Source organism: Mesocricetus auratus, unplaced genomic scaffold (assembly GCF_017639785.1).
Source record: "Mesocricetus auratus isolate SY011 unplaced genomic scaffold, BCM_Maur_2.0 Super-Scaffold_100003, whole genome shotgun sequence".
Lineage (NCBI taxonomy): Eukaryota > Metazoa > Chordata > Mammalia > Rodentia > Cricetidae > Mesocricetus > Mesocricetus auratus.
The window spans coordinates 49,973,638-50,117,816 of NW_024429188.1; the positions used below are offsets into that span (position 1 = coordinate 49,973,638).

At 43.0% G+C, this 144,179-nt stretch overlaps 2 protein-coding genes, 3 long non-coding RNA genes and 2 pseudogenes across 15 annotated transcripts in view; 3 read left to right on the plus strand and 4 right to left on the minus strand.

The window, feature by feature from the left end:
• Window positions 1-48, plus strand: part of LOC121139992 — a 7,826-nt gene extending 7,778 nt beyond the window's left edge. The window contains exon 4 of the long non-coding RNA XR_005876791.1: window positions 1-48. This exon is cut by the window's left edge and continues 693 nt beyond it. This is a non-coding gene — a long non-coding RNA (uncharacterized LOC121139992).
• A 15,202-nt stretch (window positions 49-15,250) lies between these two features.
• Window positions 15,251-15,530, minus strand: LOC106022573 (annotated as a pseudogene).
• A 1,981-nt stretch (window positions 15,531-17,511) lies between these two features.
• Window positions 17,512-18,541, minus strand: LOC121139993. The gene is made up of 2 exons (XR_005876792.1): window positions 18,086-18,541; window positions 17,512-17,862 (listed from the first exon to the last, which is right to left on the minus strand). It is a non-coding gene; the product is annotated as an uncharacterized LOC121139993 (long non-coding RNA).
• A 247-nt stretch (window positions 18,542-18,788) lies between these two features.
• On the minus strand, window positions 18,789-20,118 carry LOC121139770 (polycomb group RING finger protein 6-like). The gene has a single exon (XM_040743755.1). It carries the CDS (start codon window positions 20,116-20,118, stop codon window positions 19,246-19,248), a length of 873 nt encoding a protein of 290 aa, XP_040599689.1. The 3' UTR covers window positions 18,789-19,245.
• A 25,070-nt stretch (window positions 20,119-45,188) lies between these two features.
• On the minus strand, window positions 45,189-99,773 carry LOC106022575. Of its 11 annotated transcripts, none has more exons than XR_005876798.1 (10): window positions 93,745-94,068; window positions 92,074-92,169; window positions 91,272-91,371; window positions 81,530-81,616; window positions 80,367-80,527; window positions 73,444-73,517; window positions 54,102-54,162; window positions 51,553-51,650; window positions 47,198-47,856; window positions 45,189-45,722 (listed from the first exon to the last, which is right to left on the minus strand). It is a non-coding gene; the product is annotated as an uncharacterized LOC106022575 (long non-coding RNA). The 11 variants fall into 11 exon arrangements; XR_005876802.1 differs by adding an exon at window positions 72,176-72,190 and having other exon boundaries at window positions 45,189-47,856; window positions 93,745-94,051; XR_005876797.1 differs by having other exon boundaries at window positions 47,776-47,856; window positions 93,745-94,046.
• Window positions 84,110-84,726, plus strand: LOC101837840 (annotated as a pseudogene).
• Window positions 99,774-105,868: 6,095 nt separating the features above from the next.
• Zcchc13 (zinc finger CCHC-type containing 13) lies at window positions 105,869-106,951 on the plus strand. The gene has a single exon (XM_005086544.3). The coding sequence runs from the start codon at window positions 105,964-105,966 to the stop codon at window positions 106,474-106,476; it is 513 nt and encodes a 170-aa protein (XP_005086601.1). The 5' UTR covers window positions 105,869-105,963; the 3' UTR covers window positions 106,477-106,951.
• The last annotated feature ends 37,228 nt before the right edge of the window (window positions 106,952-144,179 follow it).

The window sequence follows — 144,179 nt, forward strand, 5'->3', positions numbered from 1 at the left end:
CCTTTAATCCCAGCACTCAGGAGGCAGAGGCAGGCAGATCTCTGTGAGTTTGAGGCCAGCCTGGTCTACAAGAGCTAGTTCCAGGACAGCCTCCAAAGACACAGAGAAACCCTGTTTCGAAAAACCAAAAAAAAAAAAAAAAGAAGAGACAAGCTTTCTTGGTTTAATCTTGACTGTCCTGGAACTCTTTGCTGGGATTAAAGGCTTACACGACCATGCCTGGCTGCAGTCATTTTTTAATGCTAAAGTCCTGAGGCAGAGGCAGGCGGATCTCTGTGAGTTCGAGGCCAGCCTGGTCTACAAGAGCTAGTTCCAGGACAGCCTCCAAAGCCACAGAGAAACCCTGTCTCAAAAAAACCAAATAAATAAATAAATAAAGTCCTTAAAGATACATTGAAATATATGAGTTTAAAATAAAAATCTTTTATGATAAAATATGCCACAAACAATTCAGAAGAAACTTACCTTGCTTTGCATATAAACAACAAAGCCTTACGAATTATGGTCTTAAAGAGTTAATAGGAAAAGGTAGTTTGGCAAAAGATATGACTAGGTGAAAATTAGTGAAGAAAAAGGATACTAAGGGAAGGCAAGATCCAGTAGTAGTAGAGCGTTTTTCTCATCTGGTCTGGGATAAAATTCAGCACACAAGGGTTGTTGCCACGTCCGCTGCGCAGCCTGTGTCCGAGAATGTGCGGAGGGTGTCGGGGATTGACAACACAGAGACTCGTTCAACGGTGTAAAGAAACTTTAAGCAGGCCATAGGAAAGGCACTTTATGTTGTGCTAGTGGGGCAGCGAATCATCCCTTTCTTTTTAGATAGGTGTCTTGGCTTCCTGCAAGCAGCCCTTACCCCCAACTCCCCTTTATGCTTGTTTGGCCACATTTCTTGCCCGGGGTTCCCTGCAGTAGCTTTGATTTCTTTGTTGTTGGTGCTTGAGAATTAAAGACCTTTTGATGCTTCTTACATTTTATTAACGTGTTCTTGTTTGTACAGTATTTCTACTTTGAGTTGGTTTGCTTATGTTCACCATGACTAATACTATCTAGTCTATTATTGTTTTATAATATACAACTTGTTTTCAAGTATTAAGGAAATAAAGTTTATCACATGTTAAAATAAAATCATTCATAAAATTAGCATCCATTGGCTCTTTTAGTCGTTGTCCTGGTTGTTGTTGTTGCTATTGCTGCTACTGGTTTTTGAAACAAGGTCTTGTGTATCCCAGGCTGCCTTCAAATTTGCATTCCCAGTATAGATGAAGATGTCCTGGAACTGTAGATTTCCCTGACTTCCAAGTGCCAAGGTGACAGGCATAAACCAACACAGCCACCGGGCGTTGGTGGCGCACGCCTTTAATCCCAGCACTCAGGAGGCAGAGGCAGTTGGATCTCTGTGAGTTTGAGGCCAGCCTGGTCTACAGAGCTAGTTCCAGGATAGCCTCCAAAACAATACAGAGAAACCCTGTCTCGAAAAAGACCAAAACAAAACAAAAAACAAAAAACACCACAGCCTTGCATGCTGTGATTTAGTTATAACCAGGTATAATGATATTCGATGCTATATATGGAAAACAATATATTTATTTACCAGGGAGAGAGAGAGAGTCGCACAAACAGGAGTTAGAAGCTTGGCTGGCTTCCGGGAGAAAAGGGAGGTTCCTTTTTCTTTCACTTCCTTTTATATCTACCTGTGTCAGTTTACATGTCTCCACCCTCATGGGCGGATAGCTTTGTGGGGTTCACTCCTACATTTAGTATTGCAAGCAGAACATCAACATTGTTACGTATATAATAATAACATAATAAATATATTATTCTACCTCCCTGTTTATGAAATCTTTTTGAAATTAATATTTTTAGTTATCAAACAAAGCATTGGATTTCATTACATCATTTGCATCCATATATGACATTATGTTTGATTATTCTTCTTTTGGGGAGAGGGGGTTTGAGACAGGGTCTCTCTACGTAACCTTGGGTGTCCTGGATCTTACTTTGTAGACCAGACTGGCCTCAAAATCACAAAAATCCTGGATGGTTTGCCTCCTGAGTGGTGGGATTAAATGCAAATCGTATGCCCGGTTTAGTAGTTCTACTTTGAATCTTTTCAGGACTGTCTGCACTGACTTCCATAGTGGCTGTACCAGTCAATACTCAGCACCAATAGTGAATAAAGGGTTCCCTTTCTCCACATCCTTGCTGGTTTCTTCTTCTCCTTTTCTCTTTCTTTCCTCTTTCCTTCCTTTTTTTTTCTTTCTTTTTTTTTATGATAATAGCCACACTCACTGGGGGGACATGGAATCAATCTCAAAATAGTTCTAATTTGCATTTCCCAAATGGTTTAGGATGGACATTTTCAAATATTGGCCATTAGCATTCGCATTTTTTTTGTGTGTCCAATTCATTTAATAGCCGCATAATTTGTGGGATTTTGAGGGGTTAGTTATTGGAGTTCTTTATAAGAACTTGCTAATTCTCAGCCGGGTGGTGGTGGCGCACGCCTTTACTCCCAGCACTCGGGAGGCAGAGGCAAGCGGATCTCTGTGAGTTCGAGGCCAGCCTGGACCGACAGCCTCCAAAACAATACAGAGAAACCCTATCTCGTAAAAACCAAAAAAAAAAAAAAAAAAAAAAGAACTTGCTAATTCTCAGTTGACGTGAATTCTTTGTCTAATGTACAGTTGGCAAAGTCTTTTTTTTAAACCCATTTTGTGGACTCTTTTTTTTTTTTTTTTTTTTTTTTGGTTTTTCAAGACAGGGTTTCTCTGTATTGTTTTGGACCCTGTCCTGGAACTTGCTTGGTAGACCAGGCTGGTCTTGAACTCACAGAGATCCGCCTGCCTCTGCCTCCCGAGTGCTGGGATTAAAGGCGTGTGCCACCAAAGCCCGGGTCATTTTGTGGACTCTTCCATCATTCTCATGACAATATTTTTTACATGTTTTAGATGTTATTTTTTGTTATTTTTAATGTGTGTGTGTGTGTGTGTGCGCGCGCGCGCTGTGGCATGTGTATAGAGTCAGAGAACAACTTTGTGGAGTCAGTTTTCTCCTCCCAGCTTTGTATGAGTTCAAGGGTGGCATACACGTTATCTGCAGAGCCATCTCTCCAGTGCCCCACCCCCATGATGTTCTTACCATAACATCATAGGCCTTAGAAAACACTGTTTTCTTTCTTTCTTTTTTTTTTAATTTTTTAAAGTTAAGTTAGAAATAAGCTTGCTTCAGCCGGGTGGTGGTGGTGCACGCCTTTAATCCCAGCACTCGGGAGGCAGAGGCAGGCAGATCTCTGTGAGTTCGAGGCCAGCCTGGTCTACAGAGCGAGTTCCAGGAGAGCCTCCAAAACAATACAGAGAAACCCTGTCTCGTAAAAAAAGAAAGAAAGAAAGAAAGAAGCTTGCTTCACATGTCAATCCAAGCTCCCTCACCCTCCTCTCCTCCCCAGTCCCCACTCCGCCCCAAGGTGGGTGAGGTCCTCCACGGGGGTGTCCATAGTCTGTCATATCATCCGGGGCAGGGCCTGGGCCCTCCCCCATGTGTCCAGGCTGAAAGAGCATCCCTCCATGTGGAATGGGCTCCCCAAGTCCATTTGTAAGCCAGGAATAAATACAGATCTACTACTCTGGGCCCCATAGACTGCCAAGGCCTCCTCACTAACACCCAGATTTGGGGGTCTGGATCAGTCATCAGATTTGGGGGTCTGGACCTTAGCCATCAGTTTGGGGTCCATGAGCTCCCCCTTGTTCAGGTCAGCTGTTTCTGTGGGTTACACCAGCCTGGTCTTGACCCCTTTGCTCATCACTCCTCCCTCTCTGCAGCCGGGTTCCAGGAGTTCAGTTCAGTGTTTAGCTGTGGGTGTCTGCCTCTGCTTTCATCAGCCACTGGATGAGGGCTCATGTTTGTCTTTTTGTGAGTGGGTTACCTCACTCAGGATGGTTTCTTCCAGTGTCATCCATTTGCCTAGGCCTCCTCACTGACACCCACATCCAGGATGTCTAGGTCAGTCCCATGCTTTCCACACAGCCATCAATCTGGAGTCTAAGAGCTCCCCCTTGTTCAGGTCAACTGTTTCTGTGGGTAAAACCAGCCCACTCTTTTTTGTTTTTTTTGTTTTGTTTTGTTTTTTCGAGACCGGGTTTCTCTGTATTGTTTTGGAGGCTCTCCTGGAACTCGCTCTGTAGACCAGGCTGGCCTCGAACTCACAGACATCTGCCTGCCTCTGCCTCCCGAGTGCTGGGATTAAAGGCGTGCGCCACCAATGCCCGGCCAAACCAATCCACTCTTAACTCCTTTGCCCATAAGTTCTCTCTTTCTGACACTGGATTCCAGGACTTCAGTTCAGTGTTTAGCTGTGGGAGTCTGCCTCTGCTTCCATCAGTCGCTGGATGAAGGTTCTGTTTCCCAGACACTCTGGCCGTGGGATTGTATGCTAGCACTCCCCTCATTCATGTCTAAAATCCATAAATGAGTGAGTACATACCATGTTTCTCTTTTTGTGACCGGGTTACCTCACTCAGGATGGTTTCTTCTCGTGCCATCCATTTGCAAATTTCAGCATTCCATTTTTTCCCCGGTGAGTAATACTCCATTGTGTAAATGTACCACATTTTCTCTATCCACTCTGCAGTTGAGGGGCATCTAGGTTGCTTCCAGGTTCCGGCTGTTACAAATAATGCTGCTATGAACATAGTGGAACAGACATCCTAGTATGGATACGCATCTTTTGGATATATGCCTAAGAGTGGAGTTGCTGGGTCAGAGAAAGGCATGTATAAAGAAATAGCAGAAAGAATGTCACTGGAATGATGGAAGGCTGTCCACGACTGTGCTCATTACACAAGTCTGTGCATGTGATAACATGCACTGTTAATGTGCTTGGTGTTGCTCTTCATTTACGGGAAATATAGTTCCCTGAGGCAGTCTGGGCTTTGTGTGCAAGCTGCCTATATTGTCTTCGTCTCATACTAATAATTTCTAGCAAACCATTTAAAAGTGGAAATCATCAGGATAAAAGAAAAAGTCTGAATATAGGAGAGTAACAATTTGCAAATAATAAGAAGAAAAACATGGAAAACTGTCTGAGCAGCAACTAAAAGAAGATTAGTAGGGACTGGGGATGTGGCTGTGGCTTGTGTCCTCAGCTCCAGTTTCGGGGGTGGGAGAGCAGAAAAATAACAAAAAGATTAGCAAAGGAACTGACTACCCACCGCCTGGGGGTGATTCCCAATTTCCACTCTTGAGATAGAGAAAGAGAGTTTATCATAAATGCAACAAACACTGAACTGAATGGAAAAGTGTTCCACCATTTTATGTGTTTTATGTGAAGAAAACAACTCTAGTTTTTCTTTTTTTTTTTTTTTGGTTTTTACAAGACAGGGTTTCTCTGTATTGTTTTTGAGGCTGTCTGTCCAGCCTGGACTCGAACTCACAGAGATCCACCTGCCTCTGCCTCCCGAGTGCTGGGATTAAAGGCGTGTGCCACCACCTCCCGGCTAGTTTCTCATTATTAATTAAAACAATTTGCCAGGTGGAAAGATTAGGAAACAGAATAAAAAAATAGGATGTATTGATACACAGATGATAAGTAGAGGCGTGTATTAACAAAGTTTTTTTTGTTGTTGTTTTTTTGTTTTTTGTTTTTTGTTTGGTTTTTCGAGACAGGGTTTCTCTGTGCTTTGGAAGCTGTCCTGGAACTAGCTCTGTAGACCAGCTGGCCTCGAACCCACAGACATCCGCCTGTCTCTGCCTCCAGAGTGCTGGGATTAAAGGCGTGCGCCACCAAAGCCCGGCTTTAACAAAGCTTTTACATGCATATTTCAAAGCAAAACTGTTAAAACGACTACAGTGATTTATGAAGGTGCACATAACAAAAAAAAACTCCAATTGTTATTTCAAAGATTCAATATCAGAAGAAGGAATGGGCTAATATGTAGAAAGGTTCCTATCAAAATTAAGTTTTCAGCATCATAAAATAGATGCTTTAAGATATTTTACAGATACTTCATGGGTATTTCATACTACAAACAAAAACTAAAGTAAATAATGAAAAAATTAAAAGGAGACAAACATGGTGGTAAGAAGAAAGAGAGAAGGAAGGAGGTCGAAATATTAACATCAATTTTTCAAGTTATTCAGCAAAAGAGAATAGCCAGGCATAATGGTGGTTTTCCTATAATCCCATCTCTGTAAGATTAAGGCCAGCCGGACGGTGGTGGCGCACACCTTTAATCCCAGCACTCGGGAAGCAGAGGCAGGCGGATCTCTGTGAGTTCGAGGCCAGCCTGGACCGACAGCCTCCAAAATAATACAGAGAAACCCTGTCTCGTAAAACCAAAAAAAAAGAAAAAAGATTAAGGCCAGCCTGGTGGATAGAGTTAGCTCCAGACTAGCCAGAGCTACACAGTGAGACCCTACCTATGTTGAAAAACAAGAGAGAGAAGAATGAAGGAAGAGAGGGGGTCTGCTAGGTGAAGAGGAGAGGAGTGTAATTCTTCCAAAATCTTTCTATGTTGAGCAACATTACAGCTACATTGCTGTGTCACTTTTTTCTGGGGTTACAGAAACAAATAATCTATTCACCCCAGACAGGGCACCAACAGCTCATCCAAAAAAAAAATAAAAAGAAGAATTCCATTTGAGTCCAATTTAGTGAAGCACTGAGTTTACTAAGCTAATTTACAGGGGCACTAATGAGGGTTATTTATACGAGCAGTTAGGAAAGAAAAAGTAATGATGGGCACCCAGTTGGAAGATGGGATGTGTTGTTACCACAGATGACATAGCGTTACATGGCAAACCCCAAAGACTCCACCTAGAAACTATTAGAACTCATAAATTCAGCAAAGTTGCGTGATACAGAATCTGCATAAAAATGTCATTTCTGGAAACTCTTCTCTGTTGCCTGTGGCAGGCTCCCCCTGACCATCCTGGCGCCTGCAAGCCCTGCAGGTGGACCCTGCCCTGCTCTTGCTCAACACTTTGACCATCATCATCCTGCTGGTGGCCAGCTGCAGCCGGGCATTTGGAACATCACCTCCAAGTGTCCTTGATTTGGTGGAGATGCTTCAAAGAGGACGGCTCCTATTCTGATGGCTGCCAGAGCCTCGTAGACTCTTCTGGCCATCTGTTTCATCCTCTTTGTCTGCCTTCTGTGGCCCCCAAATGATTGTTTTCCTGAGAGTGACTGGAGGCTTCCTGGCCCTGGTGGCTGCTGTGTTCCAGATCATCTCCCTGATAATCTACCCTGTGAAGGACGCCCAGACCTTCAGCTTTTTTCCTATGTCGGTAAAAGATTATTAAGGCCATTGATGCACAGGGCAGCATGGCAGGGGCTCTGTGGAAAGATAAGGCCCACATGGCAGAATGAGGGTCCCCTATCATTTTAGAGGGAAGGAGAGGTCCTTCACCACACGACTGATGGACATACCTGCTATCTCATCCTGGCTGACAGTGGGGAAGAAGGGAGCCTGTTAGCCTGGGGACTGTAAGCTGATTCAGCTATGAGGGTGGAGAGAACAAGAATCTAGAAAAACAAGTTATTGGAAGAATGCTGTAAATTAGCACAGCCCTGGCTAGCATTCCCGCCTTTTGTTTCTCTTGGATAGGTGTTAGGATACTCTATGAAGGTTCATTTTCAAAGGTGCATCAAGCTGAAGTCCAGCTACAAATAAGCAGAAAACACCAGTCCCTGCTAGGACGTGCTAATCCCTGCTAGTCTAGCTATTCCCTACCCCCAAACTCTGCCTAACTACACCCACCACCACTGCCTAAAAGTGTAAGGAATTCAATTACTCATAGCTACTTGCCTGCAAAGTTATGCATCTGATAAGCTTTCAAATAAACAAGATGTAAAATGTAAAGATGAACCCATGCATAGCTTTTCGTTGAGGAAAAAAATAAATGTGACACAGGGAAAGACAACACATATATGAAATGTTAAGACTGTGCCCTCCAGAGGGAAGGCCCTGTGTTGGGGGTGTATAAATTTCTCAATGCCACGCAGCCCACCTGCCATTCCAGACTGCTGTCAAAAAGTAAACTGCTGTTTTCGTTCTCTGAGTCTCCAACACTCTTTTTTTCCTTTTATTTTTGTTAGTTCTTTTTCCTACAATGTATTTTGATCATATTCACCCGCTACTCCCTACTACTTTATACCAATTCCCCAATCCTACCCACCCAAATTTGTTCTGGTAAAGCCCTCTAGTGGTGCCGCCTTTAATCCTAGCACTCTCCAGGTAGAGGCAGGATCTCAGTGAGTTCCAGGCCAGTCTGGTCTACATAGCTAGTTCCAGGAAAGCCAGAGAGCTGTTACACAGAGAAACCCTGTCTTGAAAACCACAATCAAAACCAACAAAACAAAAAACCCCTCAGTACTCTTATTATAAAGTCAGTACCATTATTTCTCACAACAGGTGAAGGGGTGGGTATAGTTGTCAGCCTGGTAACTCCTTTCTCTGGACAAGAGTGTCAGTACTCATCCATAGCACCTTGGGGGGAGGAGGGCGGTGTTTCAAGACAGGGTTACACTGTATAGCCTTAGCTGTCCTGGAACTCACTCTGTAGACCAGTCTGGCCTCCAACTCAGAGATCCACCTGCCTCCTCTGAGTGCTGGCATTAAAGGTGTGTACAACCACCTCCTGACCAGTCTCAGAAATTTGAAGGAGGAAGAATTTGTGAGAGAGAGGTCTTTCCTTAATAGCCTCCAAGTCTGCTAACATCCATCTAGCTAGTCGATATTCTCCCCTTAAGAGCTGAGACTCTAAAATTATTTAGGTATGGACATCAAGTCAATCTAGCTGCTTCCAGCTGACATTGTAAAGGGGTTTAGTCTCCATTCCTGTTGACCTCCAGGCATTGGAGGATGATCGGGGAACCCAGATAGATGGAATTGGATTGCCGTAGGACCATTTGAGTGTGGATAGACTATAAATAAGAGCAGATAAAATTTGATCAGCGGCCGGGTGGTGGTGGCGCTCGCCTTTAATCCCAGCACTCGGGAGGCAGAGGCAGGCGGATCTCTGTGAGTTCAAGGCCAGCCTGGTCTACAGAGCAAGTTCCAGGACAGTCTCCAAAAAACCTCAGAGAAACCCTGTCTAGAAAAACAAAAAACAAAACAAAAATTAGAACAGCAGTTGAGCACACAAGCTCCAGAGCTGACTAGATTCACTACTAAGACTGTAACAGATTTAACCCATTTCACTATGAAGATCCAGATACAATTAGGAAGCAACCAAAGGATGGTCCAGGTCACCACTTACATCTGTCTATAACCGAGTCTATGGCTGTGGAGGGACAGCCATGATCATCCTGACTGGATGTGATCTTTTCTGCGGCCGTCACCTAACTACAAGGATAACCTCCAGGGCAATGGCCAGCCCAGGTACTTACTTCTATACTTTGCTTGTTGTGGGAGGGAGACTCTTAAGAAAAACCCTGTTGCCAGAGAGAAACAGAGGAAGCTGTCTCTAAAATACACAAAACCTATAATTTGGCAGTGTTTGAATGATCAAAAATGGTGAAGTCCTGGCTAGAGAGAAGGTTCTTCTAGAAGACTCAAGTTCAGTTCAAAACACCCATGTCAGGTGGCTCATAAGTCCAGCTCCAAGGGATCCAATAACCTCTTCTGCCTTTTGTGGGCACCTGCATACATGTACCATGTATTCACACATATACAAATGAATGAATTTAAAGTACTGAAATAAATTTCTTTAATGTTTCTTAAATAGTGTTATAATTTCATATTCTATATTTTGTGAGGTTAAAATACTTGTTTTTGTTTGCTAGTTGTAATATGCTATTATCTTCTTATATAAAATCTGCATCTGTAAAAGAATGTGAGCATGAGTTTCAATAATGTACAAAAAATAAGTTTTTTTTTGTAAGTTTTGAGTTATTTAAAGGAAAAGACTGGTTTCCTAAATACGTATCAGTTGTAAAATTTTCTAGTTAGTATTCTGAACAATTGCTATTCTGCAAAGTTCATATTGACTTGCTATGACTTGTAGAAAAGTTTTCTAACATGTTCAAAGCAAATTGTAGAAGTAACATTTTAGTCACTATTGAGATTGCTAAGGTTAAGTTTACCTTTAATATTGTGTAGAAGGTGAGGATGTGGGAACATAATCTTTTAACAGATGTGTCCTTTGTGTCTCCACAGACTAGTTAAGACCCCCGACTGATGGATGTTTTTAGGCCATTCAGTAAGGTGTTAGGAGAGCCCCTACTGTGTAACATCATTCTGCAAGTAGGCTTCTTAAGCGCCTTAAACTCAGGAAGTAAACAATTCCATTGTCCTTTAGACTGGGGACAATTGAAGCTACAGACTTGTTGGCTGCAACTCATCTAAAGAAGGCTAAAAATACAGACATACTTTATTTTCTTTTTATTAAACCTGTTGTAACTTGTTGCACTTTCCAAAAACTTTTTTTATGAACATTTTCAACACTGCACCAGGCAAGCCTTACCTGTTCTTACTATTTTTCTGGCATTGTGTTCTCGTCTTTTCTTTGTATCATATTCTTAAATTCTCATGGTATTTAAAACTTTATCCTATCTGCCTACATGGAGTAAGTTAAGTTACTTTTGAAGTTACACTGTGTTAGTTTTTCAGTACCATGAGCTCCGTACCGTGAACTCTGTATGACTATGAACTCGTTAATGAACACATGGCTGATGGTAATGTTGATCATCTATTCCCATATCTGTCCATTTTGCAGGCCTACCTATTCCCTGATACACAGCCATTTAAATTAGGGTAATTTGTAGCCTTCTAGCAGCCTCTGTGTTCAAGTGAAAGGAAGAGACATATATCTTTAAACTAAAATCAAGAAGTGATTAAGATTAGTAGGGAAGGCCTGTCAAAATTTGAGATAGGGTCTCTATGAATTCTAGGTAAGTCTGGTCTACAGAGTGAGTTCCAGGACAGCTAAGACAGTTACACAGAGAAACCCTGTCTCAAAAAAGATCTGAGATAGGGATGGAGGGATGGTTCCGATGCTTAAGTGCTTGCCACATAAGCTTGAGAACCTGAGTTCAATCCCCAGTACATACAATAGGCACACAAAAACATAGGGAAAAAATGTTTGGGACCAGGAGTGTAGCTCATACCTGTCGCGTCTGCCTGTACTTACCTGTACTTAGCAAGCTGCAGCAGAGAGATTTCTGTGAGCCCAAAGTCAGCTTGGACTACTATGACATTCCCTCCTCATATGAGCCTCCACCTCCTCCAGCTTGCTCAACCTCCCTTGCATGCCCTGCTATCTATAAATAGGAATATGCAATAGCTCCTCCCCAATGTATCCTTGGTCCTGTCAAGTCCCTGTTGGGCTACCAAGTTCGTTGTGAGAAACTTTCCTGGGGGAATGCAGCACACACTCATCTACTTAACCCAGAAAGGGAACAAGCGACAGAGCAAAGTTATGAGTGCCCCAAAATCCAACTTGGTGAAGCAGTTCTGAGTTTTAATTGGGGTTTTTAACAAGAGTGTGGGTGAGTGGTTAGTTACAGGTACTTAATGACTCCCAGAGAATGACTCAGGAAGGGTGCATCTCTGGAGCTCTGCAAAACTTGCAAAAGCTCACCTAATCACTAGACAGCTGGGCTACTCAGTCTCCTCCAACAGTTGTTTACGCTTCTGTAAAGCTGGGGAGAAGCCGTTGAGAGTCTTCTGTTGGCAAGTTTCTGTTTGCAAGGGACCCCCGTGAAGCCCTCTCCCTCCTGGAGGGAGTGTTTTAGTTCTTAGGAATCTGCTACAAAACATAGGAGCAAGTGGGAGTATGGTCAGGATAATGGATGTGGGATTGTCGTTCGGAGCTAGTAAATAATCTCCATGAATTTCTGCCAGACAATTCAGAGACAGATACCATAAGGCCACAAAGAAAGAACGCCCTTAAGGTCTTGTGATTTATAGCATGGCCAACTTAAGCACACATTCTTGTGTAGCCGGAATGCTGGCGTTTGTGTTGGATGTCACCACAAAGGCCAGTGAGCAAAGACAGGAATTGAACATGTGCTTTACTCAAAGAGTCAGCGGTCTGAGAAGGTAGATCTTAAAATCAAAACTAAAACAAAAGAGCCCTGCTCGGCTCCTCATCCCTTCCGAGGCAGGCAAAGGGGAAGCTCGGTCTCCCCTCGAGTCAGATGGCCAACCACGTTTCTTGTGATGCCTGGACTTGTCTTGTTACCATCCCCCGCATTTTTCCCCTGCCATTCTGTGGATTTCTGGGCCCAGGAACATGGACAAACACCAAGTCTAGTTAGTTTTTGCTGATAACATATGGCAGGAGAAGGCAGTGCATGGCTTCCACCACCTTGCATTCTTGCTGAGGTCATTTTAGTCTGAACTTGAATTTGATTTGCTTAATCGAGAATCCTACAAAAAATTACCCAACTCTATCCTAGGAACCTGATGTCAAGATGCCCCAGCTAGTTTGTCTTAGCTTCAGTTAAATCGCCTGCTTGTGCAGACCTCCCCTTGCAACTGCTGAGTGAGATACCAGGATGCAGATTTTGCTTTAAAAGTTTCTTGCTCTAAATGTTCAGGGCTGCATTTGGGTCCTGAATATCTGAATGTGGCCTAGACTTTCAATTGGCTATGAACTGTGTCTGAGTGGTCATCTCTGGGGTCATCCTTGTGATAGTCAACCTTTATTCCTCCAGGGGCATCTGTTCTAGGAAACAGGAGTTCACACAGAACAAACGCTTAACACTGTATGTAATTTAAGCCATTAACATATATGCGCAGATGCCTTCCTACAATCAGAAGTACCATGTGCCCTTACAATATAGAATGTACAGTGTCTCCATCCATGCCTCCTGTCCCATTATTTATGTTGGTTTTGCTTCCTTTAACAATTCTCTATACTTCATTGTCTGCTGAAAATAAGCTCCAAACAAACTACCTCAAAGCATCCCCCCGCCAGCTTTATGGTACTGAGGAATGGACGCAATCCTTTCTAATTAAAAACAAAAACAAGAATAAACCCCCCACAAGTGGCACATACCTGTAATCCCAGGAATTCAAGGCTGCAGCTATATAATGAGTTTGAGGCTAGCCCAGGCTATATGATACCTTCTCAGGAAAAAAACAAAAAACAAAAGAACAAAACTATAGGTTTTATCTGAAATAATCCACACTAATTAAACCAATTAAGAATATGAATCCTGAGGCTGAAGAGATGGCTCAGGGGTTAAGAGCACTGACTGTTCTTCTAGAGGGTCCGGGTTCAATTCCCAGCAACCACTTAGCAGCTCACAGCAGTCTAACTCCAGTTCCAGGGGACCCAACACCCTTACACAGACATGCATGCAGGCAAAACACCAATGCACATAAAAAAAGAAATGAAAAGAAAAAGAATATGAGTCATTTAATAATGGCCAGACCAAGAGTAAACTAACACCTCCAAAATGTGTCGTGGTGCCAAAGCTCAAGATTACAGTTTTTTAAAAAGACAAAACCCATAAAAACTATAATTATGTTGGTGTTCAAGGAGGTGGAGGGTGGAATAACCTTGTAACATCGGTGTTTTTACAGAACTTAGCCATATTTTTTAGATACAATTATTTTTGTATTTAGGTTTCCTCCGGTTAGTTTTATTTTTTAGTTCACATAAGCATTAACTATTTTGGTAAATATATCTGGACCATGGTCAGGGTCACAGACAGTCCCAAAGTGTTGCCAGGGTAGATGTGCCTATAGGGGTGAGTGTGTGCAGGAGGAGGCTATCTAAGCAGATGCAAAATAGAGTCAGAACAAGATGGCATTACCTGAGTTACTTCATATCACCATTCAGGTCTGATGAAACCTGCAGATGACTGCCACTGGAAAAGCAGTTCCACCGGTGCAACCTTTAATCCCAGCACTCAGGAGGCAGAGGCAGGAGGATCTCTGAGTTTGAGGCTGGCCTGATCTGCAAAGTGAGTTGTAGAACAGCCAGAGCTACATAGAGAAACCCAGGCTCAAAAAAAAAAAAAAAGCAACAACAAGCAGTTCAAACTGGCTTAGTGCTAGCATTTAATATTAGCACTAGGGAGGCAAAGAAAGGCAGATCTCTCTTCCTTATTGATCTTGCCCATTTTCTGTTAGCAAACTATAAGGGACCCAATATCCTGGGGGTGGGGGACGGGGTGGAGCAAGGAACAGCTAGCTTCTCCTTAAGGAGCCAGCCCATTTTCCATATTGACGCAACTGCCCCTGACCATCATTCACCCAGTACACACATTAAAAAAATGCATGCTTGCATTCCCAGTATGGGAGAAGTTGGGGATAAGTAAGCAGCCAGTCAAACAACCTAAGCAGTGAGCCCTAGGACAATGAGAGACCCCTATCTCACAACACAAGGTAGAATATTGCCGGGCGTTGGTGGCGCACACCTTTAATCCCAGCACTCGGGAGGCAGAGGCAGGCGGATGTCTGTGAGTTCGAGGCCAGCCTGGACTACAGAGCGAGTTCCAGGACAGCCTCCAAAACAATACAGAGAAACCCTGTCTCAGAAAACCAAAAAAAAAAAAAAAAAAAGATAGGCCTATCAGTCAAGGCCTGGACCTAGGACAATGAGAGACCCCCTATCTCACAAAACAAAGAACATTAGCCTATCAGTCAATGCTTGGAACTGGCTTATTATTATTATGTGGTGATGCATCTGTTGCTGGTTCAATTGGTGGAGTTTTAATTTGTAAGGCTTGTATTACTAAGCTAAAAGCATGTGAGCCTCACCTTTGACCAGCTCTGAATTAAATTGTAGGATATCTGATTTGGCTCTTCAGATTGAAACCAGTGAAAGTATCCAAACCAACTTTGAATCTAAGTATGTAACTTTTTGAAAATGTAGTTCCATTTTATGGATGCATGAATATAATTTATCATGTACTAGCATTAAAATGCTGTGTTCCTATAATGATGTGACCTTCCCGTTGTATTCTCTAGTGGTTTGCTTATAGAATAGTAAGTAATCTGGAAGAGCACTGTGCTTTCCTACATGTGGTGTTTACTCTGTAATTAAAGTTCAGAATTGCTTTTGTTTTGTTTTGTTTTTGTTTTTGTTTTTTCGAGACAGGGTTTCCCTGTGGCTTTGGAGGCTGTCCTGGAACTCGCTCAGTAGACCAGGCTGGTCTCGAACTCACAGAGATCTGCCTGCCTCTGCCTCCTGAGTGCTGGGATTAAAGGTATGCGCCACCAACGCCCGGCCAAGAATTGCTTTTTTGTTTTGTTTTTGATGCCAGAACATTTATTTTTATGACGAATTGCAACCCTCAAGATGAACTGCATGCTGCAGCAGCTGCCCTCTTGGGTTTAGGTGTTGTCCCTTCATGGAATCCGTGTCTGAATCTTCAATAGATAATTTTTAGGTGCCCCATCCACCCAGTCAGTCCTGGTAGTGTTTTATCTCTTAGCCTTGGCAGGGCAGCCACATTTGCCACAGGTCGACTTCTGAAGGTGGTAGGCCTTAGAGTCACGGCGGCGGCACAATGTGTGTGTCTTATAGCAAGGTTTTCCAATGGATGACTTTCCTTTTGTCATCTTGCTTCTGTCACTAAGGCCAAACTGGAAAAGTCCGAATTCCTTTTTTTGTTTGTTTGGTTTTTTTTTTTTTTTTTTTTGGCCCTAGGTGTCGTAGAAATAGCTTTGTAGACCAGGCTGGCCTCGAACTCACAGAGATCCACCTGCTTCTACCTCCCAAGTGCTGGGATTAAAGGTATGTGCCACCATTGCCCGACATTTTTAAATGTACATTTGGGTTTAGCCTGCATGTATGTCTATAGTTACATACAATTGTGAGCTCCTGTGTGGGTGCTGGAAATTGAATTCGGGTCCTTTGAGGCGTGTGCTACCACCGCTCCGAATTCGGGTCCTTTGAAAGAGCAGCCATTGCTCTTAGCTGCTGAGTCATGTCTCCAGTCCCCAGAATTCCGTTTTTGTCCTTGGGCACGAGGCCACCATAGCAGCGGGATTTTTTTCCTTTGCCATTATTTCCTTTAGGTTCACAGGTGTTATAAGTTGCCTGTGTGTCCCCATCCCCCACTCCCGACTTTTACCCTCAAAGTTGCAGGATTTCCTTCATCTTCCTGGTTCCTAAGAGGAAAAGCAGGACAGGAAGTGATTTGGTTCCTGCAGGCCAGAGCCTTCCTGTGATCCTTCATCCCAAAGCACAGAATTCAAAAACCAGAATTGTCAGCCTCCAAAACAATACAGAGAAACCCTGTCTCGAAAAACCAAAAATAAATAAATAAATAAATAAATAAATAAATAAAAAAACAGAATTGCCTTCTCCATTCTTTTAAGGCAAAATCTCTAGAGTAGCTTCTGCACTAGGTGACTTTAAAGAATATTTCCTGTCTTGGGATGCTCACCCAACAACTTCCTAGGGTTTCCGGGGACTCCTCCGGTGGCTGGCGGCCTCCATTTATGGGTCCCATGGTATCCAATGCTAGGCAGCCACTGCCTTCTCCACAGGGACCCAGTGGCTGTCCTCTGGTTTAGATCAAGCTGACCCTAAAGCAAGGAGGTCAGGGTCCTTGTGCAAGGTCCCCAGAGCTCCTGAGCATCCTTCAGAGCACAGGGGAACTGGCCAGGCCTTTTCCACTCTGTACCTCAGGCTCCCGGGGCAGAGCTGAGGGTGACATACTTCTGCCTTTTAATTGGAAGCACTAAGTCTTTTGTCATTTTGCCCTCAAAGCCATAGGGGGATAGGTGAGAACATGAAGAGACAAGGGGCAAGAGAAGGCAGTGCCACTGTGGCCGGTGACGAGTATCTCCCTAGCGAATGGGACACTCCTATTTTGCCAGGCTGAAAATTCCAGCCTCATGGACTGCCTCACCAAGTTAGTGGGTGGTCAGGATATGAGTCTCTCTCTTGCAGTCTGCTAGTCCTTACACCTGCCCAGTATCTACCTGACTCTAACTGGAGCCTGCCCTTTCCCCTCTGCATCTCTGGAGCAAGCTGGTGGAACGCAGACGGAGCCTTGAGAGTGGACTCAATTCAACTCTACTAGTAGCTCCGTTCAGAATGACCAATAGTACCATCTGGACACCGTCACTGGGATATGAACACTGGAAATTCTTGGGTTCTGGGAAGAATCCAGACCTTTTCATACCCATCTAGTTTAGCTAGAACGTGGGTAAGATCTGACCAAGACAGCGTAATAGGCAGCAGTGGACAGCAACATAGACAGTAAAACCCAGAACCTTCCCACATGGTCTTAGCTAGGTGGGAGGGCCAGATAGAAGTCATGCCTCTCAATGCAGCAGCATATACCTTCATGATATGCCAAGTATTTGCTTTCCTCTAACTAGAACTTGAGGTGTCTCCCTGGAGCCCTGTCCTCATGGAGCTCCAGAATTTGTGGCTGTGGAAGATACCCTCATGACTCTTGACTGACTTGGTTCCACTTTATTTTTACCAAGATAGCTACTACCTACAAAACCCTTTAGCCAGAAATGTTCTTTTCAGTTCTGGGCCAGTCCAATACGACACGGAAGAGGCAGCACAGAGACAGACACAGAGATACATGCGTGAAGTAACAGAATTAGTTTGTACTGCTTTCAATTTAAGAGAACAGACAGCAGCCACAGGCTAAGGGCATTGGCCTGTATAATACACACTCAGCTGCTCAACCAGTGAGCAGGAAAAAAGACAAAACAACTGAAACAAACAAAAACCCAATAGCAAAACCAACTAGGCAGGCTTCAGCGCCCAAGCTCCATGGGGTCGTTCATGCTGTAACTACAAGGTCCTTCTTGTAGGCTATCTGTACAGTGGATGGCAGCTATGGAGGTCTTCTGGTAAGCCAAGCGTTGGTGAGCTGCCCCACAGAGAGGCAGACATCAGGGTGCTGTACAAATCTAGATGCATCACACTGAAAACCTGGTAGGACACAGAAGTAGAAAATGTCTCCACCATTACTAATCCAATTTGTATTAAAATGAAAACTACAACAACATGCAATTGTAATAATTCATTATAGTTCACTAGCTACTACCTCAACATCATCTGTAAATGCAAGACTATGGTGTTAGTTAGCTTTCTAGTACTAGAACAAAGAACTGATGTAATCAACCTGAAAAGAGAAAATGTTCATCTGACTCACAGTTTCCGTAGTTCCAATCCGCTGGTGGCTTGCTCCTGTTGATTTGGGACTATGGTGAGGCAGCACAGCGTGAAAGGCAGCGTTGAACTCATGGCCAAAAGAAGAGAATAGGGTATCACAATCTACTTTCAAGTTTACACTAATGTTCCAGTCCCCACTCCCACACTTCTTTCTGTTTTCTAGATCTCCCAGTAGTGCCTAAGCCGGATGTAGCTGAGGGAGACTTTGAACTCTTGATCTTCCCCTCTCCTTTCCCAAATTCTGAGATTACAGGCATGCACCACCATGCTCAGCAAGTTCACAAATTCTTTACAATTGCCATTCTTTGTCTAATTTTTAAAATTTTTCCAATGCAGATTTTAAAATGCCGCTTTTGTGAAAGAGAGCCTGCAAGATATCTTTTAGAAAGCATGAGGATATGATTTTTTTGGCAAAAAAAAAGTGCTTAAAATTGAAGTCTCTAAACCGGGCGGTGGTGGCGCACGCCTTTAATCCCAGCACTCGGGAGGCAGAGGCAGGTGGATCTCTGTGAGTTCGAGACCAGCCTGGTCTACCGAGCGAGTTCCAGGACAGCCTCCAAAACAATACAGAGAAACCCTGTCTCGGAAAAAAAAAAAAAAAAAAAGGTGTCTTACTACACTGAAGGTTTATAGCTTCAGTCAAAGACAATATCTTCCTATAATATAGTAATTCCTACCTTTTAGAACTGAATAACATCTCTTCAGGAGTGATGTCAGTTACAAAACAGTAACTTCAAAATTTGAAAACATACAAAAGTAGAATCAAAAAAAAAAGTAGTTTTTTGAGTTTACTCTGCAATTTAACGAAGACTGGTCTTGAACCTCTGGTATGTTGCTTTCCAAAAGGATGACCACTGGAAGCCATCACAGACAGCAGAATCTCAACCAACTTGAAAGAGAACAGGCTCAACCAAAGAGAAAACTGTCAACAACTTATCTCAGAGATGAGATGCAACATTCATTAACTTCACAGTTCTTGGAATCCCAAGGAATTTAAAAAGTCAATGTTTTGTATACCATTTTTCCCTATGTGGGATACAGGTATGTCAGAAATAGTACCAATTCTAATGATTCCATGTTTTGGAGAAAAAGCTGCACTTTTGCAGAGGCCTTCTTACTTTCTGTCCCTTCATGCTACCCTTAGCAAGTCACGTTCAGAGGAGGAAGCACGATACTGTAATAAAGGGCCAGCAGCCCATCCTGCAGCCCGGCCTCCCCGACTGCACACTGCACTTCCTGTAGTGTTTGAAAGTTCTCCAGCAACTGACTACCACACATGATGTCTACCCGATAAGCTGCAGCAAGCTCCAGTTTTCTTTTGAGAAACTTTTCTAGATGTCCAATGGTTGCATTTCCTGAGACTCGCACAAACTTCCTTTTCAGTGGCTTAAAATGTTCAATGTCTGCATTAGTGGCCATAGACTCCAGTACTAAAGACATACCAAGTTGCACAGCTTTCTTAGTGTTTCCTTCGCCTGAAGTGCCTGGCTGTGGAACATCAGCAGGTTTTGGTGTTTCTGGACAATTTTCTTTGGAGAATTCTTGTCTTTGCTTTTTTTCTTTTTCCTCTAGGCCTGCCACCAATTTGTACACTATGTTTTGCAAGTGAGGATCCAACCTCAGTTTGTTATGAGGTTTGGCCTCGTGCACCACAATGTTGCATTTTGGACATCTGTTGCTATGTTCAAAATGTTTTATGATGCAGCTTTTACAGAAAGAATGAAGACATTCTGTAATGGTTGCTGCATCTATTAAGTAGCCTTTGCAAATAAAACAGGAGATGTACGGAGTCAGCTGCGAGAGAGGAACAAGGCGCTCCTCCTGGTGAGGAAGCCTGGATCCTGAGCGGCCCAGAGTCCTTGTCTGGCTCTGGGTGGACTGGCCCTGCCTGGCAGCTGAGTGAGCTGTGGCAATTACCTGAGGCGAGGTCTGGAGTGGGGGTGACAAGGCCTTTGCTCCCTCTACTCTGGCTGCATCCACGCTGCCCTCTGGGACCACTAGGTCACTTTCCATGGCTGACTGGGCAGACCACAAACCCGTGGAGGAGAGACAAACCAGGAAGCGAAACCACACGGGCAGGCGAGACCAAGGCGAGGTGAGGCGAGGTGAGGTGACCGAGATGCGAGGCTAGACCGTGTGGCCAGATGAGACCTCGAGGTGAAGACTGTGGCGCTCGGAGACTGGGGAGGTTGAGCACGAAGCCAAGCAGAAGGGAGCAGAGTGGCGACAGGAGGGCGACAATGTCAGGCGCTAAGACCAGAAGGGTAGAGAGGAAGCAAAGCGGGGCAGAGAGGAGCACAGAGGCTAACACACAAGCCACTCGGCAAAGGAAGGAGAACAAGCCTGGCACGAGGGGGGGTAGGCGAGGCAATGTGGGGAGCCAATGAGGACGGTCTGTAGGGCTACTTGGGAAAATCTTGTCTAAGCCAATCACAAGTTGCAATGTTCAGGGCCGGCACCCTCCTTTCTGAAAGGGGAGGTGTTTGTGTGTGCGGGGTGCAGGGGGGGAAGCTGGGTGGAGTGAAGGGAAGCTATGGCCCAGATGTATTGTATGAGAGAAGAATAAATCAAATAAATAAATATAATAAACCCACTAAAGTCTCCTTTCAGCCTAAGATTCTGTTTGCCTCAATTTATGCACACAACTCCGAAATGAATCTCATGTGATGTTACATTAGGAATAGTAATGATTTCCAGGCTGGCAAGATGGGTTAGTGGTTAAGAGCACTGTCTGGCCGAGCGGTGGTGGGGTGGCGCACGCCTTTAATTCCAGCACTCGGGAGGCAGAGGCAGGTGGATCTCTGTGAGTTCAAGACCAGCCTGGACTACAGAGCGAGTTCCAGGACAGCCTCCAAAACTATACAGAGAAATCAGGTCTCGAAAAAACAAAAACAACGACAACAACAAAAACCAAACAAAAAAAGAACACTGTTCTTTCAGGGGACCCAGGTTCAATTTCCAGCACCCACAAGACAGCTCACAACTGTAACTCCAGTTTCAGTACTTTCTCACGGCCAGCCTGGTCACAAAGTGAATTCTAGAATGGCCAGAGCTGTTATATAAAAAGATCTTGTCTTGAACTCCCCTCACCCCAGAATAACTCTAAATAAATAAATCTTTTCAAAAAACCAAACAATCAAAAATAGAAATAATGATTTCTGGTTGCACACAAAATATGTGCTCCTCTGGAGAATCACATTTATCTAAGATTATTGATGTTCCTGTTTTGAAACTTGTCAATTTATTTATTTAGAAGAATGATATATTGGCACATTATGGAAAACTAATTGTTACTTGAGGACTGCCTAAATAATCCTTTTTTTCTTTTTTTGGGGGGGGGGACAGTGTTTTGTTCAGCAGCTCAGGCTAGCCTGGTACTCATTATGTGCTCCAGACTGGCCTTGAACTTGAGGTTCTCCTGCCTCATCCTCCTGTGCTCTAGGATTGACAGGTATGTGCCGCCATACACAACCTTGTTTATTTAATCAGAGCTGTTTTCACTGATTTGTAGACATTTGCTTTTGTTATTAATCATCAGTAACATGGCTTTCAAATACTTTGTCCCAATGTGTAGGTTACATTTTTCATTATCTTCTTTGTGTTCTTGTTTTATTTTGAGACAGAGTCTAGAAATATAGCCCTGGCTGGCCTAGAACTACTAGGCAAAGCCGGGCGTTGGTGGCACACGCCTTTAATCCCAGCACTCGGGAAGCAGAGGCAGGCAGATCTCTGTGAGTTCGAGACCAGCTTGGACTACCAAGCAAGTTCCAGGACAGCCTCCAAAGCCACAGAGAAACCCTGTGTCGAAAAAACCAAAAGGAAAAAAAAAAAAAAAAAAAAAAAAGAACTACTAGGCAAGCTTCTATGTCCAGAGTGGTGGGATTACAGGCATGCACCACCACACTCGGCTATTTGTGTCCTTTGAAGCACAGAAGTTTGGTTTTGTTTTTAAAGGGGACAGGGCTTAATGTCAATGCTGTAGTTAAAAATGACCTTAAATTCCTGGTCTCTGGCCTCTCTGAACTTTTAGTCTTGTTCTCTGTCTTAATAGTTTATCTACGAAATCATTGCCAAGTCTAATGTTGAGAAGTTCCTCTAGTATTTATTTGTTAGCATTTATGGTTTTAAGCAGTCTCTTTTGATCTTTGATGCACTTTTAATTCCTTGTATTTGAGACTGTGTGTGTATTTGTGATGTCTGTGTGTGCTTCCCTGTTTGTGTGCTACTGGAGATTAATTTCAGATGTCTTCCTCAACCATATTCTACCTTATTTTTTGAGACCAGGTCCATTGCTGAAGCTCACAGGTCCAGTGACACTGGTTGGCCAGGGCCGCTGGGGGCCACCTGTCCCTGCCTCCCCTGCAATGTTACTACAGATGCATGCCATCCTTCTTTTGTGTGGATGCTGGAGAGCTGCCTTCATGTCCTTGTGTTTGTCTACCAAGCCATTTCCCTGGCCATTGAGTTCATTCTTTTTGTATGATGGAAGATAAGGACCCTACCTCACACTTTCATATATGCACATGCAGCATAGCCAAAACCCTTTGCTTTTGAGAAGAGTATTCTTTTCTCATTAAGTTGTCTTGGCACTTTAGTTAAAAAATTATCTAACCACACACATTAGGGTTAATTTTTGCGCTGTTTATGCTACCTATACTAACTACTTTCTGTGGGAGATTTTTCTTTCTGTCCATCGATTACTTTTTTTCTGATAAAATTTTTTTTGAATATTTGGGAATTTCACACCATGCACCCTGATCACACTCACTTCCCAGTCTTCCCAGATATGCCCCCTACCTTTATGACATTCTCCTCCCCCCAAAAAGGATAAAACAAAACAAAAATTGGAGCATGGTCAAATTCCCAGTACCTGGCCCCTTAAAGAAAACTGAGTTCAGGCCAGGTAGTGCTGGCACATACATTTAATCCCAGTGCTCAGGAGTCAGAGGCAGGCAGGTCTCTGTGAGTTCAAGGCCAGCCTGGTCTACAGAGAGAGTTTCAGGGCAGACTCCAAAGCTACAGAGAAACCCTGTCTCAAAAAACCCAAAACACCCACATTCTGGTCAGAAGCCCTCCGTTGTGGAGAGCTTCACTTCAGCATCCTTACCATACTTTTTTGGTTCTCTTCCATGTCTTCCTGTCTAGGCTGTTGCTTTTTGGGGGAGGTGGAGATGGGGTGTGAGTAGGGGTTGCCACAGAAGCCTCCTTCTCATCTGTGATTCTGCAGTTGTTAGTACTGCAAAAGTAGCTTTCTTGCTCTTTACAATCAGTGAGAGCACAGACTGTGGACTTCTACATGAGTTCTGATAAACAGTATGGACCACAAACATCCATCCACACGGTCTTCTGGCCTCAGCCAGTGCCACAGACTTCAGCATGGTCTTTAGTGGCAGTACAAACCACAGATATCAATACAACCCTCTGCTACAGCACAGGCCACAGACTTCATCATAGCCCTTGGTGGCAGCATGGCTCAAAACTTCAACATGATCTTCAGGGCAAAATAGGTCAAGGACCCTAATATGGTCTCTGGCAGCAGCCTATGGATATTAATATGACCTCAGATGGCAGCGTAGGCCACCCACATCAACACAAACCCCCCCAGCATCATGGCCCAAGGGCATCAATATGTTTTCATGAGGCAGGACAGACCATGGCACTTGTAGGTGACGTATCACAGACATCAATAGGGTCTCCGGCCTCAGCAGGACCATGGACCCCAACATGGCACTCTACTGCAGTACAGGCCATTCATGTTGGCATGGCCTCTGTCAGCAACCCAGACCACAGACACTAATATGGCCTCCTGCAGTACCATAGACTACAGATGTTCTCCTGGCCTCCAGTGGGAGCAAGGACCTTGGAAATCCACACAGCCTCAAGTGACAGACCAGACCACGGACATCCACATGAACCTCGGGCTTCAACATGGCCTGGGGCATCGGCTGTGGATACCAACACAGCCTGCAGGGGCAGCATGGACCATAGAGGTCTTTCAAGAGGTCCAATCCAGAAATGAACCCTTCTTCATCTCAGATATCCTGCTACTGCTTAGAACCAGCGTGATGATGTGGCTGGGCACAGTGTTCTGGCCCTGCTCAGCAAGGATATGGCACCTCCCTCATGCCTCTAGTTCTGTCTCTCTCCACCTCCCACTCACCACTCCATTCCTCCATCTTTCCCACCTCTCCGAATACTCATTCATTGTGGTTGGAGACTGCAGTGTCACACACGCACACACACACTTACTCAAACAGCTTTACATCAAATATTCATGCCAGTGAGCCTTTGATCTGGTTCAAGATTTCTGGTTTCTGCATCACTGAACCAAATATTGGACCACTGCTGGGAGTTGTCTCCAACATCCTGCTCTTGCCCAGAGTCAGGGTGATGTTGCAGTTAGGCAAGGCATCCTGGTGAAGGTTCCCTGCAACTTCCTGGTTGCCACATACCTCCCTGCCCTCAATGTCTGCCAAGACAGGCCTGTCCGGCTCAAGCTTGTGTCTGTAGCAGCTGCATTTCCCTGAGGAGCGTGGGCTGCAGCCACACCAGCTATGTGCTAAGGTTTGGCTGGTGGGCTGGGACCAGTCCTATTCAGCAATGACATGTTTCCAAGGGAGCTCCAGGCTGCTGCTGGAGCTCTGACCCCTGTGCCAGCTGCTGGGTACACAACTGCCCCAGGCTTTCCGTCTCCCAGCAGAGTGAACAGCACATGCTGGAGTCCAGGAGGCTGGCGGGCCTAGGCCACCCTAATCGGCATTGATTTGTTCCTACAGCATGACTCTTGTGCTTGCAGCCTGCTGGCTGAGACACCTTGGTGAAGGATATAGATTTGCTGTGCATGACTATCTCTGTTCTGCCATCTTTCTTTCCAATTTCATGAGTCCACTTTTTAAATGCATCTTCCCACAAGACTTGCCTTTGTTTGTTTGTTTTAGGTTGCTCTGGAGCTACTGCGGGCTCTGTGGACACAGCCGCACCACTCTGCAGAGCCTCCATGGGTCTCTCAGGCTTATGGAGCTCCGAGTCAGCTATGTCCAACTTTCTTTTTTCCCCTTAGTGGGTGATGTTTTTAAGTTCTCACTGTATCAAGTTTAATGAACAATTGCTGAGCACTTAAGTTTAATTTTTCCTGTATTTTCTGTATTTTAAGTTTATTTTTTCTGTATTTTCCAACTACAGAATATTTAAGAGCAAACCGGTACTGTTCTTTTGCTTCAAATGGCAGGATAAAGCTGGAAGGGAGTCCTGCATGGGGAACCATGGCTGACGCATGGCCAGCAAGGGTGAATGAGGCCGGGGACAAACATGTCAGGCAGACAGAACTTGAGTGAGAAGTTTTATTAGAAAGGGGGGAGAGAAAAGAGACACAGGGAGGACAGAAAAGGACAGGGAGACAGGAGCAGAATGATAGGGGAGCAGAGAGAGACAGAGAAGACACTGAAAGGCAGCCTGAAAGAGCAGAAAGAAGACAGCGTAAGTGCACGGGGTCTGTTTTTTAAAGGGGTCCCTTGCACCTGAGTGCAGACTGGTACTCATGGAACCCTGGGCTGACCAGAGTTCTGCCTGAGTGCATTCTGCCAGGTGACAGGGACAGGCCTGCATAATGCCCGAATCCTTACAGGCACTATTCATCAGCTACAGCTGATGGGAGGTTTTCCTTCTCCTTGCTCAGAAACCAGAGCTTAACCAAGTTCTACAAAATAACCCTCTCTCTGCCAGACAGTAGTGGGGAGGCAGAGTCAGGCCAATTCTGTGAATTCAAAGCCAGCCTACAGAGCAAGTTCCAGGACAGCCAGGGCTACAGAGAAAAACCTTGTCTTAAGGAAACAAAAGCAAGCCGGGCGTTGGTGGCGCACACCTTTAATCCCAGCACTTGGGAGGCAGAGGCAGGTGGATCTCTGTGAGTTTGAGGTCAGCCTGGTCTACAGAGCGAGTTCCAGGACAGCCTCCAAAACAATACAGAGAAACCCTGTCTCGAAAAACCAAAAAAAAAAAAAGGAAACAAAAGCAAAAACAAAAAACCCTTCTTACCTTTCCTTTTTCTGTCTGTTTCTGCTTCCTCTCTTTGTGTGTGTGTATGTGTGTGTGTGCACTTGCATTTCTACACTGCAGGCAGAGGTAGAATCCAGGACCTTCTACATGCTAGGAGGGCTCAAGCCTAAAATTTCATTGATTCCTAGCCCTCATTTCTTTACCACCTCTAGCTTCTAATCTCTTGATTAAGTACTATTTTCTGCTGAAGATTTCTGGCTTTCCATGTGCAAAGATTCTGCAGACATTTGCAGAGTCAACCTCGAAACCTCCATGTGGAACTTCCTTAAGGACCAAGAATCCTTACCTTCTGACCAGCATTCCTTGCCACTCTCTTCTGTCTCCAACTTGTCCCTTGTGCCCTCTTGCTGCCAATTGATTAGGCCAAGATATCATTTTGGGTACCAGGTTACCTGATACATACCGTAAAGAAACCCGTTTTCGCCAGGTGTTGGTGGCGCACACCTTTAATCCCAGCACTCGGGAGACACAGGCAGGCAGATCTCTGTGAGTACGAGACCAGCCTGGTCTACAGAGCGAATTCCAGGACAGCCTCCAAAGCAATACAGAGAAAACCCTGTCTCTAAAAAAAAAAAAGAGAGAGAGAGAAAGATGTTTTGACTATGGAAACTGTCTGAATTTACTACCAAGGTTGGGATGTGCCTATCACTTCCAGTGTTGGTGTGGATGTAAATGCACATTCAGGCTTTGCATGCCATGGTTATCAGAAACACTTTCATTTGAGAAAAATATTTCTTGGCCACACACTGTTTTTTTGTTTTGTTTTGTTTGTTGGGGGGAGGTTGTTTGTTTGTTTTTTGAGACAGGGTTTCTCTGAGTAACACTCCTGGCTGTCCTGGAACTGGCTTTGTTGACCAGGCTGATCTCAAACTCACTGAGATGCACTTGCCTCTGCCTCCTGAGTGCCTGTGACACCACTGCCCAGCTAGCCCATCAGTCTTAAGGGATTGGGGATTTAGCTCAGTGATACAGTGCTTGCCTCGAAAGTGAAAGACCCTGGGTTTGGTCCTCAGCTCAAAAACAAACAAACAAACAAACAAAAAACAAAAAAAGAACTATATATATAATTTTTTTGTTGTTTTTTTGAGACAGGGTTTCTCTGTATTGTTTTGGAGCCTGTCCTGGAACTCGCTCGGTTAATTTTATTTATTTATTTATTTTATTTTTTAATTTTTTTTGGTTTTTCGAGGCAGGGTTTCTCTGTGGCTTTGGAGGCTGTCCTGGAACTAGCTATTGTAGACCAGGCGGTTTCGAACTCACAGAGATCCGCCTGCCTCTGCCTCCCGAGTGCTGGGATTAAAGGCGTGCGCCACCAACGCCCGGCATAATTTTATTATTTTTCTTTTATGTGCATTGGTGTTTTGCCTGCACACAACACTGGAGATCCCCCTGCATCAGGCCCCCAGTGCCTGGACTGCTGGCATCCCACTATGGTGAGGTCTAGCTGTGGGTGTGGGGAACCGTGGCTTTGAGGAAAGTCTCCAGAGCTGGTTGTACTTTTCATCCCCGGGCTCTGGGAAGCTCCGGATATGCACCTTGGTGTGTTTGGGGTTGCCTGTGACTTCTGTGATGCTCCACTTCCTGCTCCTTTCTTCTCTGGTGTCAGCCTTGCCTGTGATGAGCTGACGAAAGCTTTGATCTCTGCTTCCCTGTGGATGCGTCCCCTTTAAGAGAGGCAGGGAGACTGTCGTGCCGTGGCCAGCACCTTGGGGGAGCTGGCTGCCCTGGTTCCTGTTCTGGCTCGGCTGGTGACTTACTGTGGCTCCTCGGAGCTCCTAGGGCCTGGCTCGCCTGCCTGAATTGTGCTCCTGCAAGTAGGCAGCAGTGATAGGAGCCTTGAGGCACTGGGCGGTGGCCGCCCCTCCCCCACGCCTGCCCGACTTTTCTTTCTTCTGGTTTTTCTTTCTTTCTTTTTTTTCTGGGCAGGCATTTGGCAAAGGCTTCATTGTGTCTGCTACCGGCTCTGCCACCACGCCAGAGTGCCAAGCCGTGTCGAGAATTTTTTTTTCCGCGTACTGCAAACATGCCTAACTTTTGAAAAGCCCATCTTGAGGTTCCCCAAACCATATCCACGTAGTGATATCATCAAAATTATGGATTAGTGCAGTGTCCTGAAGTCAGGAACCACGGGCTAGGAAATCTGCTGCATGGAAATGCTGCATTTCAGTAGAGTGTTGGGGGGAGGGGCTGTAAGCCCAGAAACCCAGATCAGGAGACAAGGACAGTGGGCTGGCTACCTAGGGAATTAGGGCCAGCCTGAGCTCTATCAGACACTGTTGTGGGCAGCAAGAAACCACCACAGAGAAAATGCCGGCTTTTCTTGCATGAGCCGGTTTGTGCAAGGATTTTTTGGAAATGACGTTTAGGAGCTTTTGGGATACTGTTTCGGCACTCATTCTTCTTCACCTTTCTCTCAGGGAGAAGCTGTGGCCCACGCTTCTTCCTGTCTTAGTGGGCAGCCTTACCGAAGCAGTGCCGTTCCTAGGCAGAGGGGCAGACACTGGAGTCTGGGAGACAAGCAGCTTTTGTACCCGGAGCGTCATGCTGAGCCAGCTGCAGGAGTCTGTGTGACTGACCCGCTCCTGTGCACATCTCGTTTCTAATTCCTGGCCTGGTGCAGTTGAATGCATGTGTAACTGAATGGCCTAACTTCCTAACCCACTGCAACTTTTTTCCTGTCAGGATGCCAGTGTCTTCTAGCGCCTGGCATCCACCCCTAGGCAGGACAGATATGGAAGAAAGGGAGTCTTTGTTGTGGGTTTTTTTTTTTTTTTTCGAGACAAGGTTTCTATGTGAAGCCCTGGTTGTCCTGGGACTCACTCCGCAGACCAGGCTGGCCTCAAACTCAGAGATCTGACTTTCCTGTGCTGGAATTAAGGGCATGTGCCACCACTGCCTGGCAGGAAAGGGAGTCTTTTTCCTTCCAATTCATGTACAAGTATTTGGACAATAAAGGGAGACTATCCAATGGAGGACCTGCAAGTAACAAATGAGAGAGAGAGAGGGGAGAGAGGAGAGAGGGGAGAGAGGAGAGAGGTGATTTGATGTGAGGTGTGTGTTGTGAGGATGGGTGTCAGCATGCCACGGCTCACATGTAGGGGTCAGAATAATAGTTTCCTGCAAGTGGCTCTCCTTCCATATTGCAGTCCAGAGATAGAACTCAGGGTGTCAGGCCCTTTTGGGTTTTGTTGGTTTCTTTCTTCCACCTCGTATTTTTCTCCTGTAGCCCAGGTTGGCCTAGAATCACAGTGTAGACGAGGATGGCTTCGAACTCCTCTACCTCCCAAGTGCTGAGGTCACAGGCATGGATCCCCAAGCCTAGCTTGAGTGTCTTAGCAGAGAAAGTGGAATGAATGCAGGAAAGGGCTCAAGGGATCGTGTAGGTTTTTCTCAATACTCCCCAGGTTCCAGTGCTGGCTCCCAAGGAGGACTGTAGATATTTTGTCCAGGCTTCAGGAGGCTCTGTCATTGCCAGAATTTAAATTAAGAATAACACTAGTGGCCGGGCGTTGGTGGCGCACGCCTTTAATCCCAGCACTCGGGAGGCAGAGGCAGGAGGATCTCTGTGAGTTCGAGGCCAGCCTGGTCTACAAAGTGAGTTCCAGGACAGCCTCCAAATCTACAGAGAAACCCTGTCTCAAAAAAAAAAAAAAAAAAAAAAGAATGACACTAGTGCAGGCACAACATGTATATCATATTTTTTAAAAGATTTATTTATTTATGTATATGGATGCTTTGCATGTACATCTGCATGTCAGAATAGGGTACCAGACAGTTGTGAGCTGCCATGTGGGTTTTGGGAATTGAACTCGGGACCTTTAGAAGAGCAATAAGTGCTCTTAACCACTGAGCCATCTCTCCAGGCTCCATGTATGTCATATTTTAAGCATGGTGGTCATAAGACAACTTGAGAGAATCTTTTTTCTCCTTGTATGCTTATGTGGGTTCCAGGGATCAAACATGACAAGTGCCTTAACCTGCCGAGCCATCCTGTTGGCCTTTGAAAACTTATTAGAGAGAGAGCTCATGCCTCAGTGCACATGGGGGAAGTATAGGGAGTGTAGGAGAACAACTGTCAGGACTTGCTTCACTCCTCACTGTGATCTGCCGGCATTGCACTCATAGGCTGCTAGGCCTTTGACAAGCATTTTCTTTCCTTCTTTTTTTGTGATTTTCGAGACAGGGTTTTCTATGTAGCCTTGGCTGTCCTGGAACTCACTCTGTAGACCAGGCTAGCCTCAAACTCACAGATACACCTGCCTCTGCCTCCCGAGTTCTGGGATTAAAGGCGTGCGCCATCCCTGCCTGGCAACAAGCATTTTCTAAATACATTATCAATAAATTCTTGGCAATGTTCCCTCGAGAAAAAAGAAATATTAGTGTTACTTTTATACGATGGAATATAATTTAGTCATTAAAATTGAGACAAAGCCATGTGGTGTCCCCCACTTGTCATCCTAGTCCTCTGGAAGTGGAGACATGAAGATGAGGAGGCTCAGGGCGGCCTCAGCTGTATTGAGTTGTTTTACCCCTGTAAAGACTGTTAGTCCTGGATGGACAATTGAGTACCTTCTGCTTATACTCTTTGCTGTTATCTTACTCTACTCTTGGAAGGACGATGGGCAAAAACCTGGTGGAAGATGGACGTCTTGCCACCATATTACAAGAATCGCCATGCTTCAGCTCTCCAGTGATATGTCTCGCTTTTCCATCTAGACCTTCATCCAAAGCACCTTGAAAACTCATATTCCTTAACCTTCTGTCTTTGTCTGCGACAGGGTCCTGCTATCAAGCTTTGACTGAGCTAGAACTCACTATGTAAGCCAGGCTGGTCTTGAACTTGGAGCAGCCCTCCTGCCTCTGCTTCCCAAGTGTCTACCTGTCTGATTCAGAGGACAGGGCCTCCTCCCCAGATTCTAGCTAGCCAGGTATCTTCTTCTTGGTGCCCAGCATTCCATTTCTCAGGGTTGATTCCCAGAAATGAGATGGCTGGGTCACCTCTTGGGTGGGTTCAGGAGACAGACAATTAAACAAAAGGTTTTTTATTACATCATTTTATTTTATATGTACGTATGTAGGAAAGCACATGTGTCATATGTGCGGCATTCAGAGGAAAATTTGTAGGAGTCAGTTCTCTCTTTCTACCACGTAGGTCCTGGGAATTGAATTTAAGCCATCAGGCTTGGTGGCACGTGGCAAGTCCCATTGTCCATTGAACCATCTCATTGGTCCCAAAGAGGACATTTGAGTCCTAAAATCAGACAGAATTTTCCCTTCTATGTTTTGGACTTTCATGGAAGCTGTTGTGATTTGACTATGAAACATCCCCCGTAGGTCCAGATGTTCCAGCATTTGGTGTCCAGTTACCGGTGCTGTTTGGGAGGTTGTGGGGATCCATGGAAGCCCTGAGTGAATGTGTGTTGTTGTCATGGGCTCCACCATGTCAAGGATCATAGCTTCAGCCCACTGAGTGGCAAAGCCCTCTCCCCATCCCCATGAAGTTCAGAGGAATGGTAAAATCTTCTTTAAGGGTCTAAGTGCAAATGTTGATGATAGTGTGTGTATAAAATGACCACCATAGCTTTCTTCCCCCAACACTACCCCCCAGATATTTATGGTCTGAAGAATGGTCCCCTACATAGACAGTGCCTACTGAGACTAGCTAAACCTTTCTCCTTGATTCAGCTGTATACCAAAAACCCTACATACCTCCTTGTTTATCAGCATGCAATAACCCAATTCCCTGGTCTAGTCTGCATAATAAACATGCTGTACTTATATGCTGTTGTGGTTTCTCCATCAGAGAATCCAGTCTACTCAACCCCAGTTTGTCTGTGTATCCATTTGTCGGTCTTTATTCCCTGACTGCCCCCAAGTCAGGTCAATCCTTGAGGCCACACAAGGATGTGGCAGAAGGATATGGAACCTTTAGGAGATGGAGTCTTTTGAGAGGAAATAAATCACTTGGGGAGGGCTTTGAGTTTTTATAGTCTGGCCCTGTTTCCTGTTTCTCTTAACTTCCTGTGTAGGGCTGACATGTTATTTGTTGGCTTCCTGCTGGCCGGGTCAAAGTAAGGTGCTATTTCAAAAATGCACAGACATATGAAAGAGGATTGGGAATAGAGTAATGGGGGAAAGATTATAATGTGCACCAAGGGAAAACAGTGTGAAGACAGGGAGAAGCTAGTCATTTGTGAGTGAAGATGAGCGAGCCTTTCCTTCTGCACCACAAAAGGAACCAGACTCTGGTGCTTTGGCCTCAGGTGACTGACCTACAGAACTAGGAGAAAAGAAATGATGCTTGGAATTATGCTTGATGGTCTTACAGATCTGTCTCTAGCTTCAATAGTGTTGGGGTTTAAAACAATCAAGGAGCAGCCAGATGGTAGTGGTGTACACCTTTAATCCCAGCACTCGGGAGGCAGAGGCAGGAGGATCTCTGTGAGTTTGAGGCCAGCCTGGTCTACAGAGCAAGTTCTAGGACAGTCAGGACTATTGCACAGAGAAACCCTGTCTCGGAAAACAACAACAACGAAACACAAAGCAAAAGAAAAAACAGGGCCGGGTGTTGGTGGCGCACGCCTTTAATCCAAGCACTGGGGAGGCAGAGGCAGGCGGATCTCTGTGACTTCAAGGCCAGCCTGATCTACAGAGCAAGTTCTAGGACAGCCTCCAAAGCCACAGAGAAACCCTGTCTCGAAAAACAAAAACAAAAACAAAAACAAAAAAAGAAAGAAAGAAAGAAAGAAAGAAAGAAAGAAAGAAAGAAAAGAAAAAGAAAAAACAGGGAGCTCTTTTCTTTCCTCCACATTAGTTTGTATTTGAAAGACCCATCTTCACGGTGTTCTGTGTCCTACACCAGCCAACATCAGTCTTGTGTGTGTGGTCAGCCCTTTGCTGGTCAGCCAGGAGCTTCCACACTCATGGCAGTTTTCCCACCAAACTGAAGGCTGTCACCAACTTCCTGGCAGCTAGCAGCTGTGGGCCCCCACCCAACACTTACCTTTCTCTGGAATTCCACTTCAGTTGCATGGTTCTGATGGGGAAGGAGACACTTCTTTCTGAGGTGGCTAAGAAGGATCAATGAGGTCATGCCCTATCCACAGTGTGCAGAAGCTGATTTAAGATGGGTGCAGTAAAATGCATGAACCCCTTTGAGGAAAGCTAACATAGCTCTTGTCTGAATGGTGGAGCCTAGAGCTCTGTCTCGAACAGACCCCCATCTTTATGGCTTCCTGGATAGTTTCTTCTAAGGTGAGGGGAATTCACCAAGAAAATGGCTATCAGGGTTGGAGAGATAGCTTAGTAGTTGAGGGCACTGGCTGTTCTTCCAGAGGACCTAGGTTCAAGTACCAGCAACCGCATGGCTGCTAAAAAGCATTTGCAGCTCCAGTTCTAGGGGAGCAGATTCCCTCTCTTCTGGCCTCTGTTGACACTGCATGTATGTGGTACACAGACACACAGGGACACACAACATCTCTACACATCGGATGGGGTGGGCAAGGGGAGGCTATAACTGAGCAACCCTCATAGCTGCCTAGTTCCCAGGCCTACTCACCTCCAGAGCTCATCCTCAAGCACGGTGGAGCCTCAAGGGCCCGGTGGCTTTTGAGGCATCATATCTCCTAGTGAGACAGTCACTCTTCCTGTAGGGTTCTTCTTGTCCTGCTTCCCTTCCATGACTGGGGTGAACTGATGGAGGGTAAGAAACGAGGAGGATGAGGACTTGTATTTGGCACTCCAGAGCAACCATTTAAATGGGAAAGTAGAAATGTTAAAACATCTCAGGATGCCAACCACGAGGAGTAAGAGTGCTGTGGCTCTAATGAGGCCTCGCCATGGCAACCGTGCAAATGTTAGGGTCTGAGAGCAGCCCTCTGAAGAATGAGTCTACAGAGGGCAGGTCCAGGATGAGTGGCAGAAGGGGTGGGGGTTACATTTCTGAGGCAGCTTAGAGACACAGGAGGCAGAAAAACAGACCCATCTGACCTCAGCAGAAGGGACTGTTTATTTCAAACAGTGAGGGACAGATGCAGTGGGAAAGGGTTATCTTCAGGAATGGAAGGTATACTTGGAGTTCATATCGGAGGTTTGCGAAGAGCAGCCGCGGCAGCTAAGTGCAAGCCTGCAGTTTCCCTTCCTGGAGTTGTTTGTCCAGACTAGGCCATTGTATCTTTAGAAACTGCATTGACCCTGACTATCAGGATTCCGGTCATAATGGGCCATTGAGTTTGGCAGCGGCAGTGACGTGGAAGGGGGAGGCTTAGAGTTTCAATATAGGGCCTTGGTCAGGGACTGCAAGTTTGTTCGAGGATTATTCTAACAGTGGGTCTCAAGGCAGGAAGGAGGCCCTGCTGGAGGCAGGAGCTGAGTCTTTGAGAAGCAAGAAGCGGGGCAGTGGAAAGAAGGCAGGACCTGAAGCATGTCTCCAGTGGGTCTTAGGAGCTTCCGGCAGCTGGATGAGTCTGCGTCTAAAGTCTTCAGAAGGGCATCTAGGAGTCTGCACTGGCAAAAGCCAGTGAGTTGGCAGAGAGCTACACGTTGAGGCAGATTGCAGCTATGACAAAGCTGTTTGTATAAGCTCAGGCTGCCTTACTGGATGTGTGTGTGTGCAAAAGAAGTGTAGAATAAAGTCCGATCGATCGGAAGAGCGGCTGTCAGCTCAGGAAGTGAAAAGCCAGGGAGGGTTTTCAATGTAGGCTAGTGCAAGACCCTCTCCTCCCTCCCTCCCTCTCTCCTCTTTGTTCCAACAGAAGGAAGTGGGGGAGAAGGGATGGAAGATAGGAGAGAGGTGACAGCTGGCCTTTCACATCTGTTCCTAGTTTGGACTGCCGGAAACCAGTTGTGGTGGGGAGGATGAGCCTTTGATCTTTGCCAACTAGAAGCTCTAATCTCTGCTGGGGGACAGGCCTCTGGTGGCTCTGGTCATCTAGGCTGTCAACACAGTCTGCTGCAGGCTCTTTGCCAGAGGAGGCTTGAGGTTTCACCACCATGAGGCACCAGACCTCACTGGGCGCCCCTCCTGTACTTGGCATTAGCATCAGGACTTCTCCCCGGGCCTCTTCCTCCAGCCTAGGCAGGTGTTCTGTCGGCTCTACACCTGGGGCTACATCAAAACAGTGCATCTTAGGACTAGGCCAATAGCTCCGGTAGGAGAGTGCTAGCTAGCATGCACAGAGCCCCAGGCTCCATCCCTTGTCAAGCATAAACTGTGTGTAGTGAGTGCTGTGTGCCTGTATTTCCAGCACTGAGAAGGGGGAAGCAGGAGGATCAGAAGTTCATACTCACTCTTGGCTGCATACATAGGGAGTTCAAGGACAGCCTGGGATACATAAGACCCTGCCTTAGAAAACAGGAAAGTGCAGAGTGGTGGTGGCTTAGGCCTCTAATCCAGCACTTGGGAGGCAGAGGCAGGAAGATCTCTGTGAGTTCTAGTTCAGCCTGGTCCACAGAGTGAGTTCCAGGACAGACAGAACTGTTTCTCAGAGAAACCCCGTCTCAAAACACACACACACACACACACACACACACACACACACACACACACACACACACACGCACGCACGCACGCACGCACGCACGCACGCACGCACACACACACACACACACACACACACACACAAGCTCTTATTCTGTGATGATTTGTTATTGTAGCCCTGGCCTTGGGAGATAGCAGAGGTTTAATATGTTTGGAAAACTGAAAGGGAAAGTGACAGGCATTTATCTGGGCTTCCTAAAGACACCACAGCCCAGGTTGAAGAAAACGTACAATTCATTTAGAACACAAACACACATGGTAAGTGGGGAGATAAATCACCACTGGAATTCAGAGTTCTAAAATATATTGTGACTTTTCCTGAAGAGATGGAACACGTGTCTGTCCGTCCCAGATAGGGCACCAACAACAGATCAAAGAAACAGCATATCCAAGTCTAGTTTGGTGTTCCGATGAGGTTACTGGAGCATGAGGGAAGGGTTGTTCACAGGAACACAGGTGACAACTCAGTAATGCTGCATCTCTGGACTCCCTGCCAGACTTGCAGGCAACTTGGCAATAAATCCGAGGCTCTCAAGAGAAGTGAGCAGCTGTTGTTTTCTGCTTTCATAACTTGGAGAATGAGGCTTCTAATTCCTGAGCTTCCTGTGTCTTGTGAACCACCCTGTTCCCTCTAGGACAGGATGTTTCAGTTTAGAGGAAGACAACTTAAGTATTAGTGCGTCAAATCCCATTGAAGTCATCCTTAATCTAATGTTGTACCTACCTGGCTTTCTGAAGAAGGGTAAATGTCATCAAAATCTTATATGCACGTGCTAGGAAGATGACTCAGCAAAGTGTCTGCCTCCACTTTGAAAATCTGAGTTTGAATCTGAAACACTCACATAAAAGGAGGCTGGGAGAGCCATCTGTAATCCCAGCACTAGGGTATAAAGGTAGAGACAGGATTCCTGTAGCTCATCAGCCAGCCTAGCTGAAGCAGTCAACTCTGGGTTCAGTGAGAGACTTTAATTTAAAAAAATTATATATAATTATATAAAATTATATATATATATATATATATATATATATATAGTGGCAGCTAACTGAGGAAGACACTCACATAAATATGTACATAAGTTAGTGACTAAGCAAAGCAGGCACCCTCGGGGCAGACTCCCATGTTATTATACCTTCATAATATCCTTTCTGTTATTTTCATCCAAAACCTTATGGTGCAGGCCAGGCAGTGATGACACGTGCCTTTAATCCCAGCACTCAGGAGCCAGAGGCACGTGGATCTCAGTGAGTTCGAGGCCAGCTTGGTCTACAGAGAGAGTTCCAGGACAGCCAGGGCTACACAGAGAAACACTGTCTCAGAAAAAAATAAAAACCTAACCAGATGCACCAGGCCCCTTTTTCCTCAAGCTTATATATGCAATAAGGTTCCTGAGGGACACTCTTAGCCCAGCCACGCTGCCTGGAGGAGGCAGAGAGCAGCCTGTCTTCTCTGACGTGTTTTGACCATTCAAGCAGCTTGTATGCCATGTAGTGAGCTCCAGCATCCCAGCTTCCACAAGCTGTCATCCATGCTGGGGTGGGCTTTGGTGATTCAGCTTTCACAAGCTGTCATCCATGCTGGGGTGGGCTTTGGTGATTCAGCTGTGTTTGAGTCATTGCTGCTCTTGTAAGTAACCCCTCACCCACTCTCCTGTAAGTAACCCCTCACCCACACCCCTGTAAGTGTCCCTCACCCACACTCCTGTAAGTGTCCCTCACCTACACTCCTGTAAGTAACCCCTCACTTATACTTCTGTAAGTAACCCCTCATCCATACTCTTGTAAGTAACCCCTCACTCATACTCTTGTACGGCACTCCTCACCCACACTCCTGTGAGTAACCCCTCACCCACACTCCTGTAAGTAACCCCTCACCCACACTCCTGTAAGTAACCCCTCACCCACACTCCTGTAAGTAACCCCTCACCCACACTCCTGTAAGTAATCTTAGCAAAACCCTTTTCTTCAGCAAGTAGGTGGTATCTTTACTTGTCTTGGATAATTATCTGGGGGTGAATAGGTATTTGTTCATGTCTTCCTAGGAACAGTGTCATACAACACTCACACCTATGCAACGCTGTTTGTACTTACTAAATAGGTATGTAGAAAAGGTATGTTACGTACTTTTGGACATGGAAGTAACCTGAAAAGCTGTTGAAATGGACACTGAACAAAACTGATTGGGCACATCTGTGAGAGTTATAAGAATTATTGATTATATCCGAATGGAATTGGTAATTTTAAAAAAATATTTTTATTTTATCATTTTGTGTGTATGAGTGTCTTGCCTGCATGGTATGTCTATGTACCACATGCATGTCTGGTACCCAAGGAGGTGGGGAACCTCCGTGTGGATTCTGGGAATTCAACCCAGGTCCTTTCCAAGTACTCTTAACCATTGAGCCAACTCTCCAGTCCAAGAACTGGTAATTTAATAGTATTGGTTGCTATTACAATCTTAAGGCTGTAGTCCCATCTGTCAAGGACACCCTTTCCAACAGCCAATACACAGCCTTAAGGTTGTGATACAGGTGTCCTTCATTTTACATCTGTAGGGAAATGTATGGATGGACTTCAGATTGAAGAATAGATACATTGATCTTTCCAAATGGAAAGTGAGACAATCATCCCCTTATCACTTAAGTTTTATGTAATAACTTTAATCCTTACAACCCTACTTTAACTGTATTATGCCTTTCTTTTTTTAGACGTCGTCTTACTGCGTATCCCCAACTGGCCTGGAACTTGCTGTGTAGACTAGGCAGGCCTCAAACTCACAGAGATCTGCTTTGGGCCTCACAAATGTTGGGATTAAAGGTGTGAGTCACATGCCTGGCCTGGATCATCATTTTATTGAGCCACTTTGTCAGCACTAAGAGTTGTACCAACTTTTATTATTCATGTGAGAACATTTATGTGCCACATAAACATTTTACTGCATTAATGTTAAAACTTTGAAAAGTTTAGTCAAGCAAAGAGCTAAAGGTTAGCGTTTCAAGCACATCCCTTTTCCTACTCAGTTCCCACTTAAAGGTGAGAGGGATCAAATAGTTATATATTTGAGGAGTATCCAGGGACAACTATAATTCCAGCTAAGATATGATTAATCCTGTGACTTTTGTCAATTGGAATAGTTTCACAATTGTTGTTTAAGTTATAATGTACATTGTAAAGACACACGCTCTCGCGCACACACACACACACACACACCAGGACCAGGAATGAAGCCAGGTGGGAGAGCCTTTCCTAGCATTCACAACTCCAAGCATGGCATAAAAGAAACAAAAGAAAACAAAACCGTGCCCTCTGTTTTTTATTTAGTGTTTTGTTAATAAATTAATAAGTAACCCAGGGCCGGTATTGTGTTTGCTAGACCTAGTGTTTACTCAGTACTGAAGGTTCAAAGTTCTGTTTCTTCACTCGTGGACTAGTAACTGTTTTAAGCTGCAGTTGGTTCTTTGATTTTTTTTCCTTGTTTAACATCTGAAGTTGACTTTCTTGGCTGTAAGTAGGGCCACAGCTTTCAGAGGTGCTCCCTGAAAGCAGAATAATGGACCCCACTGCCTGCTTTCTGACTTGTGTTTCCCTGTGAATTAAAGTTTTCTCCTCTCCCTTTAGATGTTTATCTACCACATTCCTGGGATTCCAGCTGACCCTGTTCATGAGTGGTAGCCTCTCATTTTGATGTCAGTCAGCCACCCACCTCCCTCCCACAAAGTGCCCTAAGAGCTTGAACCCTTGCTTGAAGCAGACCCACCAGAGCACGGAGGGCAGCATTGTTTGTAAGTTCTCCTGTGCACTCTGCAGAGCCCAGGAGCGCTGGACAGGCATTTTCCATCTCTGTAGCAGGCCAATTGCTCCAGCAGTCTCCAGGGGCATTCCTTCTATATACTTAGTTGGTGAGGAGAAACTCTTTGAAAGAGGATGCCATTATCAAAATGCCATACCTGTGAGTCTAGAGAAAGGTAAACACCGTCTAGAGGCAGGCATGGCAGCTCATGCTTATAATCCTAGTACTCAGGTGACAAAGACAGAAGGATTGATGGCAAATTCAAGGCCCTCTTTATACATAGTGATTTTCTGGTCAGTGTGGGCTCCATAGAAAGACCCTGATTGATTTTTTTGTTCCTAATGTGTGTATATATGGAGAGAAAGAGACCATTTAAAGCCGTTGACCATACCTTGTAGATAGTCTGCACAAAGTGTGTTTTGCCCCTTCAGACATAGCAAGCTGCAACCGGAAAGCTGTGCAAGAGGCACTGAACACAGCAAACCTGTTCTTCTCCATTCAAGGCAACACAAAGATTAAACGTGCAGAAAACAATGTATAACTCTATCGAGGACCCCAGAATGGGTAACCTGATGAATGTCTGTGCAGGTGCAGTTGAGTAATTACTAACATTAAGCCGTATCTCGTGTATGTTATTCATCTAGGAAACTTGTTACCTTTTATCAAAATCTTGACGTTTCACAAATTCTTTACTATATAATTTAGTATGCAAAATATTAGTTTCCAGTTGCATGCAATCATATAATGCTGTTTTTTTTGTTTTGTTTTTGTTTTTTGAGACAGGATTTCTCAGTAACTTTGGAGTCTGTCCTGGAGTAATTTTCTAAAAATTAAGTTACATGTTGAGGCAGGAGTTAGCTCATGGTAGACAGTAAGGAAATGAGGTTATGGTGAAAACTACAAGTTATTCTGTATGCTACAGAGGGAATGGGTATTAAGGTTAAAAGGTGTTATGAATCCAGAAGCATCAAGAAGAGACAAAGACTTTTTGTTTTTTGAGCCAGGGCTCTCCGTGGCTTTGGAGACTGTCCTGGAACTAGCCAAGAGACAAAGGTATTTACAGCTGGGTATGAGATAGCTGAGCAGGCCTGAAGAGACAAAGGAGCTCTAACAAGCAAAGTCAGTGCCAAAGGCTGACTAGCTGTTTTGAGACTTTTCCCCTTTGGGAAGCACATGCTAGGCACTGTTGGTGTATTATATTACTGCTTTTAATTCATCACCTCTAACTGATTATAATAGACTAAGTGATGCCGGGCGGCCTTTAATCCCAGCACTCGGGAGGCAGAGGCAGGCGGATCTCTGTGAGTTCGAGGCCAGGCTGCTGGACCGACAGCCTCCAAAACAATACAGAGAAAACCCTGTCTTGTAAAACCAAAAAAAAAAAAAAAAAAAAAAAAATAGACTAAGTGATAAGGAGGGCTTCTAACAACCCCACCACCATCATTTCAGGAAGGAGACCCCGGACCATTGTGTAGACCAAGAGACAACCAAGAACACTGCAGCTGCCTTTTGGCAACCGTGAGAACAAAGAAAGTATAAATTTTTTTTTTTGGTTTTTCGAGACAGGGTTTCTCTGTATTGTTTTGGAGGCTGTCCTGGAACTCACTCTGTAGACCAGGCTGGCCTCAAACTCACAGAGATCCGCCTGCCTCTGCCTCCCGAGTGCTGGGATTAAAGGCGCGCACCACCAACGCCCGGCCAAAGAAAGTATAATTAGACACTCAAGGACAACTAACACAGCCAGAGAGCTTAGTATAATTAATAGCAAGACACTTGTACAGTCACCAAGATAGTAATGCTGTCCAAGTAACTAACAACTAAGCAGACTCAGAGAAGGCTAGGGTTGGGGGTCTCCAACACCCCTAACTGAGTGCGCAGGACACAAACCTTAAATGATCATGTCTTTGACAGAACCTGGGACATAAGCATGTGGATCATGACAACCCAGAGAATTAACCAGTCTCAATAGAGAGTACCTCAGTCTTTGTTGGAATTTTAGTGGCTCCTTTGGAAATCCCTCACAATTCTAGAGTACCACTCACTTTTCCTCAATTTCTCACTTTTCTATAATTCTTAATAAGTCCGACTTGCATTAGCCGAGGTGGATGGAGCACACCTTTAATAACGGCACTCAGGAGGCAGAGGCAAGCATTCTCTGAGAATTCGAGGCCAGCCTGGTCTACAAAGCAAGTTTCAGGACAGCCAGCTAGCTCATCTTGTCTGCTATTGGCAAACATCTGCCTCCGTGTGTGTCCTTTTGAGACATTCCCATTCTGCAAATCAGTACACAAGTATTTGCATGAACATGTACACACACACATTTAACATAGTTTCTTTATTGATTCTTGGGAAATTTCACATCATATACCCTAATTCCACTCACCTCCCAGTTCCCCCATATCTTCCCTTCATCCCTGAAAAAAAAATCACAAGACAAGCAAGCAAGCGAACAAACAAAAAACTCTTCAATCCTCCATCTTCCCTGCCTCTCCAACACCTCTTCATTTATCCTGGTGACACTGGACGCCTTCGAAGTATCACATAGTAAACCATTTTGTCCAATCAGCTTTACTAGCAAATGTTCATTGCAATGAGTCATTGGTCTGGTCCAACGCCTCTGGTTTCTGGTTCACCATCATCACTGGATCCTCCCCAAGATAATCTGTAACTGATAACCCATGGTTGCCCTGAGTCATGGAGCTCCTGTGGGTTTTGTTCCACAGGACCAGTCCCTTCACCAGCTCCAGCAGATCCTAGATGGGGTAGATGAGCCAACCTAAGGCCCTACTGTGGGCCTGGGTGGTAGCTGATCTGGTTAGTCCAGGCCGCTGGGGCCACCCTCCATAGGGGAGAGGGCAGAGCCAGCTCCCTTATGCCCATACTATGAGGGTCAGTTCTCCCTCACCTTGGTGAGGACTGGGATATCTTTCCCAAGTGCAGAGTCCAGCTCTCCCAGGAGGGTTAGGGCCACCTATCTTGCTGCAGTGTCCAGTGAGGGGCAGGGCCCGATCAGCTTGGCCCTCTGAGGTAACACAGGCCACAGACATGAACACAGACCACAGTTACTGCCGAATCATGGACTCTGACATGCCTGCACCCTCTCCCCACAGCAGCGGCTCCAGTTGGACAACATCCTGGCTCTGTGTAGAAGTATAGGCCAACAAGATCAGCATGGCCACAGTGGCTGCATGGCTGTCAGGTACCAACATGGCCCCAGGTGGTAACCCAGACACCAGGAATCCTCATGGCCCTGGATGGCAACAGGAGCCATGGACATCAACAGAGACTCTGGTTGCAGTAGGGCCATAGAGCCATACACAGCCCTCAGCTGCAGCCCTGGCCCATGGTACTGGGTGGTAGTATGTGCCACTCACATTTGTATGGCCTCTGTTGCAGCATGGCCCTTGGGCACCAACATGGTCCCAAGTGGACGATCGGATTCCAGGCATCCTCATGGCCCTCCGTGGCAAGAGGACCACAGATGTTGACTCAGACCCCGGCTGCTGTAGGGCCATGTTTCTAGACATGGCCCGCAGCAGCAGCCCGGGGCCCAGAGGACACCATGGCCCCGGGGGCAGCACAGGCCACTCATACCAGCATGGCTCCAGTGGCAGCAAGGCCCTCGAACACAAACAAGACCACAAGTTTTGGCCCAGACCCCAGAATTCTGTGTGACCTGAATGTATATTTTTAATTATCTTATTATGTAACGAGAAATATAAGTAAAGTGTTGGATCATATAGTAATTCTTTTTGTTGTCTTTGTGTTTTGGGAAAAGGTTTCACTGTGTAGCTCTGGCTGTCCTGGAACTCTGTAGACCAGGCTGGCCTTGAAGTCACAGAGATCTGCCTGCCTCTACCTCCCGAGTGCTGGGATTAAAGGCATGTATAACCAGTGCTTGGCTTAATTATTTTATATTAGCAAACTTTAATTTTTTTTCAAGTTTATTTTGATTTACTTTGTTTAGATTTCCCTTTGATAACATACACAAAAGACTATATAATCGGAGATATAATTTAGCTTCTCGCAAATCTTGTTTTTTTTTTTTTTTTTTTTTTTTGGTTTTTCGAGACCTGATTTCTCTGTATAGTTTTGGAGGCTGTCCTGGAACTCGCTCTGTAGTCCAGGCTGGTCTCGAACTCACAGAGATCCGCCTGCCTCTGCCTCCCGAGTGCTGGGATTAAAGGCGTGCGCCACCAACGCCTGGCCACAAATCTTGTTTTGTAAATAAATTATATTTATATTTAGCACATCTATAAACACGGTTTTAGGCATACTAATGGTATTTAATTATACCTGACTTTATAAAATGCAGACATTGAACCTAGGGCTTCCTACATGCTAGGCAAATACTCTACCAGCTAAGCTATACCCTTAGGTTCTCACAGTATAGCTCAGGCTGACCAGAAACTCACAACATAGCCAGGCTGGCCTTGAATTCATGGTGATTTTCCTGCCTCAACTTTTCTTTCTTTCTTTTTTTTTTTCTTTCATTATTTTGAGACAAGGTTTGACTGTGAAGCAGCTCTGGCTGTCCTGGAGCTCACTCTGTAGATCAGGTTGGCCTCAAACTCACAGATCCTTGCTTCTTCCTCTCTAGTGCTGGGACTAAAGGCATGAACTGCCACTGCCTAACGTGCCTCAACTTCTGAGTGCTGGCATTACAGGTATTACCATGTATTACATGATACCTGTCTTCTTTATCCATTTATTTGTGTGATTCCCTCTCTGGCTATTAGAAGTAATGTTGCCCTGAACATGAATTGCTGGTATTGTCTCGGGGTTCTGATTTCATTCCTGTTGAGTGTAAATCTGAAGGACTGCTGGGTCATGTGATGAGTTCATTTGTAATTCTTTTTCAGTACTTTCTATACTATGTTATATACCAAATTGCATTTGTACTCAGTGTACCGGACCCTCTTTTTATACAGGCATGAGGCTGTGCAAAATGTAAAAGAATGTACTGTCTTTTCTATGAAAGGGTTAAATGAGACAAAACAAAACCCCATTACCTTTTTTTTTTAATGAAGAATTTCTGCTTGGCAGAAATTAAAATTCACTCGGGGTCATCACTTCTTGAAATAAAAACATGGACTTGCGTTTCATTTTCCCCTAGAATCTGCAAATTGTATATGAATGTGAGTCACGGGACCCCCGTTCCCTTAGAAATAAAAACCTAGTGGGCCCCACAGGGTATGCTTGCCTGGTTGATTTGGCACAGCAACCACACTTCTGCAGAAGTAAAACTTTTTGTCTAACCAAAATAACTTATATAGTGTGCTTAGTCATTTTCTTGAGACCTCAATACTGAACAGTGGTACCGGTAAGTCAAATAAATCCTTTCCTCCACAAGTTGTTTTGATCAGGGTGTTTCATCATTACAATAGTAATCCTGGCTAAGATAGAATTGAACAGGATTATTTAATCTGTTGATGCTCTCATCTTAAAAGGAATAGGAGATAGTTTATTCTGGAGCTATTTTGTGTAACCATGGCCCAGGAAAACAGATTTTGGTTACCCCAAATCCCTGTTCTGATGTGAAGCCAGTTTTGTGAAGGTTTATAGTTTTACAGAACAAAGAAGTTCATACACCAGGGCAAGCTTCAAACACCAGGGAGGCAAATTCCACTCTTTCCACAGTACTAAATTCCAATTGGTCCATCATTCTCTGCAGACACAGAAACTCCTTCCAGGAGGTTTTTGTTCACAGCAAAATACAGTTTTATTTCAGAAATTTTTCTTCACAAATAATATGAACACAAGCATGTAAACAGCCTTTCAATAGTAGTGATGACATAACGAATTGTGGCACATGATAAACAACATTCTCTTTGAAAAAGACAGGTCATCTCCTCTGGGTACAGCCTCCATCAGTAGGCTTACACTTAGTAACTGCCTCCGTGGCCCTCATATTTAAGTGCAAATGTCACAGGTCACAGGTATTTTATGTAGGTGACATTAGAAAATGAACTCCACATAGGAAAAAGTTGCAGTAGGTTAGGAAGTTAGGCCATTCAGTTACACATGCATTCAACTGCACCAGGCCAGGAATTAGAAACGAGATGTGCACAGGAGCGGGTCAGTCACACAGACTCCTGCAGCTGGCTCAGCATGACGCTCCGGGTACAAAAGCTGCTTGTCTCCCAGACTCCAGTGTCTGCCCCTCTGCCTAGGAACGGCACTGCTTCGGTAAGGCTGCCCACTAAGACAGGAAGAAGCGTGGGCCACAGCTTCTCCCTGAGAGAAAGGTGAAGAAGAATGAGTGCCGAAACAGTATCCCAAAAGCTCCTAAACGTCATTTCCAAAAAATCCTTGCACAAACCGGCTCATGCAAGAAAAGCCGGCATTTTCTCTGTGGTGGTTTCTTGCTGCCCACAACAGTGTCTGATAGAGCTCAGGCTGGCCCTAATTCCCTAGGTAGCCAGCCCACTGTCCTTGTCTCCTGATCTGGGTTTCTGGGCTTACAGCCCCTCCCCCCAACACTCTACTGAAATGCAGCATTTCCATGCAGCAGATTTCCTAGCCCGTGGTTCCTGACTTCAGGACACTGCACTAATCCATAATTTTGATGATATCACTACGTGGATATGGTTTGGGGAACCTCAAGATGGGCTTTTCAAAAGTTAGGCATGTTTGCAGTACGCGGAAAAAAAAATTCTCGACACGGCTTGGCACTCTGGCGTGGTGGCAGAGCCGGTAGCAGACACAATGAAGCCTTTGCCAAATGCCTGCCCAGAAAAAAAAGAAAGAAAGAAAAACCAGAAGAAAGAAAAGTCGGGCAGGCGTGGGGGAGGGGCGGCCACCGCCCAGTGCCTCAAGGCTCCTATCACTGCTGCCTACTTGCAGGAGCACAATTCAGGCAGGCGAGCCAGGCCCTAGGAGCTCCGAGGAGCCACAGTAAGTCACCAGCCGAGCCAGAACAGGAACCAGGGCAGCTAGCTCCCCCAAGGCGCTGGCTACAGCATGACAGCCTCCTGCCTCTCTTAAAGGGGAAACCCCTGCCTCTCTTAAAGGGGACGCAGCCACAGGCAAGTGGAACATCACAGAAGTCACAGGCAACCCCAAACACACCAAGGTGCATATCCGGAGCTTCCCAGAGCCCGGGGATGAAAAGTACAACCAGCTCTGGAGACTTTCCTCAAAGCCCTGGTTCCCCACACCCACAGCTAGACCTCACTATAGTGGGATGCCAGCAATCCAGGCACTGGGGGCCTGATGCAGGGGGATCTCCAGTGTTGTGTGCAGGCAAAACACCAATGCACATAAAAGAAAAATAATAAACTTAAAAAATAAAAAATATTTTGTCCTTTTTTTTTTTTTTTAGCTGAGGAGCAAACCCAAGGCCTTTCATTTTTGAGGCAAGTACTCTATCACTGAGCTAAATCCCCACACCCTTCTCTTAAGACTGATGGGCTAGCTGGGCAGTGGTGGCACATGCACTCAGAAGGCAGATGCAGGTGCATCTCAGCGAGTTCGAGGACAGCCTGGAGTTCGAGGACAGCCTGGTCTACAAAGCGAATTCCAGGACAACCAGGAATGTTACACAGAGAAACCCTGTCTCAAAAAACAAGCAAGCAAACAAACAAACAAACAAAAAACAGCGCATGACCAAGAAACTTTTCTCAAATGAAAGTGTTTCTGATAACCATGGCATGCAAAGCCTTAATGTGCATTTACATCCACGCCAACACTAGGGAAAGGCACATCCCAACCTTGGTATGTGTGAATTCAGACAGTTTCTACAGCCAAAACATGCTTTTCTTTTTCTTTCTTCTTCTTCTTCTTCTTTTTTTTCTGAGACAGGGTTTCTCTGTATTCTCTGTATCCAGGAGGTCGTCCTGGAACTTTCTGTAAACCAGGCTGGCCTTGAAGTCACAGAGATCTGCCTGCCTCTGCCTCCTGAGTGCTGGGATTAAAGATGTGTGTCACGAACACCCGGCGAAAACAGGTTTCTTTATGGCATGTATCAGGTAATCTGATACTCAAAATGATATTTTGGCTTAATTAATTGGCAATACCAAAGTGTAATGTGCCAGCAGCATCACGACATGCTTCTGAGCTATTCAGGAGGTTGCACAGATCTCAAGGATGTCATTTCTTCCATACAGTACAGTGGAAAAGATGCGCTGGGCAACAGTGCCCATCTGCAGTCCTAGAGCTTGAGATGCAGATAGAAGATGAATGGGGCAAGTTCCAAGCCAGCCTGGGTTACATACCCCGTCTAAAACTAATAAAAGAGAAAACAGCTACAACACAAAATGGAAAAGAAAACATAGAAACGAAGATGTACTTGAAAGAGGTTTGGAGGTACAGAGGAACCAGCTGTACTCTGTGGAAACATTGCAGGCTGCCATTTCCCAGATGATAGCAGCTTCATAGAGAGAAAAACAAAATACACATGTTATCCTAGAATGGCAGCAGCTTGTTAGAGTGCAGCAGTACCAGGCCTGTAGCAACCTTTTTTCCCCCAAGACATGGTTTCTCTGTATTGTTTTGGAGGCTGTCCTGGAACTTACTATGTAGAACAGGCTGGCCTCGAACTCACAGAGATCTGCTTGCTTCTGGCCCCCAAGTGTTGGGATTAAAGGTTTGTGCCAATAATGCCTGGCTACAGGGTGCAACATTAAAAGTAAAGAACAAAGCCGGGCGTTGGTGGCGCATGCCTTTAATCCCAGCACTCAGGAGGCAGAGGCAGGCGGATCTCTGTGAGTTCGAGGCCAGCCTGGTCTACAGAGCGAGTTCCAGGACAGACTCCAAAGCCACAGAGAAACCCTGTCTCGAAAAAAACAAAACAAAACAAAACAAAAAAAAAAAAAAAAAAAGAAAGAAAAAAGTAAAGAACAAGACCTTTGGGTCATTTCAATCACCAGTGAGCCTGGCCTATCTAATCATATCTCTCTATGTCTCATCTGTCTCACAAAGAGCTGTGGTTTTTAGAGACAAGGTTTCTTTGTCTAACAGTCTTAGCTGTCTTGCAACTCATTCTGTAGACCAGCCTGGCCTCGAACTTACAGATATCCGCCTGCCTCTGCCTTCTGAGTGCTGGAATTAAGAGGTGTCATCTTTATTTATCAAATTTTGCCTAGAATTTTTTAAAACCAGAGTTTTGCAGAAGAAGTTATTTATTGGCCCATACAGACTCACAATAGCACATATAATCACTGTTATTGACGTGTTTTCAACGTTTATAGTGGATGTCTGGTCCCAACCCCCCAGTTTGGCCGTGTGGGCTCAGTTCAGGCTGGACTCTGACCTAGTAAACATTCAGCATTCCTCAGAAACCTTGTAAAGTGGGTTTCTGTTTGCCAGGAAAAACGGTTACTTTCTTATCTGCTCCTACAGTTCCCCAACCTCCAGAAAGGAAATCTAGTTTTCCATTAACTAATAGAAGCCTCCAACTGACCAGAGCCCTACACTAGTTCCAGACTGTTCCAGCTAACCTTCCCTCCTCCCACTGCTACATAACCCCTTATAACTGGCAGGACTCTCCCATTTTGCTATCTTCTCTGATCTCCTAGCCACGAAAATTGCCAGTATGCCTATTTTCCTGCCTTTTCTCTCAGCTCCTCTTTCAGTCTCTGAGTGATAGCTATGGTAGACTCCCCCAGATGCTTTTGGCTATCTTCTCTTATCTACAAAAAAATCACTCTCCCAACCATGGAGTGGCCTTGTTTTCTTCAATGTTGCTTCCAAAGCTGCTGCTTCCAACAAATGCTGTCACACATACACACTTCTGAGACACAGACATGGAAAGCTCAGAAGAGAAATATGTAATGTAGTTTAAGATTAAGGCTGTGTACTAAACTTAGCTTGTCACAATTGGTTCTACAGGGAGTCTAAGGTATAGTGAGATTGGTTACATTGCTTTCTTTAAAAGGGGTTAAATTTAAACAAGCTAAGTATTCAGTATAAAAAAACCCACATTGAGTTCATAGTGGGTTTTCTTTGCTGTTGTTTAGTTTTGTTTTTCGAGACAGGGTTTCTCTGTGTAACAGTTCTGGCTGTCCTGGAACTCACTCTGTAGACCAGGCTGACCTTGAATTCACAGACCCACTTGCCTCTGCCTCCTGAGTTCTGGAACTAAAGGTGTGGATACCACTGACTGGCTTTAAAAAAATTCTTAAATCAAAATTCTTGCTGAGACAGCCCAATTAGTTCCAATGCACTATGTTACTCCAAAATGAAATCTATCCAAGGGAATCAGATCATATGACTGGCTCCAAAGTACTTGAAAATCTAGTTTGAGGTAAAATTGAGAGTGGATGTATATATCAGAGATGTTTGGAGACTTCTAAATGGGAAGACCAGATAAACCATAACCCTAACCCTAGCACATCAGTTTTTTTGGTGATATGACCAGCAGACAGGCCATTACTTACAAGCTAAAGTATTTATTATCTCTGGAGTGCATTAATCTCTATTAATCTTTGGCATAAAGGGCAGAATGGCTTGTGGTTAACTCAGATGTGACAGCCAACTAGTGAACAATTTTATACCTCTAAGAGAACTAAAGCTGGGGAGATGCGACTCTTCTTTCTTCCCAGTAACCATAAAATAAATGCTTCAGCTCTTTAACCCTAAAAATGGAGTCTTTGTACAGATTTCCTTTTCATCCCACAGTAATAAAAATGATACCCAATAATAATAAGCAAGGTCTTATTTAGGCATGGTGGCATACTGCACGACAGAGCAAGTTCCAGGATAGTCAGGGATACACAGAGAGACCCTGTTTTGAAAGACAAACCAAAAGGTCCTACACAAAAAGGCCCCCTGGGCCATCAGCCCTTATATGTTTGTTATTTATTCATCTTAAAGTGATCTTAAGCATTTCACAGACTCTTTGTTAAGCATATCCTGTGTGAGACTAATAATAACTACTTTTAGTGAATGTAGAGTTATTCTCAGTGGGCAGTGGCGATGCACATCTGTATCCCAGCATAGGCAGGAGGATTTCTGTGAGTTCCAGGACAACAATATATCTGTTTGAAAGTGAGCAGAAAAGCTTGACAAAGAACCCCATATTCAGCTTGTGTTTTTTAATATAAGAAATACAAGACTAATCTATAAAATATTCTTAGAAATGAAAGAAAATGACAGCAGAAAAAATGGAAAAGTAAAGAAAAGCTTGTTCTCTATAAGCATTAATAAGTATAAAACACTCAGCAGACCTATGAGATGGAACCTGTACCTGACACTGTTAATATGGACAAGATAATAAGACTACATAGGTCATAGGTCCTAGGAGAAAATCTATTATTCTATTAAAGATAGTAATAAAATGACTCCTAAAGACAATTTGCTATACCTATAGCACCAACTCACCCAACCTTCAATACAGAAACTTTAATTGCAGACGATGAAAACTAATACAGAGACTGAATAATACATAGAAAAAAATTTAGACCCAGCACTTGGGAGGTAGAGGCAGGCGGATCTCTGTGAGTTCGAGGCCAGCCTGGTCTACAAGAGCTAGTTCCAGGACAGCCTCCAAAGCCACAGAGAAACCCTGTCTCGAAAAACCAAAAAAAAAAAAAAAAAAAAATTTAGAACACTCAATCCTAAATGGGATGTCTTCATCATACCCTTCCACTCAAAGCTCAGGAATCTACACAGAAAGGTTAGTGGATGACTCTAGAGAAACCAATAGCATCTACAGAGTGAATTCTAGGACAGGGCAGTTACAGAGAATTGTGTTTCAAAATAAAAAACTTCAAGCTAGTTCTAAGACAGCCTCCGAAGCCAGAGAAACATTGTCTTGAACACTGCCCCCCCCTGCCCCCCAAATTAGCAATGTTCAAAAAGTAAAATAATGATAGTATCAAAATAAACCCAGTAAACTCCATATTATTTCTAGACTGTATATTGTATTTATCGAAGAACATAGAAATATACTTTTAAATTTCGAAATGGAAAAATACAATAAAAATATACAGTAAGATGTCTCCTCTGCTATAAAATTGTTTTGTGCTGAAAGGGATATACTCAGCTGTTATAGCAATTACTTAATAGATTACAAAATTATATATGCTCTATACATTCCAAAAAAGTCCAGGCCAATTGAGTCAACCTGTTCTTGCAATAGTCTTCACTCAAAAGGCCACACTGTCGTCCACTTCGTGTTGGTTCTCTTGCTCCTCACGTACTGGCCCCATTGGTGAGCAACACCTGCCAAATAGATATGGCAGCAACATCAATGAGACCATCAAACCTTTAAGTCCAACTTGCCCGATGAGCCGATAGTGGGAAGAAACCTCACATCCACACAGAATAATGTAAAACTGGGAGTTTCCCTCCTCTAATCTACTTTTAAGAAAAAAAAATACTTTATAATCCTGACGCAAAGCAACATTTCAGAATGACAAGTATTAGATGTCTGCTTGACATTCCATGGCTAGGGCAGCTCTGAGGATGTTTGGGAACCTGTCTACTGGACACGGTTCCCCCATTCTACTTTTTTTACTCAGTTAATTAATACTTCTGATGCTATATCCTTTACTTGAGTCTTTTAACATCTGTATCAGATTCAACTGAAATCATGCTGTATGCCAAACGCATACTTAGAAAAGTCCATAAAAGCGGTGACATTTAAAAAGTGACAACTATGGGGATATGAAACTCCATTTGGTGCGCCACAGAGAGAGATCCCATTCACTTCATTCTCCTCACTCACGTTATTCACAGGGGAAACAAGCAGTTGCCTTCTAACTCCACTCACAAATATCAGACATCCCACGTTACGCCTCCCCTTAATAAAGATTTTAGGGTAAAATATCTGCCAAAAATATCAAGCATTTGTTATTTAGACACTATTACAACCCTTTTTTCTATCTGCTTTGTGTGTCACTCCTGTTGGTACATCCAGAGAGCAACATGGGGTCTACTCCCAATACATATTGAGCTTTTATTCACAATGCAGCTTTTCACAGGTCCAGTTCTGAGCATGGAAAGGAAGAGAGATTACTCAATCAGGGTGGGGAACGAGAGGGAGGTGTTACTAAGAACAAAAGCTGTATTAGGACACAAGACAAGAAAAAGGAGGCAAGATCAAGGGGGTAAGATATAAAGGGTGACCCAAAAGTGTCTGGGGAATAAACTGGGAAAGTATTTGAAAGTTATAATACTTTCCACATCTAAGGCTATCCCACCCCCCATGACAGCGTTAACCATGACTCCTAATATCTACTATTTGTCTAAACAATTCTAGTACCTATTGACCAAGCCAAAACAGAGGGACTACTGAGGCCGTTGTTTATTCTTAGGTATAGCTTCTCCTGCTGCCAAAATGATACCAGTTGAGTGTCATCAGACTAATGAACATGAGCTTTCATTAGTGAACTGAAAAAGAATGATAAACTTTGGGCAACCCAGTTGCTGTTTTCCCTCTTTTACCATTGTCTAACTTAACCTGAGGGGTAAATACAAAGCAACCCTGGTCCCTGAAGGAATAGTCATGAGAACAGTGATTATTGAATCTTCATTATAATATAGAGAAGGTTGAAAAATACAACAAAAGTCATGGATTATATACTTAGGAAATAGTATTCAAAAGAAAAATCTGAACTAGGCAGGGCAGTATACACCTGTTCCAGGACAGACAGGAACACAGAGAGAAACTCTGATACCAAACAGGTGGTGAGGCAGGAGGAAAGTAGTGTTAGGACAAACTGGCCAGAAAACCAGGCTGTCCAAAAAAGAAATGGGAGAAAGTCTGCTTGTACTGTTAGTTCATAAGACTTTCTTGTGTGTTTTAGCTCCTAAATTTTTATTGCCATTTCTGTCTTCAACAGCAAAGGGAGGCACTACCATTGAGCAAATAAATTGGACATTTTCTGATCCAAGACTGGTTTTTATTGGTGGTGGGGTCACATGAAGCTAATTAATGAATGTATGCATCCCTCCCCATCCTTGGAATTGAACTATACATGTCTTGTTTTAGTACACAAATGCTCTACCACTGACCTATGGTCCCAGCACTCAAAATTCAGTTTTCCATGTTTGGTAGCCCATGCCCATAATCTTAAAAATTAAGAGGCAGAAGCAGGATTGCTCCAAGTTTGGGGTCTGTTTAATATATGTGAGGAATTTACAGACAGCCAGGACTAACCAACCAGATCTTGTTTCAAACCAAAAGAAATAAAAGTTAAAAACACAAATGTTGCTCATACTAATGCTTCTTAGACAGTCTACTCCTGACCTAGGATGCTTTTTCTCAACTGTTATTCATGACAGATGACAGAAAAAGTAGTATTTTTTTTTTCCATATTTGCTAGATTAGTGCCCTATACTTGACTGTCAACTGTATACTCTAGTATTTGTGCCTTAAGAGACCTGTTCCTGATCCGAATATGCTTCTACCATGTGCCTTCTCAGATTATCTTTCTCCAAGGTCTGCAAACAGTCTCCTCCCATATTAAAAAGGTGATTATATGACTCACTGTAGGACCCTGAAGGGGTCGGGTAACATGTATTCTCGTTGTCCCTTCCGATAACAGACATTTCTCACTGAATTAAGACATTACATACACAACATAGGAAAAAGGAAATACAAGCTTGGTATTTGGTAGACAGGGATGTGGAGAGCTGGACAAATATGAAAAAGAAAAACTGAATACCAACCATAACAGCAGACTCCAGATTGAATGATGAAGCTGTTACTCAATGATCACTGTGGTCCAACCTAGGGAGTAATTGGCAGCAATTAAAATAACAACAACAACAACTGTCAAACATCCACAAGCAGTCAATTCCAAAACACAGGCATATAAATGCAATTTCATAGAAAACACATTATTAAATACAACATTTAAGGCACTGGAGAGACTATTCTCCCGTTTACACCCTCAGCAAAGATTATAAAACAGAAACAGTCAACTGAAAATAGTCCACACTACACAGAAGGGTGCTCATCCCAAGACTGAGAAGTCAGGATTAAGCTTCAGAAGTAAGTACATCGAAGAGACCTTGGATGCTGTAGGCAACTGGCCGGAACAAGCTGAGCCCATGGAGATGACAGAGCAGGCGCCCAATTAATATCTGTTGATGATTCATTTTTTCATTCAACAAACATTTAATGAGGCCTACAATGTGCACCAGATTAGGCACTGGGAATACAAAGATGAATAAGGCACTGTCCTTGCCCTTAAGGATTTAGTCTGACAGACGAGAGCCATAGACACGGACAATGATAATACAACCTGATAAGTGCGAGAGAACACTTAGCAGGTTGTATTATATCCATCCGAGTAGGATTTCTTCAGAGGAGCACCAGGTTGCTGCTGGATCCATGAAGTCCTCCTGAGCACCAAGGTGTGCTGTTGTTTCTTTCTCTCATACGTTGAGTGTCCCAAGAACTAACAATTAAAGCTTTAATTTATAAAGTACCTTTGATACACTTTTACATATGTCTTCATGGAAACCCTGAAAATTAAGCATGGTATGATGAAACCAAGGTTTGGTGTGTTTGGTAGAGGCATTAAATAACATAGGTACTAAACAGGTAGAACTACATTTCAGTTCTGCTGTGACAAAAACCTTTATTCATGTGTAATGAAACTTCTCCACAGTTTTAACTTAGAACAAAGGTTACTAATCAATATGGATTGAGGGGCATTGTCTAGTCTCTAACATGGACTAGCAGAAAAAAATATCTGATGCGGTTTTACACTAGTGTGACACTAAAAACAGTTTCCCCACTGTAATGTTTCTTATGTGTCTTCTTTTAATCCCTGTCATTGTCAACACCATTATTAACAGTAACCACAGCTGATACAGCTTCATCTATATTCCTGGCCTAGTCTACAGACTTGAATAAAAAATTTCAATAATGCATTATATTATAAGCAAAATTAACTACTGGGGAAAAAACAAAAAACAAAACTACATCAGCAACTAAGGAAGCAGTTTAAGGTTAGGTTAGCTAATAGCAAAGCCCAAACCTTAGAATCTCGGTTTTCCTGTGCAGTTCAGGGCTTCCTTTGTGATAAGTTCCTCTGAAGTACTTCCAAGTAAGTGATCAATATAGGCCTTCTTTAAAAAGGCCATGTACTTAAATACAATTACCCTGGTCATAAAGCCATTATTTGAATCCTAAATGGCAATACTAGAGTTTTTTAGTAGAAAACATGTTTATGGTATTTGTTTGTTTGAGACAAGGTCATGTTATGAAACCCAGACTGGCTTCTAGGCAAGATTGTCTTCCTGTGTAAGCAGCTCCAATGCTGGGATTATATTCATATGACTATATGCCAGGCTTTGAGAAGAGAAAGTCAAGCTGGATATTTTAAATTACTGTATATATTTATTGTTTGAAAGTGAAACAATGAACATTTTAAGTATCTAAGTGAAGCAATGGTGCCAATAACAGACTATTTACTTCTTCAACATCCTTCACATTTTATTTAGAACAAATATACAAGTCTGAAAAAACACTGACAATGAAAGTAGAGCAGATGAGAATGACCAGGAATATAGTTATGCTGCTATTTCAATAGTGCACCAAGAATCAACATGGCTATATGGCTATTTCCAAGAACTTACTGTATTCTGTTGAAAAGAAAGAAAACACTATCCATCTATGGAACGAAGTGTGTGTGTGTGTGTGTGTGTGTGTGTGTGTGTGTGTGTGTGTATGTGTGTGTGTATTTTTGATGAGGAAGCTATGGTCTCTTTTTCTTGCTTCCTTCCTCTAATTTTCCTATAAGTTGCCACTTGCTAACCCTATTTATCAACTCCCACAATTTTTGCCTTGGCTATTTGTCACTACCACCAGAATCATCAGAAGCATCCCTGTATGGAAATTCATAATAAAACTCCAAGTTCCGCCGGGCATTGGTGGCGCATGCCTTTAATCCCAGCACTCGGGAGGTAGAGGCAGGCGGATCTCTGTGAGTTCGAGGCCAGGCTGGACCGACAGCCTCCAAAACAATACAGAGAAACCCTGTATCGTAAAACCAAAAAAAAAAAAAAAAAAAAAACCAACAACAACAAAAACAAAACACTCCAAGTTCCACAATACACAAGCAAAAGCCCTACTCTTAACGTTTACAGTCTAATGTCATAAATTATTTCCCCCAATTTACCAGTCCATGCCTGACAGAAAACCCTTACCTATTGAATGCTTCTAAAACTCTCCAGTTATCCATCTCACTGTCCCTATAGATACCCCATCCCAAACTCCAAATGACTAATGAGTCACCCTTTTATGGTTCAATGCATAGACGTCATTCACCAGGACTTCTGGCATCCTCAGACTTACTAAAATGACTTTTCCTGTGGAAAACATAGCACTTTGAATATCTCTTCCCTAAAGAGTATATATAGCAAATTGCTATAATTATCTATGTGCATGCTGATCTTTCTTACTGATGTCTCAGAAAGGCAGGAATTGTGACTGATTCAAAATTTCGAGTACCTGAGCAAAACAACTGAAGACATAGGGAAGAATTAAGCAATATTCTTGACTCAGGCTACAAAAAAATGCCATTAATGAATTAAAACTGTAGAGAAACACATTTAGTTCAGCACTGCAAAGAGACTGACAGAGGAGTCGGTCTGAGAGGCAGGAGAAGGGGAGAGAAAGAGACAAAGGCAGGGAGAGGCTAAAAAAAAGACCCTAAATATCACCTTCCCAATGAATAAAGTCACCTGTAATTTAAACCCATTTCTTCTCAGTGTTCTCAGGTTAAAACACAAGACCTTCTATCCTTAAAAATTTGACAGTAGGTAGATACTGTATGATAATGTGTGAAGCCTGGTTTGATTCTCAGATTCATAGTACATAAAGGGAATGTACCTCCCATGAGATCCTTCCATAACACCAATCAAGGATGTTTACAAAATATTGATTATAGTGTTTACAGGCAGCTTCTGTAAATACAAAATATGCAGGCTGAACTGAATAATCTCCTTAATTTTTTTCAGTGACAAGTATTAATCCTTGGACAACTTGCATGCTAGGAAAGTACTCTTACGTGGAGCAACAGTAATAGCCTCCAATGAGCTATTAACACAGATACCCAGGGTTTCTGAGCTGACTTTCCACCTGTAAAATCTAGTCTCCCGATCTCACCAAATTCTACTAATTAAACCTGAAGTCTATGATGAGGGAGCACAAAGTATGCTTTGCCATTAATTACTAGTTACCTAAGAAAGGTCTCTGGGATAATAGCAATCATTAAATGGAACATGTCTAGAAGGGACACAATGCACTGAAGCCTTCAAAGAAGATAGAGTAAAGATGATTTTCAAGATTAGGGTATGCAAATATAGCATGTGCCTAGTCTGTGCAAGGTCCGGGGCTGAAACATGAGCACTCAAAATATCAATGAAAACCTTCTAGATATAGGAAAGGACTGCATCCTATTATGTATTCACAACTCAAAGAAACTAAAACAGAAAAGCTTCAACATTAATTATCTCAATAATTAATTGTTGGTGAAAACAGAAATGTTAAGGTATGCTCAAATATATAGTAAACAATACTACTCAAGTGTTTTTTATAACTATAAGGTGTCTTAGAAGGAAATTATAGTCAATAAACAAAACAAATTTAATAGACGTCATAAGAGCAGGGAATAAATGAGGGGAAAAAAGCCATGCTGTCGTGGCACACATCCTAGCAATTGGGAGTGAGTTTCAGGCCAGCCTGGTCTACAAAGTGAGTTCCAGGACAGTCAGGGCAATACAGAGAAACTCTGTCTCAACTAACAAACAAACAAACCCTAAGATACCCACTAAACCAGCATACCAGGACTGATGGAAAATGAACAAGCTCATTTGATTAAAAAAAAAAATCTAGGAATGAAAACATGAGAAATGATGGACCTTCAAGAAAAAGAAACTTCCACCAGGCGTTGGTGGCGCACGCCTTTAATCCCAGCACTCGGGAGGCAGAGACAAGCGGATCTCTGTGAGTTCGAGGCCATCCTGGTCTACTGAGCGAGTTCCAGGACAGCCTCCAAAGCCACAGAGAAACCGTGTCTCGAAAAACCAAAAAAAAAAAAAAAAAAAAAGAAAGAAGAACAAACTTTCATTCATAGGCCAACAAAAGAAAATCGTTACGAACATCAGTCTTTATAATAACCTAAAAACAAGTCCCTACGATGCCACTTTCTTGTATTCCCAGCACTGGTGAAGCTGAACTAGGAGAATCTTACATTTAAACCAGCCTCGATTCTATATGTTCTTTACATCAGAAAGGCAAGGGAAGAGGGGTTGTGGTTCCCCCTGCCCGGTGCTACAGAAATAAGTATGTATGTCTCAAAGTGTTGTGGAATAGTTATTTATATTGTGAAGCAGTTTCTTTGCCGAGTAAGATGGGATTAGCGAGGACAGACAGGACTCGGTAAGAAAGGTGGGATCGCCAGGCAGATATAGAAGGACAGACAGTAAAGAGAGACACCGGTGAGACCGAAAAATTTGGACGGACGAAGGTAGAGAACAGAGGTAACCGAGTCATGTGGCAAAATACAGAATAGAGACACATTCATTCAAGTTATGAGAGACAATTGAAAAAACAATCCTAAGATAAGGTTACTCTTCGAGAGCTGGCTGGAGCGACAAAGACTCTTTTTTTTTTTGGTTTTTCGTGACATGCTTTCTCTGTGTTGCTATGGAGGCTGTCCTGGAACTCGCTCTGTAGACCAGGCTGTCCTCGAACTCACAGAGATCCGCCTGCCTCCGCCTCCCGAGTGCTTCGATTAAAGGCATGCATCACTACTGGCCGGCAAGAAAGACTCTTTACAGTGCTCTACAAGGCCTCTTGATGGACTATCCCCCTAATTTTCTTAACAATAAAAGACAAAATTAAAATCATTGAACCTCTAAAAACAGCTAATATTGTTTATCTCAGAAGAGAATCTGCAGTGGACCTTAAAAGCTTAATCAGAGGTTCTAGTGGAAACGCGGTAATTCTGATCCACAGCTACTAGGTATATAACCTTGACCGAAGACCGGTACGATCCTCCGCTATTCGGTCAAGGTAGTCCTCTTTGACCGATCGCGACCGCGCAGCTTCGGGAAGGATGCATATAAGAGCGGTAATGGCCCACAGAGATACCTCCCCAACCAGCCAGATCAATTCGGCGCAAAATGGGGCAAGAAATGCCACAGCCAAATCACCCTGACTGGGGGCAGGGAGCGGGATGTTGGTTGGGTGTTTGCAGTAGAAACAACCTTAGGAATGGAAACAAACCTCAGTGGAAACTCAACTACTAGTTTCAAATTTCTCATTGTTTGAGTATGTTCTGCCCGGGACTCGCAATTTGAAAGTCCAGCTGGCTATTTTTAGGATTGTGTTGCATTTTTTTGTTTGCCTGTTTGCTTTTGTTATTTCAAGATACGGTTTCTCTGCAGGGCTATCCTGGTATGCCCTCTGTAGACTACACTGGCCTTGGACTCCTGCCTCTGCCTTCTGAGGGCTACGATTAAAGGCTTACTCCACAACTTCCTGTCTTTTAATTTTTTTTTTTTTGGTTTTTCGAAACGATTTCTTTGTATCGTTTTTGGAGGCTGTTCTGGAACTCGCCCCATAGACCAGGCTGGCCTCCTTGAACTCACAGAGATCGGCCTGCCTCTACCTCCCTAGAGCTGGGATTAAAAGCATGTGCAACCAATGCCCGACAAGTTCATATTTTTCAGTAGCAAATTTATGTCTTTCTGTCTCCCTCAATAAACTCATTGAAATCAAATTTGGAAACATCACATGTTTCTCTAGAAACAATGGACTATTAAGTGAAATGGTCTGAAAATACAATAAAATCAAATCCCTCAGAGAAAGAACATGCCTGTTTTTGATCAAAGAAACAAACAAAAAAACAAACAAACAAACAAAAAAACCCAACTTAGTATATTAACACTGGGTAATATACACAACTTGCTGGACTAGGTAGGCAATACTTGTACAGAATACATCAGAAACTCTTACAGTAACCTAATGAATACACGGAAATGAGAAACAAAATATTCTTTTGGGTGTGTATGTGTTTTTGCACATATCTACATGGATGCTTGTGTAGAGGGCAGGTCTTCCTTTATCATTCTAGATCCTCCAAAACACTTGGTATGACAATCCTTCCACCAGCAGGAAGTAGCCAGATAGGGCCAAGCATGCTCTTGTTTTGTGTTAATACTAATGTCTACTTAATTGATCATTTGATTATGATAAAAAGGCCTTGAGTTTATCATTTGACCAGGAGGTAAACGGATGGTTCCAAAAGGGCGGGGATACTGCATATCAGGCAGAATTGTATCTGAACTAGCCTAGATAGCACATTCTTAGAAGATAGTCAGTGACTGTCAGGAATCCCAAAACTTTAAGGATTAATTTGCACTTGTGATACAGTGACCTACTACTGCTGGCTACTTACATGGCTTTGGTCAAATTGCACATATTACTGTACAATTCTGATTGCTTTTTTGGTATAATTTCAAGCACTTCAATTGGAACATCTTAGAGGTAGAATAAACATGAGACCTAGAAGAGAATATACTATAACTATGTCCTTCTAAGTTATGATATTTATTTCAAGGCAAAGAACAATGAAGACAAAGGGAACTTGGACATTACAAAGGTAGACAAGTGGAAAAATAAATACAGAAATTCTACCCACACTCTAAAATACAGGGGGAAATTATTTATTTATACTATTGAACTTTCTACGAAGTAGTTCCCCTCTGTTCAAGGCTCCTAATACAGGTACTGCCAGGCATCCTACTAGGACATATTTTGTTAGCCCTAAGCTGGAAAATATGCTAGTTCCAGGATATCTCATGTGGAAGTGCTGACACCATCTTCAAAAATAGGTAAAAAGAACCTCCTTACTATGTGCTAACAGTTCACATTCTCTTCAGAGACACGGTCATGTCTACCTGTGGTATTGGGACCAAACATTTCTCAAAAATCCTTGGGGAAGCTGCTCAACAGGCTACTGTTATTATGTTCATCTTTCTATGGCATTAATAACTCAAATAATAAACTCCTTAGTTACTAGTAATCTTGGTTTCCTCTTTTACACTGAGCCCTTTGAAAACAGACATAACTGAATATTATGTGAGGAATACAATTCACTCCAGTCATCAATAATCCACCTTTCTTGGTATTATCACAAACTTTATGTGAGTACATGGAAGACAAGGACACTACTATATTCAGGCTCATTCCTCCCAATATCAAGAGACGTATCTTTCATTACAAATCTTTTCATTAACAACCTTAAGGTTAATAATGTCCACAAGCTCCTTTTTGGAAATAAAACTATCAAACTATCTTGTCCACAGAGAATGTTAAACTACTTTCAAATCCAAGCTCGAACCTGTCATTCAGAATACATACTACTTCATTAATTTAAAAGGGAAACACAGATAATAGCATTTTAATGAACAATTCTTGGTTCTCACCTCACAGAAATGAGTGAAAACTACAGCTATGACAAAGAGTCCTTCTCTAGTTTCTTTTTTTTTTTTTTTTTTTTTTGGTTTTTCGAGACAGGGTTTCTCTGTGGCTTTGGAGGCTGTACTGGAACTCACTTGGTAGTCCAGGCTGGTCTCGAACTCACAGAGATCCGCCTGCCTCTGCCTCCCGAGTGCTGGGATTAAAGGCGTGCGCCACCAACGCCCGGCCCTTCTCTAGTTTCTTGACAAGGGAAACTTGGGAGATGATCTAGCAAAAACAAGGTTAGGATTTCATGCTCATGACACCTGTAGCACCAGGCTGGACAGGTATACTGAACTCACGAGTAAGGGGCTTTTCTTTCTTTTTGGTTTTTCGAGACAGGGTTTCTCTGTATTGCTTTGGAGATTGTCCTGGAGCTCCCTCTGTAGACCAGGCTGGCCTCGAGAGTAGGGGAATTTTCATATTATTTAAATAAGTAAGGTGAGCTGGTAAGATTGTTCACTGGGCAAATGCACGAGCTGCCAAGTTTGATCTGTAGAATCCACATGGTGAAAAGAACTGACCCACTAATTTATCCTCTAACCTCTATGTAACACAGACACACAAAAAGTAAATGTAGGTGGCGCACGCCTTTAATCCCAGCACTCGGGAGGCAGAGGCAGGCGGATCTCTGTGAGTTCGAGGCCAGCCTGGTCTACAAATGACGAAACAAATATCAAAGAACAATTAATCCAATCAATAAGCTAGGAACACATGAATGCTGGGTTTTTGATGGTTCACAATTAAGGTTATCTCACCTATCACTCAGGTACGAGAGAGGAGGGGGGAGTTGGGAGAAGATTATACTAAACTGTTGAAGTAGGGAAATTAAGAACTATGAAGAAGAATACTCCTAAAACAGACGAAGACACATAAGGAATTGTATTGTATAAGTGTGCACAAGAATCTCCTAACATACAATTACACACATTACATGAGGAAGAGAATAATATAAACCAGTGAGTCTAGATAGTGCCCTGGAAGTAAACGATGCGCCGGGCGGTGGTGGTGCATGCCTTTAATCCTAGCACTCGGGAGGCAGAATTAGGTGAATGTATTTATGTGACTGTCTATATTTACCAAGGATCATAATACCTTTTAATATATTGATTCTATGTATCGAAATATCATATATTGTTTTTTGATAACAAGTACTTAGAATTTCTTTTGCTAAAAGGAATGGCTCATATGTTCGTTCACCTTGGTCCAGGTCACCCAGGAGAGAAGCCTAAAACTTTGCCTTTAGTTTCTGTTTTCTTCCTTTTGCATTAGATAGATGGCTGATGATAATCATCCAAGCCTATCTAAAACCGGAGACGCCTAACCTATCTTATCTCCAAGTGTGAGAGGCAGAAAGATAAAACTAAGGAATTTCATTGTCAGCTTTTCTAATACCCTCTGCCAGATCACTGAAAGGTGCCTCAAAGTCTGTCTCAGGTCTTTGTCCTGAGAGCTAGATCACCCCATGACAAAACTCACCTTAACTAGCAACTCAAACAATGAATCAACAGTCCTCCCAACATTGATTGTTAAGCAATGAGGCCTTGATAAGAAATTCAAAGCAACCCAGTGGAATCAGAAGGTCAGCGCATGGGAAGGAACACAGTTATGCACATATCTAAAGATAGCTACACGGCTCCTTTGAACTGTGAAACTATTAACAACCCCAAAAGAATTTAAATTTCCCCAGGAATCTCATGCTGGGGGAAAGAAAAACTGAAGTACTTGTTGTTAGATAAGATTAAATGGCCTCCTAGGAAGGGGGTCTCACAGTTGACAAAATTTAAATCAACATATGTATATCCTAGAATTTTTGTTTTCTCCTTTCATTTTTTTTGACGGGGGGTGTTTTTGAGATAGGAACTCAGATATTAATTGTTGTCCTCCCTAAGTAAACTAGGCTGGCATTAAACCCCATCTGACTGAATGCTGGTACTACAAAGCATGCATATGCAGTGCTTGGAACCGTCGCCGACCCATAGCTTTTATCCCCGAGCTATGTCCCTAGCCTCTTCTTTTATATTTTATTTTTTCCATAAAACTGTGTCACTACTACAGAAAAGAGGGCGAGAAAGAAAGAGTTTTCTCTCCCGGGTTTGGCCAAACTGTAAATAGGTCCATTTTCCCCTACTGATTGGACTTGGCTGGTGCGGGGGTGGGGGTGGGGGGAGCGCGGCGGGGCGGCGCAGGGGGGGGGGGGTGGGCCCGAGAAGCAGAGCTGTGGCTGCTTCGGTGCAGGCTTCAGGAGCAGTAGTATCAGGGGTTGGCAGTAGTGTGCCGGGGACTCGTGGAGGCGAAGCCCAAGACAGGGAGTGGATCGCTGTCACCAAGCTAGGCCACCACCTAGTTAAGGACATGAAGATCAAGTCCCTGGACTCAATCTGCCTGTTCTCCCTGCCCGTTAAGTAATCAGAGATTACTGACATTTTCCTGGGTGCATTCCTAAAGGATAAGGTTCTAAATATCATAATAGTCCAGAAGCAGAACTCAGGTTGGCCAGCGGACCAGGTTCAAGCCATTTGTTAATATTGGGGCCTACAATGGTCATGCTGCTCCAACGAGATAGCCACTGCCATCCAAGGAGCCATCATCTTAGCCAAGCTTTTCCATTGTCCCTGTGCAGAGATGGTACATGGGGAACAGGATTGGCAAGCCCCTCACTGTTCCACGCAAAGTGACAGGTTTCTGGGTTCACTGAGAGACTGTGCTTCAATTATAAGGCAGTAAGAACCTGAGGAAGATAACTAATATCAATAAACAGACTCACACAGAGAAACACAAATACATGATCACATACCATACACACCATAGAAAAATTTAAAAGCCTTAAGCAGCTGGGTAAGTAACATGAAAAAGTAAAACTGCTTAGCACACAATATAAGCATAAAACATCCTTTTTAAGTGGGACTCCAGGGAATCCCCTCAGCAGAAAAAGCTCTTATAACATATCTTTTCTTGCTTGCTTCACCGTCTTCCGACCCCATATTGTGCTAGTTCAAACCCAGGGCTTCAGTTAGTGGGCAAGTACCCTAGTAGTTGAAGCTCAATTCTTCGCCATAGAAATTTAGACATACTTTATAATATTTTGGAAGAACGTTAATAAGCAAAACAAAAACAAAACAAAACAAAAACCCTAGATTTTGCCTGGCATGTCAAATGGATATAATCCCAGAACTTGGGAGGAACACGAAGGAGGATCAGGAGTTCAGAGCCATCTTGATGACACAGTAAATTCAAGACCAGTGTGGGTTACATTAGTTACCCTCTCAACTTAGATTTTCAGCCAAAAAAAGTCTTAATGTTTTTATTGTAATTATGCATATGTGGGTGGTGGGGGGAATAGGCACACATGTGTATGTGAGTACAGGGAGCTATGGACCCCAAAGGTATTGAATCCTATGGAACTGAAGTGATAGCCAGTTGTGAAACACCCCATATGGGTGCTGGGACCAAACTACTCAGGTCCCCTGTAAGAATAGTATGCACTCTTAATCATGAAACTATCTCTGCAGCCCAAAAATGTTCATTTTTAGATGTTCACATAATTTTAAAGAAATATTATATTGCTAAGGTCTACAGGGAATATTAGTATGTTCATGTCATTATATTCAGTATCTAGCAAAGTAGTTTAACCACAGTAAGGAAAACAAACCAAAGACACACAAACATACAGGTAGGACAAACAAAATGTACAACAATATTTATTCTTAGTTACCAAATGAGGACTACTGTTTTCCTGTTTTATGTACAAATAATGATATAATCTTTCCTAGATTATTTCATTCTAGAATACCAAAATTGTGGTCCAGTTCTGAACTCTGCCCATAGTAACCTGCCAGGCCTCAAGCTAAATTGAACACAAATTGTTCTACATACCCTTATTTTGTAACATAAGAATGCAGTAACTTGACAATAATACAATTACAAAGAAGCAGAAACTGTAAGATTATTAAAGCATTTATAAACATACTCTTTAAGCACTAAAAAAAACACAACAAAAATATACTTTAAAGCTACCCCAAGTTTCCTTGAGGAGAGCAAGAAATTCTGGCAATCCTAGGTTGGCATTTCCAGACAATTCAATAGTACCAGTACTAGTCTAGCCCTTCCCTTTAGATGCATTTGGCACATTAGGTTGGTCAGGATCTCAAACACTGTCCCATCCTCTTAGAATCACTTATCCCTTGGCATTGAGTAAACGCTATGATAAATTAAAGGACAACAAAGGAAAAACAAGCAGTGTTTCAAGGAAAGGGAAGGGTGTGAATACCAGAAACCATCTCACACATGTACCCCCATCTGGATCCTGAGGGCATTTGCAACTGAAACCCCTGAAACAGAGGATGGGAGAAGTCAGTTTTTAACTGCACAATCGAAACCGTATGAAATAAGCAGAGTCATCATCAGGTAAACCAAGGTAAATTGAACAGGGCAATTTAAAGGAGGAGAAAGATGCATTGCAAGCCATGTGGGCCTAAACTAACTAGAAAGCATAAGAAGGCAAAACATGAGAAAGAAGCAATAGGAAAGCTAGCCAAAAATATTAACTAGAGAAAATCAGACCTGGATGGGAAAGCTGGAACCTAGTAAGAGGCATACAATAGAAACATTAAGCAGAGAGATGGGGTAGCTGAGTGCGCTACATGAGCAGCATAGGGCAGCAGGAACATATACTCCCAATACTCAGTTGGGACCAATCTTGCATCCCTAAGTGGCATTACCAGATTCAGTTACCAATATACCTGTGACTGCATGTTATCCTAGTCACTATTACCTCTCTATGGCGGGACTGCCAAGAGCTATCATTAGCTGAGCTCAGCAGAGAGGTTTTATCGAAGAATCAATAGAAAGAAGGAAAACGAAGCTCATAATGGTTCATGTCTGTAAATCCCATTCAGGACGCAGAGGCAGGTGGCTTCTCCTGAGTTTCAGACCAGCGTGGGAGATGGCGTAAAAGAAGAAATAAAGTAAAACAAGGTGGGATAACCTCTCATTGGGAACATAGTTTAAAGAATTGATTAGGAAGTTCTAGAGAATCATCTTTTTTCTGAAATTTTGGAAGTCTTACTTACTAAGGTGTGCATAGTGGCACACATCTATAATCCCAGCACCCAGAAGGCACAGACAGAATGACTGAGAGGTGGAGGCCAGCAGAAGTTTCGCTGTGATTTTCAGGGCAGACAAGGATATAGAGAGAGGCGAGGCCTTAGAAAGAGAAAACAAAGATGGAAAGCAAAGAAGAAAAGGAGGAAAAAGAAAAAAAGAGCCTCTTGTGGCTGAAGAAATAGATGGTTCAGAAGTTAAGAGCACTGGCCACACTTCCAGAGCTCCTGAGTTCAGTTCCCAGAAGCACGGTGGCTCACAACCATCTGTAGTGAGATCTGGTGCCCTCTTCTGGTGTGCATGCATACATGCAGGCAGAACACAGTATACGCAATAAGCAGATACTGAGCAAGTGCTATACCAGTTCAATTTAGACTCGTTTTCTCATAGTCCTAAAGAACATGGAACAAAAACCCTAGCTTTTACCATGGAAGGAAGGAGGAAGAGAAAGGAGAAGAGTAAGCAAACTGGGTGAACATGCATTACCAGTATCCCACCCGAGATGACCACTCAGACAGTTTGTGATTAATTGAAATTCTTTATTCCAGGATAATGGAACTAAACTCAAGTATTTGGGCACCCAATAATAGCCCCCAGTGTTCACAGCACAAGGTTATTGAAAGCAAAATCCACATCTCAGTGGGCAGCTACAGGGGAGAGGTCACAAAGCAGTCATTAAGATAAGCAGTTACCTGGAGGGGATCCTGCATAGGAATGCATAGTTTAATAGTTACAAAGATAAGCAGTTACCAGGAGGGGTCCGGCAGTCATGCAGTTTAACAGTCATTAAGATAAACAGTTACCTGGAGGGGATCCTGAACCGGCAGGCAGTTTAAAAGAAGCTAAGATAAGCAGATACCAGGAGGGGGTCCTGCATAGGCATGCGGCAGATGAACAGACACTAAGATAAGCAGACACCTGGAGGGGGTCCTGAACCCTGCAGGCAGTTTAACAGAAGCTAAGATAAGCAGATACCGGGAGGGGGTCCTGCATAGGCATGTGCAGATGAACAGTCACTAAGATAAGCAGACACCTGGAGGGGGTCCTGAATGGGCGGGCAGGCAGTTTAAACCGAAGGTAAGATAAGTTAGCTAGGACATCCTGACCTTGGGTTTCTAGAATACAGTTGAGCAGTTTTCCATGGGGCTCTCCATCACGGAAATCAAATTCTATTTAAACCTGGAATGGCCTCAGCAGGAATACAAGATGGAGGAATCTTTTTACTGTCTTGTCCAGTCACATATGTGTAATGCCAGCATCCCAGCACGAAGGAGACTAAGGACGTCTAGGGCTATAGATTAGTGTTAGGCTAGCCTGGTCGAACCCTATCTAAAACAAAGCAAAATAAAACACAATTTATGCTCTCTAGAGTCTTTGAGAGACTTGGAAATTTCTGCACAAGAAGTTTTAAACCCATCTAATCAAATTTATATCAGTTTAGAACTAAATAAACAGTATCACTCATACCCATGCCCAAATTCTAAGGAAACTTGAAAAAACAATCAAACAAGTGTGGCTAAGAAAGCATTCTTGTGCCTAACTATGTATACTCCAAACTCACAACTGGTCAGATAGTGCCCTCCAAAAGGGTCAGATTCAAGGACATTAGGACATGTACCATAAGTTGGTCAACAGTCTAAGGTTTGTCATGATATGAAGGTTTTCCACAAACAAGGGCAAAATGCCAAACTTCTATATAAATTTAAAATTGTGGGGGGAAAAAAGGTTTGGAATATAGCTCAGTGGTAGAACAATTGTCTAGCATGTGTGAAACTCTAGGTTCAATCCCTAGCACCACTTAATGAATAAATACACAAGTTAGGTATGGTGGTATATACTTATAATCTCATATTTGGGAGGCAGAGACACCAGGCACCGGATTGGAAGGGTAGCCTTATGTACAATAGCAACTTTGATGGCAACTTGTGTTACAGGATGCTATGTCTCAAAACAATAGACAAAAAAACAAAGAAACAAAAGTCAGCTAATGGAGTAATGGAAACATTAAAAAAAATACTACACTCCATGGAAGAATCATGACAGAGTAAAGATAAAGTTATGAACCAATTTGAAAAGAGATGACTCAAGAGCATAAGCAGAAACTATTCATCTGCAGTAGGGTAAACAGGATAAGGAAGTCAGTCAGCAGGAGAAAGCAAGAAAATGCTGGGAGAACAGGGTTGCAGAGTTATCTATGAGACTGTGAGGTCCAAAGACAGCCACATGATACCACTACAAGACTGGGTTGCCTTTCAAGGGTTTTTTTTTTTGTTTTCTTTTGTTTTTTACGAGACAGGGTTTCTCTGTATTGTTTGAGGCTGTCGGTCCAGCCCGGCCTCGAACTCATAGCGATCTGCCTGCCTCTGCCTCCCGAGTGCTGGGATTAAAGGCGTGCGCCACCACAGCCCAGCGCCTTTCAAGTTTTAAAACAATTAAATAACATAGGTTAGACTTACATAAACTGAACTATTTTAGAATGAAGCAATTTTGATTTATACATAGGGAGAAAAGATATTCACGTATAACAAACAATAGTTGAAAAGGTCCTAGACCTGAGAAATAGGAACTGTGACACCTAGTCTCAGGAGACACCACAACCCATGAGAAATCAAATTGAACAACTGAAGAGCAATAAGAGCTAAAGCACAGTGTATACAGAGAAAGGTGAAGGTAGCAAGAAGGCCATGTCCACAGATAACAAAAGCTCAAGTTAGAAGTGAAGGGAAAGTCTTAAGGAGATTGGAGGTTAAAGAGAAGGTATGAGAGCACTTGTCTGCAGTAGAAGCAGGGTGACATGTACAGAGAACCAGACACAGTCATGATCCTACACGAGGCACAACTTTTAGGCACTTAAGACTGTTCTTACGATGAAATGCGGATTGAGAGAAATACCCTTTCAAATGGTGATAGCTAATTTCAATTTTTAATCACTCCTGGACAGATGGAACATTAATTGAGGAATTGTCGCCATTAGATAGGCCTGTGGCCGTATCTGAGGGAAATTTCGTGATTGCTGAGCGATGCAGAAGGCGCTACCCCATTATAAGGAGGCCATTTCTAAGGAGGTGAGCCTGGGCTGTATCAGAAAGATGGCTGAGAAAAGCAGGGGAACAAGCCAGTTAGCATTCTTCCATGATCTCTTCGTTTCCTACCTCCAGGTTCCTGCCTTGACTTCAGTCTATGACAAGTTCTTATTTTTCTTTCTTTCTTTTTTTTTTTTTTTTTGGTCAGTGTTAATCACTGTAAGAGTAAGCAAACTAGGGCCAAAGGAATGTAGCTACTTAGAATTATACAGAAGTAATGAATCCCTTATACAGCATATCACATGATACTAATGACACAGGAAGTAGTGGAGTTCGCTAATTAATACCTGTGTTCGCTGAAATGAAAAAACCTGTGATATGGAAACAGGTCATCAGCAAAAAACTGGAGGGAAAAAACGGAGTAGATAAAAGCATCCTAGTTGAGCATGGTAACACCTCTAATCCTGGTTGAGTCTGAACACTCACAATAGTTTGGAGTCCACCTGAACTACTCAGTGAGTTCTAGGCCTCAGCTAAAGAACCAGAGCCTCAGAAAAGAAAACAAACAATTAAACAAAACAAACAAGCAAAAAACCTTCAACATTTTACAAAGGAGGGGCTGGAGAGATGCCTTATCAGTTAGGAGCACTTTCTGTTCTTACAAAGGACTCCAGTTCTAAGTGTCTAACACCCCACTTCTGACATTCTCTGGGCACTACCCACGTGATACTCTTACATACATGCAGGCAAAACAGTCATAGAAAATAAATGAATCTTTAAAAGTTATAGCAGAAGATTAGAGTCATGATCATTGAAAACATAAATGAGTCATGACCGTTAAAAACAAATACAGAAGTTATAAGAGAAAAAAGTAATAAAACGGGCATTGGCAAATGGCAGCCCCCACACAAATACAGTTCACGTGGTTATGTTTTGCCTATATGTTTTCATGCACCAACAGCAGAACCCATATAGCTCAGAAAAATGAAAGTATTATCATACCCAATATGAAAACTTTGCAAAGCTGAGCACACAATCAGAGAAAGAAGAACTGGGAGAATAGTACATTATGTTAGAAGCACAACACTGGAAGGAGATTCTGAAACTCAGTACTACTGAAATCCTCACAGGTACCTACCTGTAAGTGCACCTCCTAGCCCTGAAAGCTAGACATTAAGAAAATGGGGGCTGGAGAGAGCTCAGAAGGCAACAGCGCTAGTAATCAGTTCTTGCAAAGGACTTGAGTAAATTCCCAGCACCCACAGGAAGAAGGTATACAACCATATATAGCTCCAGTTCTAAGAAATCCAATGCCTTCTTCTGCCTTCCACATGTACCAGACACACATGAGATGTGCACACATATATGTAGGCAAACCACTAATACATATTAAATAAACTTTTTAAAAAGGAAAATGAAGCTGGGCAGTGGGGGCACATGCCTTTAATCCCAGAGTAAGTTTCAGGACAGCCAGGGATTCAGAGACACTCTGTCTCAAAAAACCAAACCAAATAATAATAATAATAATAATAATAATAATAATAATAATAAATAAGAACATTATTTACCACATACCAGAAATAAGACACAAAACATGGCACAAATTTATAATTCCTGTCATGGCGGTGGGGGTTAAATTAGGAGGATCACAAATTCAAAGACTGCCTGGGTTATAGTAGAGTGAGTTTAATAATAGCTTGTACAATGAGTTTAATAATAATCTGGGCAACCCATTTTGAGATCTCATCTCAAAATAAAATGTTAAAAGAGTATAAATATATATGAAGGCTAGGGATATAGCTGTTGGTGTGTGCTTGCCTTGTACATATGAGTCACGGTGTTACATCCCCAGAACCACTTTAAAAAAATGGTGGCCTGGCCTTTAATGTAGAAGTAGGAATGAGAAGTTCAAGGTCATCCTAGGCTACACAGTGAGTTTAAGGCCAGCATGGTCTATGTAAGATCCTGTTTCTTGGGGTAGGAAAGTGAATAGGTGAATAGGTTCAAAATATATAAAATTCCAAAACAATTAAAATAACATTTAAAAATTTCAAAGCAACATCAAAAATTATAAAAATAAATGGATTCTAAATTATAAACTACAGGAAATTAGGCATATTATTAGCGTCACATACCTGTAATCCTAGTACCTGGAAGGATAAGGCAGGAGGATTGTTAATTTGAGGTTGGACTGCAGTATGTAGCAAAACATTTTCTTAATTAAAAAAGGAAAACAAGCAAACAAAAACACTAAATATACAGGTTATAAGTCACAAAGAAAAATGATAGTTGATTGGGCTGGAGAGATGGCTCAGAGTTTAAGAGCACTGGCTGCTCTTCCAGAGGTCCTGAGTTCAATTCCCAGCAACCACATGGTGGCTCACAACCATCTATAATGAGATCTGGTGCCCTCTTCTGGAGTGCAGACAGAACACTGTATATGTAATAAATAAATCTTAAAAAAAAAAAGCCAAAAAAATAGCCAAAAGAAAAATGATACTTGAAATAGCTCCATTTGTAGGGTAGGTCAGACAAAATATCTGAAACATGAGAAAATAAATTTCAAAATGGGGCTAAGCCTAGTGGATCAAGCCTTAATCCCAGCCTTTAGGAGACTAAGACAAGAGAATTGCCATGAGTTTGTGGCCAGCATGGAATACATACTCAGACCCCAGAGGCCCTAGGCTAAGATACTTTGTATGAAAAACATGAATCAAATCAAACTAATTTATTGTCTCCCAAGCTATTTTCCATCCCATGTCAAAATAATAAAGTCTGGTCTACAGACAGCGCTAGGACAGCCAGGGCTACACAGAGAAAATCTGTCTTGAAAAAATGAAACCAACTAACCAAACAAAAGAAACTCAAATTATCTAACATATTTGAGACCATGGGCTCCATTCCTTGCACGGCAAAAGTAAAGGAGGACGAGAGAGATGGCTCAGTGGGTAAAGCCACTACTTACTAGTCATGTAAAATGATGGATTTGACTGGACCTATCTCTAACACCAGCCCCTGAAAGTGAGATGGAAAGTGGACAGTAAAACTGCCCTGAAGCTGCCAGAAAAACTAGGCAGGAGTGCACAGGAGCAAAACTGAGGACAAGAAAATAGCCCAAACAAAAGAAACTGCCTCAGTAAGAGAGAAGGAAAAAATACACTCTTGAAAGTTGTCCTTTTTCTGCTGAACACTATTGAATACAACAAATACTACAAAATAGCCAAAGGGAAAAAGAGTGGTTATTTTTTTCTTTCCTCCCCCCTTCCTTCCTTTGGGGGGGGTGGATGAGTGTAACTATGCAGTCCTGCCTGGATCCTCCTGGCTCAGCCTCCCCTGTGGTGGCATTACAGGCATGAGTCACTACACCAGCAAAATGTTTCTCCCACAGTCAATAATCACTTACCTAACAGAGTGAGATACCTGTTCCTTTGTCCACGGCTCCTGAGATATTCAGGGAAGCATTAACTCCTCAGAAATCTGAAATAGTCAAATGTGAGGATTGGCATAGTAAATCAAAGACAATGTTCCTAACTTAACTATTAGGACAGTGCTATAACCAAAGAAAAAAGTATGTATAATAAAATGTCCCCCACTGGCTGATGTGTTTGAATACTGGGTACCCAGCCAGGGGTGATTTGGTGGTAGTAGCAGTGTCCTAGCTGGGAGAAGTGGGAGAGTGGAAGAAAATCTTGGAGGGAAATAGTCCAGACTTACTATTTCTTGATTTTCTGCTTCAAGATGCAAAAAATAGTAGCCAAAGGTTGGCACAGCAGTAGACGAAGCATCAACCCATCCCCACTATGATGGACTTTATTTTCTGAAACTGTAAGTCAAACAAATCCTTCCATGGACTCGCAAGATGCCTCAGTGCATAAAAGTACTTGCTTTCAATGCTAAGCATTAAACTCCCATCCTCGGAACTTATATGGTAGAAGAAGAGAACCAATTTCCAACTCCACATATAAACCATGGAATGTACATGTTCACACAAAAATAAATGAAAAAAAAATCAAGATCCTTCCTCCCTTAAACTGTTCCCATCAGGTATTATTGTCAAAATAATAAGGCAGGTAGGGGTGGAAATATCGCTCAGTGGTTCAGCACTTATCTGAAAAAGAATACTAATCAGGGCAAAACCTCATCTAAACCGTTATCCTATTGGACTGATTCAGAGGCATCTCACAGTGCCTGTAACATAGTTCCTCACTGTGTTGTTTTCTTTTTATTGAAGATTGTTATAGGGCTGTAAGAAAATAAATGATGAAGCTGTAAGAGCAAAATGATGAGAGTAGTAGGCCAATGGTGGTGCACGCCTTTAATCCCAGCACTCGGGAGAGAGGCAGGCGGATCTCTGTTAAAGACCAGCCTGTTTGAAAAACCAAAAATAAAGAAAAAATAAGAAGATCAGAGTACATAGAAAACACTTAGCATGAGTTTCTTATATACTTACTAAAAAAGATTAGAATGTCCAGTTCACTTGCATAGATTAAAATTGGAATGATACAAAGATTGACATGTCTGCTGATCAAGAAAATACAAATATACAAATTCTCAAAATACTTCATATTTATACAAGTAAGTGAAGATGGCTTGGGATGCAACTCAACTGGTATAGTGCTTGGCTAACACACACTAAGGCCCTGGAATTCATCACCAGTACCACATAACTCAGGCAGTGGAAGCGGGAGTATCCAAAATTCAAACCATCTTCAACTATACAGCTGAAGTCAAGGACAGGACAAATATAGTCTCAGGACTCAGAAGATGGAAGAGATAGGAGCATCAGGGCATTCAGAGTCAATCTAGGTTAAGTAGGGACTTTAGGGACACTACTGAGAGACTATCTCAAAAACAAAAAGGAACACAGGACTAGGAATAGGATTATCTCAGAAGTAAGAATTACCTATCATGAATGAGGATGTAGATTCAATTTCTATTACCAAGGGAGTAGGGGTGGGTTCAGACAAAAACCAGCCAGGTGGTCGTGACACATCTTTAATCCCAGCGCTTGGGAGGTACAGGCATCATGAGGCTCTCTGTGAGTTCATGGCTAGCCTGGTCTATAGAGCTAATTCTATGACAGGTTCCAAAGCTACAGAGAAACCCTGTCTGGAAAAATAGAAAACAAACAAGAATCAAAAAACAAAGCAAAACAAAACTCATTTTTATTTCAAGATTAAGTAAGTAGGTTCAAGGCTGGAGAAACAATTCAGCAGTTGAGACCTACATGGCAGCTAATCAGCTGTAACTCCAGTTTAGCATATCCAAGGCCATCTTCTGGCTTTGTTAGGTACTGCATACATGTCTTAGATACTACATGCAGGCAAAACACTCTTACACATAAAATAAAAAGAAATCTTTTCCAAAAGAAAAAAAAAAAAGGAAGAGAAAGAAAAAGAAGGCAGAAGAAAATTCACAAGGCCTCAATCAATCGAGACAAAGAACTGCAGCTAAGTAAAGGGATGCTGAGAGCAGGGCTAAAGTCTTCCACGTTAAGATACATTCATTTAATATCTAAGCCAAACTGTCAGTCCTGAAAACATACACATGAGCAGTTTGTACTTAGGAACACACACACACACACACACACACACACACACACACACACACACACACACACACACACACACACCCCAGTTAAAGAAATAGAGGCAGGACAGTGGTGGCTCATAACTTCGGGGGCACAGGCATTCGGATCTGTGAGTTTGAGGCCAACCTGGTCTACAAAGCAAGGTCCATGAAAGCCAGGGTTTTTATGCTGAGAAACAGTCTCAGGAAAAAAACAAAAAACAGACAACAACAACAAAAACTCTCCAAAACCCACAAACCCTGAAAAGGCTGGGAAGTGGTAGCAAACACCTTTTATCCCACTACTCAGGAAGCAGGGTCAGGCAGAGGCCAACCTGGTACACAGAACAAGTTTTAGCATAGTCAGAGCCACACACAGAGAAACCCTGTGTCAAAAAACAAAAATGAAAAAAAAAGGCATAAATTAGAAGGAAGGCCGTAGAAATGAAAGCAAAAAATGAGTGTGGTGGCCCTCCACTAGCCATTACTTACAGAGCTGATTGGATACAGCAGGAACATTTGCCATTTACAAACAACCTGGGCAAATAACAAGATGGGACCACAAAAGAAAACAAATAACTCAGGTGGCTCAGTGGTTAAGGGGTCTGGCTAATCTTCCAAAGTATTCAAGGTTTGATGCACAGCACCCACAGGCATCTGCAACTCCAATTCCAAATGATCAGATACATACTTTTTACCCTCCCTGTGCACCAGGCATGCACATGGCACACATACATATGTGTGCAAAACACTCATACACATAATAAGTGAGACACTGTGTTTAAAAAAGCAAAATTAAAAAGATAATAAAAATAAAAATAATGACAGAGGTAGTATAGAAGAGAAACTGCTATGAAGGACGTTAGCAAGAAGAACAGTACTCTGTTGCTCACTGAGCCTGGGAGGGGAGGCATTCCTACATAGACTGCCCAATATGCTGGGGAAGGACAAAGGCAGTTATATAGGAACAAATCAAAACTTGCTTTCTGACTCGTGATCCCGGTAGGCAGTTCACTTTTACACATGAACTGTATATTTTCTAAAGAATTCAAGGAATTATACAGCAACATTCAAGGTTTAATGCATGTTTATTAAAGGCCAAATACCTGACGCATATTTGTGTGTGTATGTGTGTGTGTGTGTGTGTGTGTGTATGTATGTATATATGTATGTGGTATACCTATATGTATGTATATGCATGCATGGAAGGATTCAGGCATTATGCGGGCCTGTCCCTGTCACCTGGCAGAATGCACTCAGGCAGTACTCTGGTCAGCCCAGGGTTCCATGACTACTAGTCTACACGCAGATACAAAGGACTCCCGTAAAAGACAGACCCCTACCCACTTATCTCTTTTCCTGCTCTCTCTCCTGCTGTTGCCCTGGGGCACCCAGGACTTTTCCTGTCTTTCCTTTCCCCTCCCCTCCCCTTTCAAATAAAAACATCTCACTAAGCTCTGTCTGCCTGGCACATTTGTCCCTCACCTGCCATGGAATCCTTCAAAGTCCGCCAGGCACTTTATCATATCATTGGTGGACATGACTCGGCAGGTTTCCCCGGCATTTCCTCCTGCTGTTGGCAGTCTGAGAAATGGCGGGACCCTGTAAACTTCAACTTGGCCACTTTTCCAACTAAGGATCTCTGGATTCTTCCATCCCCACCACCACCACGCCTGGTAAGCCTGGCTCTTTCTCTCTACCTCTGCCATACTTCCATGAGTTAGGACTTGTATCCAGACCGTTGTCTCTTCGTTCTGGCCTGGTAAAATACCTCCATACAGGGTGACCACGCATATTTAGAGCTCTGGGAGCCCTGGTCCAATTTGTCTCTGATGCACCACAAAATCAGACTATGCCTCTCCTATGTGATCCTCCCTTAGTCTCTGGGATGCTGGAGATTATAGGCAGATGCCAGGGGCTCACAGATAGCGTCTGCTCAGGATGTTCTGAGAGTTTTTTATATTTACCCACCAATAAGGTTTTCAGGTATTATACCCTAGCACTGTCCATACCAATTGGTTCATTTGTTTCTCAGCCACATAAGGGTCTCTTGTTTTCTTGTTTTGTTTTGAGACAGGGTTTCTCTGTGGCTTTGGAGGCTGTCCTGGAACTAGCACTTGTAAACCAGGCTGGTCTCGAACTCACAGAGATCCGCCTGCCTCTGCCTCCCGATCTCTTGGGTTCTATAACCTAGCACCGTCCACACTGACTGGATCATTCGTCGTTTCTGAGACCTATGTGGGTCTTTTTGGATGTTGTTTCCCTTGGACTCTAGTGTCCTATTGGCTTCATGTATCTTTCTGCCTCACTTTTGGGAAATAAGCCAACAAAATTATATCTCAAAACTTTATGGGATCTTTCTAACTTCTGACAGTAACCTGTTTAAGGCAGCTGCTATCTTGACCGAAAGCAACCATGCAGCCTAGCTGGTGGTCCGCCCAGCCTGGACTGTAATAAATCAACCAGCTACCCCAGGATGTGGCAGTACCCCAGCTTTCTCAGGTCCCCTAAAGATAGTTGACAACCCCCAGGTCAGCAGGAAGTAGTCTTGTGAATCTGAGGCCCTTATTCCCTTACCCGCCACACCTAACTCCTTTCTAATAATAAAGGTGAGAATGTAAGAATTCAGTCATTATGCTGGCTTGTCCCTGTCACCATGCACTCAGGCAGTACCCTGGTCAACCCAGGGTTCCATGACTACTAGTCTGCACCAGATGCAAAGGACGACTTTTAAAGATGGACCCCTGCCCACTTATACTCTCTTTTCCCCACTCTCCCCCTGCTGTTGCCCTGGGGCAGACAGGACTTTCCTGTTTCCCCCTTCTCTTCTATCCTCTCTGTCTCTGTGACTCTTTGCCTCTTTTCTCTTTCCTTCCCCCTCCCTCCCCTTTCTAATAAAACTTCTCACTAAGCTGTGTCTGCCTGGCATATTTGTCCCCTACTGCAGTCACCCTTGCCTGCCATGGAATCTGCCAGGGTCCCCCATGCAAGAGTCCTACTCCATTATTCTCTACCTTATTCTTTGAGACAGGGTCTCTTACTGAACCTGAAGCAAACTTGGAGGTAGCAATCCCCACTGATCCTTGTGTCTCTCTCACCATTAACTGGGGTTACATGCTCTCATGGCCATGTCAGGCTTCGTTTTTAGATTTTATTTGTGTGTGTGTGTGTGTGTGTGTGTGTGTGTGTGTGTGTAGTTGGGCATGTGAGTCCATGGCGGTGAGAAAAGGTTACTAGATCCCCTGGAGTTGGAGTCATAGATGGCCTAACATGGATACCAGGACCAAGTTCTCATCCATTGCAAGAGCAGCAAGCATTTTTAACCTGCTGAGCCATCTCTCTAGTGCCCACACCTAGCTTTTTATGTAGACGCTGAGGACTGAAACTGCATAGCAAGTGTTCTTATCCAGTGAGCCATTTCCCTAGTTCCCAAAATTCTAACATTTGAAACTATAAAAGTAGGGCTATTGTATAGTGGTAGAGTGCTTATCTAGCATGCCTAAGGTTTTGGGTCCACACCCCAGTACTGCCAACAAAAAATTAAAAGAAAATGTCAAGATATCAAACCTTGTGACAAAGGTCTGTAATTGCCTTTAATTTCAACTACTTGGGAAGTTGAAAAAGGAAAAAAACAAGCTTAAGTTTGCTGGGGCTACAGAGTGAATTTAATACCAGCCTGGACAATTAAGTGACATCTCAGTCTCAAAATAAAAATTAACTAACTAAATAAATGGGTCACTGGTACAGTACCAGAGTCTGGTACCATGCAAAAGGTACCAGAGTCGATCTCTAGTACCACAAAAAAACAAAAATAAAAACAAACAAGCAAAAAACCACATTTGAGAAACTGAAATAACTGGGCACACTTTTAATCCCAGCACTTAAAGGGAAAGGCAGTCAAATTTCTTCAAGTTCAAGGCCAGCATGGTCTACAAAATAAGTTCTAGGACACCAGGTGTTTCACAGAGAAACCCTGTTTCAAAACACCAAAACAAAAACTTAATAGAAAATGGGGCAGGGGTTGGCAGGAGGTGCTGAAAAGATGACTCAGTGGTTAGATTCCCAGCACCAAAGTGATGGCTGAGAACTGTCTGTAACTCCACTCTACCATACATGCATGTAGTATCGGCACAGATGCAAGCAAAAACCCATACACATAAAATAAAAATAATTTCTAAGGACAGTGAGAGGGCTGTGGGTGTAGCTCAGTGGTTAGACATGCACATGAGCACCGATTTGGTCTTCAGCATTCTGGGAATGGTGGAGTGGCACTGGAACTAAGTTCAGTGAGAGGCTGTTTGCCTAACATGTGTTTGAAGATCTAGGATCAACATCCAGAACCACTGTGGGTGCTTAACATGAGGTCCTGTGTTAAATCATCAGCATGAGGGAGAAAATGGCAATGTGAACTATGCTTTTAAGGCCTAATTTAATTCTAACTAATCAGAAACCTGATTGTGGTTAGTACCCTTACTATCACCAGAGACTAACAACTTAAAAGAGGGGAAGGAAGGTTTTGACTCACAGTTTCAAAAGTTTCAGTCCATGGCCAACTGGCCCTGTTCCCTTCAGCCTATGGCAAGGAAGATCATCATGACAAAGAATATAAGGTAAAGTTCCAGGAGACCCAGGGCTACAGAGAAGCCTGGTCTCAACACCCCCCTCCCCAAAAGAAATGGCATTTCTAAGAGTCTCCCTAACCAGAAGTGAGATCAAAGTCAGCCTTTATTTTCCTACTTACCTTACTTACTGCGTTACCTTTATCACTGAGGGGAGAACCCTTCTCTTCTCTTTTGAGGTCACTCATTCATAGGATCTGGCAAACTCTACAACCTTTTTTCAAAGATACCTTCCCGAGGCAGAGATACAGGTCAGTGGTAGAGCAGTTGTTTAGTATGTCCATGATCCTGGGCTTGAGTCTAGCCAAAAGAAGAGCAACAAAAAGATTGTCAGCCGGGGCTGGAGAGATGGCTCAGAGGTTAAGAGCACTGGCTGCTCTTCCAGAGGTTCTGAGTTCAATTCCCAGCAACCACATGGTGGCTCACAACCAGTAATGAGATCTGGTGCCCTCTTCTGGCGTGCAGACATATATGGAGGCATGATGTTGTCATAATAAATAAATAAATCTTTAAAAAAAAAAAAAGATTGTCAGCCACTATCCACGATTTCCCACACTCAGCTAGATCAGCTATCATTTCATAAAGAGGCAATGGCAGGTATTAACAGTGGCAGAGATGGACTAGTGAATAGCTGTAATCCCAGCACTCAGGAGGTAGTAAAGGGATTGCCAACTTTGAGACTATGCTGGACTAAAGTTCCAGGTTAACCTGGACTACAGGGACCCTGTCAAATTTTTAAATGAAACAGAAAAAAAAAAACCAGTAGAAAGAAGAGAGGAAAACACAAGATACAATTTTCTTGTTACTGTAGCCTACGATGGCCTCAATCCTGCTGGGTTTATACCCACTCTGCTTGGCTAACTTCATTCAATGCAATTTCGTATCATGGAGGGGGAAATCCTGCTGGGTGGTGGAACATGCCTTTTATTCCAGCACTCCGCAAACAGGCATATGGATCTCTGAGTTCAAGGACAGCTTGGTCCACAGAGTGAATTCCAGGACAGCCAGAGATACAGAGAAAGCTTGTCTTGAAAAATCAAAACAGACAAATTTAAAAAAGGGGGGAGAATGATGATAATCTAATATAACATTTATAATACATTATACATTTAGTATTCAGCCCATTATCCTACCTCACAAAAAGGAATATATCTTAAGGGCAGGGCCTTGTTAATATCTAGAATAATATTGGGCACTTAGTAAGTACTTACTATATATTGAAAAAGGCTAGAAATCCCACATGGTGACTACTTTCCTTTTGTTACCAAATGAGAAACCTCACCAAAAGTATTAACAACTTACCAAGACTTTCTAATCCCCTCCCAAAGGTGTCTGTCCATGGAAACAATGATCCATCCTGGTGTGCTGGTGAATCTTGAGCAGGACAATCTGTGGGGCAGATCTTAAAAGTTTATCTTGACCAATGACAGAATTCTGGCTTCCCAGCAATCTGCATGTTCAACAAGCATCCCAGAGTGATTTGATATGAAATCGGATGTTATATCACAGTAGTTACCCTCATCAGGAAAGTATAATCTCATAAACTGTCATGGCCTGGGGCTTGTGCTGAGGCAGAAGGATTGACATGTCTTAGACCAGCCTGGGCTACATACTGAGTTCTTGACCACTTCGCCAACCCCTCAAAAATCCCAAGGTAATAATAATCTTTAAAATGATAAGGATTTCAGTGGACATTAAAATTTATTTTTATGTAGATAGGTTTGAATCAAATCTATATCTATAATCTTGGGATATTTCCAATTTCACCAACTATAAAAATAGAAAAAATGGGAAAAGGTTAGGTTTATTCCTTAGAATAGCTTGAATATTTTAATATATTTTCACATAATGGATAAATGTGAAGTAAATGTCTGATGCCTGCTAGAACCACCTTCTCATTAACTAGACAAGCCCAGTAAAACACTGAGCCACTTGCCAAGCTTTTATCATGATTTTAGACTACATTCTTAATAATTTCACTGGACCAAAGGGCTCAATTTATGTCTTCACAAGCAGCATAATTTGTGACAGCATACTCTAGGTTTGGAATCCAACTTTCATTTCTTTCCTCCCTTGGCACCCACATAGCCACACCAGCCTTCTCATTTCTCCCTCGCTCTACTCCCTCTATCCAGAGTAGTTTATTCCCTGGCACAACAAATGAATGAATAATTAAATACATTTAATGCAAATAACTAAAACCAGTATTTTTATACTTACTATACTTTTGTCTGTTAAAAGATGATTTATTTTTATTTTATGTGCATTGGTTATGTGCATGTACATCTGTGTGGAAGTGTCAAATTCCCTGCAACTGGAGTTACGGATAGTTGTGAGATACCATGTGGGTGCTAGGAATTGAACTTGGGTCCTTTGGAAAAGCAGTCAGTGCTCTTAACCACTGAATTATCTCTCCAGCCACTTTTTTTTGGGGGGGATTTTTTCAAAACAGGGTTTCTCTGTAGCTTTGGAGGCTGTCCTGGAACTCACTCTGTAGACCAGACTGACCTCAAACCGCCTGCCTCTGCCTCCTGAGTGCTGGTATTAAAGGCTTGCACCACCAACGCCCGGCACCCATTTTTTAAAAAATATTATCCCTTGACACTCTCATGCATGTATAATGTTTTGTTCATACTCCCTTACCTTCATCTCCTTTCTATGCTCCCTGTACACCTTCCCAGAAAAGTTAACTTTGGATAGGCAAGGTGGCATAGGTCTGTAGTCTCAGCATTCTGGAGACTGAGGCAGGAGGATTATATGGGAGGCTACAAAACAAGACTGTCTCAAAAACTACCTAAAGGCTAGAGGGCTGAGATCACGGGTAGAGTGCTTGCCAAGCACACATAAGACTGAAATTGACTTCGGGTAGAGGTACCAAGTAATTATACTGAATTGAAAATGAATGTGGACTCTAGACCTTGTACTCAAATCTGTTCTCTGTGGCTTCATTAGCCCTATCTTTGAGTGGGGGCCGGCTTTCTGTATCTGCAGTCTAATAACTTCCATTCCATATTGCTGATTAAAATAGCCCAACACAACATGTGATGGTATTTGTATGTTATCCCCAGCATACAGAAGGCTAAGACAAAAGGACTGAAAGTGATGGGCAGTGGCGCATGCCTTTAATCCCAGCACTCGGGAGGCAGAGACAGGTGGATCTCTGTGATTTCAAGGCCAGCCTGGACTACAGAGCGAGTTTCAAGACAGCCAGAGCAGTTACACAGAGAAACCCTGTCTGGAAAAACAAAAAACAAGCCAAAAAAAAAAAAAAAAAAAAAAAAAAAAGGACCGAAAGCTCAGGCCACTCTTAGCAACCTTATCTCAAAGGAACATAAACAGAGACCCTAAAAGGTACCAAACCTTCATTTAGTTATCAGGAGATGGTATGGGATTCACAACTCTTGGTTCTGGACAAACAAAACAAAAACAAAAAAGAAACATACAAACAAAAAACCCTGCTGCCTTTTCATAATTATATTACCTTTCCAGTTATTTAGCAGTAAATGAAAAACAGCAGTTGCTCTATCAGAAGTGGCTAGTCTCCTAATCTCCAAGACTCCCCAGTATGGGAGGTAAGATGTCAAAGGAAAAGCCAAAGAATCCCAAGTATTCATGGTTCTAAGGGGGCATCCTATTGCTAGTATGTTTACAGTTCCTGGGTGCTTACCGTAAATAGTAACCCAAAAATCTAGCAATTTGGCAAAATGCAGGTTATTGACTTGTCATTAAGTGTGGGTGGCACCAGTTAAAACTGATAGGCTTCTTCTGTCTTCATCAGAAGAAAGAAATCATCAGCCTAAACCTCAAGAAGGCCAGGTAGGTGTCAAATTTGAAGGGAAACCTGGTGTGCGGGCTGTCTAGGCGGTGATCGCCGCTGCTGTCATGGTTTGACCGCTGAACTGCATCGTCGCCGTGTTGCAGAATATGGGCATTGGCAAGAACGGAGACCTGCCCTGGCCTCTGCTCTGGAACGAATTCAAGTACTTCCAAAGAATGACTGCCACCTCCTCAGGTAAACAGAACCTGGTGATTATGGGATGGAAGACCTGGTTCTCCATTTCTGAGAAGAATCGACCTTTAAAGGACAGAATTAATATAGTTCTCAGCACAGAGCTCAAGGAGCTGCCACAAGGAGCTCATTTTCTTGCCAAAAGTCTGGACGATGCCTTAAAACTTATTGAACAACCAGAGTTAGCAGACAAAGTGAACATGGTTTGGATAGTTGGAGGCAGTTCTGTTTACAAGGAAGCCATGAATCAGCCATGCCATCAAGACTCTTTGTGACAAGGATCATGCAGGAATTTGAAAGTGACATGTTCCTCCCAGAAATTGATTTGGAGAAATATAAACTTCTTCCAGAGTACCCAGGGGTCCTTTCTGAAGTTCAGGAGGAAAAAGGTATCAAGTATAAATTTGAAGTCTATGAGAGGAAAGACTAACAGAAAGATGCTTGCTGTTGACTTCAAGTTCTACTGCTTTCCTCCTAACATGATGCATTTGTACAGGACCATGGAACTTGTGTTAACTTTAGATCTATGGGTTATTCTTTCTTTAGGGAGGAGTAGGTGGGAAGTATTTGTTTTGTGGTGCCAGAGATTGAACCTGGAAGGAACCCTGTGCATCCTGGGCAAATGCTGTACTCTAAGCTACACCCCAAAGCCATGCCTCAGCCCCTGTATAATTCTAAACAATTAGAATTGCTTTTCGTTTCCATTAATCTAACTAAGTTATATTAAACATACTCTAAGGAACACCACTTGCTATAAAGTTCTCAATGCCCTTCCCGTGCATCCTCAAGTGGCTCCCCAGCAGAGACCCTAAAGACATAGAGCCCCTGAGAGCATGAGCTGATATGGGGGCTCATAGAGATAGGAGTTAGATGGATAAGCCAAAGGGCAGAAATGAGTTTTAAACCACAGAGCTGGAACTCAGACTTTAAAAGAAAATTAGATCAAAGTAGAGACTGAATTATTCTGTGCACATCAGACTCTCGGCAGAGTTCTGTTCACTCAGACAGAAAATGGGTAAATTGAGGGCTCCATTGCGCTCCATGGAGATGGGAGCAGGTGGAGGATTATGTAAGGTCTGGAACATTTAACTTCTCCCTTTCTCGTCTTCAGTGAGATTCCAAGGGATACTGCAGTGACAGAACAAGAATAGGCTGCTTCTACCAAAAAAAAAGTTAAATAATGGCAAGCATAATAGCTGCTGTTAAGTATTTAGAGATAGGGGGCTGGAGAGATGGCTCAGCGGTTACGAGCACTGACTATTCTTCCAGAGGTCCTGATTTCAATTCCTGGCAACCACATGGTGGCTCACAACCACCTTGAATGAGATCTGGTACCCTCTGCAGAAGGCTGTATACACAATAAAGAAAGAAAAAAAGAATTCAGAGATAATGAATTGAGAATGGATATTGCTTGAAATGAAAATTAATAAGTTAGAAACGAACTAAACTTTATGAAGATGAAAAAAATGAAAATTAAAATGCCTTTCCTATCTCAGCAGGGTTTGTATCATCAGGCCAAAAAAAAGTTGTATTTTCTGACCTGCCTCATAAATTAATACAATCTTTTCTTAAAAAAAAAAGAAAGAAAAGGCCAGGCAGCAGAATCCTAGGGTTCAAGTTAAATAGTGTCACTATTACTTACCACCAGTCAAACACTACCAGTTTTCTTGTGTAATAGTGGCCAGAAACCCTGAGTGAAAGCTCTCTCACCATAAATGGGGGCAAGTCTGCTGCCTAGCAGACCTGGGGGCACAGAAGACACCTTAAAGAGTTTGAGCTCTCTCTTTATTAGGCAATCTAAAGCTGGTATTTACTACATTAATATCTGCGTAGTCATACACAGCTGCTGTTACTCAGTTATTATAATGTGTTTAACCCATAGAGCCAAGGGTGGGAGAAGGAATGTGGACATGACTGAACAGGAAAATAAATGTTAAGTATAAACTGTAGTCAAATGCCTATACTTGCCTAGTTGGCAGTGCCTTTCTCTTGGGGGTTAAAAAAAAAAAAGAGCTCCCTCTGCCATGCTCCAGGCCAGCTCTTTTCTAAATGACTATATTCGGCCTCCAAGTTCTGCAACCATCTCTATTTACTCCACTTCCGTTATGGTTAGTGCATTGAAGAGTAAAAGGACTTTGTCAGATGTAAAACCCCTAAAATTTTAAATCAAACCCTGCTTTAGTGAACAGATTTGTGTACCTATGCGCACTCAAGTCCAAGGCACTACCAACCAATAATAAAACCTCATCTCAGTGTGAGTAGAGACTGAGGATCTGAGTCAGTATTAAAGAGTACCAGGCTGGCTGGGTGATGACCACACACGCGTTTAATCTCAGCACTCAGGAGGCAGAGGAGGCGGATCACTGTGAGTTCAAGACCACCTGGCCTACAAGAGCTAGTTCCAGGACAGCCTCCAAAGCCACAGAGAAACCTTGTCTTGGAAAACCAAAAAAAATAAAAATAAAAAATAAAAAAATACCAGGTTGAATGTATACAAGGCCTTGTTCAACACCTTGACTTTGTAAAGTAAGAAAAACAAAGTCATCCATAATCCAAAAAGTCCCAACCATTTTTCTAACTACTGTCATATGTAAGTATAAACAGGAGGTCTGATTTTCATAGATTACTCCTGATTATGCTGCCTCCACTTTCCAGGTGTCAGGATTACAGGCATGGGCCACCATACTCCACTTATTACCATCTTTCTATTTATTTTCTTATAGAACTAATATTCCCTTTTCCCAGTGAGACGTCACTCCATACTCTTAGAGATTAATAAAGGAAAAGCTCTTTAATAGCACTCATCCAGAAAGGAGTCTACCTTAAATAGAGTTTACTAACTTACATATCCATCCCACCTTATGCTTACCCATTCCACAAATGCTATCATTCTTAAACCTCTCCCTGGTCCCAGTCCCAGGTTACAATTTGAATATAAACAGAGATTGAAGATTCAGTCTGGCCACTTGGGCAATGGGAAATTTACACAGCAAAGACAGTGCCAGGGTTATTTCTTTCTCTCTTTCTTTAGGATGTGGTGGTCGTGGTGTTCTTTTTGAGACAAGATTCAGGCTGGCCTTGAATTGGCCTCTGTCTCCTGAGTGCTGGGACATAAGGGATGTGTGCCACCCCTAACCACCTAGCCAGAATTATTTTTCTTTTTTTTCTGAATTATTTCTTAAATACACAAATGTTTTCTTTTTTAATATTTTTTATTATTTTAATTTTAAATAGCTTGTTTTACATGTCAATCCCAGTTCCCTCTCCCTCCCCTCCTCCCGCACGCCCCCCCACCCCCCATCCTCCCACCCTATTGCCAATTCCTTCCACATAGGGGATATCTAGAGTCTGTCATTTCACTCAGGGCAGGGTCCAGGCACTCCCCTAAGAGTCCAGGCTGAGAGAGCATCTCTCTTTGTGTTATGGACACAAGATGTCTGTTAGTATTCCAGGGATAAACACTGATCCACTGCTCAGGACCCCATAGGTAGCCCAGGCCTCCTCACTGACTCTCACATTCAGGGGGTCTGGATCAGTCCCATGCTGGCCTCCCAGCTGTCGGTCTGGGGTCCAAGAGCTCTCCCCCTGTTCGGATCAGCTGTCTCTGCTGGTTTTGCCAACCCATTCTTTGCCAATTTGCTCATCGTTCCTCTCTCTCTGTCGCTGGGTTCCATGGGTTCAGTTCAGTGTTTATCTGTGGGTGTTTGCCTCTGCTTCCATCAGTCACTGGATGAAGGCTCCAGGATGGTTATAGACATCAAGTTCACTATCAGGAATGGGCATTCGAGGTGGTCTCTCCATTGCTTATCTTGCCAGTTGGTGTCATCCCTTTACATCACTAGAGGTCACACTGGTGCCTGATCTGTCTTCTAACCTTACAAATGTTTTCTTTTCAAATACCCAGAGTGTTCAGAGTAACAAACAGAATTAAGCTTTTCAAGAGGTAACCTGGGACGTGAAAGGATAGGACTTAACTAACACTGTCTGTGATCCTGCACTGCTCCCTTGAGCTATTAGAGGCAAGCTCTTTGGGAATGCCCTAATATGGAGTTTAAGTCAGGATTGTCTCCTTTATTATGGAAACCAGCATTAAAAGATGGTCTATCCTAAACTAGGCGTTGGTGGCAAACGCCTTTAGGGAGGCAGAGGCAGGCAGATCTCTGTGAGTTCAAGACAAGCCTGGTCTACAGAGCGAGTTCCAGGACAGCCTACAAAGCAATACAGAGAAACCCTGTCTCAAAAAAGAAAAAAAAAAAAATCAATTACGGGGCTGGAGAGATGCCTGTTCTTCCAGAGGTACTGAGTTCAATTCCCAGCAACCACATGGTGGCTCACAACCATCTGTTATGAGATCTGGTGCCCTCTTCTGACATGCAGAACACTGTATACGTAATAAATAAAATCCTTTAAAAATTTTATTAAAAAAAAAAGATGGTCCATCCTAGTGAATAAACCGCCGGACATTAGTGGCACATGCCTTCAATCCCAGCACTCGGGAGGCAGAGGCAGGCGGATCTCTGTGAGTTTGAGGCCAGCCTGATCTACAAGAGCTAGTTCCAGGACAGCCTCCAAAGCCACAGAGAAACCCTGTCTCGAAAAACCAAAAAAAAAAAGATTATAGGGTTTCTGCCCCTCCATTTAAATTAAAATGATAAACACAGAGGTAACCAGAGCTCAAGATAAAAATAAACAGCATTATGGATTGTGTCTTTTTTTCTTTCCTTATTTTGTTTTACTTTTTTTTTAGAGACAAGGTTTTTCTGCTTAGCCCCAGCTGTGAAAATTGCCTGAACTCAAGAGATCCATATGGCCTTTGTCTGCTTCTGCCTACCTGGGAGTGGAGTGTACCACCTCCTGCTGGCTTTGAACTCTTACCTAGGAGTGAGGAGTGTACCACCTCCTGCTGGCTTTGAACTCTTACCTTGGAGTGAGGAGTGTACCACCTCCTGCTGGCTTTGAACTCTTTTCTAATTGATCAAAGGAAAACTAGTAGCAGGGCAAATTTAAAATCCTATTACTAGACTTTCAAATGCTAATTACACCTTCATTGGTATTTTATTTTAGCCTTTTATCCAGTAGGAACTTAGGGAACCATTTGCCCTAGAGGCAGAAAAAGAATGTACCTCTCTAGTAAAAGGTACAAAGGGTGTTTTAACACCTTTCCTTCCTTTTGCTATTTTTGGCAAACAATGAGCAGAAGTCATTTCTTTCAAAAGCAAAATGGTTGCTTATCCAGCTACTCTATCTAATCCTTTCTGGGTGAATACTGCTCTTAAGTATTTATTTAGGCTATGCTAATTAGTATTCCTCTCTGTTTGGAAGATACTGGTAAGAATGGAAAGAGGCTATTTTTCGGGCTGGAGAGATGGCTCAGAGGTTAAGAGCACTGGCTGCTCTTCCAGAGGTCCTGAGTTCAATTCCCAGCAACCATATGGTGGCTCACAACCATCTGTAATGAGATCTGGTACCGTCTTCTGGCGTGCAGGCAGAACATTGTATACATATTATTAATAAATAAATAAAATCTTAAAAAAAGAAGCTATTTTTCTCCACTTTTATGAATCAGATACAAGAGAATAAAACAGTAAGCTTATGTTTTATTGAGACAGGATTTCTCTGTGTAACAGCCGTAGCCCTGGCTGTCATGGAACTCACTCTGTAGACCAGGCTGGCCTCCAACTCACAGAGATCTGCTCGCCTGTCTCCTGAGTGCACCACCACCTCCTGGCACAGAAAGACTTTTAAAACCCAACAATTAGGGCCGGGCGTTGGTGGCGCAGGCCTTTAATCCCAGCACTCGGGAGGCAGAGGCAGGCGGATCACTGTCAATCGAGACCAGCCTGGTCTACCGAGCGAGTTCCAGGACAGGCTCCAAAGCCACAGGGAAACCCTGTCTCGAAAAACCAAAAAAAAAAAAAAAAACCAGTGAGGACCTGAAATAAAGTGGTGGAAGAAACCCAGCGAGCAGTTTGAAGAATAAAACTGTAAGGCCCATCCCCATTTCACTTCTAGTTTGTTTTTTAACTTTTTTACCTTTCTTACTTCTGACTTATAACCCTTTAACTATTTCCTGTAGCAAAATGAACACAACAGACTCTCAGGGAAAGCACCAAACAGTGCTTTTGCCTCGGGCTAGGGGCAGGTTAAAGTCTTATTAATATCCCACCGACTAGCAGGACAAATCTGAGTATGTGAATTACTTCACACTCTTGGCTTCTTTGGTTAAAAATTAGAAACTTAGATCAGGCCACCTCCTAGCACACCATCTGTGGTCTCCTATCTCTAGCTGCTAACTCGATTTGCTATGGCTCAACTAACTAACTGCTCCCGTGCCACAGATGAATCCAGTTCTTTCAGCAGCTCCTACAAGAAGAGCTGCTACTTGAAGGGCACCCAGGAGTGCTTCTACAAACAGGCTTTATACAAGCGCAGCCGTTGTGCATGAAGCAGAGACATCTCTGCAACTAGATATAGAAATTGTGTAGACCTGCACTTACAACCCGACCCCGTCTCCACACCTCTTTCTATAAAGCATGTAACTAATAATAAATGTTTTGACATGATTTAAAAAGGAAAGTCAGTGCATTAAAAAGTTAGGGCTGGAGAGATGGCTCTGGCAATTAAGAGCACTGGCTGCAATTCCCAGCACCCAAATTGTGGTTCACAACCTACCCTAACTCCAGTTCCAGGAGACCTCGTATGTTCTTCTGATATCAGCGGGCACTGAAGGAACATGGCACACACACTTGTAGGCAAAACACCCATACTCATAAAAATAAAGGTTAAAAAACAAAATCAACATAATTAATTGCCAGGCCAAGTAGCCCATGCTTGCAATCCTAGCACTTTGGAGGCTGGGACAGGAGGAACAGGAATTCAAGGCCAGACCCTATCTCAAGAAATACAGTCTTCTTTTCAAAGGAGGGGGTGGGTGATGATGTAGTTCAGCTGGTAACGCATTCACTTAACATTCAGGAAGCACTAGGTTACATTCCTTGCACTGAATAAAAACAAAACAGGAATGGTGGCACAGACCTGTAGTTCCAGCACTTGAGCAGAAGCATGGGATACGTTCAGTCATCCTCTGGTACATGTCAAGTTCAAAGGCAGACAGCTAGGGTTCTAAGCACCAGATCTAAACAAAACAAAACAAAAAAGCTTTAGTGCTCACCGCTAACATTAGGCACAGTTGCAAGGCATTAGGACAGCACTTGGCTAGCATGTCTAGCATGTACAAGGGCCTACTTTCCATCCCCTGGCATTGCTAAACCATCAACCCAACCGTAGAGACCAAAGTCCAAATATTTGCCTTAGCCTACTTTTCTTACTCCTACTTCCTACTCCTCCAAAGTCCTTCCTTTCTGCATTCTCACTGCAAAGTCATGGTATGGGCAGGGAGGAAAGTGGGAAGGCATCTAGGCTTGCTATGTCCACGTGCTTCAAGTCATTATTAAGGATATATTTTAAAGGGAAGGCAGGCCATCCTTTTGCAATGCACTAAATAAAACTACTCTTCCTGGAAGAAAACAAAAGGAAAATGAATTGTCTAGAGTTAGTGCTCAAAACTAGATCCTGAAGGACAATTAGTAACTATAAGACCCTGAGAACCCTCCTAGCATATCTAAAACAACAACAAAAAAGACTTGCCAAAAGCAACATTGAGCTTCTCCCCCTCACCACCATTTTTTTGGGAGAGGTTATTCTGTATGTATCACAGGGTAGCTTCAAACCTATGGTGATTCTCATGCCTCAGCTTTCAAAGGCTGTGATTACTAAATGGTAATGAATGTGTTTCTAAACCGATAAACAGAACCAGGTGGTAGGTAGTTCCACACACCTTTAGTCCTAGCAGAAACATGCATATCTCCGTGAGTTCGAGTCCAGCCAGGTGTATAGAGTGATTTCCAGCACAGACTCCAAAGCCAGATTAATCCTGTCTCGAAAAACAAAACAAAAGTTAAAATGATCTCTGGTGAAACATAAAACCTTAGCCAAAATATCCAGAGACAAAAATGTTTGGCTCATTGCCACAGAAAAGTATCTGCAAAAATGGGGATCCCAGGAGGTACATGGCTTTATACTATTTAAAGGGTGATTCTAGTAGTGACAGTGGCATTGGGGGCGTAGAAAGAGGAATGAAAAAAAAACAAAATGGAGCATTGGCAAACACCGTGCTGTTAGGATGATGTTCAGATCTAACTAACACCCAGGCCCCACACCAACGAAGCAAATGTCAGCAGTACCTACAGTAGAAACATGTAAATCCCAAGGCCTGAAATCCAAACACAAGAAAGCATTCTCTTGAAAATCCCTGAGAAAATAGATAACTAGAAAAAAAGTGTCTGCCATTTTGAAGAAGCAATTGACAGTTAACAACCCATAGAGATCACTTTAGCAGACACACAAATGTTTGTTGATGACTTATGTATTCATCCAGTAAATATTACTGAAGCCTACTAATATGCCTGAATGAGCTTTGCAAATGAAATTTCTCCTGCCTGCATGAATTCTACAGTTTAGAACATAGGAGAACAGGCATGTGCACAGACAGAACACAGTATGATAATAAGTGCTATAAGATTCATCAGGTTGTACTATAATAGCTGATGTAAACTTTCTTCCAGGATGTGCTTCTCCAGGCTTCTGGGAATTGTAACAACTGGAGAAGGGAAAAACCAGTGCACAAATCAAGTGTTAAATACTTTGTAAAATCGTGTGGCCATTTCATACAATTCCACATTTTCCTTAATTCCCACTCCTAGTTAGACTGCAAGAAATGCTGGCATGGGGTGGAACGCTTAAAGACAGACACAGAACTCGAAAAACAACGTTTTAAATCACCTCCGTAAAGCACGACACCCCTTGCCCAGCGTTCCTTTTATATTTCAGCCCTTCAAACCCACTGCATACAAGCCCTATTTAATACTCTCTACAGCTAGAAAAATGCTGAAAAGGGAGGTTACAACTAACTAGGTTAAAATCAGAGTAAGTAGTTGAAAGCAACCTGGCTCCTTTACCACCCCTCCCCACAATCCACAACCCAGGCCTATAATCCTGGTACTTGGGAGTCTGGGGTAGGACGACCTCCAAACTGGCAACCTGCCAGCATTACATAGGGAGCACCAGACTAGCTTGAGCCACCTTAGTGTTCCAAAAATAAGTAAAAGATAAATATACAATTAAGTAGACAATCCCAGCACTTGGGAGGCAGAGGTAGGCGGATCTCTGTGAGTTCGAGGCCAGCCTGGTCTACAAGAACTAGTTCCAGGACAGCCTCCAAAGCCACAGAGAAAACGTGTCTCGAAAAACCAAAAAACAAAACAAAACAAAACAAAAAACAAAGCAAGTTCGAGGCCAGCCTGGTCTACAGAGTGAGTTCCAGTACAGGCTCCAAAGCTACACAGAGAAACACTGTCTCGAAAAACCAAAACCAAAAAAACAGACTTAACATTTTCACTCCCTTTTTGAAAACTGGATAACTGTAAGAGTCTCTTTGAGGAGATTTTACCACTGTAAATAGTTATCCGGAAATCCCACCATCTGTCACAGGCACAGCAGCAAGAGCTGAAGGCAATTGCTTCAGCCTCTGGCGCCCTCACCCCAGTCCCTGTCTCGGCGCCGACGTCGTCATTTCCGTTTCGCGGGAAAAGAAGCTTCCTTAGGACGAGGGGGAGTGAGGGGAGGGAGGCTCAACCCGCGCATAACCTGAGACTACATTTCCCGAGGGGCCGTGGTGACAGAGGCCCTAGACACGATGTCACCCGGAAATGGATCCTGGGCCTTCAACTCGTGCGAGGAAGAGGTCTGGAGCCAAGAGAAGGTCCAGCACCCCGCTAGGGCTCTTTAGCAAAAACTAGTTTGCGGGCAGAACAACTTTACAGCTTTAAACCAGGATCAAATGCGAACAGCGTTTAGGAGGAGGGAGAAGACCTAGCGTTCACGTTCGTCTCGCCCATGTCGCTTGTTGGAAGTCAGCCAAGGCTCCAGCAGCCAGGCGGCATAACCTCACACAAGGGCGGGGGCGGGGGCGCGGGGGACAGGGGACAGACAATGCCAGAGAACAAAGAGTTACTTTCACGAGGTCACTGCTGACCCTCAGAATTCCATTTTGGGGGAAGGACTTTAAAGCTGAAACACCCAGAATAACCGTTGGAAAGCATCTCGAGTTTATTTCATGACCAAATTGTATATTTTAATCCAGACAAGTTGGGGAAATGTGCATTTTGAAAGATAAGCGGTGCCCGGTACTGCACACCCACAGTTCTGCAAGACTTTAAAAACAAATGCTCCAAATCCAGCCACAGTTCTGCAAGACTTAAAACAAATGCTCCAAATCCAGAGTATCCATCAGCAAAAGTTGAAATATCATTTAGACTTTTGCACAACTTTTAAAGCAGTGGCTCTCCCCTTTTATTAATTTCCCCTATTGGGGTTTAAAAATGAAACATTGTCAATTAAGTTAGTTGTCAGGATTAACTTCAGGGATGGTGGGGTTTCTGCTTTGGGATTTTTGTGATGAGGGAAATGGTACCCTGCCCTTCTTGATGGTGCTCTCTCGTTGTATGTTTACAATATTCTTCTAGCCAGGTCTAAGTATTTAGACCACGTAGATAAGCAAAGTGACTGAACGCAAACCAGAATACAGCCCTTACTGTGACGTGTAGATTGCTCCCTTCAAAAACAACTACAAAAAAAATCTGGTGATGATTTTGTATGACTTGTCTGGAACAGCAAATCTTGATGTTGTGGCAAAATTTTTGTTATTTTGAAACAAACCAAAAAGAAAACAAAAAAAGTTCCTTGGTTCAGATGGTTTTACTAAAACAATATGGAATTGTTCTGTGTCCCATAATGGATTTGTTGGCATTTACATTTTAAAAAAAATTTTAAGTGAGGAGTGGATTATTTAATGAATCATGTGGGGACTGGGGACATTACTCCCCCTTTTATTTTTAAATTTTGTTTGAACTGTTGAAATTGGACCATAACAGTAGAAGGATTTGTCTACCCTCCTTAGTCAACTATCTAGGTGAATTGGGATCACTATTTAAATTATTAGTAGATGTCCTTTAAAAGGGACATAACCATTAAGTACCTTTGAGAATCATTTAAGGATTGTAAACTATACTACGTACCACCACTTGGTTTCAACATTATTTTTAAGAAAGGGGCTCATGCTGCCCAGGTTGGCCTCAAATGAAGCATGATTGCCTTGAACTCCTAATCCTTCTGTTTACTCCCTGAGTGATAGGGTTACAAACATGCACCACACCAGATTTTATGCTATGCTGGGGGTTGATTCATAGATTTGCTCATACTAGGCAAGTAATCTACCTACTGAGCTACATTCCCACTCTCCCACACCATTTTTTAATATGGCCTAATGTTTTCATTGTTGTTGCACTGGTTGGTGAGTGCGTGCGTGTGTGTGTGTGTGGGGGGGTACATGTGGAGATCCAGAAGTTGAGGCGTTTGCTCTCTCAACCTACCATGTGGGTCTGGGCTTCAAAGTACTCAGGCTTGGTGACAAGCACCTTTAGCTACTGAGCTAGGCCAGCAAATTCAGCAAATGACAATATATTATTGGCAATTACACTGAAGGCCCAGTTTGGGGACCCCACTATCTCTGAGTTCTCTATTTTATTTGGAAATAAGAACTGGGAATAGCCAAATACATTGGTAACAAAGGAGGGAGGCATAGGGGTCATGTTTCTATCATCCTCAACATTATCAATTTTGATGCCAGCCTGTTATAAGACTTTGTCTCCAAACAAAATACATACACATTTTTTCAAAGTAATTTTTATGTATCATTCTTTTACATATTAAATGAACAAAAATGAAAGAAAAATTCAGTACCTAAATGACTAGATGCAAAGTATGACATAAATTTTAGGAAAGATATTACAACCAATATTTATTCAAATTTTACTGAATAACTCTAATTCTGGAACTTGATAAAGAAATAGAAAAAAAAAAAAAAACAGGACAATATAGCTCCACAGGAAGACTGCCACACAAACCTGGTGACCAACCTGGATTCAATTCCTGGAACTCACATAATGACGGAAGACGTCAGCTTCACAAAGTTGACATTTAACCACATTCATACCACGGTACAAATGCCCTCTCCCCAGAATAGTAAATTTTTTAAAAAGCAGAAATAAAATGAATAAAAACTAAAGACTTACTAAATAATTTACTTAAAAAGTATAATAATTGCACATATGAAAGCATTGAATGACAAATGTAGAAATATACACATTATAATGTTAAATGGAAAATATAATATAAAATAGTACATATATGATTGACAGTATAGATGATTGCAAAGAGAAGCGAAAACTAGTGAACAGTGAGTGTAGTTAACAGTGTCTCTGGGTGATATTAGCTTTTTTTTCTCTAAAAGGTATTTAATTTCTTGTTTGGAGACCTATTCATTTGTAAAGAATGTAAGAAAAAAAATTAGATCTGACCACATGGTATCAAATCTATACTAACCAAAATAACATGAAGTAGTTATTTATACATGTTATAAAATCTGAGTAATAGAATACTAATGGGCAGTAAAGTTAAAATTTCAACAGATATTAAAATATGAAAATATCACATGAATAAAAATCGAACTGAGAAACATACATAGAAAAAGAATTTAACCACCAAGTTTTAAAAAAAGGTAAAAAGATGCTGATTTTTACACAATTTATCTAAAAGCACAATGCAGTACTTGAGTAAAAATTGGCACAACCTTTTGGGGAAGAATTTGGCAATTATTTGATTAAGTGTTAAAATATTCATAATATTTAATATAATAATTCCATGTAAGTGGATCTATTCTAGTTAAATAACAATTTAACTTTTACTTTTTTATATCACCAACAAAAGTCCATCTCTACTATTATAGACATTTGAGACAACAAATCAATAAAAGGCTTTCAAAAAAATCTGCAGCAAACTCTGGTTGCCTTGAAGTCTGGGACTAGATCATAACTCAAGCAAAAACATGGGTGTGTCCAGCCTGCTGCAGTCAGCCATTTTATGCACTCTGCAAAACAAAAATTACAGAAGAGAACTGTATATAAGGAGAGCCACTCCCAGAGTTCCCAAATTAACTATTTGTCTCCCCTCCTTGTAAGCAACCACTATGAACTGAGGTAAAAGCAATAAACTGTTTCCTTTCTTAATGCTTTGTTTAAAAGTTTATGATTTCAGACAAAAATTGAAGGCACACCCTTAAATGATCAGGAATGTGTAAAAGAACAAGATTATGAAACAATAAAACGTGGAGAAATGCCCAGGCTTAATCATTTAATTGGCTATAAAAACCTTAGACAAATTAACCTGTGTTCCTCAAAGTTCTCATACTATCTATTCCGTAGGATTGTGATTATGAAATAAGTTAAAGCACTATGTAAAACCTTTACACTAACACATTGTGCTAGTAAGTACTATAGACCTGTACATATTAGATAAACAGGCCCAAAGAATGGAATAGGAACAGCAAAAGATTATTAACAGGATTAATAGAAAAGATCTCATTCTAAAATTCTGTACCCTTATATCTAAAAGCTAAACTTTAACAAGTAACTGTAGATTTTCACTAGCAATCCACAAAGGCACAATAGTTCAGCAATCAAACAAAACGAAACAATCAACCTCCAATTTCTCAGCTTTACCTCAGATCAAAACATAAAGTTGTACAGAAGGAAAAAAGAGAAAGGGCATAAGCGCATTTTATCACTGCCTTTACTTTGGGTGCTCTGCCGTGTCAGTAAGGTCATTTGCCTCTTAGGTTTCAATCGCCTATATTTTGTAGGGGAGAAAAAGCCAAGCGTTTTAAGTAGCCATATAGTAGGAGCCATTGTAGTCACTGAGTTCGGCTACTCTGGTGGGGGAAGTCTGAGAACCAAGATCGGCCAGGATCATTCAGGAGTCTTATGAATAGGCTTTGTCTGAATGTTGGGTGGACATTGCGACAGCAACCTTTTACAGCCTTTCTATCTTCTCTACATTTTAAAATTCCCATTGTGAGTCTGGCCAGGGAGAGACTTAGATTCTGGAATGATTTTCACCGGGCTTGACCGCAGCTTCCAAGTCAGACTGACCCCTTTCAAACTAGAAAAGTAGATTTGCCTCTCTGCAGGTCCTCCTAGCCTAAAATGGCGATTTGGACGAAGGACAACTTACCGAAGCCCTCGCTATTTCGCAATCTTAATTAACAGAACGTTGCGCGCCTCCCGCCCTCCTAGCCAACCATTTGGCTACACGCAAGCGCACTTCTCCATCCCCTGCTGAACTCAAATGTTCAGCGCGCTCTCACTTACGCATGCGCACTTTGATTCCCGCGCAGACGCCTTTGCTTGCAATGAGCATGCGTGGTTCCACCTTCTCGCCTCTCTGCCCCACCCTTACTCAAGGGGCCACGATCTCCCGTGCCAGTGAATCGCCACCCCTTATGTCATGCTTTCTCAGAGTACTTGAGCGCCACCACATGGTGCTATGATTCCTCGCTTGGGATCTTAAAAGTTCACGCAAAGCGCGCCTGTCTTTACTAATCTCCCCTTCCGCGCGCGCGCGCGTGTGTCTGTATAGGTATATATTCTGCCGGGTGTATCTGCACATGTTTCTCGCCAAAGTTATGCCCGGGTGACCAAAGGGTATCCTTAGCGACATTACTTAACAGGGTTAATAGGGATAAACTATCTAAATTGCATATGGGAAAAAGGTGTTGTAGGTGACAAAGCATATCCCAAATCTAGATACAATCCGCTAACATACTAAGGGAGAGGCTACAGGGTCCACGGATTCCCTTGATATAGTAAAAACCCTCCAGCCTGAACAAAGACAAGGAAACCTCTTATGGCAAACCACTGAATCAGAGCCGGGCATGGTGATTTTACTTGTAATCCCAGCTTTAGCAGAATGGCCGAGAGTTCGAGGGCCGCGAGTTCGAGGCCCGCATCCGTCAGTCTCACTATGCGCGTGCGCGCGCGTGCACACACACACACACACACGGGGCACGAGTACCAAAAACCCAAACAAACCAAAAAGCAGATAAAGCCTCATCTTTTTGATACTCTTGCAACAAATAAGGAGCTCGAAAGTTTTTTTTTCAATAGGATGCCAAGGTTAGCAGTGATGCTCAAGTGCTTCAAACCTGCTTAGAGTCTACAATTCTCTTTTATAACATCAAGTAAATGCTCAACATCCTTTTGGAGGGCCGGGGCTCTATTGGCGTCCAGTTTTCCCTCCCGTTAAAGGGGAGAACGCAAATTAAGGATCTACCTGGCTCACGTTCCCTCTGCCGCCCTCCATGTTACATTTTTGCCCTTCGTCGTTCCTTTACCTCTTGCTGAAGTGAGTGTCGCAGCGAAAATTCTTACTGCTGGCAGTGCCGAGAATGTGGAGGGAGCGGCGGGACAGAGAGACGTGCCTGGGTAGCAGTAGCCTTGAATTAACTGCAATGAACCCCATGTACGAAACCTGCTACACTCGCAGCCTCTGTGCTGATGCCACAAACCCACACACTCTCCAGGAGTGCTGCAAAGCGCTCTGACGCATGCGCCCCGCTCTCTCCTCCTCGTCCCCCCTCCCCGCCTCGGAGCGCCCCTGCCTTCACTGCTGGTCCAGTACCCAGGTCCCTAGCCCACCCTGCTTTTCCCTCCTCTCTGTCCACACGGTCCTCCACCACCCACCTCCTCCTCAGCTCGTTCTGTCGTCAATACCTCTCCCATCTTTCCTAATTTACCATTCCATTTATCAAGTCTCACAACTTATTCCCTTCCTGACGCATCCTCTAATTCTTGACCTTCTCTGCCTCTCTGGAACTCTACTAAGTCCCTGAGTGTTTCCTGTTGTGCCTAGTATTCCAACTGTTGTGTGTGTGGGGGGGGGGAGATTGAACATGATGAGTGCCTGTAATTCCAGCATTTAAGAGAAGTAGGCAGCAAGACGAAATGTTCAACCTCACCTACATAGAAAATTTTAGGTCAGTCTGGGCCACAAAAGATGCTGGAGAGAAAAACAAAAGCCCACACTCCTCCAAAAAGGGGAGGGGAGAAATATATGAGTGCAGATTTAGTTGTGAACCCAAGTTACAGAAACTGGGAGATAAATCTTTTCCTGATACCTGGAACCAGGACTTTGGGGGCAGGCTGTTTTCATTCTCAGAATGGTGTTTCTTGTGGGGAATACTAGTAGTTTTTAAGGGTTTCATCCCCCCCCCTTTTTTTCTTATTCATTCCTGAATTTTGAGAGATTACGAAAACTTTAATCCGACTGGCGCCTGTCTATCTAGCACTTCATTAGAATGGATTTTCACGGAGAGCACCAGAAGCATACAAGTAAAAATGGACTCTTTGGGGAGCGGGGGTGGGTGGGTGGACGGGGCACAGTTGCTATGAGCAGAATAGAAGCAGAAGGTAGGGCCATAAGACATAGTGCGTCATCTAGTGGACAGACAGGTAACATACATAAGAAACTCTAAGACGTTTTCCTCTCTAGTCACGTTCCAACTTTGACAATTCCCTCCCTCATTTCTGAAAAAGCTTTTTTTCTGAGGGAGAGAGGAGTGTGATGGAAAAGCTCTTTTTTTAAAATATGTATTTGTATTTCATATATACTGGTGCTTTGTCTGCATGTATGCCTGAGTGTGAGCGTATCAGATCCCCTGGAACAGGAGTCACAGACAGTTGTGAGCTGCCATATGGGTGCTGGGAATTGAACCCGGGTCCTCTGGAAGAGTAGCCAGTGCTCTTAACCCCTGAGCCATTTCTCCAACCCCGGAAAAGCTTTTTTTAATCAAATTTGAACAATAAAAGAAGCTAAGTTTGCCTGGAGTCCACTGTGGAAGTGTTAGAATCTCAGAACAAAAGTTGTACTCTTACGGAATTAAGACAGACTGTTGTTACAAAGCTCGAATTAACACTATTCTGTAAAACTACCTTGGTTCTGTCTAAAGATTACATGTAAGAGCATTCTTCTAGATTAGCATTAGGGGAAACAACTTTTTTTTTTTTTTTTCCGAGACAGGGTTTCTCTGTGGCTTTGGAGGCTGTCCTGGAACTCACTTTGTAGACCAGGCTGGCCTCGAACTCACAGAGATCCACCTGCCTCTGCCTCCCAAGTGCTGGGATTAAAGGCGTGCGCCACCAACGCCCGGCTGGGGAAACAACTTTTTAATAATTTATTTTTATTTAATGTTCATTGGTGTTTTGCCTGTGTGGATGTCTGTGCCAGGGGGTCAGAAACCCTAGAATTGGAATTACAGTTAGGTGTGAGCTCCCATGTGGGTGCTGGGAATTGAACCCAGTTCCTTTCAAAGAGCGGCCAATGCTCTTAACCACAAAGTCATTTCTCCAGCCCTGAAACAACATAATATTTTTGCATCTGACAAATTGTAAACATAATTAGAAATGTTAGACATCATCTCTAAAGTTCCAGGATATTTCCTTTTATAATTTAATTTCTCTAATATTTTTAATTATAAGGGATATCAAAAATTGTGTTTTAGGGCTGAGGATGTAGCTCAGTTGGTAGATCGTTTGCCTAAACCTGGACAAAACCCTGCCTTCAGATCCCCAGCACTAGTTAAACCTGTATTGTGGCATTCACCTGTAATGCCAGCACTCAGGAAGTAGAGGCAAAATGATCAGAATTCCAAGGTCATCTTCAGCTACATAGAAAGTTCAAGGCCAGTGTGGGATGAGTAAGTCCCTGACCAGAAAAGAAAGCAGGAAAGGAAAGAAAAAGAAAAAAGAAAAACAAACGCACAAAAGACAGCTTTAAGGCTGAGGATATAGCTCTGTAGCTCAGTGGCAGAGTGCCAGTCTTGTGTGTTTGAGACCCTGTTATCCCAGCACTTCAGAAATGAGACCAAAGGATCAATGGTTTGAAGCCAGCTTAGGATACATAGTAAATTTCAAGCCAGCCTGAGCTACAGAATGAAACCCTGTTTCAAAAAGAATAAGAAGCAGCCGGGAGTTGATGGCACACTCCTTTAATCCCAGCACTCGAGAGACAGAGGCAGGTTGATCTCTGTGAGTTCGAAGCCAGCCTGGTCTACAGAGCAAGTTCCAGGACAGCTTCCAAAGCAACACAGAGAAACCCTGTCTTGAAAAACAAAAAGCAAAAAACAAACAAACAAAAAAGAATAAGAAACCACACGTGACGGCATATGCAATTCCAGCACTCAGGAGCAGAGGCCGGTGGAGCTCTGCGGGTTACAGGCCAGGCCAGCCTGGTCTGCAGAGAGACCAGTTAAGGCTACATAATAAGATCTTGTCTAAGAAAGAAAGAAAGAAAGGAAGGAAGGAAGGAAGGAAGGAAGGAAGGAAGGAAGGAAGGAAGGAAGGAAGGAAGAGAAAAAAGAAAGAAGGAAAAGGGAAAAGTTTATGTTTACACATTTGACATCTGTAGATTCTCAACATTTTTGATCAGTTGATACCATACTAATAATATCTGTACTTCAGACAAATTTTACTATGCACAGACAAAAGCACATTCATTAAAATTGCAACAGATCTTGGATGAGAAAAACCATAAAGATTTTGTTTCAGTTTTTTTAAGGTTTTCAGCAAATACTTTTAACAGATTACCCTTCCTGTTTTTGTCTTTTGGGATCAAACATAGGGCCTTCTTTACAGTAAACTATTCTACCACTGAGGTATATCCCCAGTCTCCAAAATTGTATTTAAAATATAATTTGTATATATATATATATACTATATATATATACATATATACATGTATGTATGTATGTTCAGGCGTGTGGGGCGGTACATGCATGTGTGTGTGCGCACAGGTGTTGTGATTGTGTACAGGTGTGTTTGTGTGTGTGTGTGCATGCGCACATGGATGGTGAGTGTGGGGCGGTACATGCATGTGTGTGTGCGCACAGGTGTTGTGATTGTGTACAGGTGTGTTTGTGTGTGTGTGTGCACGCGCACATGGATGGTGAGTAGAGGCAAGACTTTGCCTTTCAGTATCTTCCTCAAAAGCTCTCCACTTTATTTTTTTCAGATAAGGTCATTCACTAATCTAAAAGTCAATGATTTAGCTAGGCTGACTATGTAGTGAGTCCCCAGGAATCTCCCCGTTTTAGCCCCCCACCCTTTGCCAGTGCTTGGATTATAGGCATTCTCTTCTGTGCCCCTTTGGCTTCCTTCCTTCCTTCCTTAGTTTAGTGGTAAATTTTTTTTTGTTGTTGTTTTTTGAGACAGGGTTTCTCTGTAGCTTTGGAGGCTGTGCTGGAACTCACTTTGTAGACCAGGCTGGCCTCGAACTCAGAGATCCGCCTGTCTCGAAAAACAAAAAAAACAAAACAAAACAAAAAAAGCCTGAGTTAGACTCCAGCATCACACACTGACACCCACAGTTACCCTCAGACATACATTAAAAGTAATCCCAGTACTGGGAGGCAGCCCCGGGAGGATAAAGTTGAAAGCCATCTTCAGCTACATGAGACTCTTTAAAAAAACAAACAACAATGAAAGAGAAAAATAAGATAGCTTCTTCCTTAGCCCTAACACTTCTGCATTTGTTTAAATGAACAATGTATAAGCAATTTGGAAAACACCTATGAGAAAGTAAATCCAATATTTATAAACATTTAGTTTTGGTTGGAATCGGACCCATGGCAGAAGCAAATAAGCAAGTACTATATACCTTACTTTTTTATTTAAAGTAAAAGCAGTAAAGTGTGATTAGTTAAAACCAAGTTTGGGGTGGGGTTAGGGTCAGCATCACTTCTAGGAGCCTAGAACTGAACATGTAGGAGAAGTGACCAGATGTTCCCCGTACACATTCCATTGTGCCTTCAAGCCACTGAGCACAGAGTCCTCTGCCCAGCACCAGGTCAATTTCTAGTGAGCGTTGGCAGCTCAGAGATCTACAGAACATGGAGTCCCCATCCATAACTGCTCCACAGGCACCTCCAGATCAGAGCCATCTGAGGGGCATGCTGCACTGGGAGCCCAGGAGAGGGGTTCGAAGGAATGAGGGGTCTTTAGAAGGACCATCTGTGAGATCAGCATCAGAGGCACAAAGGGGCAAGAAACCCACAGTTGTACCCAGGAAGGGCGAGCCTCAGGACACAGACAGGCCAGGCCCATAGAAGTGGGTCATCTGAAGTTCAAGGCTGAGCCGAGCTGGAGGAACTGCTAGACAGGGAACTGGTGCAGGCCTCCAGCTTTAGGACTAGTGGCTCTGTGTTGCCAATCTGAGTTGGATGGTAGGGACTAAATTCCAGGTTTACAACCATCTGGAGTTTCTGGTTCTCATCCTGATAGTAACCAGGTCTTACACAGGTCAGACTGAATGGGAGTAGTCCTAGAGGAGGAGCAACCATAGTGAGGAACCCAACTCCTCTTAATTACATTTATTTGCTAAGCAATAACATTGCTTTTATAGTGGATGCTTCAATTTTGTTCTATAATAACATAAATAATGATTTTAAGTTAGAAGTTAAGATGGCAAGTCAGGGATGGTAGCCCACTTGTGTAATCCTAGTACTTTGGAGGTATAGACAAGTGGATCAGAGGTTCATCCTGAGTTACTTCAAGGCAAGCTGGTCTAGCTGAACACCCTCCTCCCATTCCCACAAAAATGGAAAGCTAAATTTGCAGCAATCAAATAATAAAATATGTTAAACCATGAACAAATCGCACTGTAGATGTTTAATCCAAGCTCACAGGAAACAGAGACAGGGGGATCTCTATGAGTCCAAGGCCAATCTGGTCTATAGAGTTAATTCCAGGACAGCCAGGGCTACCCAGAGAACCCCTGTCTTGAAAATAAAACAAAAAATACATATCTATCTGATTTGTTGTTTTTAGCACTGGAGATCGAGCACAAGATTTGGACATGCTTGGCAAGTACTATATCACCCAGCTATATCCCCAGCACTCGTGGGCCTATAATTTTTATTAGCATTTTATTTAAAAGCAAACACTAGTTATCCAAGTTGGATATGGCATATACAGTAAACACAGTACTCAGGAGGGTTCCTGCAAGTTTGAGGCCAGTTTATGGTAAATAGTGACTTCCAGGTAATCCGGTGCTATACTGCCTCAAAATAATTAATTAATTAAAATAACATAGAAAGTATGGAGAGAGTTTTCTTTGCGATCTAGTAAGTAATCAAGATTTTTTGTTATGTACCCAAGGTTGGTACGGAGCTCACAATGTTGTGCAGGCCTCCTGAGCCTGGGATTACAGGCCTGTGCCACGACATCTAGAAAGAATAACTGAATTATGAAACATTCTACAGGTCAGAATTCCTGAACAGAAAGGGATTCAAACTCAAATTTAATAACTCAAGTGTTGAAAACCACTACCACCACCACCACCAACAACAACAACAAAAAAGTTAGGTCCATGTAGTAAGTGGTATGGTAGGTAGTCTCAGTGCTCATGAGGCCCAGGCAAAGGGATTTTTAGTTCAAGACCAAGCTCGATTCCGTGGTGAGATGATGTCAGGATGTCTGGGAAAACTAAAACTAAACCAAACTAAACTAAATTAAAAGTAAACACACATGAGCGCGCGTGCATACACACGTCAAAATGCCTGTGACACCAGGCCACGGAGGCCGTGTGCAAAAGCTCATGTAACGTCACAGAAGCCGGCTAGGAAAAGCCGCCATTTCCATCTAAGCCATCCTAGGGGGTAGCCTCGGGGCTCCGTGGCAGCGGTGTGTGGGCCTGCTCACCGGAAGATCTCACCGTAGCCATGAGCAGTAAAACTTGCTTTAAGTGTGGACGCCCTGGCCACTGGGCCCGGGAGTGTCCTAAAGGAGGAACTCGTGGGCGAACACCAAGAAGTCGTGGCCGAGGTCCTCAATGCAGCTCCGCTAGCCAATCTGACATCTGTTATCGCTGTGGTGAAACTGGTCATTATGCCAAGGACTGCGATTTTCTCCAGGACACCTGCTACAACTGCGGGAAAAGAGGCCACATCGCTAAAGACTGTACCCAGGCTAAACGAGAGAGGGAGCAGTGCTGTTACATCTGCAGCCGGCCTGGTCATCTGGCTCGTGATTGTGACCGGCCGGAAGAACAGAAATGCTACACTTGCGGCGAATTCGGGCACATCCAGAAAGACTGCACCCAAATCAAGTGCTATAGATGTGGTGAGAATGGTCACATGGCGGTGAACTGCAGCAAGGCGAGCGAAATGAACTGCTACCGCTGTGGCGAGTCTGGACATCTAGCACGTGAATGCCCCATTGAGGCTACTGCTTAGTACTCGCTCCCCGAGACCCCTCTTCTTTACTACTTAGTTATGCTGTTTCTAAAATGTCCTTACCAACCAAAGGGTGATAGATGGAAGCTACTCCGAAACCACCGTAATTACCATCTTAAAACAGGAAAAGACTTGGGGGGGGGAAACCCGTCAAAAATGTTGTCATTGTGCTATTTGGTTGCCACGAAGAAATTCATTTTGAATTGGAGAGAACTGGTGGGCTCTTTGAGTATGTTTCGCTTGACACATTTAATTAGGAGTTGATAATGAAAAAAAAATCAGAACAAGTTTGGAACACCGCCTTCGAATTTACTAACAAATCTGTATGTGTGTCAGACGAAGGTAAACTGCCATGAAGCGAAAGAAGACCAACTAAAAGGATGAGAAGAGAAGCTGTACGTACTTGGAGTTGGGGGGCAAGAACATCTTGGGGACTAGTATTTCCTCAGAGACCTTTAGAGCAAATAAAACTTTCTGAAAATATGTATGGCTTTGGTGAGTTTTTAAACTTAATTTTAGTATCTTGATAGCTTTGGGTAATTGATCTCTGCCAGTTTTTTGACAGTTTGGTTTTATTTTAAAGTTTTTTTGTTTTTTTTTTAGTGTTTTTAGTCAAGAGCTCACTCTGTATCTCCTTCTACCTTAGCTTCCCAAGTGCAGAGGTTACAGGTGTGAACCACTACACCCAGATCTGATCTTGTTGGCTTTTAAATAATAGTCAAAGACATCTTGGGCCAGTGAAATGGCTCAGCAGGTAAAGGTGCCTGCCACTTGATGGTGCACACTTGACCACCAGAGTTTGGTTCCTGACACCTACATAAGAAGAAAATAGAGAGACAGTTCCACAAAGTTGTCTCCTAACACACACACAAGGCACACAGGCATACATATACAGTCACTCACACACACGCATGCTGGAGAACTCACACACACACACACACACAATACTAATAATAGGAACTAACATGATACTGATAATAGGAACTAAAATTTTTTATTTTTTCCTTTTTATTTATTTTTTTTGAGACAGTATCTTTCTATGTAGGCCTGCCTGTCCTGGAACTTGCTATGTAGAACAGACTGTCCTTGAACTCAGTGATCCTCCTGTCTCTGCCTCCTAAGTACTGGGTGTCAGGGTACAGTAAGTGCCACCAAGCCCAGCAGGAACTAGAAACTGTAAAAAGACACCGCTTACCTTTCATACAGCATATGTACAATTATAAAACAGCAAATACGTATATGGGTCATTTCGAGAAAGATAGAAGCATCAAAATGTTTTATTTATTTTATATAATTTAAATTTATTTATTTTATATATTTGGCATATTTTACCTGCATGTATGTCTGTACCACATGCATGAAGAGTCCATGGAAGCCAGAAGAGGACATCTGATCCCCTAGGGGTACAGTTACAGATTGTGAGCTACTATGTATGTAGGTACTATGTATGCGTGCTGGGAACTAAACTTGGGTCCTCTAGAAGAGCAGCCGGTACTCCTAATCACAGAGCCATCTTTCCAGCTCTACTTTTTTAATATTTCGCTTGTAATTTATTAATTTTTATTTTATATGCATTGGTACTTTGCCATGGGTGTCAGGTCCCCTGGAACTAGAATTATAGACACTTATGAGCTGCCATGTGGGTGCTAAGAATTGAACCCAGGTCCTCTGAAAGAGCAGTCAGTGCTCTTAACCACTGAGCCATCTCTCCAGGCACCTAATATTTCTTAAAATTTGAATTGTGCATATGGGTGTGGTACACATGAGTACAGGTGCCTTCTGAGCCTCTGGAGCTGCCACTATAGGAGGTTTAAATTGCCCAACATGGGTGATAGGAACTCCTACAAGGGGAGCAATTGGTCTTAACTGCTAAGTCATGTCTTCAGCCCCTTAACAAAAACCTCTGACAGAATATCATGGCCTTGAAGAAATTGATAATACAGTTTGGATTCACATATGCTTACACATAGAAGAAAATATAATAATTAAAATTAAATAGAGTTTGAAACTTCTGTACTGTACAAATATTTTTGGGAAGGTAGTCTGATGAACCGCACAGCCAGGTCTACGCACAATAACAGTAACTTTTCTTTTGTTTCTCTTTTTAAAGCATGCTTTTCTTCTTTTTTATTAATTAATATTTTACATTCCAATTTCAGTTCCCCCTCCCTCCTCTCCCCCACTCCCTTACTCTCCCCACCTCCCTTCTGCTCCTTAGAAAGGGTAAAACCTCCTCTAAGAAGTCTACTAAGTCTGTCCCATCATCTAGTTGAGGCAGGACCAAGGCACCTCTCCACCCCCACACCCCTGTGTCTAGGATGAGCAAGGTATCTCTCCACATAGAATGGGCTCCATTAAGTCAGTTTGTGCATTAGTGTTAGATCTTGGACCCACTACCATTGGCCCCATATATCCTCCCAGTCACACCATTGTCACCTACATTAATGTTGGACCCTTCGATACACATTAAGGGAGTCTAGTTCTGTTTTATGCAGGTTCCCTTAAAGCATGCTTTTCTTAGTAGTGTCTTGTTAGGTGTTCATGGCCCCATCCTCTGTCTTGTGGCTGTTTGTTCATCTTTTGTCTGATCCCCATAGTCAGCTTTAGTAGCATGGTTTCCCAGCTCACTCCCCCTTTTTCCTCTCTTTTCCAGGCACCTGCTGAGGTTTTACAGCTTGCCTGCCCTGAGGTTTTTGGTTGGTTTTTTATTTTTTATTTATTTATTTTTGTTTCCCTCTAATAAAATTGTCCCAGTGCTTCTGAAAAAATATACTTCAGAAGTCAAAACCCTATTTACAATTAGGAGTTTCTGAAAAACATATATTCATTCACAGACATAAAAATTTGGAGTTTGGGGCTGGGAGTGTAGCTCAGTGGTAGAGGTCTTGCCTAGCCTGTGCAAGGTACTGGGTACCATCTCCAGCAGTACAAAACAAACACTAGCATTAACAACAAAAACCCAGATTGGACATTTACCTGTGACAAGACAAAGTTAAAGTTGCAATGGGAACTGGTAAGAAAACAATAAAGGCAATACTTTATGTCAAACCTTGGCTATGATTGAGTTTATAACAAAAAGATTAGTGAACTTCTATAGCTTTTTTACTTCATCAACCTAAGTGCTCAAGAAATGTAACTCGTTTTTTTTTGCAGTGGAAATCACCATTTTTTCTTTTGTGAACCTCACAAAGACATACGTGATCATTCTCATCTGAAAGACCTTTCAAATCAACTGATATCATTCATTTCTGTGACCCTCTTGACTTCTAAAATTGATTTTGTCGGACCGACAGCCTCCAAAATAATACAGAGAAACCCTGTTTCGTAAAAAACAAAAAAAATTGATTTTGTCACTCTGTGTTGTCTCAATAAGAGAAATTCAGGAACAGTGGTGTAGTCCTACCCCTAAATAAGACAATCTCAGTCCAATCTGACAAAACACATGACACTCCTACATCACACTGACACGAACTCCTTTGGATGCCTCACTTGACTCTATCTAAAAAGAGGAAAACACTATTCTGATTCCCTGATCCTTCTCCCAAGTACTGGGAATCAAGCCCAGGATCTAGACATCATAGAGGACATTATCACCGAGCTATGTTCCCAGTCCTGGATTCTACATTTGCATCACTTCAAGCCACTTGGGATTTCATTTCTCATGTGCTCAGGGATCTCAAAGTTGAATAGGGAAAACGGCTCTCGCCTTTTATTAAGGCACATTCAATATTTGGGTGTTTTTTTTTAAAAAATTTCTTTACTTAGGTAATTCTTCTACTCTGAGGAAGTATACCTTATTTAGACTTGTCTCTATTCCTATGCCACAAAACAGAAGAGCAGTTTCACAAACAAGCTGTTTCACAAACACAGGGTTTGCGAATTAGATGTCAACCTTCACAAAGTGCAGAGCTGAGGCTGCAGCTCTAGGGAGGGTAGAGAACTTGCTTAGCATTCCTTAAACCCTGGGTTTAATCCCCAGTACTGGGGGCAGGGGGGCATGGTGGTACAGGCCTGTGATCTCAATGCTTTAGAGGTAGAATCAGGAGGGCTAGGAATTTAAAACCAAACTGGGCTACATAGTGTATTGTAGATCAGTCTGGGTAACATGAGACCCTATCATGAACAAAAAAGTAGAACATTTATCATAAAATACTTACTTTTAGTCTCCCTGGGAAGAAGGTAAAGATTAGAAAGCTACAAACACACATTCCTCTGGAGAAGCATGAAGCTTCAAATGTGAAGTATTGTACTCTTATAGACAAATTCAACAGGGTACTTTACTAGTCCCTACCACTACGACCCCCTGCAGTCTTCCAAGAGTCTCAGGCGACATTTAAAACATGTTTACATCTATTAAGCAATATTTTATTATTTTAAATCTTCATATATGGATACAATGTGTTTTGATCATGTCCACCCCCCAAGACCCTCTAAGAAGTCTTCCTCCAAATCTGTGACTTATTTTATTTTTGTTATTAATAACCACCTGTGTTCAGTAAATGCCAACCATACATGAATGGATGTGGAACCATTCACTAGGTCATGGGCAACCTACCAACAGTCACAACCCCAAAGACTCTCCATCCCTCAACAGTTAATCAACTAATAACTGCCAACAGCTACTTCCCTGTGGATGAGTTCTCAATAGTCCCTCCTCCCATGATGGAGTTTTCATTGGCTTGCTCTTGTGGGTCCAGGGGATTGAACTTGGGTCATCATTATTGGTGGCAAGCACCTTTACCTGCTGAACCATCTGGTCACAAATTCCAAATCTTCTTTACATATTTACTTTATCTGTATCGCTCCTCTCTAGCCTGTATACCATTACATATTATCATCATAGTAATAGATAAAAACACAGGCTGGGAACTTGTCTTTGTTGACATAATGTGTAATTTTCTTTGTGATTAATTCTAAGACCTCCCTTTTTTGTGGTGTTGGGTATGAAACCCAGGGCTTACACAGGCTGAGAAGCACCCTACTATTGAACTCTTCATGGAGAGTTTTAAGGACCTTCTGTTTTCACATTACAAATCATTGTACTAAACAATTGTAGACTTAAACGGTTAAACACAATTGAAACAACTATTCAAAAAATAAGTTTTCCCTACCAGCACTTCTAGAATCCATCCAAAACTTGGGGTGGCCTGGGGGGAAGGCTATAGAAATGAGAATGAAAAAGTAAAGCAAGAAATCAGGACTAATGAACTACTTTCTAAAGCAAAAGTGAATTGACTGCCTGGGTGACATCAACTTCTGGAGGCAGGAGGACAGTTTGTCATCCGGCTCTGGGCTACATGAGATCAACCCCCAACTCTTGCTCAAACAACAAAACAAAGAAGTTAATTAGTTTGAGCCCCCAAAGCAGGGAAGAAACAGGATATGCAGCTGTTGTTCTGAGCTTAGGTAGTTTGCATGAGTGGACCCCAGTAGGGAAGCAGAGCCTCAATAATGCAGGTGATGGAGGGGTCCTCCAAGGAGGCTGCAGGGCTCACTTTGAAGTCTGGGGATTGTTTCTTAATTAATGGGCTCACTTGCCTGGGCATCCCTCCCTAAGCCTTTTCCATGGACTTCCTGTAGATCCCAAGCAACTCCCTTATGGACAAGGGGCCCATCTGCTCTCTAAGACTTGTTGATCAGTTGCTCCCTCTCCCTGGAATTCCTGTGTCCATTCTAAACTGAATGTTTGTTAGGAGGTTCAGGGAAGCAGCTATTGGATACACAAGACACACACACACACACACACACACACACACACACACACACACACACACGGCCAAGTATTGTGAATTCTGGGGGTACAGATGAGACAGTCTCCTCAGGGGCCCTTTATTTTTATAGTTGCTACTTCCCCAGTGTGTGTGTCTGTGTGTAAGGGTCTCCTGTCACACTCCAGACTTCCTCCTATGGCAAATACATGCCTGCCCACCAGAAAGATCTGGTGGTTCATGGAAAGAAAGCAGTAGGGTGGGGATAAGCAGACCCTACTATCTGTGCCTGGGGGCCCAAGTCCAGGGAGATGCAAAGTTGGTGGGCTGTGAGCTACAGGCAGCACAAGGGATTTCCAGCTCCTACTCTAGTCTGTAAAACCTGGAGGTGGGCTTCTTTGAGTCTCCTTGGTTGTCTTGGACCTAGGTGCTCCTGGAGCTCCATTGGACACACTAGGGACTCAGACCAAGTCTGAAGCTCAGAGGAAGCCACAGAACAGAGGAGATAGGTAAGGCAGAACTACACTCGTGGCTCCTTTGGGGTTTTCCTTCATCTGTTCTCCCTGTGCAGTTTGCACTTTAATTTGACCATCTCTGAGGACTTCTGGGAGAAGACCTGCCAGTCTTAGTTGTTGACAGAAGGGCTCTCTCTCCCTCCCATACTCACAGGGTCACAGCCAGGAGCAGGGCCCCAAGCCAGGAACAGGGCGAGTAGCAACTGATCAACCAGTCTTAGGATGTGGATGAGCCCTGGTCCACACAGGAATTGCCTGAGCTCCAAAGGCTTCTGGAGTAGGAGATTGCCAGTCAGAGAATTCCTCAGACCCCTACTTAGGTTATCACAAGGTTCAAAGCACTCTGTTCCTTAGATTGCTTTTAATTGTTGCCAAGGAAGGCAATAGCTGCAGCTAAAACTGGGCATGTCCTTGGCCTAGCATTTTGAATGAGCATGGAAGCTTTTGCGTATATGTGACTGAAGAGGATACCTGAAGTAGGGTGGATGGCATTTCTTTCTGTATCCTCAGTGTTCCATTTTACCTGCAGAGGCCAGGCCTGGGTTTTGGAGGGCCTTGTAAAGTGCCACATTTTGCTCATTTTTCACAAGAAATGCCGATTAAGAAAACCAAACCTCCTTTGTTTTCTGGTCACTAATTCCAAAATCTTGGGCTGTTTTACACTGTGAGTATGATCTAGTTCATCTAGACTCAGGAAAGAACTGCTCAGCATGTATGGGTTTTCTAAACATGTATTCATAAGCTTTATTACCAGTAGAATAGATAATTAAAAACACCATGTGATAAAAAGCACTACATTCCTCACCTGGACATCTCTGTCTCCCAACCCCTCACCCCTCCACCTTTTAAAAACCTACCTGCTTTCATTTGGATCCTACTCTTGCCTATTGAAGCACATCGGCAGTTAATCATTCAAAGCCTGTTTAAAAAGTGGCAAATACCTAACCTACTCATTTCCCTTCGAGGCTGAAGGCGCAAAGGTAATAGCTGACATATCATACTATCAGCTTTTACCATAGCCTGTTCCAGGTACGCTGAAAGGCATGCCCTGAAAATGTCCAGTCATTGTAAACCTGCAGTTGCCTTGGATTCCAGGAAAAGCACAGATCACCATGTGATAAAATCACCCGCTAAACAGAAGCAATCATTTCATGGGAATTATATTGTCCCTCAAATGATAAGGAGATAAGGACTTCTCCAAGGCTATCTGGCAGGACAGAACTAATGTAGTGATCAACCAGAACAGTTTGACCAAACCACAAATGAACTAATGCTTAATTTCTGTCTTGCCAAAATGCCTATTTTGATTAAAACCCTGCCCTGCCTTTTCACCGTTATTGTTGCTTGTTTTCTTTGGAATAAGTCTTTGGACCTGACATGTTAGTAGCCCTAAAACCAGCCTTTGTCCTAGGACTATGACAACTACCAGTGTAGTCAGGGTAAGGTATTTTTTTTTTAGCTCATATCCATGGCATATTAAGACCTAAGTTGAGTGGAATGTGACTCCATGGTTCACAAACATGAAAAAGTTTCGAGTAGGTGGGCCCATTGGACTCAAATTATTATAAGGAGTTATATTCAAAGAGATGTATTCAAAAGAGATTAGATAATTGAAAATACTTGCCAAAGTTATCTTATGTCCTTTCATGATGTGAAATAGGATCAACTGGTTTTGTTGATTTGTTAATTTATCTATTTTTTAAATTTATTTTTGCCACTGGGTCTTGTTGTGTACCTCATACTTGCCTGGAACTCTTATGTAGTCTAGGCTGGTCTCTAATTCAAAAGCAATCCTTTCCCCCCATCTCACTTTTGTTTGGTACGGTGGGTGATTAAACCCAGGACCTCACACAGGCTAGTCAAGTTCTCTAATACCCCTTTTCTTCTTTGGTTTCTACCACATAAATTTGCAGTTTAATTTGACCATTTCTAGGGAATTTGAGGAAGAAAGCCTGTCTGTCTTTTGTATGTATTTGTTTTGTTTTGCTTTGTTTATTGAGGGTCTCATGTAGCCCAAGATGGCCTGGAACTGGAAACACAGCTGAGTCTGGCTGTAAACTCCGGATCCTCCTGTCTCTACCTTCTAATTGCTGGGGTTACAGGCCTATGCTACCATGTCCAGCTTCCTTCCACATATTTAAATTATTTCTAGGTTACTTTTAATAACTAGTACAATGTAAATTCAATGTAAATGATTGTTTTACTATATTCTTTATGGATAGTTACAAAATTTTAAAAGTGATCAATCCAAATGCAATTTTTTCTTCATTTTCAAATTGCTTAGTCCCAGGATGCAGAAACTAAGAATACAGAAAGTCAATTGTATGTATTCATGAAATGATGTGATGAATAGAACACTTTCCCTTGGTTATCTCCCTCACCTAATCTAAAACCCTAGTCTAACCCTGAGAAAAGCACCAATTCTAACAGATATCCTAGAATAGTTCTCTATCCTTGGGTCGCAACCTCTTTGGCAAACCTCTGTCTCCAAAAATATTTACCTTATGATTCATAACAGTAGCAAAATTACAATTATGAAGTGGCAATGAAATTTTATGGTTGGGAGTTTCCACACCATGAGGAACTGTTAAAGAGTCGCAGCATTAGGAAGGTTGAGAACCACTGTCTTAGCAGTTACCTCACCAGAATGCCTCCAAACTGGCAAGGCCATCCAAAACAAGAGAAACCGCGAAACTCTAACAGCCAAGAGCAGCCTAAAGAGACATGGCAACTAAATGTTTTCTAATAGTCAGAGATGGTTGCTCATGCCGATCAACTCAGCACTTGGGAGGCTGATAGCGGAAGATTGCTGAGAGTTAGAGGTCGGTTGGGTTATATACATGTTCCAGCCAAAGAGTGAGAACCTAGTTCCAAAATCAATCTATATAAACAAACAAATGTAACCATATATCGCTTAGGTTTTTAGAGCAGAAAAGGGCCTGGTGGCACATGACTTTAATTCCAGCACTCTGGAGGTAGAGTTTGAGGCCAGTTTTGTTTGCATAGTGAGTTCCAGAACAGCCTGGGCTACACAGAGAGACCTGTCTCAAAAAAAGAAAAAAAAAAAAAAAAAAAAAAAGGAAAAGAACAAGTTAAAAACTAAGAAAATATAAGCGAACTGTGAACTTTGAAACAAATGTACTGTAGTAGTAGTACTAGTTAATAATGACAGAAAGAGTGAAAAAGTGGGTGGCAAAACTTCCGATGCCATCTCTCAATTGTTTTGTAAATCTAAACTGTATAGCTGGGCGAGTGGAGCAAACCTGTAACTCCAGCACTTGAACTTCAGGGTTAGAGGTATATAACAGGACCCTGTAACAGGCAAACAATGAAATGCAATTAAAAAATTAGAACTGAACATGTACCTCAGTGGGAGAATATATTTAGAATCAGGACCTGTGTTCAATTTCAAACACAATGAATAAATAAATAAATAAAGTTGATTCCACTGGGGAGTGCTGAGGTTTATATCCAGCCCAAGGCTCCTACATGCTAAACAAGGGATTTACCACTGAGCTACACCTACTTTGAAAATTTGTTTAGTTTTAGACGAAGTCTCACTAAATTGCCCAGGCTAGCTGCAAATTTGAGGTTCTACCTTACTCTTCAAAATGACATGGCTCACTCTGTTTGCCTGGCCCTACAGGAGGATTGCTTAAAATAGCAAAGGACATCTTAAACTGGTCACTAACTTTTTATCTCACCTAGCTTTGTAACCAGTCTCAACAAAGCTTTGGGGCTATCAGCCTTTAGAGAACAAAGAATGCTTGCCATTGTTTGGTGGATGTGAGGCTGATAAGCTGAGGTAAGCAGAGATAGGGTCCTCATAGGGTGCCATAGTAGCTACTTCTTGATCCCAGCTGTCCCTTGGTTCTTTATTCTGGTTTTACCAGATTAAATATCTTGCTAAATCTTATTTGATTTATTTATTTATTTAGGTTTTTTTTTAGACACAGTTTCCCTGTGTAGCTTTGGAGGCTCTTCTGAAACTCACTCTGTAGGCAAGGCTGGCCTCAAATTCACAGAGATGCGCCTGTCTCTGCCTCCCGAATGCCGGAACTAAAGGCATGTGCCACCATTGCCCGGATGAATCTTATAAATCTTATTTTATTAATTACTATTCTTTTAGGATAAGTTGAGGTTCTGCCCCATGCCGACAAGTTGTCCCAACTCATGTAGCAATTCATTACAGGGTAAGGGGACAGACTGAATTAAGAGGAGATTATGATACTGGAAAAACTAACTAACATGAGTCATCCTTATCAGCCTAGGCTTTAAAACAAATTGAAAAAAATGAAAAGAAAGAAAGGAAATTATGGGGCTGGAGAGATGACTCAGAGGTTACGAGCACTGATTGCTCTTCCAGGGGTCCTGAGTTCAATTCCCAGTAACCACATGGTGGCTCACAACCATCTACAATTCAACTTGGTGCCCTCATCTGGCATGTAGGCAGAACACTGTATATGGAATAGATAAATAAATAAATCTTAAAAAAGAAAGGAAATTATATAACATTGGAAAGATAGCCATTAGCTGGGCATGGTGGCTCATAACTATAACCTCAGCAGTTTTGAGTGTGTGTGTATATGCATGTGCATGCGTGTGCATGTGTGTGTGTGTGTGTTTCAGTACACTGCACATGGGTGTATGTGCAGGTGGTGAGAAACTGAGGCAGGAGGAGCATAAGTTTGAAGCCAGCCTGGGCCATATCATAAGGTCAAGTTAGCCAGGAATGCACAGTGAAACTGTCTCAAAAAAAGCACCTCACCTCACCACCATACTACATACAAAAAAAATCTGTCTTCGTCTTCTTTTAACCACAGTCTCTATTGGGCTTATACCAGGGGGATTGTATCTCCATCACATTCTTTTTGCCTGTTTCTGTAGCCTTTCCAGCTGTTGCTCCCAGTAGGTTTCAGGCTTCTTCCTCTTCTCCTCCAGGGTGGCTCTAGGCACCTGTTTTGTACAGTTGACCTCATGAAGCAGAGACAGTTCAGGTAAGCAAGCTTTCTAGCAGGCTTCAGCACAACCTTGAGGTTTTGTGGGGGTATCCAACAGAAAAGGATGCTTGGACATGCATTTAAACCAACAGAAAGTCTTTATTAGCGGCCTAGAGACTGTACTGGATTCGGGATCCCAGTGTAGTTCCGAGCCTTTCTCGGGGTGAGCTTTTAAGCACAAGAACCATGCCCTGGGTTGACATGTTTCAGCTAACAAGAACAGTAGCCAGAAGCAGAACTATAGAAGCCAAAAAGCAAGGTTAGCACATTTAGAGACTTTCCCAGAACTATGGGCTTTGATGGATTAGGCCTTTGTTTTAGTTTTGGCAGGTGGTGTGGTCTACATGCTGAGTTTTATGGCCGAAATGGTATTTCCATTATAGTGTCAGTTGCGCTAGGGTCTGGGGCCCTATTACAAAGGGTGACAGGGACTGTCATCAGTTTTTTCTTGTCATGGGATGAAAGGATTGCATCAAAGACCTTGAGGCAGTGCAGGGCAGCTTGACTTTGCTTGGTGTTGGCAGCATGCCTGGCACAGTGCACTAAAAGACAATAGGTGTTCATTTGCTTTGGAAGAAAGGTACTTTAACTTGTTTCTGTAGGAGTTTCCAGAAATGTTGATGTCTTACAAGTATACAACAACCATCTTCTAACCCAGCAGTTACTCCCAGGTACTGCTGGACCACTGTGCCTTTTAGCCAGCTCAGGAGATGGCCGTCTACTGCCTGGGAAAATACATTCACGCCCTTTTTCTTTCTTTCTTTTCTTTCTTTCTTTCTTTCTTTCTTTCTTTCTTTCTTTCTTTCTTTCTTTCTTTTTTTTTTCGAGACAGGGTTTCTCTGTATTGTTTTGGAGGCTGTCCTGGAACTAGCTCTTGTAGACCAGGCTGGCTTCAAACTCACAGAGATCCACCTGCCTCTGCCTCCCGAGTGCTGCACACCCTTTTTCTTACTGGATATTAAGCCTAGGGATTTGAACATGAAAAGCAGGTGCTCTTACCACTGAGTTATATCCATAGCCCTAAGATACTGCTTTTCAGGTATCAAATTGTCAAAGATTAAAAAGAATGATATATTCAATGTTGTCTGGGGAAAAGATAAATGTGAACACCCATAGATTACCATTGGAAGCAGACACATAAGACATTTCTAGAAGGCAAATTGGCATTACAGATGAAAGGTCTTTAAAAAGTGCTTATCTTTTGAAATAGTAATTACGTGTTAGAAATGTATCTCATGTAAATAGTCGGGTATACAAACTCAAAATATAATTAAAATCATGTTCATTCCCGTATTACTCATTACAGTGATAAATGAGAAGAGTTTATTTTCAGTCAGTAGGAAATTATTTAAATTATGAGATAGATGTGTCAGGCATGGTGACACTTACTGGTAATTCTAGCACTGAGGAGGGAGGACTAAGGCAGTGGGATTACCACAAAATTGATGTCAGCTTGGGCTACAGAGTGAGACCCTGGCCCCCCAAACAAAAGTAAAACAGAACATCTTATTACTATTAGAAATCAGTCACAGTAGACTGCTTTTGTCATGCAGATCTGGCCAGATCACCCAGATGGCCCCCAAACCTGGTCCCTCCACTGCGTCTTGGAGACTCCTTTGACATCCCAAGAAGACAGTCAATGCTGTCAATGAAATGTTCATGTTTTTTCTGATTGTTCTTAGTTTGTTTCCCTCTTTTCTTTTTTTTTTTTTTGAGTCAGGGACTCTCTACATAGCTCTGGCCATCCTGGATCTCACTATATAGACCAGGCTAGCCTAAACTCAGAGATCTTCTTGCCTCTGCCTCCAAGTGCTGAGACTCAAGGTATGCACCACTATGCCTGGCTTGAAATGTCCTTTTGAATCCAGTAGCCACGAGGCATTTCAATAGCCTGATTCCAGGAGACTCCTGGGTCTCTTGTCTTCCTGTTGGAGGCTGGAGTTCAGGGGCATGGTCTCTTTGGGGGGTGCTTATTTATTAAGTTTTCTTTCTCTTGTGAATTCAGACTCACCTTCACCATTAAATCTTCATAGCCAACAACAACAAAAGAAATCCCAAGAAATGGATCAGATAAGGCCTAGGGGTAACGTAATTCAGTGGCAGAGAACTTGCCTACTATGCGAGGAGTTCTGGGGTCAAGCCTAAATATTTGAGGCAAAAGACCAAATCCACAACTGTACAGTAAAAGCAAGGTTTATTTTAGAGGTATACCCAGGCCTGGCAAGCTGGCCTTCTCACCCTACGTTGGGTTTTGAGAGAGCAGGCCCTTTACTGGCTTTTTGAGGTCCCTTTTATGGGGAAAAGCTAAGGTTAATAGAAAACAGCTGTAAGTATGTTTACAGGGGCTGATAACTGGCTGTTAGGAAAAAATACTATGAAAGGGAAGAATATACATCAGATGGAAGGGGAGTCATACATTATAGGATAGGTGGTCAAAGGTATATATCAAGATAACTGGCTGTTAGGAAAAAATACTATGAAAGGGAAGAATATACATCAGATGGAAGGGGAGTCATACATTATAGGATAGGTGGTCAAAGGTATATATCAAGATAACTGGCTGTTAGGAAAAAATACTATGAAAGGGAAGAATATACATCAGATGGAAGGGGAGTCATACATTATAGGATAGGTGGTCAAAGGTATATATCAAGATAACTGGCTGTTAGGAAAAAATACTATGAAAGGGAAGAATATACATCAGATGGAAGGGGAGTCATACATTATAGGATAGGTGGTCAAAGGTATATATCAAGATAACTGGCTGTTAGGAAAAAATACTATGAAAGGGAAGAATATACATCAGATGGAAGGGGAGTCATACATTATAGGATAGGTGGTCAAAGGTATATATCAAGATAACTGGCTGTTAGGAAAAAATACTATGAAAGGGAAGAATATACATCAGATGGAAGGGGAGTCATACATTATAGGATAGGTGGTCAAAGGTATATATCAAGATAACTGGCTGTTAGGAAAAAATACTATGAAAGGGAAGAATATACATCAGATGGAAGGGGAGTCATACATTATAGGATAGGTGGTCAAAGGTATATATCAAGGTATCCTGAAAACATATTTTGTAAGGCCAAGGGCAATTGTCCATCATGGGGTCATGAGTCCAACAAGCAAAAGGTTAGGGTTAGGGTTAGGGTTATACATCATGGGGTCACAAATTCAGGGTTAGATGAAAAACATCTTTTTCAAGGTACACTAGGTTCAGAAAACAGAAACTTTTCTTTTTTTCTTCTCTTTTTGGCTTTTCGTTTCCGGGTTATCAAGACAGGGTTTCTCCGTGTAGCCCTGTCTGTCCTGGAATTTGCTCTGTAGACCAGGCTGGCCTGGAACACTGGACTTATAGGCATGTGACACCACTGCCTGGCAGATTTGCTCTTAACTAGAATAGAAACCTATTCTTGTAAGGTATGGAGACTTAACAACAAGTATTATGGTTTCACATTTTATTCCCAGAAACATCAAAGAAAAGGGGCTGAGGGCAGTGGTGGTGTTGGTGCATTCTTTTAATCCCAGCACTCAGGAGGCAGAGGCAAGCAATTCTCTGAATTTGAGGCCAGCCTGGTCTACAGAGTGAGTTTTGTAACCGCCAGGACTACACACAGAGAAGCCCTGTCTCAAAAAAACAAACAAACAAACAAAAAAACAAAACCAACCCCCCCAAAAACAAAAAACATAACAAACAAACAAACAAACAAAAAAACAAAAAGAAAGGTCAGTTTACTAAATACAGAATGAAGGGCTGGAGAGATGGCTCAATGGATAAAGATTCCTGCTGTCAAACCTGACTGTGTTCAGTTTTGAAAGTACATGTGGTAGGAGGAAAGAAACAACTCTCTTGAAAGTGTCCTCCAAGTGCCATGGATGTGTGTCCCCAACTCCCCCATATACACATGCACACAAAATAAATAGATAAAAATTGCAAAGTCTAAAAAAATACCAAAGGAAGGATACCTTGCTAGTCAATCAGTCCTCTTTTAAAAATATATTGTATTTTCTAAAATAAGAATATTAATTTCTCAAGCATGCTAGTGGCACACACCTTTAATTCTAGCACTCAGGGGACAGAGGCAGGCGGTTCTCTGAGTTTGAGGCCAGCCTGGTCTAGAGAGTGAGTTTCAGGACAGCCAGGGCTATACAGAGAAACCCTGTCTTGAAAAATCAAAGATAGGGGCTGAAAATATGAATCAGAAGTTAAGAGTACCAGCTGTTATTCTAGAGGACTCTGGTTCAATTCCCAGCACCCACATGGCAGCTCAATACTGTCTAACTCTAGTTCCAGGAGATCTGACACCCTCACACAGACATACATGTGAGCAAAACACTAATGCACATAAAAAAAGGAATAAAAAGCCCCCAAAGATAAGTAAATAAATAAACTAAGAATATTAGCCAAAGTAAATGACTTCTCCTCCCTTCCCCCCAGTATTGGGAAATTGAACCTGGAGCCTCACATAAACACTGTATAATCAAAAAACTTTTTAAAAAATTTTAAATAGCTTGTTTTACATGCCAATTCCAGTTCCTCCTCCCTCCCCTCCTCCCGCAACCCCCCATCCCCCCCATCCTCCCACCCTATTGCCAATTCCTTCCACATAGAGGATATCTAGAGTCTATCATTTCACTCAGAGTAGGGTCCAGGCACTTCCCTAAGAGTCCAGGCAGAGAGAGCAACCCTCTTTGTGTTATGGACACAAGATGTCTGTTAGTATTCCAGGGATAAACACTGATCCACTGCTCAGGACCCCATAGGTAGCCCAGGCCTCCTCACTGACTCTCACATTCGGGGGGTCCAGATCAGTCCCATGCTGGCCTCCCAGCTGTCGGTCTGGGGTCCAAGAGCTCTCCCCTGTCTCTGCTGGTTTTGCCAGCCCATTCTTTGCCAATTTGCTCATCGCTCCTCTCTCTCTGTCGCTGGGTTCCTTGGGTTCTGTTCAGTTAGGTGTGGAACTTAGGACCCCGTACAGCAGCAAGGTAAGTGCTCTAACAGTGAGGCATACCCCAGACTAGTAAGAGTAATACTAATTTATTTTTTTTGTTTCATTCTTTTTTTTTAAAGATTTATTTATTTATTACATATACACCAGATTGAATTGTAGATGGTTGTCAGCCACCATGTGGTTGCTGGGAATTGAACTCAAGACCTCTGGAAGAGCAGTCAGTGCTCTTAACCTCTGAGCCATCTCTCCAGCCCATGTTTCATTCTTTTGATGGCATGAGATAAGGTGTCACTCTAGCCCAGGCTGGCCTCCCACTTATCACAATCCAGCTGCTTTATCTCCATCCTCCCTAGTACTAGAATTACATGCATAAGCCACTATATCTGCCTTCTAAAGATTTATTTTCTTTTAAGAGTCCTAGTCTGGCCTTGAAATTAATATGTGACTGAAGATGACCTTGAACTTCTGGACCTCCTGCCTCTGATTCCTAAGTGTTGGGATTACAGGCAGGTGCCACCATGCCCTGTTTTTTTTGTTTTTTGTTTTTTTTTGTAGTACTAGGGACTGAACCCAGAGCCTCCTGCATGCAAGATAAGCACTCTACTGATGTAGGTACATCTCCAGCTGTAATTAAACTTTACTTTATTATTGTGTGATTGCATATGTGTGTGATACACATGTTTGAGTGTAGGCAGGAGTTGTCAGAGGACAATTTTTTTCTTGCAGGGACTGCCAATTCTTGTCCCACGGTGGGTTCCAAGGATCAACTTCAGGTTGTCGGGCTAGTTCATTTCACTGAGATGTCTCACAGACTCATGAGTAAACATCGAAAACCCTCCTAGTGAATTTCAAATTTATAAACCACCCTAATGAATTTGGCTAAGGGTGTATCTTCGTTAGGGTTACTATTGCTGTGACGAAACACCATGACCAAAAGCAACGGGGGTGGAGGGTGGGGGGTGGGCAGTGGTGGCTCACGCCTTTAATCCCAGCAGCACTCGGGAGGCAGAGGCAGGTGGATCTCTGTGAGTATGAGGCAAGCCTTGTCTACAGAGCGAGTCCCAGAAAAGCCACGGTGGTTATACAGAGAAACCCTGTCTCGAAATATCAAAAAAAAAAAAAAGCAAATTGGGGAGGAAGGGGATTATTTGCCTCAACGTCCACATCACAGTTCATCATTATAGGAGGTCAGGACAAGAACTGGAACAGGGCAGGAACCTGGATGCAGAGGCTATTGAGGGGTGCTGTGTACACTGGCCGGCTCGGCTTGCTTTTAGAACCTGGGGCCACTAGCTCACAATCACTAGTTCCCCCATCAATCACTAATTAAGAAAATGCCGTATAAGCTTGCCTACAAACTGATTGTATAGAGGCTCCCTCCTCTCTGGTGACTCTAGCTTGCGTCAAATTGAAACTAGCCAGCATAGAGTGTGAGTCGCACACAAGCCTAGCAAAGCACTGGGCTTGATTTCCTACAGGGAAAATTAGGAGGCACAGCCCTTTGCGTACAATTCTCTTGGAAATGTTGTTTGTTTACAGTTAATCTTAGCCACAAACTACTTGGCAACCATGGGTCCCACTTCCCACTTGAAATATTCTTTCTTGCTCTGTCCTTTTTGGGGATGAGAGAGACAGGGGGTGTCTGGGGATCAGAGCCTGTGCCATCTGGCAAGCACTCTATCACTGAACCATGTCTCCAGCCTGAAACACTCTGGAGAGATGGCTCAGTGGTTAAGTAACACTTGCTGCTCTTCCAGAGGACACAGGTTCAAGTCTCAACACCCCTGTGGTGGCACACAACTATCTGTGACTCCAGTCCCAGAGGATCTGATACCACTTTCAGGCTTCAGGTACCAGTCTCATATGTGGTATACACAATACTTGCAATACTTACACTTAAAGTAATTTTTTTAAAGGATCACATCACTAGCGATAAAAGGAGAGAATTCAGTAGTCTCTGCTACATGTCTCTGCTGAAGGGTATTCCTTGTTGTTGTTTTGTTTTTATTTTATTTATTTATTTTTTTGAGAAAGTTTCTTTGTGTAGCCTTGACTGTCCTGAAACTCACTGTAGATCAGGCTAGCCTTGAGGTCATGCCTCTGCCTCTGCCTCACGAGTGCTAGAACTGAAGGCATATGCCACCATGGCCAGTTCAACCTTACTTTTTTATGGCTTCTTATTTTACACCTCCTGTACTTCTGGTAGCTTTGTAGTCACTCATTGCAAAATTCTTTAAATATGCTTATTTTTCCTCTCTCACTGTCTCTCCCAGATACTGATACTTTTCAATTTATTTTCTCCAATAGTGCTAGCTTTAAATCTATTTATTTGTTTGTTTGTTTTCTTTTTTCAAGATGTACCTAGTAGGGCTTTACCACCAGGAGTTTCATTCCTCAGAGGTTGGTCCTAAAGTTATGGGGAGTCTTGGAAGCTGGATCCTTTATTAAGGACACATCGAAGACTTTAAGTCCTCTCTATTCTTCACTTTAGGCCATCCTTCCTTGACTCAGGGAAGGGCAATCTTATTTGGCTTTATCAATATTTCTATACTAGGAGATAGAAAAATGACCAATATAAAACCAGGCTCACAAATGTATTTCGTTTGATCGCCACATTGCTTAACAATTTTGTAAATCAGATGTCAGTAACACGAATAAATAAAAGACCCAGAAACTGATAATTGGGGTTCCAACTTCAGGCTGAAGATCAGACAAGCAAAACAGCAGGCCACTAGCACTCACCTCTAGCGCAGGCTGAAGGGGCTGATCCACTCATTAGCCTCACCAAATCTCAAACTGCTGCCTCTCAGTGTGGCTTGAGAATGAATCCTTTACTGAGACCTTGCTTCTGTGTAATATACTTCCCTAATGTTGGGATTAAAGGTGTGAGCTGTAATTCTCTTTTAGACTTATTCAGTCTTGTGTAGATCTGGGTTGCCTTGGACTCACAGAGATCTGTATATCTCTTAATCTTGAGTCCTAGATTAAAGCTGTGCACCACCACCTTCTAGTTTCTGCCTTCTATAGCTGTGGCTGGCTTTGCTTTCTGAATCCTCAGGCAAGCTTTAATAAATCATAATCATTATAGATGTCAACGCCTAAAAAGTAGAAAATGTCTCATAAATATACTCATTTTCAGTCTCTCTGCAAAGGTAAAGGTCAGTAAGCTATAAACACACATTCCTCTGGGGACACTTTGAGCTACAGGGAAATAGCATACTTTCTATAATCTTGCAGAATCTTTCACAAACCCCAGCCCTACTATTAATTCCTGCTTATGTCTCTGCCTTCCTCTCTCTCTCTGATGCTCTTTTTACTATTTATTTTATTATTAATAAATATCCTACCTATTTATAAATTTACTATTTATTTAATTTCTGATACTGGGGATGGAACCCAGGGCTTCACAGGTGTTAGACAAATGCTTGCCCACTGAGTTAACACCCCCCACTTCTCCTTTTCACTGTTTGTTATGTAGATCAGTTTAGCTTCTCTTTCTTGATTAGCATGCTACTTTTTTCACACCTCTTATATAAAGTCTCCTTCAGTTCTTTCTCTATTTCCGCATCACAAAAGTGCCAAGACACCACCTGCTAGGGTAGAGGCACCCAGTTTAGGAAAACATCTGCTTAGCTGAAAATTGCATTGCTTTGTTTCCTTGGGAGATTAATAAGGAAATTGAAAGCTTTGGCATCTTAGTAAATTTTTTTCTTTATTTAAGGAAAATAAGAAAAAGCATCCAAGAGTCAGTTGAGAAAGTCTCCACTTAGGCTGCCTCCGTTCATTTCTCTTTTTGATGAAGCTTTACTTTAGGCTCTATCCCTGCTACTCTTAGTATAATCATAGTAAGAAGCCTGCTGGGTCAGTTTAGCAAGATTTCCCTAGCCTGCTTATCTCATCGCCTGGCCTGCCTTCAGCAAAATGACTGTCACTTGAGTCAGGATCCCTTTTACCCCAGATAATTTTTGCCTTAGTCATTCTCTCCCTGCTGAATCCTACCTTGCTCTTTGGCTAGAATCCCTCTTGTCCTTGTTATTTGTGAGATGGAGGCCAGTTCCACGCTTTTTTCCCCTCCCTGTACTGTAATTGTCTTTAAGTATCCCTAACGCAATTCAGTAAATTTTGCCCAGCAGTCTTTCTTTCTTGGGATGCTTTTGCATATATCAAGCTTGCAGAAACATTTGGGTCATCCTGCTTTGAAGAAATTATATATTTGTCTCATACACACACAGACATGAAGGTAGAAGAGGGATGGTGTTCAGGAAAAGCCTTTCATGTGAGAGGAAAGTCGTCTTGAGACAGACATCCAGAGAAAGAATCTGAGCTAAGAGGCCTGCCTGCTTTCTCCTAGTTTATGACTATTCCATTGTGTTCTCCCTCACAGCATGCTTCTCCATGAGGCGCCATTCTTCCTCAAACCCGCTCTAAAAACATTCAGATTTAACTATATCTTGAATCTTCATTTGCTTATGAAATCTTCTATGTCTTACAATGCTTAGAACAAGTACATGTCTATGCTTTTCTTCAAGTTTCTGTTTTCTTCTTGGTGCCGGAGAGTAAAGCGAGAGCACAGGCAAGGCAAGCACATTAGCATTCAGCTTCATGCCAGCACTATGTTACTTCTTCAGTTTTGAGACAGGGGCTTACTACGTTGCCCAGGATTCACTTGAATCCTCCTGCATCAGCTTTCCAGGCTGCCATTAACAGGCTTGAGTCATCAAGCCTGACCCTTAATTTGTCTTTTGTTATAGTTATCTGTGCCATGGATTTAGATTAAATAGAACGAAAGATACCCTTTTCTTCCTGGGAGTAGCATCTCAAAGACAAGACATTCTGAAAATTCTCCTAATTCAAGATGATAGAAAACACATGACAGTGTTTTTCAATATGGAAGTCTTGAGCTCCTGGAAAGTAAAAATGCCAGAAATCTTGATTTTCATCACTCCTAGATTCCTTTGCACTCTTCCTCAAAACTTAATAAAACTTGTCCATGTTCCTCGTGGTTCCCTGGCTTTCTGATCTCTATAAAATCCTGCCCCCCCCTCTTCGTTGAGCTATTCTTCCATGGGAATAAACATTTTTCATACTACAATACAAAAACATATTTTGAATTGACCAGTTGTGCCCTTTACAACAATTGAGAAATTCTGTTTTCTTCTTGTAAGCAAGAAAATCACTCACCAGTTACCCACACTAGTCCCAGTACAGTGGATATCATTTATTCTTGGCTGTTCCTGATTTCCAGCTTTGAACTACAAAAGCAAACTGCTAGGTGACCCTTTGGTTTCTTGACCAGGGCTTCTATACTCGTCAAGATGCTTTCCCAAGTCTTTTTTTTTTTGGTTTTTCGAGACAGGGTTTCTCTGTGGCTTTGGAGGCTGTCCTGGAACTCGCTCTGTAGACCAGGCTGGCCTCGAACTCACAGAGATCCGCCTGTCTCTGCCTCCCGAGTGCTGGGATTAAAGGCGTGCGCCACCAACGCCCGGCTTGAACAAGGATTCTTAACCGCCAAGATAATCTCTGCAACCCCCCTTTAAAAATCTCTTAACACTACCATATATAGATAATAAGTCTCTAGGAATGTCATTGATCAGTAGATTACCATCATTTAAAAACGCTTTTTTCCCCCTTAAGTTCCCCCTCCCGCCTTTTTTTTTTTTTTTGTATCATTCCTATTGTTCCCAATGTAGTCCTTTAATATTCTCTTGGTCTGCCATTTAGGAAATATTCTTCGCTGGGCAATGGTGGCTCATACCTTTAATCCCAGCACTTGGGAGGGAGAAGCAGGCAGATCTCTGAGTTCGAGCCAGTCTAGTCTACAGAGTGAGTTCTGGAACAGCCAAGGCTACACAGTGAAACCCTGTCTCAAGAAACAAGCAAAAAGAAATCTGTGTGTGTGTGTGTGTGTGTGTGTGTGTGTGTGTGTGTGTGGTGCCTGTCTGGAGATCAACATTTGGCAGTCAGTTCTCCCTTCCTGACATTTCATGGACTGAATTCAGGTTGTTAAACTTGGTGGTTCATCCACTGAACCATCTTTTTTGGTCCCCATTTCATCATTTTTAGCCTTTCTACTGACAAATATCAATGAAACATAATGTAGTTCATTAGGAAGAACACAGGTCTTTAAGCTTATCAACCAAGTGGTAGTGCTGACCTGGAGGCTATCACTAGTGCAGAATTTTATGGCTATATGTTCTGAGTGGCCTTATTGATTTCAACTTTTGCCTATAACCTAGTCCACTCCTGGCTGGCATCATTGCCAGAGTAATCCAGCTAATAACATGATCAAAATTTTTTACTCATTTCTAGAGATTCTGTAATGGCTGCCCATTTTATGGTGAATAAAAAACAGAGCTTTTTCTCTGGTTATAAGGCTGTATACAAGCTGACTCACTCCCAACTGTCTGCCATTATCTTCCAGAATTCTTGAAATGTTCATGCTTGTCTATAAAATTCACTAAGAATTGCCTTGGGACTGGGGCATAGATCAGTAATGCAGTAATGCCCAAGGTCCTGGGTTCAATCTGTCACATCATACAAATTTGCTTTGTTTTCTTGGAACAAATTTTCTGTGGGTCCTGATTTTCAGCAATAATAAGGAAGGGCCTGGATTTTGTCAAAGAAAAACAGAGCTAGACATTGGAGTGATAAAGATAAATTTTATTAAGAAATTTGCTGTAGAACAGAAGAGACCTCAGTAAGAAACTAGGCTCATTGGAAAATATAGGGAAGACAACCAGGAATTTACAATTAAGAAGCTATTTATGGGAGTAAGGAGAGTTTGGGAGGTGAGATGGTGGTAATATTGAATGGATGGAAAATTAGTGAGAGAACACACCAATTGTAGGGGAGAGTCTTGCTAAATTGACCAAGTTTTTTTTCCTTCCTTCCTTCCTTCCTTCCTTCCTTCCTTCCTTCCTTCCTTCCTTCCTTCCTTCCTTCCTTCCTCCCTCCCTCCTCTCTCTATCTCTCTCTTTTTCTGGTGGATTGTCAAAACAAGGTTTCTCTGTGTAACCTGACTGTCTTGGAACTCGCTCTGTACACCAGGCTGGATCTGCCTCCCTCTGCCTGAGCGTGTTGGCATTAAAGCCTTGGTGTCATCACTCCTCAGCCAGATACAATTCTTTCTGAGAACATGCCTGAGTTCATGATAGGATATCAAGGGTAGAAGAGGAGGGATTAGATTAGCTATCAAGTGATCCGTTACCAGAGCTAGAAAATTCTTCCTAAACTGATATAGCAGGATTCTTGCTAAAACAGGGCCATTTAGGTTTGGCAAAGCTGGGGCCAAGATTCTTTGTTTGGCTAATCTTTAGTCAAGCTCCTGAACCTTCTCCTAAACCTGTTTACTTCCTTGTACAATTTTCTAAGTCAGTTTAGCAAGGCTACCCACCCCCAACCTAATTGCTATCTGAGCACATTCCTTCAGAAGCTCACTGTGGCTGATTCATCAAGCCTCTTGTTAGGTCAGATTAACTGGAACCTCCTTAGCACTGATAAATTCCATTTAGTGATTTTCTATCTATTTCTATTGACTCTCATTCTATTGTTTTGTCAATGAATTCCAACGTGTACATGCTTCATCTACAGTTGATCTTCAACCTTTCACCTCTACATTTTAGCAATCCCTATATCTAAAAGTATTCCTTAACCTGCTTTGACAAAACGAGGGTCACTGCATATTTTTTTCTATACTGATTATGGCAAAGACGGCAGGTTGATTGCCAGAAAAAAAGGTCTACCAGTTGTTCCTAACCACTGCGTAAGTTCAGCCAAGATCATATCAGTCATAGTTTTGCTACCAAGATCATATGAAATTCTGTAGGATGTGGTGGCACATGCCTTCAGTCCCAGCACACAGGAGGCAGAGGCAGGTGAATCTCTGTGAGTTCGAGGCCAGTCTGGTTTATGGAGCAAGTTCTAGGTGGTTATACAGAGAAACCTTGTCTTGAAAAACAAAAACAAACAAAAAATACTAAGCTACAGACTTGTGTTGTAATGACAAAGAAAGCTATGTTCTGCTTTTGTTACATTTTGGTGGGGTGCCAACTAATGGGGATCTGAAATGTTGAAGTTTCCTGCAGATTAAAAGTTTTGAGTTTCCTTTTTCTTTTCTCCAGGTTTGTTTTCATTTTTTATTTTAACAGATTTTTGGAGTGCGCTGCAAGTGAGCTTAATAATAACTAGCTTACTGCCAGGCTTTGAGCGTGGGTGCCTGCGTGTCCATCCGTGTGCGGTGACAGCCCACCTGGAGGTCAGAAGACAGTTTTCAGGAGTCAGCTCTCTCCCATCTTGCTGAAGCAGGATCTCCCTTGTTCTGTCTCACCCAGGGTCCTCCACGCTGCCTGGCCCCTGAGCTTCTGGGTAATTTTCCTGTCTCTGCGTTCCTTCCAACCCGATATAGGAGTGCTGAGATTACAGATATGTGCCATTATATCTTTTTGCTGTTGTTCTTTATTTAAATTGTGTTTTAGATTTATATGTATAAATGTTTTTTTCTCCCGGCCCCCCATATAAATGTTTTAAAAATAATGTATTTAATTTTATTTTATGTTCATTGGCATAACAGTGTCAGATCTCCTAGAAGTGGAGTTACAGACAGTTACAGACAGCCATGAGCTGCCATGTGAGTGCTGGGAATTGAACCTGCAGTCAGTGCTCTTAACTGCTGTGTCGTCTCTCCAGCCCCATGTATAAATGCTTGCCTGCATGTGTGTTTGTGTCCATGATGACCATCTTTAACCAGCTGAGCCATCTCAAAGTCTCTTCTCCCTCCATTTCTTTCCTTCTCTTCCTCTTTCTCCTCTTTTTCCTTTTGTACAGAATTTCATGCAATATAATCTGGCCTGGAACTTGTTATGCTGCCAAAGATAACCTTGAATTCCTGATTCTCCTGCTTTCACCTCACAAGGGTTAGGGTTAGAGACATGCGCCACCATACCCCTCCCCCACCCCCTATTTTAATTGAAATGTTATAATGTCTCCTTTTCTGTTTTCTAATATTTTAAGAACACTAATTTTGTAATGACAGATTTATTTATATAGCTCAGATACAATTGTGTTTTGGCAGTTAATTTGGCTGGCGTGGTGTATGCCTATAATTCCGCACTTTGGAAGACTGAGGCTGTGACAATCTAGGTTACATAATAATACCTTATCTCAAAAAAAGGTGTAACCTTCCTATAATGTGTGACAGAGTTTAAGTTAAATATTCTTTTCTATTTAGTGTTTTTATGTTTTGGGGATTATTTTCAAAGTTTTGAAGCTTGTGGCACAAGCAGAAGGTATGTGAGAAGTCATTTCCAGGCTTGAAGACTCTTTCTCCATGGAAACAATAGATGGTGATAATTGGCATCTTTCATCCCCTTGTTGTTTACAGTTTTTTTAAGTTCATGACAAATCATGCTGAATCTTTCCAAGAGGCCAAGCTAGTGTGTGTGAGGGGGGTGGGGGTGGGTAGGGGGGGTGAGTGTGGTGTGGGCATGCTGGATGGAAAACAACTAAGACATCAAGGGTAGAGAGAATCTACCTAAACTGATAAAATAAGATTATTACAGAGATCAGGGTATGTGTCACAGAGCTCGGTGAATACAGAATCCACAGGGTAAGCATCCCATAATATGCTCAGTACAGAGCACGGGGAGAGACAAAATAGACACCATGCCTGGATTTCTGTGCCTAGAGAGACCAGAAGATGGCTTCGAGGGAGACCAGAAGAGGGCTTCAGACATTCTTGAACTGGATATGAAGTAGTTGTAAGTCTCCATGTGGGTATGGGGATTTGAACCTGCGTCCTCTAGAAAAGCAGCCACTGCTGAGCCATCTTTCCAGTCTCTGGACTCCTGCGTGTTCATTGTAAAGGCCGATCAAAGTCAAATCACACAGGTCTGAGGAAGGAAAAACTTGAGCCTCAGCTTCAGTGGTATGAGAAAACAGCTTTTTTAGAATCTCTGAACTCCTGTCATATCCTTAGTTAATTAACCTATTATTACTTTTCAAATGTGTATGAGTGCCTTGCCTTCATGTATGTCTACACTACATGAGTGCCCAGTGCCTGCAGAGGCCAGAAGAAAATTTCAGATCCTCAAGACCTGTACTACAGATAGTTGTATGCTTTGTGGGTGTTGAGATTAGAACATGGATACTAATGGAGAGCAGCCACTACTCTTAATTTTTGATCCATCTCTCCAGTACCAACTTCTGCCATGTTTACAGGGCCCTAAGCACACATTTCACACCACTATAGTCAGACAGAGAGAGAGAGAGAGAGAGAGAGAGAGAGAGAGAGAGAGAGAGAGAGAAAGAGAGACAGACAGACAGACAGACAGACAGACAGACAGACCTGAACTGGGCTCATCTACTCCTGGGGCTGGGCATACTGTTAGTGGTGGAACATTTGTCTAGCATCAGAAGGCCACAGAGTGCATCCTAAACCACTAAGAGAGGAAGAGAGAAGAGGGGACAGGAGGGGAGCAGAAAAGTGAACAGTGGATTAGAGAGAAGGCGGGAGGGCTGCAGGGGAGGAGAAAAGGGAAGAGAGAATGGCAGGGGAAAGAAGGGTGGTGAAAAGGGGAGAAAAGAAGAGAAGGTGTTACTTCTCTTGCAAAAACCACAGAGGCAAGAGAGACCTTAGAGAGCCCAAACCTGCTACTTGGAAAAGTGCAGGCCCAAACAGGAGGATATTTGCTTTGTCCCCAAGACCCAGAAGTAGCCCAGTTCAGTTCTCACAGGCATGGCACTCTCTGAAGATCACCCACATCCTTGGCTTCTCTTGTCTGACCTGAATGGGGAGACCAACTGCTCCCCAGGGCTAATTACCTGACAATCCAGAACTGGCAGAGATGGGCACATCCTGGGTAGGTAGTGTCCACAGCACGGGACGGTCCCAGAGCCCTGAGATGGGCTCTTCTGGGCTCGCACTGCCTGGTGTCTTCCTTCAGCCTAGGCTGGGCTTGCATGCTCTTCCCTAGGTGGCCTGCAGGCCCTGAGAAGGCCCAGTCCTTCCCACTGCAGTCCCCAGCACCTCAGTCCCTATGAAGAAATAAAGCTGCCAGAGTCAAGCCAGAGTTCTAGCTCAGGCACCTGGTGTCAGTATCTGATATGCTTATGACCTCTTCTCCTGGTGTGTGTGTGTGTGTGTGTGTGTGTGTGTGTGTGTGTGTGTGTGTGTGTGTGTGTGTCTGCTTTACCCCCTCTGGAGATTCCTGAGTAGGGTTTGACAAAGTTTGTTGTTGATTTTTAGATAGCTTCTCATATATCCTAGGCTGCCACAAACTTACATGTTTGAGGATGACATTGAATTGTGTATCTCCCTGCCTTCACCAGTTAGTCGAATGGCAAGTAGCCAGCCTGCCCATGATGACTCACCTACATGCTTCCTGGAGGCTGCTTCTGCTGAAGCATGGGGATCAAGAGCAAGGAGCTATTGTGCTGGGGAAAACGCCTGTCACCAATGCAGGCATCTGGGGGACAATCAATATGCTTATCTAGACACATGACTTGGCCAGAGGAAACAAGGGTCAGAGACAGTAGGAAGCAGGCAGGAAGAGCCTCCCTGACAGGAAGGCGATGTAAACCCAGGCCCCATTTATGCACCAGGGAGTGTGTATGGCTCTTTGGTTGAGATTGTAGAGACCTCAAAGCTCCCAAGAGGGCCCTAGAGATTCTCTGGCCTCTTCATTGTAAAGATAAGGAAATAGACCCTGGCAGAGGAAGTGGCCCAGCCAGGGTCCCAAAGCAGCATACTGTCAGAGCAGACCAGGACCTGTGGCTGGGCCTCTTCACCCAGAGCAGGCTCCTGTCCTCCAAGCTGCAAAAGTCCCTCACCCTCAGGGCAGAGAGCTGACTCTACAGTGTCTTCCTGAATGGGTAATGACTTCCTGTGTCCCTCAGAGGAAGCCAAAGGCATTTTCTTCAAGATACCTAGGTCCAGGCTGCTCCCTGGAGTCTCCTGGCCTCTTCGGGGGACAAGAGGAGCCACTGTTGATCACTCTAAAGTGTCTGATGCTTGGTCTTGCGTACAGACTGGGTTTTCTCCCCAAAGACTGGCTTGTAATTGCTGCCCACCTCTCTCCCAAGGAGGCCCTTCACTGAGGCAAACAGGCAGGTGGCCCCCATTTGGGAAACTTATCTTCCTGATGTTCCCGGAGCTCTCACTGAACTGGGAGCACAGACACTCAAGTGTCAAGGTCCCCACAGTCTTCAGGCTTCAAGGGATAGTGAGGCACATGTACCCAAGGACAAACCTCAAATATAAGAGATGTGGCCAGGCATGAGGTCAGAGGAAGAGGGATTATGTTGATCTTTGACATACGCTAGGGAAGACAGAGAGAGACCTAGGGGTGATTGTGGTGGAGGCCTTCCCTACCGCCTTCCCAAAGTCTTCCTTTAAGACTGCCTTAAGTTAACCCAACGATAGCGTCTGTCAGGGACACAATCTTCATTTCACTGCTTTGACTCTCAGTGCCATCTTGGAGCTGAGGATCTAGCATGGCCTTAAGTAGCACAAGGCACAGCTCCCACAGGTCTCAGGAGGAGCTGTGGGTCAGTGGTTCCGGTCACTCAGTCTATTCTGGAGGGGACACCTATGGAAAATGTGTGCACTGTGGAAATTCCCCACAGGTGACTCTCCTGTTCTGGGACGCTCTCAGAGGGCGTGAGGCAGACAGCTAGCGTGCCCCCTCACTTCAGCCCCGTTTCTGGCGGCCTCCATGCTGCTCCTCTCAGCCTGTGGATGCAGGTTTGAGTGCTGGGCCGTGCCAGACAGAGGACAAAGTCCTTTCCTTTGGAGAAAGGGGGGGAGAGAATCAAGAAAACTGCTCAGAGGCAGGAAGGAGCCGGAGCTGCACCTGGGGCAGGAGGAGGCTCTCAGTTTCCTGTGGCTGTCAGCAAATTTCCTGTGCCTCCATTTCTGTTGTTCCTGCCAGGGCCCTCTCCACTCCTGGGGGGTGCCTTCAACTGCTGTCTCTGTGAAGATGTGGGAATTCTGGGAAAAGGTCTCTTTGTGCAGCACAGAGTCAAATTCTGGAAAGGCCTCTCCTGGTGCTTCTGAACTCTTAACTATTTGAAAAATACTGGGAAAATGGGCCACCAATTAGTAATTGTCTCCAGGTGACCACCGCATTGTCCTGGAACTGTCTCAGATGGCTGGAGGCAGGACCTTCATCATGGCTGTCACACCAGGGAGAAGCAGAGTCTCTGGCACTGCCCATAGGCCTAACAGGGAAACCGAGCGTGCTTCTTGATTCTATGTTGTGGCATTCTTTCAGGTCTAGGTATGTAGAGCTAAAATATTTCAGAATCTGGTTGTGTACTTTAGGAGTGATTTATCTTCTGTGTTCCTTAGTCCCCTCCAAAGTCAGTGATCTGGGACTATCCTGTACACACCCACCACAGGTGGGGGTTGCTGTCACCCAGGATAACAGGAATCCACTCCCATCCAGCCTGCAACACCACAATTCATAGCTAAGGTCACCCTGTTGCTGTGAGAGCTGTATTCCACTGTGCTGGGGTAGGAGCTTCAGGCTGGCAGGTCGGCGTTGGGTAAGGTCATTCACTTGCCCCAGAAAACAGCCTCTTGATGCTCACCCTGTGAGAGGGGAAGCACTGAGCATGCAGCAGTCAGTGGTTAAGCAAGAGCAGGGCCCACAGCCCCCATTTTTGGCAGTGTCCTTTGTGGTTTCTGGTTGCTAGGAGCAGGAGCTTCTGCTGCTAAGCAACAGGAGCCTGGAGGATTAAAAACAATTTCCTGAGCTCATTGGAATTGGGAGGGAGAGAAGGTGGAATGCAAATGTCTTGGGGAAGATTTTTGCTGCCTGGAAGCCTTGCTGGAAGATGCAGGAGGGTGACTGTGCACCAGGCTGGCACTCAGTACAGAAGCCTAGAAAGATGGCAGCAATTAAGGTGCGGATTAGAGCACTAATGGAAGCTACTGATGCTCCCTTGTGCACCTCTAGGGAAGGCGGCCAGTCCCTCAGGTCTCTCTGAATCACCTAGGTGTTCCACATAGGATTGGTCAGGGGCTGTGCTCCAAAAACAGGGTCAGAGTGTTTTGGAGCTCTTCTGTATTTTTGCCTGGATAGGCTCATCAGTGACAGGAAGGTCGTTTGCTTCCTTCTAAAGCAGCTCTGTCCTTCGCTTACCCTTAAAATGTGTTTTACCTACTCTAGTGCCTTTCCAATGATGCCAAGCATCTAGCCTGTCCTACAGTAGACAGGTGTCTATCTCCCTTTTGAGCTCCACTCTAGGAACCTCAGGGGACTTGTTTGGAGACAGGAGGTCCTTTGCTATGACTTTCTGACTTTGCATGCTTCACTCTCCGCTTGGTCTTACTGACCTGTTTCTTGAAAGCATGAACCATTACTTTTCATCAATGATTTGTTTGTTTGGTTTTGCTGTTGTATTGAATTTGGAACCCAGGGCTTCATACATGCAAGGCAAATGTTTTATTGATGGCCTACACTGCTAGGTCATTTTAAATTTTATGTTGATTCAAGGTCTGCCTAAATTGCTGCTATGAAATGTGGTCCTCTGAGAAAAAAAACAGTGGCTACCTTCATCAGATCATCTGTGCTTGCTTGCAAAAGTCCATGACAATTTGGCTTATTGGGCTTGCTGAATGTTAACATTCCTTCATAGAAGGAAGGCATTGGAAGGTTATTGAACACTGCTGCCTGCATGTTGCTTCTCTGATCCTAAAGGTCTCCTGATTTCTGTTGGGTTTTCTTGGGCTTTAGCAAATATGGCTCAACCTGAAAATCACCTTTTCCATACTGATTCCCCTCAGCGATAAACATCATATTCAGCTTGGGTGAATAAGCATTTTATATTTCTCTGCAGCACTTTCTCTAATGTACTATGTATTTATCTGTTTGGTGTTAGACATTGAATCAAGAGTATGTGCTTTACCCAAACAATGTTCCCAGTCTATTTACCTATTTATTTTATTTTTCTGTTTCTCCCCATTACAATACAGTGTCTGTGAAGGTTGGGATTTTTCTATTTATTGGATTCTATGTTGGTGCCTGTGGATGTAACCTCTGAACCCCACCCTGTTGTCAGGAAATGACTCTTAGCTCTGGTGTGATTATGGACTTGCTCCATATCATCACTGGCCAACTCAAGGATCCTCAGGTCACAAACAACTTAGCAGGAGACATGGGTCTTGTCTCTATGTTAGTCTTGGTGGCTATAAGCTTTTACTATGATCCAACACAGTCTTTTGGGGGCTTCTTCATTTCTTCCCCACCACCAGATAGTACAGTGTAAAGAGAGTTGCTGTTCTTTGTAAGGAGAGGTAAGTAGGTAAGAGATGATTGCCTTGGGGTTGAATTCTGACTCAGCAGAGTGAGGCATGCCCCTGGACACAGCTGACCAAACTTCTGTGTCTGCCCTGGATGCAGACTCACAGGAAACCTGGGCTTAGGATGCCATCTAGTGAACAAACACTGACAATAGTCACAGTAAAGAGCACTGTGTCTCCTTTAGACTCTGGAGGGACGCTGACAAACAAAGCCAGACCATGAATAATGGAATTTTAAAAATGGAACCTAATCCTTCAATGCACAGACATGAACATATGCCCCCAAGCATTAAGCGCATTCAGAAAACTATTACCTACAATAATGGACAAATGAAGAAACTATAAACTAATGGAGAATGCTCAATTATGTTCTAGGAAATAATGTAATGGCAGAAATTTCCCTAAATCTTGGAAATGATGTGGAAAAAACTTAGAACAATGATAGACACATAAATTGAATTTGTGTTAAAAATCTTTCAGCAAAGAAAAGCTTAGGAAAAATTACATGACTTCACTTCTGAATTTTAATAAATGTTTAAAGAACTAACAACTTTGAAATTATTGTAGCAATCAGAAAGAGAATTATTCTGTATTTACCTAATAAGACCAGCATTACCCTAATGCTGAAATCATATATTAACACAACAGAATGAAAATAAACAGCAGTACTGAGGTAGCTTAGAACTTATTGCTTAAGTCTGACAACCTGAATTCAGTCCTTGGATCCCATGATAGAAGGAGAGAACTAACTCTTAAAAGTTGTACTCTGGCTGGGGAACCAGCATAGGATCCAACCACATCCCCTGAACGTGGGTGTCAGTTGGGAGGCCTTGGCAGTCTGTGGGGCCTGTGGCAGTGGAACCAGTATTTATCCCTAGTGCACAAATGGACTTTGGGAGCCCATTCCCCATGGAGGGACACTCTCTCAGGCTAGATATACGGGGGGTGGGGGGTGGAAGGGGTGGGCTAGGTCTGCCCCAAATGATGTGTCAGACTTTGATGATCCCTCATGGGAGGCCTCACCATCCCCAGGGAGTGGATGGGGATGGAAAGGGGAATTGGTGGGGGACATAGCAGGACCACGGGAGGGAGAGGGAACTGGGATTGGTATGTAAAATAAGATTGTTTTTAATTTAAATAAAAAAAAGTTGTCCTCTGACCTTCACATGAATACTCTCTCTGTCTCTGTCTCTGTCTCTGTGTCTCTCTCACACACAAATTTTTTTTTTTTTTGGTTTTTATGAGACAGGGTTTCTCTGTATTGTTTCGGAGGCTATCGGTCCAGCCCGGCCTCGAACTCACAGAGATCCGCCTGCCTCTGCCTCCCGAGTGCTGGGATTAAAGGTGTGCGCCACCACCGCCCGGTCCACACAAAATATTAATAATAATAATAATAGTAAAATAAACAGGAAATGAATAGCTGAATGAATTAAGGGAGACAATATATAGCATATAAAAGAAGAATTCAATAAATGGATAAGGATTCTGAATATAAATCTTTAAAATGTAGCCCGGCATTGGTGGTGCACACCTTTAATCACAGCACTCAGGAGGCAGAGGCAGGCAGATCTCTGTGAGTTTGAGGCCAGCCTGGTCTGGCCTACAGAGCAAGTGCCAGGATAGGCTCTAAATCTACACAGAGAAACCTGTCTGGAAAAACCAACAAAAAAATCTTTAAAATGTAAAGTTCAATAAATCAAATAAGAAACTCACTTGGAGGTCCTAGATCTGGTAGACTAGATGAAACAAGAGAGAGAATATCAGGAGTTGAAGACACCTTCAGACACTTAAAAAACTTATGAACAGAATGTATATGACCCATGGGACATGATAAAGAAACTAAACATATGGAGAAGAACATCCACTCCGTGAAATAATAGTAGAGAAATTTCAGTAATTTGGAAAAGACATGAACATCCAGGTACAGAGGTATTCAGAAGCCCAGCCATGGCCACGAAAGAACCTCTCCTCATCATAGTTCAAATGGCACAAGTGCACAACGGAGAAAATATATAGAAAGCTTCAAACAGTACTTGATAACTTATAAAAGCCAGCCCATGTGAATAAAGGAGAGCAGGGGAATCCAGGGTCTGTCAGGGAGGAATTGTTGTGGTCTGGGGAGGTTTACTCTCCTCAAGAGAAGGAGAGAAGCCTCAGAAAATCAGCACTGTGCTCCCAGTAACAGACACTTTAAAGATAGATAACAAGAGGGAGGCCGGGCAGTGGTGGCACACACCTTTAATCCCAGCACTCAGGAGACACAGGCAGGTGGATATCTGAGTTCGAGGACAGCCTGGTCTGCAGAGTGAGTTCCAGGACATCCAGGGCTACACAAGGAAACTCTGTCTTGGAAAAAAAAAAGAAGAGGGAGAAAATGAGACAAAAGTACTACACAGCTACAGCTGAGGATGGAGAGATTCTGAGGAATTTTCTTCTCCTGGCCTTGACTGGAGCAGCCACAGGATGCCATTTTATACAAAGCCCCTTTCTAAACCAGTGGCTTGGCAGCCCCAGATCTCCAGTGAACGTCACTCTGGAAACACAGAGCAAATGCCATGGGACTACATGAAGAAACCTGGCCAGCAGGATTCCACTAGACTGTGGGGAAGAATTTCTCAATCGGAGCAGTGTTCCAGTGAGGCAGAAACTTGATCAGAGTCTTCAAGGGAACACAGATAGAAAATGGAGTGCCTGTTACTGAGAGGCATCTCCAGAGGTGGTGCCAACATTCACAACCAGACTCCTGAAGGACTGCCGACAGATGTGCCCAGCATTTGGGATCCAACCCAGTGATGGAACTAGCAGTGTCTGTGACAAGATTTCCCAAAGGAACATACAGGGCTGTGAGAGCTATCTGTGATCCTAGGAAGGAAGGCAGTCAGAGTTCAGACTACAATCAGCGATAACGCAGACTCTAGGCCTCAACCATCTCCTCTGCCTCCCGAGTGCTGGGACTGAAGGTGTGTCCCACCGTATCCAGCAATTGCTTGTTTTGGCAATTATTGTATATTCACATTAGGCCTATCCTTTTATAGTGATTATTCTTGGGGACACTAGTCTACATTGAAGGGAGTACTAGAGACTGAGCATGGTGCCCTAACAACAGTCTAGCAGAGAAAAATGGCATTTCAATGCTACTACAACCTCATCTTTCTTGAACATTGCAAATAGTTCAGTTGAAGAAATGAGGGTAAACTGGGTGTGGTGGCACATCCCTTTAATCTCAGCACTAAGGAAGTAGACACAGGCAGCTCTCTTGAGTTTGATACCAGTCTGGTCTACAAAGTAAGAAAGCAAGTCCCCATGTAAATGGAAGTTTGTCTCCTGCCGGCCAACTCCCCAATGTATACTCAGAGGCTTAATGTTCATTATAATTGTTTGGCCAATGCCTCTGTCATATTACTGACTAGCTCTCACGATTAAGTTAACCCATTTAGTTTTTATTTTACCACAATACTCGTGGTTTGTTACCTCACATCTTGCTTCTCCAATGGTTACATGTGTCTTCCTGACTCTACCTTCTTTTCACATCTTTGTTTGGATTTCCCTCCTGGCTCTGTTCTGCCTGGCCATTGGCCAAATCAGCTCCTTTATTAACCAATGGCAGTAAAACATATTCACAGCATACAAAGGGGCATCCCACATCACAAGACAGCCAGGGCTACATAGAGAGACCTACACATACCCACCAAGCACAGATGCAGCCAGTTACATAAAAACAAACACCATGACACAAAAACACACCTACCGCTACTCAGTAACAGTAGGTGACTTCAGTTAATTATACCACTGGTCATCCAGACAGAAAAATAATCAGAAATATCTCAGTTAAATGACATCCTACATCAAACGGACCTAGCGAACTTCTATAGAATAGTCCATCCAAACATGGCTGAACATACTTTCTTCTTAGCAGCCCATGGAGCGTTTTCTTTTTTTTTTTTTTTTTTTTTTTTGGTTTTTCGAGACAGGGTTTCCCTGTGGCTTTGGAGGCTGTCCTGGAACTCTCTTGGTAGACCAGGCTGGTCTCGAACTCACAGAGATACGCCTGCCTCTGCCTCCCGAGTGCTGGGATTAAAGGCCTGCGCCACCAACGCCCGGCTTTTCCATGGAGCGTTTTCTAATATTGATCAAGTGTGGTGTGGCACAAGCTTGCCTTTAATTCCAGCCCTTGGGTTGCAGACAGATCTCTGTGGGTTTGAGGCTAGCTTCATCTACAATGCAAGTTACAGGCCATTGAGGTCTACATAGCAGGACCGTCTCTCAATAAATAAATAAATAAATAAATAAATAAATAAATAAGTAAATAAATAAACAAACATATAATAGGACAGAAAGCAAGTTTTTTTTTTGATTTTTTCGAAACAGGATTTCTCTGTATTGTTTTGGAGGCTGTCCTGGAACTCACTCTGTAGACCAGGCTGGCCTTGAACTCACAGAGATCCGCTTGCCTCTACCTCCCAAGTGCTGGTATTAAAGGCGTGTGCCACCAACACCCAGCTAAGAAAGCAAGTTTTAACAAATATGGAACAATTGAAATAATTTTTTGTATGTTAGCCAACCACAATGGAATAAAACTAGAAATCAACAGTAAGAGAAACTATAGACACACACAAACTTAGACACTGAACAAAGTACTATTGAGTGATGAATGTGTCACTGAAGAAATCAAGAAGGAAATTTAAAAATTCCAAGACTAGATGGAAATGAAAACACAGCAAAAGAAAACCTATAGGATGCAACAAAATCAACCCCAAGAGGAACTTTGCAGCTACAAGTGCCTTAAAAAAAGTCATAGACTGAGAACTCGGATGACGACCTAGTAGGTAAAGGCAGTAGCCTGGCAAGCCTCATGACCAGGGGTGACTGCCACAGAGAGCTCAGTCTTAGGGTGCCAGGCCTTGTGCTGGTGAAGGAGAAGGGGGTGGCCGATGTTCCTCAAGGGAACCCCAAGCCGTCCCAGTCCTCCCTCAGCAACATGGTGGTGGAGATCCTGTTGCTGCAGAGTGTTGGTGGCTATTGGACCTACAATATGCTAGACCACCTGAGCTGCAGCAAGACATTAGAGATACTTCAATTGGACGACTACCCCGTAGGTGTACCTCAGTCGTGATTTTGTGGAGCACTGTGACATCGTTTTGCAGATGCATCAGAAAGAGGACTTGATGGAGGAACCAAAAAAAGCTGGAGATCTTCTCTGCCCTGATACATGAGAAAAAAATCAAGACTTGAAGTGAGGGCTTAGGGTCATCCATTAGTCGAGTACCCTCCATTAGAGTTGTGACCTGAAAAACTTCACTGTATCAGTCAGTGTCTGGCTGCTTGGGTTGGTCCCCGTTGTGCGCAGTTGGCAAGTGGTTTTACTTTGTGTTTCGGCTCAGAATACCCTAGGGTGAACTTCCTTAAGACCACTACATTGTAGCAAATCAATGTTGTAATCAAGTATAGCTGTAACCAAAATTTGTTCTTATATTCTTTTTTATTCATTGACTGATTTGGTCCTGATGCCTGTACATGGGTGGGGGTATAAAGATGGCTTACCCCTGTGATGTTTTTGCAACATCTTCTATTAAGGGAAATGATGGACAGAGAAGAAAATGCAGGATTTGTTTTTATTTTTAAACTACCAACACAGGGGGCAAAAGCTAATGCGGCGAAGGCACTCTTATGGTGAGACAGGAGGTTAGGAGGTGGAGGCAGGAGAATCACCCAGAAACTCACCAGCCAGCTAGTCCCCCACCCCTAACACACACACACACACACACACACACACACACACACACACACACACACGAAAAGCAGAGATCCCAAATAAATAATTAACAATGTTGTTTTGTTATTTGGTGCCTTGGAAAAACTAGAATAAGCCAAAATAGTAGATGGAAAGAAATAATTAAGCTCACAAATCAGTGGAATAGAAATTTAAATGCAGTTGGTTTTTAGGAAGGATAAACAAGATCTCCAAAATTTGATCCAAACTAATCAGAAGAATGCATGTATTTAATCCTATCCAGACTAGCCAGGACTGCATACTAATGTCAAAAATAATAATAATAGTAATGATGGTGATGCTGGGTGGTGGTGGTGCATGCTCTCTGATCCCAGCACTCAGGAGGCAGAGGCAGACGGATCTCTGTGAGTTTCAGGCCAGCCTGGTCTACAGAGTGAATTTCTGGACAGCCAGAGCTACAGAGAAATCTTGTCTTGAAAAAAACAAAATGAAA

Bases quoted from the DNA above. Each gene is read 5' to 3' on its own strand.
- LOC121139770 (XM_040743755.1), bottom strand. From the start codon at position 20,118: ATGGAAAGTGACCTAGTGGTCCCAGAGGGCAGCGTGGATGCAGCCAGA.
- Zcchc13 (XM_005086544.3), top strand. From the start codon at position 105,964: ATGAGCAGTAAAACTTGCTTTAAGTGTGGACGCCCTGGCCACTGGGCC.